At 35.0% G+C, this 144179-nt stretch overlaps 10 protein-coding genes across 10 annotated transcripts; 2 read left to right on the top strand and 8 right to left on the bottom strand.

Moving 5' to 3' along the window:
- Window positions 1-1934: 1934 nt before the first annotated feature.
- On the bottom strand, window positions 1935-4652 carry LOC130732185 (uncharacterized). Its single transcript, XM_057584293.1, has 7 exons — window positions 4503-4652; window positions 4137-4404; window positions 3959-4028; window positions 3749-3870; window positions 3583-3667; window positions 2027-2089; window positions 1935-1938 (listed from the first exon to the last, which is right to left on the bottom strand). The coding sequence occupies exons 1-7, from the start codon at window positions 4650-4652 to the stop codon at window positions 1935-1937; spliced, it is 762 nt and encodes a 253-aa protein (XP_057440276.1).
- Window positions 4653-7328: 2676 nt separating this feature from the next.
- Window positions 7329-11761, top strand: LOC130734345 (GDSL esterase/lipase ENOD8-like). Its single transcript, XM_057586710.1, has 5 exons — window positions 7329-7638; window positions 9853-10062; window positions 10160-10329; window positions 10770-11034; window positions 11148-11761. The coding sequence occupies exons 1-5, from the start codon at window positions 7395-7397 to the stop codon at window positions 11414-11416; spliced, it is 1158 nt and encodes a 385-aa protein (XP_057442693.1). The 5' UTR covers window positions 7329-7394; the 3' UTR covers window positions 11417-11761.
- Window positions 11762-13137: 1376 nt separating this feature from the next.
- On the bottom strand, window positions 13138-21404 carry LOC130734346 (long chain acyl-CoA synthetase 9, chloroplastic-like). Its single transcript, XM_057586711.1, has 11 exons — window positions 20791-21404; window positions 19554-19634; window positions 18746-19009; window positions 18413-18544; window positions 18116-18289; window positions 17767-17996; window positions 16530-16647; window positions 15674-15805; window positions 15418-15552; window positions 15136-15342; window positions 13138-13609 (listed from the first exon to the last, which is right to left on the bottom strand). The coding sequence occupies exons 1-11, from the start codon at window positions 21244-21246 to the stop codon at window positions 13442-13444; spliced, it is 2097 nt and encodes a 698-aa protein (XP_057442694.1). The 5' UTR covers window positions 21247-21404; the 3' UTR covers window positions 13138-13441.
- Window positions 21405-25306: 3902 nt separating this feature from the next.
- LOC130734347 (uncharacterized) lies at window positions 25307-36119 on the bottom strand. The gene is made up of 10 exons (XM_057586713.1): window positions 35837-36119; window positions 35251-35516; window positions 33019-33052; window positions 31893-32029; window positions 30044-30110; window positions 29661-29760; window positions 28919-29079; window positions 26860-26906; window positions 26732-26782; window positions 25307-25900 (listed from the first exon to the last, which is right to left on the bottom strand). Exons 1-10 carry the CDS (start codon window positions 35916-35918, stop codon window positions 25538-25540), a joined length of 1308 nt encoding a protein of 435 aa, XP_057442696.1. The 5' UTR covers window positions 35919-36119; the 3' UTR covers window positions 25307-25537.
- A 3672-nt stretch (window positions 36120-39791) lies between these two features.
- LOC130734348 (sister chromatid cohesion protein PDS5 homolog B) lies at window positions 39792-58394 on the bottom strand. Its single transcript, XM_057586714.1, has 28 exons — window positions 58148-58394; window positions 57431-57646; window positions 57099-57280; window positions 56578-56704; window positions 56258-56485; window positions 55880-56096; window positions 55609-55754; window positions 55376-55533; window positions 55140-55289; window positions 55011-55059; window positions 53922-54110; window positions 52708-52887; window positions 52422-52561; window positions 51916-52030; window positions 49094-49234; window positions 48886-48963; window positions 48502-48644; window positions 47739-47856; window positions 46610-46744; window positions 45636-45829; window positions 45389-45536; window positions 45179-45313; window positions 44940-45041; window positions 44394-44852; window positions 43639-43688; window positions 41572-41672; window positions 40240-40316; window positions 39792-40155 (listed from the first exon to the last, which is right to left on the bottom strand). The coding sequence occupies exons 1-28, from the start codon at window positions 58241-58243 to the stop codon at window positions 40132-40134; spliced, it is 4098 nt and encodes a 1365-aa protein (XP_057442697.1). The 5' UTR covers window positions 58244-58394; the 3' UTR covers window positions 39792-40131.
- Window positions 58395-60720: 2326 nt separating this feature from the next.
- On the top strand, window positions 60721-66562 carry LOC130734349 (UDP-galactose transporter 1). Its single transcript, XM_057586715.1, has 5 exons — window positions 60721-61184; window positions 62672-62921; window positions 63010-63217; window positions 64411-64642; window positions 66112-66562. Exons 1-5 carry the CDS (start codon window positions 61074-61076, stop codon window positions 66337-66339), a joined length of 1029 nt encoding a protein of 342 aa, XP_057442698.1. The 5' UTR covers window positions 60721-61073; the 3' UTR covers window positions 66340-66562.
- A 1634-nt stretch (window positions 66563-68196) lies between these two features.
- LOC130734350 (uncharacterized) lies at window positions 68197-70070 on the bottom strand. The gene is made up of 3 exons (XM_057586716.1): window positions 69497-70070; window positions 68827-68948; window positions 68197-68590 (listed from the first exon to the last, which is right to left on the bottom strand). The coding sequence occupies exons 1-3, from the start codon at window positions 69884-69886 to the stop codon at window positions 68431-68433; spliced, it is 672 nt and encodes a 223-aa protein (XP_057442699.1). The 5' UTR covers window positions 69887-70070; the 3' UTR covers window positions 68197-68430.
- Window positions 70071-97646: 27576 nt separating this feature from the next.
- LOC130734352 (uncharacterized) lies at window positions 97647-101171 on the bottom strand. The gene is made up of 6 exons (XM_057586717.1): window positions 100765-101171; window positions 100267-100381; window positions 99955-100166; window positions 99831-99858; window positions 99152-99260; window positions 97647-97978 (listed from the first exon to the last, which is right to left on the bottom strand). Exons 1-6 carry the CDS (start codon window positions 101020-101022, stop codon window positions 97897-97899), a joined length of 804 nt encoding a protein of 267 aa, XP_057442700.1. The 5' UTR covers window positions 101023-101171; the 3' UTR covers window positions 97647-97896.
- Window positions 101172-103643: 2472 nt separating this feature from the next.
- LOC130734353 (gamma-glutamylcyclotransferase 2-3) lies at window positions 103644-107970 on the bottom strand. Its single transcript, XM_057586718.1, has 8 exons — window positions 107725-107970; window positions 107550-107626; window positions 106705-106758; window positions 105077-105133; window positions 104922-104962; window positions 104762-104833; window positions 104069-104148; window positions 103644-103962 (listed from the first exon to the last, which is right to left on the bottom strand). Exons 1-8 carry the CDS (start codon window positions 107831-107833, stop codon window positions 103895-103897), a joined length of 558 nt encoding a protein of 185 aa, XP_057442701.1. The 5' UTR covers window positions 107834-107970; the 3' UTR covers window positions 103644-103894.
- Window positions 107971-127088: 19118 nt separating this feature from the next.
- LOC130734354 (WAT1-related protein At1g44800) lies at window positions 127089-132358 on the bottom strand. The gene is made up of 7 exons (XM_057586719.1): window positions 132031-132358; window positions 131650-131712; window positions 129360-129476; window positions 128373-128613; window positions 127853-128011; window positions 127568-127719; window positions 127089-127438 (listed from the first exon to the last, which is right to left on the bottom strand). Exons 1-7 carry the CDS (start codon window positions 132231-132233, stop codon window positions 127252-127254), a joined length of 1122 nt encoding a protein of 373 aa, XP_057442702.1. The 5' UTR covers window positions 132234-132358; the 3' UTR covers window positions 127089-127251.
- Between the last annotated feature and the right edge of the window lie 11821 nt (window positions 132359-144179).

Genomic DNA, 144179 nt, shown 5'->3' on the forward strand with positions numbered 1-144179 from the left:
GTGAACCAGGATAAAACACTTATGTGTTTTTCTCATCTCTTTATCTTTTACACTTTGTGTTTTTGAAACCGAGAAGATTTGTTGAAATCTCAGAGGGAAATTTTTTAAACGTAAAACCCTATTCAGACCCTCCCTTTCTAGTGTTTTTCATACCTTCAATCCCTTACCACTTGAGCTATCATTCAGAGACAATTTACTTGAATCTTCTTATGAAACACCCCTTATCTTTTATCAACACAAAATAAAATCATAAAAATATCTAATAAGTCTATAAAAATACTAAATTAACTTAAAAATATAAATATACATAAAGTCCTAATTGTATGAAAATTTTCGGAAATATCCTAATTAATTAATTAAATGCAAAATAACTATAGAAATAGTCCAAAACTAGTATTAATCATGCGTCATGCACGGATGGAATAAGAGTACTTTGTCGGCATACATCAGACATTTTCATATTTTGTCTCTTGTTTTTCTTTTTTAAATACGTATATTACATATTTAAGTTTTTTTTCTAATCCGAGTTACATTCTAATTCCCTTTATTTCTTTCTAATTTGTTATGCTTTGAATCAATATACCGAAATCATTTTAATCTTTAAGATGTATATACGAAAACATAAAATACAAATTTTTCGAGTTAATTTCGAAATTTAATCCTTTAAAACTATTTGATATTATTTTTTTATGACATATTTAATATTATTTTGAACGTAATATATTACATTCAAATTTTTGATTTTATTTAATTATATAAAAAATAACCATAATCATTAAAAAAAAGACTTTGTCGGCATACATCTTAATGGTAGAAAAGTGACAATTGACTTTTATTAATTATTCTATTGTCATTAAAAACCATTAAATGCCAAATTAATACAGCGGTTATTTTTGAAAAAAAGTCACAATTGACTTTTGTTAATTATTCTAATGTCATGAATAGTAACTATTAAATGCAATACCAATACATCAATTATTTTAAAAAATATGAATTATTTAACATTTAAATTACATAAAAAAAAAATGACATCTACCTACTAATTATAGTATAAGAGAGAAAACTTATGAAGAAATGCATGGAATGAGGGGATGACACTTGTCGGAGTTACCAATTTTTTATTTCGGATATAGTATATATTATAGAATCACGAGTAATCAAGATTCAAAAAACAACTTTTTTTTACTACTGCGACACGAATTGGTAAATCTGATTACATGCAAATGAAAAATACTACCACAATACTACCACAACTCCACAACCACATTGCCTTTTACACCCTCCAGTCACATATATAAGAAAAATGGTTAGGAAAGGGTAATGTATTAATTGCCAACATTTTGTAGTAATTTAGAGAAGAATTATAGTCTTGAGAATGCATTATTTAAATTATTTAATAAGATGTGAATTGGTTAGGAAAGGTTAATGTATTAATTGCCAAATTGCTACATATATTTATTATTTTCCTGTGAATTAGCTGACTGCAAATAAACAGCTATAAAGCTTGCAGGACACACAGTGTTAACATACTACTGCACATTAGTTGTAGAATAGGTTTACACTTCTTAAAGTTTATGTAAATTTAGGTGCTTTAAATATACTAATCATTTTCACTCGTGCGTTGCACGGCGATTAAGTTTACTTTGTAGATATATATGTAGCATATCAAATAACAGAGAGTATGTTCAATCATGCATGTGAATAGACCAACGTAAAAATTTTAAATAGATTTCGTTGTATGGCCTACCGATGTCAACACATGAACAATATTATAAATCCAAGTTTTTACGGAATGTGTTGCAAAAACAAACAAATTAAAAAATCTCAAAAATTTCAACAACATGATCGCTTAATAGAACTTGTTGTCCATGTTCAGTGATAATGACTTCAGACTTGAAGTTGAAATTTGCTACCAATTCAATATTTGATCATCGTTACCTACAATGGAAAAAGTAGATATCAGAGTAATAATTAGTAAGCAATACAAAGATGAACTTGATATATCATTTGAAAATTAAAAACAAACCTTATAGCAACATAATTATCCTTCAAGTTAGATGACCAATAAGCTGCTTGACTTTTATTTATACTGTCAACAATTAAAACAAAGACATATCAGATTTGGTATTTAAAAAAATAAAAACCCAACAAAATTGTAGTAAAAAACAACACTTACATATCAAATATTTTCAAAGACTTCTTGATAGACAACGTTGCGGGTAGTGTTAGAAACTACTCCTTGGTCATCTAGGATTAGTATCTTCAAACCTTTTCTAGATTTAACTCTTGATAGTGCAACATATAATTGCCCATGAGTAAAGACATGTCTTGGCAAATACAGTCCAACATGAGATAAAGACTGTCCCTGACTTTTATTTATAGCCATTGCAAAACATAAAGTAATAGGGAATTGTCTGCGCTGGAATTTGAATGGAATGTCAGAATTAGATGGAGTTAAGCTCATCCTTGGAATAAAGGTTGTTTCTCCCATCGTGTTTCCGTTTAGAACAGTAGCAACAATTATATATTTAGTCGAAGAGTGGACTATCATTCGAGTGCCATTACACAACCCTGCAGCTTGGTCAATGTTTCGAATGAGCATGATAGAGACACCGACTTTTAGTTTAATTTGATGGTTTGAAATTTCGGAGCATTTGTAATCATTTAAGAATTCAGATGTAAGCCATTCCGCATTAACACCCGAATCTTCATCGGACTTGCATGGAGTATCACAACTCAAGTACTCTGTTTCCTCGCCAGGAATCATAACTAACATAAAGTTGTTGATTTCCTCTACACTTTCAAGTTTTGGTGCAAGGATTGCTCTTTCTTGGAAGAATGAATTTTTTTCCAAATTAAACAAAAGTTTCGGATATGAAAAATTTACTATTTCAAGTAAGGGATCCTTACACAGTTCAATAAGAAGATCTGGAGGAATCTCAATGAGTGATGAATGTTATGGCAGTTAACCTAAATTCATACATAAGTTTCAAGCAAATCTGAACATGACTTGTTCAGCAGTGCAGACGCCTTTTGATCAAATAACACAAAGGTAGTTGTGTCTTTTGAATCCATAACCCTTAGTTGAATTCTAAACTTGTGAGATGGAGAAACAACGTGACGATTACATGGCTCACAAAAATACATGTCATCGGCCGGATACACTTTCTTGCTACACTTGCACGCAGGGTAATGCCAGACCACACCCTCTGCAATATACTTAACAATACCAAGTACAACACAAAATGATTTCTGAAAAAAAAATGCATTAATCAATAGTTGTAACAGATGTTATTAGGACGGACATAAATAATATTGTCGAGTTATGAAGTGAACAATATACTTCAGCAAGATCTTTGAGTTGGTCGATGGTTTTCCCATCACTTTTTTTTTCAGAAAATCTTCTTCAAGGGATATTTTTTTGGCAGAGTCTTGAAGTGAACTAATAATTTGTGCTGCTTGATCATTTGATTCACGAAACCTAGGGATTAGCCGTACATATAATTAATTCAAATAACTGTTAAAAAAATTGATAAAATAAATATACAATTTTTGGGATAAATATTTCAGAATATAATTTACCGAGCACGGAGAGGGCCAACTTCTTGAATCAGAGGATTAAAAAGAACCCTAGTACCACCATAAACATTTTGGATGCTAGTCTTACCTGTAAAAAAAAATACAAATTAAAAATTAAACACGTTAAAACAATTTCAATCTTAGTAACCTCCGTAAATTTAAATAATACCTTTAAATGGCTTGATCTTACAACATTGTACAACCACGACAGCATTGGTTGCATCAACAGATGAAAGATAACCACTGACTTCAGAAACGTATTTCCCGAAAAATGCACATTCAACCCGAACCCTAATCACCAAAATAGTTAATTCAATTAATTTTTGTATACATAAAATTAGGATCGATGATTTGAATAAGCAAAGAACATGAGGTGTACCCATCTTGGTCAAGCTCTATTGTTATCATCTTCTGTTTAGTACCATCTTTTTCAAACTCTTGTTCTCCACCTGCTCCCGTGATAATTCCAATTACATCCGGTGAAAAAAAGTAAAAAAATGTAAGAAAAATTAATAATTATTATTGAAGAAATCAAGAGGCTACGGAAGAGTTAATACCTATAAGGAATGATGTATCAAGGTCCTTATACATTATGTCAGCAAGTGGAACAAAAGAGTACGGTGTTATGTTGATAGCCTTGTTAGGTAGCAGGCGTACAGAAGTCTGAATATCAAAGTTGATCTTGAATGGATGCTCGGTTGGGCGAAAATCACGTCCGCTTTCGCCAACACCGAAGTAGGAAATCTGGTATACTTTTCCTTCAGTTAGCAAAGACTGAAATCGATAAATCAAAGTCTTCCTAACAATAGCATGAATCTTGCAGCCCTGGAATTTTAAAAAATAAACAAACTATGCAATTTATGAATGCATTGAAAAAAATACATTAAAACTGACTGATTCAAAAAAAAAAAACTAAACTATACCTTGTCATCCATAAGTATCATATCCATTGAAAAGGGTATCTTTGAGCCATATAGGCTCGGACTTAGCCATAGATGATTGACCTTCGCAACAATTGTCCAGGTTTCTTTGGAGGCATCTATCTTGGCCAGATCGTCGATTCTTGAAGCCATCAGAAAAAAGGTTAATTTGAAATATGCAAGGAATGATGGAAAATGCTGGGAATGATGGAGGAGAAATGGCACATGAGGGAGTATATATAGTCTGAAAGTAGGGTTCACTATTTGAATTTTTTTCCCAATGATTGATCAGTAATAAATGCAGCGGTCAACAATTTTCCTTATATACATTTAATTCCATTCACACAAATCAGTAATAAATGCGTTTAGAATATGTTATAATTTATGTCAATTTCGAATTTCTTTTCTATGATAGTGCTAAATCAATCAATATTCGGCCGTGTCACACACGATTCACAGGCAATCAGCGTTTGTTGGTTTTCCGCATTTATTTCTAATTCCATTCACAGGAAATCAGCGTTTTATTACGGAAAGTCTGAGTATTTTTTGAAAATACCATCATATATTTTATAAAAGAAACAACCAATTAAGCAACACCAAAATAAATGCATTAATTAAAGATTTGTAACTACAATTTGCTTATTTGATTCCTTAATTATTTGCTTTTAATTGTTTCCATAATTAAAAACCAATAAAACAAAAATTATGGATTTATTTTGTAACTACAATTTGCTTAATTGATTCCTTAATTATTTTCTTTTAACTGTTTCTATAATTAAAAATCAATAAAACAAAGATTATGGAGTAAATTTTGTAACACTAATTGTGGTTAAAAAATAATACGGCTGGAAATTAAAAAAAATAACTTTTAAAATTCTGTCCGCAATTAAGTTTTTTTTTTTTGTTGACCGAAATTGTTTCCAAAATAAACTCATTAATAGGTGACAAATTAGGTTTTATTTTACCAATTTTTCTTATTTTGAAACAACGTGATTAATACCATCTGAAACAGGCCAATTCCATCATTTACTCGTAAAAAATTAAAAAGTCAAGAAATTATAACGCACTCATTTACAACGTGATTAATACCATCTGAACTTTTTTTGTGTTTCTTTTGCAAATATGGCTCTTTTAATTGTTTCATGGTTGTGGGCTTTTGGTGGGCTGTGCATGAATTCTAGTTGGGAGAGGCCATTTAATAGGTGACAATTTAATAAGTGATAAATTAGAGGGAAATTGATTTGTATAATTAATGTTTGAAAGTCTCCCTGGTTGTGACACTTGTCAGCAAGAGAAATGGGTGGGAGGAAAATCATTCTAAAAATGTCATGTGTCTAATTCTTTTGGATAAGGATTCTCTTTTATAAAGTATATAGATTTGTAATTTTTGTTTTGAACGAACAACCCTATATTTGACATCCTTGACTTTATAGGTTGAATCATATTGAGTAAAAAAAATTCAAATCTTTCTTTTTGTACATTGGAAATAAACTATATTACCTCTGGATCTCCCTCTCCCAACTTATATGTCCGCTTATTCTTACCTCTTAAACTGTTTTTAAAACCTTTAAAATGTTACTTTTGAGAAACTTTTTTTAATAAAATTAAATCTTTTGTTTATTTGTCATCAATTTGATCAATTAACGATTTAGTACCGAGCCTAGTTAACTGAGAGTAACCATTCAAATTTTTTTCGTATTAGTTTTAGTCTCCGTAAATTTTTTAAGTTATATATACTTCAATTTCTCCTCTTTCACGTCATTTTCTTCCTCGTCATCTTTTTTTGAAAGATAAAAGGTTAAGTATTATTATCCACAAAAAACCCCTAAGGACAGAACCCTTAGGGAGCGAGATTAGCCCAAAAAAAAGGGAGCAACTCGACGAACAAAAAGAAACCCCACTACACCTAGAAGCCCTCGACCAAGACCCAGGAACAAAATCAAAACAGGGCAAAACAAACAGCCATGAAACGGAGGGGAAAAGCCAGAAATAAACCCCTTAACCAAAAACAGGAGCATCCCGAGAGAAACAATTAGAAATCAAGACCTGAAATGATCCTCATAAACCCCAATGATCCTCTTAATCTATCTTTTTTTCTTAGAAATACTAAAATGCTAGAAAATGAATCTAAACCATTGAATTGGATAAGGCAATTAATTTGACTTATACTCCTACACTAAACTTTGAGATAAGTTTGAGATCTCATTGTCCTCCATAAGGCTTTTTAATCCTAAAATATCAACAGATATAAGACAATGTATCTTCGTGAATTTAAAGTCTTAACAAAACATTATCCTCGTCTATAATATATGTTATCCGATCTACACGCAAACTGTGTAGGATTGAACTAAAAGGTAAAAAATAATTCTTTTGGAAACATAAGATGTATTTTTTTAAGGAGTTTAATGAAAGTGTAAAATAGTTTTACACAGACATCTAATTGAATCCCGCCAAATCAGGAAATATCTTATTCTTTTAATTAAAATTAAAGTCAAATGTAATTATCTCTCCTATGTAGCATGCTTTGATTGGATGACTGTGTAAAACTATTTTACACTGTCAGTGCATATCTATTAAACTCTTTTTTAAAAAATTTAAACATGAGAGGTAAAAAGATAAGATAAAAGGATGCAGAAAATTAATGAGGACACCGGTTGGGAATTACTTATTACATGTACATTATGGGAATGAACGTACCTCTTACTAGCTATTTTAATATAGAAATATAGAATCATAATAGTGATCTATATATATATATATATATATATATTCTGATCCAATTTAATGTCCGAATCAAAGTTTTGGATTTGCCATCAGAAAAAGTCAAATTTTGCTTCAAGTCAAGTATAAGAACGGCTCCTTCGCACAAAGCTGAATCATTCATATCTAAGCTCTATGGAGTTTCTCAGTCAAATCTCTGTTTTTATGCTTCTTTTCACAACACTGAACCCTGTATTTGCTACCACAAAAACAAAAGCTTGTGATTTCCCTGCCATCTTTAACTTTGGTGCCTCAAACTCAGACACTGGAGGCTTGGCTGCTGTTTTTGGAGTACCGACATCACCACCATTTGGAGAGACTTATTTTCGCAGACCAACAGGAAGGTTCTCTGATGGTCGAATCATCCTTGATTTTATAGGTACGTATTGTTTTTCCCTTATCATGTTGGACTTTAAATTCACTTATGGTTATTTCTAACTCATTCTCTTCAATCTTATTTCTAACTCACTTACTCTTTATGTATATTTTTCTTTCTATCTAATCACGATCATTTAGTTTCTCTCATTTGTTTCTCTTTTATTCATAATTGATTTTGTTGAGATGTTAAGTGTGAGTAAAGAAGTCCCACATTTGATGGTTAGAGGAGAGATGGACACTTTATAAGTGAGAGGACTCATACACTCATCATTGCCTTAAGGTTTTGGGTGATAGATGTAGTGTCTAACAGGGTAATAGACTTCTTATCTTTTGTTTGATGTGAGATGAATAATAGTAATATCTTTTTTTTTTTTTTTGCCTACAAGAGGAAGGCAAGTAATAGTAATATATGATACTTTTGTAAAAAAAAACACAAATATTTTTCAAACATTTATTATTCTCTAATTTTATGTTTTTCAAAAATATTTAATTTATTGAAATTATTATTTTTCATCTATTTATAACTGAATACATGATTTTTTTGTTACAAAATTAACTAAAGTTAATGTTTTTTTCTCTTTGTTTCAAAAAAAATGTTTTCTTTTTAATATATATTAGTCTATTTTTAAATTGTATATAATTATATAGGTAACAATTTAAGTTTGACTGAATAGTAGAAAGTCATAAACAATAAAAGAATTACAATAGTCTAGTTTTAAATTATTAAAAATTACATAAGTATGGAAATAATTTTAAGTAGATAAAATGATAAAGAAAAATTCGAGGTTCTCAAAAAAAAATAGATATTTATATTTACTATTAGTACTAACATTTTAAGTGAGTGCTCTATTTACTTCTTTTTTATATCAGAAAGATAAATTACATACTTCAAGTATTGATCCCTAAACTTTTTCTCTCCAACTCATATGTCTCTCAATTCTTGTTACTTGCGCGGACACCCTAGTACTTAGTTAAATTATTTATTTTCAATACTAAAAGAGTACTGCACTTCTTAGAAAGAATTTTTTCTTTTCTTTTATTTATATATATATACATTTGTCAATATTAGCATAGTATTGGATTGGCTTTACACAATAGTAGCAACTAGTAACCAACAAGTTTCGACAAATTTGGTAGATAGTTGAGTCCATTAAATATTTAATTGAGCGTTTAATTTCTGATCAAAGTGTATAAGTTTTTTTTTGAAAAGGCAAAAGGTAATAAATCAATAAATAAGGGACAAAACGGGTGTCCCATCCCATGTGTATAAGTGTATAGAAAAGGATTTATTAGAGTTACAGACCCACTTAATATAGTAATAGCTATAAGGGCATTAATCTCATAAAATTTACGGATATACATGATGAGAAAAAAATAAGTATAGCTAGCTAATACAGACTAACAATAGTTTGTTAGGCAGTTAGATTAGTTACTAGTTTGTTACTAGTTTGTTAGAGGTAGTTCAGTTAGTTATTAGTTTGTTAGCAGTAGTTTTAACACTAATAGAGTGTGTATTTAAAGCAAGATTGCAATTGATGTAAATTACCAATTTCATTTTTCACTTTACTGAATAACAATTCATCAATTCTCTCAATTCTCAATACTAGCAACTAGCTAGCACTATATACAATCCTGGTTTGCTGTGGCTTTCATCTCTCATGCATAATTCACCCCAATTATTCTTCCTAGCTAGTATTTCCCTTTCTTTCCCAATGAAGTTATTAATTTCACCTCTCACTGTTTCTTTCTTGAAAATGTTACAGTTGGGGTTGTTGTGTCCGCCAATAATTATTTCTTACCTCTCATTCAAGCTCCTGTTTTTTTGGGTGAAAGATTTTAGGTGAGCTGAAGGACTGACGGGGCATCTTAAATTTTATAGACAGAGGACTGACAAGAAGGGTAGTCAAGGAGAAATTTAAATTATTTAAGGCCATCAGTGAATTTTTCACCTAATACACATGATTTCTTTTATTGGCCATTTTTTTTTCCAGGGAGGGGATTTATCCTTTGCCGGATTCAATTCCTACCCTTATACCTACATATCTTTTAACTCTTACAACTTGAGCGAATATTATTCCTTTAGATTTCAAATCAAATTAATTTCATGCCTAAATAACTTAGTTACAAAATCCAGCAATTAATTTTGTCATCAACCAGATTATTTCGAAGTGAAGGATTTTAATTCTAACTTTGTTTCATAATTTTGTAATTTCAGCTCAGAATTTTGGATTTCCATATCTCAATGCATATCTTGACTCTTTGGGATCCAACTTTTCCCATGGTGCAAATTTTGCAACAGCGGGATCCACAATTAGAATCCCCAATAGTATTATACCTAACGGTAGATCAAGTCCATTCTACCTTGGAATTCAGTACATTCAGTTCAGAGAGTTCATATCCAAAACAAAATTCATTAGACATCAAGGTTAATTTTGAATTTATCTCTCATTGATGTCTTTTGGTGGTTCTAAGTTTTGACTAACACAGTTTTGCATGATTTTGTTCCAATTTTTCTTTAACAGGTGGCCTGTTTGCAAGGTTGATGCCTAAAGAAAAGTACTTTTCAAGAGCTTTATACACATTTGATATTGGTCAAAATGATCTTACTATTGGCTTTTCTAATAATACAACTATAGAACAAGCCAAAGATTCTGTAGCTGATATAGTCAACAATTTCACAACACATATCAAGGTAGCCAATCACTCTTTGATTTATTACTTCATGAATGATAAAAGTGAAATTTTTATCAAGCCAATTAAAATGCAATGAAAAAGGGTAAAAGGGTACCTTAACACATATACAAAACTAATTTGTTAAACATGATAAAAATGATATTAAAGGTCTTTGATGATATTTTGTCTTCCAAAATAGTATTTGAATACTCCAAAATAGTATTTAAAAATTATTAAATAAGGAGTATATCATTTATCACCAAATTTATTTTCAAATGTCGTCTGAGAAGACTAATAAAAAATATTTGTAAATTTTGAGTATAATTTTAATTATCTTAGGACTAACAATATTGATGCTATATTTTCTTCAAACTAATTTAATTATTCAGTCATAACATTCTACCTAGTTAGATGATTTTTTAATTTCTGATTCTAATTGAATGTAATTTGGTGATCAAGAATTTATACAATTTGGGAGCTAGATCATTTTGGATACACAGCACAGGACCACTTGGCTGTCTACCTGCCATTTTGACTAAATTCCCGTCCGCTGAAAGAGATAGTTATGGTTGTGCAAAGAAATATAATGAAGTTGCTCAGTATTTCAATCAAATATTGAAGGAAGCCTTAGCTCAACTTCGTGGGAACCTTTCTCTAGCTTCAATTATATATGTTGATGTTTACACTCCAAAGTACTCTCTTTTCAGCAACCCAAAAAAATACGGTGAGTCAAATTAAAATTATCATATTCTTATTCTCAATCTTTTCTACCATGAATGTTACTAGTTGAAACTTCAATATTTTTTTTAAAGATTGAAAGCTTTTATTAATTTGCAGGATTTGAGCAACCTCTAATAACTTGTTGTGGCTATGGTGGGAAATACAACTACGACGATGGAGTTCAATGTGGAACAACTATAAATGCAAATGGTAATAATATATTTGTGGGCTCATGTAAAAGGCCATCTTCTAGAGTGATATGGGATGGAACCCACTTTACCGAGGCAGCTAACAAGGTTGTCTTTGATTTAACATCTACTGGGGCGTTCTCTGATCCACCCATTCCCTTGAACCTGTCATGTAGCAGAAATCTCACTAAAAGTTAAGGAGCTTTTTTTTGTATTTGTTCTGAAAAACTTAAAAACGGAGAATCATTTATCATACAAAACTTAAAGCAGAAACATAAAGTAACATACATGATCTTGAAAGTCATGATTTCCATACCATCTGAGTTAGATGAGGAAGAAACCATAGTCTTTCCTTTCAGAATATTTGAGAAGAATTGATGAAGGTTGTTTCTCTGTTGGGATCCCTCTTTCACACATGCATAAGGATTGAAGTTTCTCTTATAGTGTAGCTTGTTTTCACTCTATGTCATTCTTTGGGCATTTGCTGAAGGCTAAGTTTTTTCCCTTTTTGAATTGTTTCAAATCCAGAGGAACAACTTGCCATGTTAAATCTCTCAAGAAATTTATTGACATAAGCTTTATGAGAAAATCCCAATAGTCTTAGTGATCTATCCCGATATATTTCATTGCCGATCACATAGAATGTCTCCCATATCCATCATTTCAAAGTTCTTAGAGAGATATTCTTTCATTTGATACATCATACCCAATTTATTAGTTGTAAGTAAGATATCATCAACATATAGGACAAAACAACATGAAATTACTTCCACTGACGTTTTGGTATATACATTTGTCAACAACATTTTCTTCAAAATCGAAAGAAGTAATAGTTTAATTAAACTTATTATACCATTTTACTGAGGCCCTTTTCATTCCACATATATATATATATATATATATATATATATATATATGTATTTCTTATGTTTACACACCATGTGACATTTTCCTTCAATTGAAAAACCTTCATGTTGGTCCATATAAACTTCCTCTTCAAGATTACCATTCAAAAAGATTGTTTTCGTACCCATTTGGTGTAATTCTAAATCACAATGAGTCACTAAAGCCTTAATTAGGCGTAATGAATCTTTCTTTGAGACAGATGAAAATGTTTCTTTATAATCAACAATATCCTTTTGAGTATACTCTTCAGTAACAAGCTAGACTTTATATCGTTCGATATTGCCATTTGGGCTTGTATGTTGAAATTCCTTAGGACATTCCGATAAGTCTAAAATGGCTTGCACTCATCAACCATAACTGTAATCAAGTTAGTCAAATGAAAAATTTATATAGGATGTTAATGTGGTGGTGACTCACAATTAAGAGGAAGAATATTAAGAATTCAAGTGCGAGTTTGAATCTCACACTAGTTAACAATGAGTGAGGCGAAGACTTTATAAGAGATGAGCTTTATGATTATGTATGAAGATGTGGCGTCGGGTTATCTTGGTGTCTTATTTCCTTTGGCGGATTGGCTCCCTTTCTCTCACCTAACATTTATGAATTGTATTAATTTTCTTTCTAGATGCTCCTTCGTCAAACCTTCGAATTATGATTCTGAGTAATGAAATTGGTTTGGTCAAACTTCAAATTGTTTGGTTAAGATTTCAAATGGACAAGATATTGAATTTGGTAATTTGGCTCTTCAAAGTTGGGCATACAGCAAAAACTGGACTTGCAAAAATTGTTTTGTTAAGTTGTAGACTCAGGGTGGTTCAGGTGGTTTAGTTGCAATTGGGGTTTACAATATGATGGAGTTGAAGTTACAGTTCCATGGAGAGGAAGGAAGGCAAAGCCGGATCGGGAGCATAACCAGCGACACAGGGAGAAAGTAAATGGCTATTTTATTACAAAAAATAAGAATCGTTAGATCTAAATAATACTAACGGCTAATAATGAGTGTAAGAGCGTAATAGTTAAGAGGGTGTAAGTTGATCCCTCCTCTATATTAAATTCTACGAAGTGCACAAGTGACAAATATGCACTCTTAATCCTCACTAGTCAGGGAGTAAATCTATGAATATGAAAATTGATACATGATCATAGTCACTATTTAAGCAAATTAAACATTTTGATATTCCACTAGTAATAATAAGCCTTACCATTGATGATTGATGAAGGTAACTTAACATGAGAAAAAGAATAATTAGAGAGGGGTGGGGATGGGGTAACTCCTTTCACTTGGACTAAAGAGTAGATCCAAGACTGCTTGTTAGCCTATGAAGTATACAACTTTGAAAGTTCTTCTTTGAAAGCCTTTTTTATGGTCTCTCTCTTGATCTTGAGAGCAGCAGTGACTAGGCCAGACTCAGGACTCCATGGGTCAGAAAGCAATTTGATTTTTGCTGGAATCTCAAACTTCTCCAAACGAGCCTTCTTTGCTTCCTGCATAGGGCACAAAATCAAGATACCAGTATTAAGCCATTAAGAGAGCAATTTTATAAATTACACCCACTTACACTCAGCAACGCAATCACAATTGATTGGATAAAATTGGCTTTGGCAAAATTGATTATAGTAAATGTGAGTTAAAAGTGAAGTGATTTATGTTTGAATACATTTATGAAAAAAAATGATTTTTTAGGGTAATGTTATGAAATCCAGTTATAAAATCTGAGTAATGATATATACACACCAGTGTTGTCAATAGCGCGCGATCGCGGCGCAATAGCGGCGCTGCGTGGCGGAGCGGTGGTTGACCGCGACGCTGGAGGTCGTTGCGGCGCGGAAATCGCGTCGCGGCGGTAGCGGCCGCAATCGCGGCCAAAATCGGGTCTGGAGCGGCGCTATTGCGGCGCAAGGAAGAAAGAAGGAGGAAAAACCCTAATCTTCAGGGTGAAAACCCCAAGTTGCCCCCATATTTAAAAATTAGGTTAAACTTTTTAAGGGCAATTTGGGGTTTTCGTTTCTTTAGTGAAACGCAGTGTTTCAAGTGAGGATAAAAATCCTACTGTTTAGGGGGAAAACCCCAAAATGCCCTCAGATTTAAACATAATTTTGAACTTTTTAAGGGCATTTTGGGGCTTTCACAGTTTCTTTAAATGGAACGCTGCGTTTTACTCTTCTTCAACCTTGCTTCTGCATTCTCCCTCTGTTTTTCACGATGAAAACAGAGATCTGTTGCTGCCTTCTTCCTCCTTCCTCCTTCCTCCTTCCTCCTCCTCCTCCTTCTTCCTCCTCCTCCTTCAGCGTAGCGGCCATAGCGCTACACGCTATAGCGCTATTGCGGATTTTGGGCTCGCCGCTACGCGACGCTATCCGCCATTAACAATACTGATACACACCTCATCTTTTAAACACTTCATTTTCACTTATTTTTGTTTCTACCTCTCTCCTCTTATCATCTATCATATCTCATACTTTCTCTCTCTTACTTTTTCTTTTCTTCCTATCTTTCTCCTCCTCCACCTCCTTCCACCTCAAAATGAGGTGTGAAGAAAACATTTTCCGAAATGAATTCCCAAAAACAACTCACATAATCTATAATTTCATCCAAATTTGGTTTTACTCTATTAGAATTGATTCTGAGGTTCCACAACACACATGCACCAGTATTTTTTTTGGTACTTCGGAAAGATAAATTGCACCGGCCAAGAATCGATCCTTGGACCTCCCCCTACCCGACTCATATGTCCCCTAGCTCCTACCACTTGAGCTATCTTACGGGGACACATGCACCAGCATTAAGCTTTTAAGAGAGCAATATTTATATATTACACCCACTGGCCACTACCACACAATAGTCCTCTCTCTTCTATTTTACACAGAAGTTTTCTTATTTGACTTTGCTATATGGCCAAAGAAAAAACTAGACTCTATAGTTTGCAGTGGATTTATATAAATGTATATTTATAAAAACTGAAAAATCAAGTCCTGGACATTTTTTAGAGGACTCTGATATGAAGGCATACCTTAACAAGTGATGCATGCACCTCCTTCACAGTTTCTTCTTTCGTGCAAAGTTCAGACAAATCAAAATACGAAATTCCTTGATTCGAAGCCCATTCTTCCAATGTGGACTGAGAAACCACCACAAGTGCCACACAGTAACTATGGAAAGGATCAGCATGCAACATAATATTGTCCACAAAGGGGCTAACAACGAGAGCTGCCTCAACCTGTACATAATAAATTAGTTATAGAAGAAAACTACTGAGAATAGTGCATTCTACAGACTAATATTCTATGCATACCTTTCCCAAGGAGACATATTCTCCATGCTGCAGCTTAACAATGTCCTTTTTACGATCAATGATTTCAAGACAACCATCTCGATGAATTCTCCCTATGTCACCAGTGTAGAACCATCTCATTCCTCTGTCATCAACCTTTACAGGAAAGATTACAAAGTAAATACATGTAGCTAAAGAACCAAATACAACTTTCCAATTCGCTAATATCTTATCCCCTCTAGCCTTTTTCTCCAAGAAAAAGAAAAAAGATGATAACCTTATATGATTCTTTTGTCTTTTCTTCATTCTTGAAGTACCCAAGAGTGACATTTGGACCACCAATTAGAATTTCACCACGAGCCATTGGTGTGTCAGTAGTTAAATATCCACCTTCGGGCCAGTCGATTAGCTGAGTTAAGAAAACCAAATGTTCATATATGAAATGATTTTTCCAGATACCACAAGAAAAAGTAAACTACAATGGTTACATAATCATAATAGAAAAGTACTTGACTTAATCTTGAAGCCTCCCTTGCATTGCACTATTATTTAAAGTAGGAAGAACAATTATATGGTTTCATACTAAGCTTGAAATCTAAAGGACCATGAGAAAGAAAGAGGATAGATGCTAGGCACTTCTGAAAATTTTATTAGGTATGAATAACTTATGATAAGATTTAAGAAAACAAGGGCGAGGTTGAGCCTATTTACTAAGTTGAAATTAACATGTTGAATATAAACTTAGGATAGGATACAAGGACACCGGAAATGTTTCATTTTCCAAAACACTTTATCCGAATCAAAGCATATACATGCCAAATGGAAGGGAGGCTTTCCAGAAAAAGTATATGTTCACAAGTTGCTTGAGACTATAATAGTAGTCAAATTGGCAGAAATAAAACCCAATATTCACAAGTACGAAATGAAGCCCAAATAAATTCATGGGAGAGAGAGAGAGAGAGCACTTATTTTCGTAAGAATCCTTAAAGCTAAGCCAATAGAAGTGACGGGTTTGACTAGTTTGCAAGAGATCATAGGATCAAACTATCTTGCTACATTGCTACCATTCTACCAAAAACAATGAGTGCTTACAAGTTACATGTAAAGGTTAAATTGTTTCTATCATTTATTACCTTAATAAATGAGCAAGGCAGAGGTGGTCCAACACGGCCAACAGATGTATCATCAAAATCAGAGAATGTCCCCCCAGCACAAGTCTCTGTAAGACCATATCCTTGACCTATTGGAGCACTGCAAATGACTATCCAACATAAATGTGACAGCAAATATAACAAAGGAAAGGTGAAACGGAAATGCATAAAAGAAGTACTAGAGTGAAAGCTAGTAATATATCCCTTAACAGAACATTAGTGATCTATCTTTTAGAAAGCCATTCTACCATAACAGATATAGAAGCTGAATTTAAACCACAAAATATCTGACTCACAGAAAAGTTTCCATTGATTGGTTTCAACAACCAAACCCAATTGTATCAGATCATTCATAAATCATAACAAGGATGACCAGTTTATATTTGAATTTTTCGTAGTAAGCCTCCCTTTGTTGGCTTTTGGTAATACTACGATTACTCAACTGACAAGGTTGTTTTCGCAGAATCTTATGCTTTCAATACTGATTTGGGAACTAAAGCAATGACTTAGATTACACGATCAAGTAATCAGGAAGATTGATAGAACAATCACTGTATACTTCTTAGTCAGACTCATATTTTAGCTGGTTCTTTGGGTTTAATTTCTCAATGGGCAACATCAGCAGTAACCAAAAGTCTTTTCCCACAAGATGGGATCGGCTATGTGGGCCAAACGACACCATAATGTGTCATGAATCATATCTAGTGATAGGTCATTGTGCTCTGCCTATGAGCATTACATAATTGGTCCTAAGTCCAGATAAAAAGTAAGGGTGTTTTAAGAAATCAATATCCAACATGAAACCTTATCAAATCTTTATGGCATGGAAATTTTGATGTCATGCTCAATGGAAAACTATAATAGATGAAGATTATAATTGTAGGTATTGTTAAATAACAACACCCTTAAAATATCAATAGTTTCACTCAAGAGTTTTCACGTATAATTATTTGTTTGACAAATTTGCACTTTTATGTACTGTGGAATTGTCAACTAATACTTATTTATATATGGCTCTCAATAGTGGATATTCAGAGAGCCTAGCAAGCAAGGTTTGATCAATATGACTTTCTTGTTTGGTCTGGCTTTTATGCCTTTAATTTTTTTGGTTTCTTTTAGGAGGATATCTTGTCATGTTCACTTCACTCATTTTCTTCCATAAACATATTGTTCTATAATCTATTTGAAAAATATATATAAGAAGATTGACAAGACTGACCCGAAACAAATATTGATGAATTGCTGAGTATCACCAGAAAGGGGAGCACCACCGGACAGTATAAAACGGATACGACCACCCAAAATTGCTTGGACCTTTCTGAACACAAGAAAGTTCCAGAGAGCCTTTTCCAAGCCCCATGCTCCAAACCAGCTACCGTTAATTGCACGCAACCTTCGTTCATAGGCTAAATAAAACAACCTTTTTGATAATCCTCCTGCTGCATTTACCTACATTTGCAAGGCTTTCAGTCTTGCTCCATTCATTTAACTAGCTTACTAATACAGACATGGTACTCTTGATGCATGAGGTGTAAGTGTGTATTCACAGGAGTCACAAATCAAAATACCTTCTTGAACACTCCATCTCGAACACGATCAAGGATTGCTGGTACAGCTGCCATTAAAGTTGGCATCAACACAGTAGCGTCCCCCTTTGTACCTTTCTTTATTTTGCTTGATGTATCAGTTAGGGTTAATGGAGACCCATATCCTATAGCTATCCCAACAGCTGCCATCAAATTCTAAAACGTATTCGAGTTTGTCAAAACACGAAAGAAATGAAACCAGAAGAAAAGAAAATGGAAACAGAATGCCTTTAAACAGATATATGTATTGAATCCATTCACAAAAGTATATCCCCATACCTCAGCTGCTAATTCAAGGATATGAGCCATTGGTAAGTATGCTAGATATATATCCTTTTTCCCAAGGTTAGGAACAATATTCATCACGGCAGAGACTGTAGCTAAGACATTGCCATGTGTCATCATCACACCCTGCTCAAAAGAAATAATGAATGAAACTTTAGCAGAGAAATTAAAGAAACAATAGTACCACAGTATAAACAAGTGAAAGATAAGGAAACTGGAAGAAATACAGTACAAAATTATAGTTCAACCTAAAATATTTAGTACTGTTAATCAAGTTAAAGAATTTAAAATATTGGAAGAGCGGCATATCTAAAAGATGCTTCCAACCTTAGGTAATCCGGTACTTCCACTCGTATACATTATAACTGCAACATCTGCTGAAAGAGGTAAATCTGCATCAACAGGATTTTCTTTACCAAGTCTCTTGACATCAGCAAAGGAAGTGATTGTCCATCCATGTTCAACAGATGAGGCAACAGATGGGATATCATCATCCATGCATATCACACGTTTCACTGAGTCAAGCTGTCCATTAATATTGACAAGCGTTTTCAATTCTTTTTGCGCACAAATCACCGTTGTAACCTCTGTCTGCCAGAGTTCGAAAGTTAGTTCACAACAAAACAAAGAGCACATGGACCTAAATAGTATAATGGCAAACACAAACATTTCAGAAAACCTTTTCAGACCATAAACAAGTTTGAGAAAGTAAATCACAATACTGAGAGTGGGAACAAGCTACGGCTAAGATAACAACCATATAAGACAGAGTTGAGTTTCAATCATAAAACTTCAGTAAATGCTAGGAATTCTATGTTGAGCAGTTGTGTGATGTTTATAAACCATATCTAAAAGAGATTGTATAGCTTTAAACGTCAATTCCATTTTGCTCCTTTTTCGTCACATGTTATATAGGAAGGTTGGACATTGGAGTGTGAAGAAAGTAATGATACATCTTAAAATTCAAATAAATGTGGGCTAAAGACATATCCATTACTTGATAAACATAACACACAAGGCTAAATCAGGATTATTATCAGTACACAAGGATTATAATCAGGTACACATAGCACTTGGCAAGAGACATTCCAGGAAGAGAAGTGGGAAAAATAAGAGACAGGGGAAAAACAAAAACCTCATTCAATGAGTGGCATAAAGCTTCCTCTCCCAATGATGCATATATAGTCACAACTGTCACATTTCGCCTGAAACAACCCTGAAGGAAACAAAGTAAGGATAAAAGGAAAGAAAAAAAAAACAAATCAAATGATTTCTACTCCAACTAGACACAATAGTTATTAGTTAAAGGAGCAAAAAACATTATTTTAAGGTTTGGCAACTAATGTTAGGTCATCTTATATACGTGCACCAGGGCACTACAAGATTTAGTTTCTACTATTCTCTGCACATAATTAACTCCCCAACCTAAGTTTTAGATATCATATTATTTAATGATATTTGTAATCAATTTCCCTATACAATGAAAACTAGGGCCTTTCAAAAAAAAAAAGACAAGTAGCCACACGTTTAATAAAAAAAAAAAAATTGGTCACTCGTCACAATTTTATTGTCCGATGTTGTGTTGTGAAAAATGTGAAATGGTCCTGTACGTAACATCTTTTATCAAAATTATGTATGAATGGCATGTTGTGTTTTCTGCCAAAAAATTGTTTTATTGTTTCAAACAAGAGTATTTATTTTTAAAAGAAAAAAGTCCAAATTATGATTTCTGGTAAATTCATTTGTTCATACCAAATAGCAGAACTGGTAAACTAAAAGTATTAACAGAAAATGGGTCTCCACCAATCATTTTTAAATAAATATTAAACATTAAAAAAATATTTGAAGTTTTGAAGAAGGATAATACGAGAGTCAATTGTGGATGGAAAAGAGTCTTCCACATCACCTTACACAATAGCGTGAAACATACGAACTGTACAAATCAATTGGTAAAAAGTAAGTCAATTTCTCTATATGAGCTTATCTCTAAGTCAATAAGCACCGCACAAGACTATACTGTTCGAGCTGGGAACACCCAGATCATAACGACACTAAGTCTCTTAGTCGAGTTTTTTCCATCTACAAGACTCAACTCAAAACATTGTTTATCAGTATTTACCACTTAAACCAACCCTGTTTAATATTGTTGATTTAACTCAAATAAATTCTATCAAAATTCAAAAGTGAACACATCTTACTTTCTCAATGACTATGCTTTCTTTCTACACCTTATTTTCCCCTAAAATGCCATGCATAAAAAAATGCATCATCATCTTATCCTAATTACTTAAAAAAAATCAAAATATTTTAAAATTTCTACCACCTCACAAACTTTTCTACATTTTTATTTAATAAAATTAATTTCCACCAACCTGCAGCGCAATGAACCACTCTTCCCGCGTATCCGCAAAGATCGCAACCCGCTCCTCCCTACCATGCCCAAGCTCCTTCAAGCCAGAAGCAAAACTCGTAACCGCTTCAAAAACGGCGTCGTACGACAACCACCGGTACTCCCCCAAGTGAACCTTCTCGAACACTCTCCCGTCGGAACCCGCCTCCGCCTCCTTGGAAATCACCTCGCGCGCGCCGAGCAAAGCCCTCTCCCCATGCTTCCTACACGCCTCCTCGAAAAGCTCTGCAAGCGTCGTCACCCCCTCCCACGCCGTCACCACCGGAGCATCGAATCGCGCGTTCCGAACGGTGACGCCGGATTCGGAGTCATCGGTGGTGGCGGTGGTGTCGAGGGTGACGCCGCGGTGTTTGGGCGGTTTGCGGAAGAGGAGGGAGGCGAGGATGGGGAAAATGACGGAGACAATGTAGGGGTTCATGATTTGGGGGTGAGTTGGTTGGAGAAGGAGGGAGGTTTTATTGTTGGTGTGTGTGGTTGGTGTGACGTTGGAGTTACAGTTGAGAATGCGGGTTCTCCAACTATTACATTTGGCGTCTTGTTTTCTTTGGTTTCTGTTGGCGTCGTCAATTTTGTGTGTGTGTGTGTGTGTGTGTGTCTCATTGCGTCTATGGGATTGAGTTTGTCTGTTACTGAAAACAAAGCTAAGACAATTCTAAAGGATAAAACTAGTTAGTTACCACATTTCTTATCGCATATCATATCTATTATGGATATGTTTAGTTACCCTTTATTATAGGGATCACAATTTTTAACTGCATATGGGGATTTATGCAGGAATTACCCCATTTCGGTCGTGATCTTAGAAAAATTTTCCCCGTGGTGGGATGAGGTTGGGGACAAAAATCCACCGAGATAATTTGGGGATGGGAATAGGGATAGCAATGGGTCTCTGGGTACCCGTTAAAAATACCTACAATGGGTAGGATAAAAACCCACTAGATGGGTATGGGGTATGGTATGAGTAATTACTCGCAAAAATTAGTAGGTACGGGTGCGGGTATGGGTATGCATCTTGTTTTCGGGAGCCTAACTCATAAAAACTCAAAGGTTATGTGTGTTTTCCTTGAAGCAATATTATGATGGGTGACCTCTTAGGAAGTTTTCCCGGGAAGTGCGTGAGTGAGGATAAAGCGCACTGAAAAGACTTGTGTTGTTACTGTGAGTCCAGTCATCAGATCGAAATGTTACAAATGGTATCAGAGCCTGGTTCTCCCAGTATGCTGTGGTTCGAGGACGAACCAAGCGGAAGCTAGTGGACATGTGACACCCGGGGCTGACGAGGGCGGGGAGTGATCACCGCTGTAGTGAAGCACAGATAGGTATGAGACTATACAGTTGAGAGGACATAAAAGATTTGATTGGTACTACTCATGACAACAAGATGCATCTTCTTTTCGGGAGCCCAACTCATAAAAACTCCAAGGTTAAGTGTGTTTGTCTTTGAGCAATATTATGATGGGTGACTTCATGAAAAGTTTTCCCAGGAAGTGCGTGAGCGAGGACAAAGCGCACTGAAAAAACTTGTGTTGTTACCGTGAGGTCACGAGAGTGGCGATGATGCCAACGTCGATGGTGGTAGTGGTGATAGAGGCGGCGATGGTGGAGGGTGATGGTGGTGGGGGTTGTGGTGGTGGTGGTGGATTAAATATTTTAATGTAACTTATACATCACACTTTTATCATGCATTATCCATCTTTTAAAGGGTGGATTAAATAACCCATCATTTTAATGTATAAAAGAGAGAATTGATGTTCAGAATATTAACAATACAATATTAACACTGCACAATTGATAAATCAATAATATATAATATATTGTATAAGTTCCAAATGCTATGTGGTATATTGGCTTTCAAATCAAATCCAAATGGCTAGCTAATTTCCAGAAATGATTACTCCATGAAAAATTATCCTCTCTCAATCTATGATTTTTTTTTATAAATTAAAATGTGTTAACTATAGCGCGACTTTGTGTTAGCCACATCACCACTAACTAATAGTGAGATATTATAATACAGGGGCCGAAACTAAAATTAAATGTAAAATCTATAGACCAAAATCATAAAAATTAAATGGTAGGGAGCAACACCAAATTTGAGTATAAGATTAGAACTAAAAACTTATTTAAGAAAAAAAATCATTCACACGTCAAATTTATCTCCACCTTGATAGAGATAGGGATAAAAGAAACACAAATGAAAAATTTGATGAGTAATATGATGGAAAAATCAAAGAGAGACAAATAAAGTTAGTAAAATTGAGATGGAAAAAGTAAAGTCACTTTTAAGAAAAGAATATTAGTAAGTGTTTATTCATAAGTTAATTTAAGAAATTCATTGAAATTAGTTGAAAATAGATACTCCCTCCGTTCCTATTTAAACTGTTCACTTTGAGTTGAGGCACACATATTAAGGGTGTGATTAATTTTGTTGATTTTTAGAAAAAGTGAAGATTATTTTTCTATTTTACCCTTTAAAATATGTGTTATCTCTCCTCATTTATTGTACTGACAAGGACATTTGTTGTAAAAACATCATTTAATGCTCTCTTAAAATGCTAAGTGGACAGTTAAATAATACTCCCTCCGTTCCTATATATAAGTCACAAATAACTAATTCTCTTAGATTAAGAAAAATAGTTATTAGTAATAAATTTGTAAAAAAAATGATTTACTTTCCTAGATTACCCTTATTTACTTTCCTATGATTTTCTCTCTCCAAGTTAATACTTCTAAAGTTTATCATCTCTTTCATATTAAATATGAGGGTGAACTTGGAAAAAATTATTTAATGCTTCCTAGATATTAGAAAGTGACTTATATTTTATAACAAAAATTTTTCAAAAAATGTGACTTATAATAGGGAACGGAGGGAGTAACAAACAAATTTCTTTCAAGTGGACAGTTAAATAGGAACGTAGGGAGTAATTAATAAGCATAAGCTCGTACTCATAAGCTATTCTGAACAACTTATGTAAACCATAAATTAATTACATAAGTTCTCTCATATACTAGTGTAAGTGTTTATGTTATAAAATAAGTTGATAATCTACTAGGAAGTAGACTACATAAGAGTTGCTTTTGCTTACTACTATATCCTCATCGTACCAAACATAGTGCAAATACAACAAGTAACCCCTCTCTATAACAAAATTCAACGTGTCTAACAACGTTCCTAAAACATTAAAATATCAATTACTTGGTATCATGACGTGACTTGCATACCAGGGAATTAGATTTCCCACTCCATGCATTAGATTGCCATCCCACTTAAAAGTGGGAAAATACTAAATTACCCCTCCGTGTTTAAATCCGGGTAAGCTTTCGAATTGATCTGAAAGATCAACTTCCGGATTGATCCGAAAGATCAACTTTCCGAATTGTATTAGTATAAGAACAGAACACGGGGTCCACCCCCTTCACTTTCAATTTGAACTTCGAAACTTACATTCCTGGATCTCTCGTCTCAAACTGGAATGTCGCACCAGCAAGTGTCTAGACATCCTATGCCGTCAATTGCTCCCCAATGGGAATGCAACGTTGTACACCCGAGTCCGAATGGTGTAGACCGTATCAAGAGCGTTTGGCAAGATTTATGGTTGAACACACTGCTTGAATTTGTCCTCGTGTTCCTAGCAAGAATGATTACATAGACATAATAGAAGATTGATAATAGGATTCATGTTTGTAATATTGTATTAGATTTGACATTTGAATATTTTCCTACATGTATTAAAACAATGCTCCAGTATTGTAACCATGTTTGTTTGTCTCATATTATTGTCTGCATTTTGGTGTTTCTGCCTTTGTGACAGTATCTGGTTTGAGAGTTCCGAATTTTTAAATTTCATATTAATCCGGTTTAGCAACTCTCGGACGTCTTAAAAAGGGGTGGGGTGGCAAATTTAATTATCAAGCAATTTGAAACTTATAGTCCTGGAGAGATCCGAAACTTATATTCCCGGATCACTCTTATCAGATGCAGTAAGTTAAGACCAAACCAAAGACATATTTCTCAATTTAGATTATGTATTGTTATTTTGCTTCACTTTTCAAATGATTAATTTGGATTATGTATTGTTATTTTGCTTAAGTTGGATTATGTAACTTTTCAATTTTAAAGTCATGCTATTTTTGCTGCAATTGGACTAAATTTATGGTTACTGAACTGTAATTAACTTATCCGAAAGTGTAACTCTCGGACTGAGTCCGAAACCTCAACAACTGGGCTGGGGTGGAGGTTTAAGTCCCGGAGGATAGTCCTGACATTTTTTTAAAAAAGTTGGGGTGGCAATTCTAATGCATGGGGTGGGAAATATAATTCCCTGCATATCATTATCGTAATATGGTAACCATATTCTTAAGTTTGGCTAACGACATCCATCACACCCTCCAACCACTAGCATCCTTCAAAATTCAAATAGTAATTTAACTGGACGAGACAAACAAGAACATTGGCTTCACAGCATATACAACAAACATTTGCAAGTAATCATCATGTAAACTTTACCATAATCCCTTTCAGTAAATTATAGGTCATAAATCCACAAGATCCTGTAAAAAGCATGGCTCAAAAGGATAGTTCCCTAAGCTCTATATGGTGCAAAAAAAGGAGAGTAACCTTGTCAATCAACTCTGTAATCTGTAAAAAAATTAAAATAAAAAACCATTTTACAATTTTGTTACTCTTTACAGTCTAAGAATGAAAAGGCTTAGTTTGGCGCTGTTCTTCCATTCGTTTGATCATGTGGTTGCCCAGGGGGTACAGACCCAGAAAACATTTCCATCATAGATTGGAAGGCCCCTGATAGATCCTGAGGAATTTGCTCAAAGTTCATACTAAAATTGCTGCTCCCAGCTCTTATTTCTGGTTCATCAGCACCACTAGTGTTGGCATCTTCCCTTTCTTGAGGATGTGGCCCCTGATGTGCATTTGTGGCATTTGGCGCCATGTTCATGAACATACTTGCAAGATTATTAGGGTTAAATGGCATTGAGGTAAACGGAGGCGGCACTCCGTGGCTTCTTGGTCCCCGTGCAGACTGGTTTTGGAATTCTTCAGATGATCTTGGATACTGTAGAGAGGAAGACAAAATTTAGGTCTTTATGTTAGAACAAACCCATCAAAACGCTATAGTTATCATATCAGAAACAGTAATTATCAAGGGAAAAAAATTGAAGTGATAATTACAAAGTGAAAAGCTATGCTTTGAAAACATATTTCAAGATCACAATCAGTTTATGAGCCCGTTGGATACAGGCTTATTGAAGCTTATTGGAGCTTATCTACTAGAAAATCCACAAAATAAGCTCCAATAAGTGCTATTTGGTTTGCATCCAAAGGGATACTATATCATATAAACTACAAGAGCAAAAAAATAATTAAGTTGTCAACTTGGCATCAAGCAGAACCAGGCAAGTGAAACATGTCATCACTTTTCAAACCTTAAGAGAAGCACAATGATCAAAGATGCTAAATTGCATTCCTGTACTACATGTCTGATTTTAATGTGAGCAGCAACAACTACAGTAAATCCATAAGATTAAATTGATACAAAAGGTGAATGAACAAATGGATAACTAATTGTGTAACAATGATCATGGAAGACAATGATAACCACTAGATCATGGAAGACAATGATAACCACTAGATCATGGAAGACAATGATAACCACTAGATCATGTATTTCACCTTGTAAAGGTTAGTCTGAATTGCCCAACAGTTTCTTTATCCAATAAATTATTTTGGTGAAAAAACAAAGAAGACCAATTAGTCAGGACTGGTATGATAAATATTCCTGAACCCCACAGCATACATAATGTAAAATTGCAACTATACAGACTTTATAAGGATAACACCAAACTTCATTCAAATCAAATAATAATAATATTAATAATAATTATACCTGATTGGGATCTCCATGTTGCTGCTCATCTAACAATTTTGCCACAGCTGCCTGCCATTGACAACAACACCATGATGACACAGAAAAAGTAATAAAAGATCTAAAGGAAAAGTAAATATAGAACAAACCTTCATATTCTCTTTGACAAACCCATTATTTGGATCCAACTGCAAGGCTGCAGAGTACATAATTGTGTTAAGGCTGAATAAATTGAGTTTTGAATGGAATTAACATTTCCGAATTACCAGCCAGCTCGGAACCAATAGTCATCATTATGATATAAACCAACAAAACAATCCATTAAAAGTCTGTAGAGTCTAGACTAGATCATTTTCTAACAATTATTTTGATCAATATAGAATGCATTTTTGCTAAAATCAATTCTTTCGACTATAATGTCTAAAACATTATAAGAACTCAAGTGGCAAAAAAAAGCTAAGCAATTATGAACTTTGAGAACAACTCAACAGGTTTTTATTAACATCGCCTTAATAAGGTTATGGATCTTTACGGTTTCTGTTACGCATATAAATAGGGATTGGCCTTGTAATTGAGATATGTTGAATATTGTTGAGATAATGAAACCCCTTCTATCCCTTCGTTCTCTCTTCTCTGTCCCTATACTCTCTCTTCTCCCTCTCTGAGATTCTGGTTGTATCATTGGTATCAGAGCACCGATCCGGTGCACCTGAACCAGAAAATCAAAAAGAAAAAAATGGATGCAGATTGGTGGAAAGCCCTCGACAGGCTTGATGAATCCCTGAAGCGTTCCCATGAAGCAGCTCGCCTACGTGAAGAAGTTCGCCGGCGAGAAGAAGCGGCAGCGGCGTATGAGCGGCACGTGGCCGAATACGAGCAGTACATGGCGGCGTACGAGCGGTACGAAGCCAAAGCAGCAGCGGTCGCTGAACATGAAGCCGCGGCGGAGCAAGAAGCGGCAGCGGCGGTAGAACGAGAAGTGGAAGCAGAACGGGAGCGTGCTACGGCTGAGGCTGAAGAAGATGCAGCAGAGAAGTACGAACAATCGGCGACGGTCACCGTCTTTTTCGGTTCTTCAAAGGCGTTTTTGTTTGGGTTCTTGAACGAATCCAGCGTTCTTCCCAAAATCAACGCCGTTCTTCCTCAATTCAATGTCGTTCTACCCCAATTTCATGATTTAGGGCTCGAAATCGTTTTCCCCCAAATCAGCGATTTAAGGTTTGCGGTTTCGCCCAAAATTGGGAACTCTGTGCTCAGCGGCGGTGTTCTTGGTGATTGTGGTGGTGATTCAGCGATTGACGGAGCAGGAAGGCCTCCACGGAAGCCTCCAGATTCATTCTTTTGCAGCGGCGACCTGTGCTTCTTGGTCGCAGATTCTTGGCAACCAGTCCTTCGTCCACCGCGGAAGCCGCCATACATCTACCTTTACAGCGGCAATCACGGTTTCTTGACCGGCGACTCTTGCAAGAAGGTGATGGGGAGGAGACCACCGGCAAAGCCACCAGACTCGGCAAAGGACGGCAGCGGAAGAAAGGGAGATGAAGGCGTGAAGGGCCACCGACCTTGCTGTTGCGGCAGTGGAAGCCAAGAGAGGGTCTCGATTCTCGCTGTTACAGTGAAGGGGAGGAGGCCACAAGTGAGTGGGAAAATGCTGGACCCCTCTCCCATTCGAGTGGGCTAAGCCCAAGCTGTTCAAACAAGGAGTTGGGCCTTGCTGGTGTTGGGTCTGGCAGGAAACAAAAAAAAAACAAAGGCTTGGAGATGCATGTCTGTATGGGTTAGATTTAGAAGACTATTAGGCAACTAGGAAAGTTGTTGCTACTTTTGCTTTCTCTTTCTAGTTTTGGAGCCCGTTTCAATATTTTGAGTCTTGTTTCATTTAGTTGTTTGGATTTGTTTGTATGTTTCCTTGAGGACAAGGAAAATTTTAAGGGGAGGGATATGTTACGCATATAAATAGGGATTGGCCTTGTAATTGAGATATGTTGAATATTGTTGAGATAATGAAACCCCTTCTATCCCTTTGTTCTCTCTTCTCTGTCCCTATACTCTCTCTTCTCCCTCTCTGAGATTCTGGTTGTATCAGTTTCCCCTTGGTATATAACAGTAGATAGCAATAAAGACAACATTCTCAGGAGGAGTCCAAGTAAAAAACATAAACAGACAATAAGAATTAACAACAAGGGATGAATATAATACTTTACCAACCTTTTCTAAATATATCAATAGCATCTCTATAATTTCCTTGGGCATGATAAGCTAAACCGAGACGGCTGTATGCCTTGCAGTAGTTTGGATCAATCTCAATAGATCTAAGACAATCCTGGATCGCTTCTGTATATTTTCTGATGTGAGTGTATGCAGCTGCCCTAAGATCCACAAGAAAAAGATACAAAATGCAGCTTTATCAGTTAAATAAACATGTGCTAAGGTATTTTGAACCCCATAACTTCCTCGAACTAGAAATATGTTCTGAAGTCAGAATAAAATAAAGGGGTATACATGTGAAACTAAGAGACGCATATATACATGGGGTCTTGTGGTCCTCCATCACTCCCTCTACCCTCATTCTTAATGGGGTAAGAGTGCAGCAGAACCTAAAAGCCATAAGCCAAAACACATTGGCTTATATTAGTACTTTCGATGAACCACTTAATCTCTCCCTGATATGTTATAGCAGATATTCTTTTTTCTTCTTTACACTCCATAATAAAATATAGACATTTAGAACCTTCCACGACTTGTTTCTCACAAGTATCCAATGATGTACAACATAACAAGCTTATCCACCCCTATTATATTAATTATTACATATAATAAAAATACTCAGAATTCAAGATTGACAAGTTAATATTCAAGAGTAACAGTACATACTCTGATACTCAGAATTCAACTAAAAATAATGAACTAAAATAACATATTTGAGAGACAATGTAAACCAGTAGAATACCTGTTGCAGTAGTAAACAGCACTCTTTTCATAAAGCGCAATTGCACAATTATACAACTCAATTGCATCAGAATATAGATTGGATTGCATTGCCTTATTGCCTGAGTGAAAACACAATATTAAACCACCTCGCCAACACTGAACACTGAATAGATGTTCTTTAACAAAACTTTCACAGATTCAAAATGAAATCTATTTAATCACATGAATCTGCAGAGTGAGGTTTTTCTTTCAATAGAAAAATGCATTGCATAATTCAATTCTCACCAGCAAATGATAAACTATATATCTGTATGTTATGTGTGTGTGGGTTTGAGAGAGTGAGGTTTTCATGTTATCCAAGGACAAAATCAAACTTCTTAGAGTCAATGTAACTTATCATACCTAGTGATTTAAGTGATTCAGCCAAATTCTTCAAACTAAATTGCTGACATCCAGATCTTTCCATCTCCTACATAGAAGCAGATTTCAGAAGAATTAAACAAAGCTCCACTGAAATGTGGTTTTTGATACAAACCGTCAGCCAATTGCACTGATTAATCCAAGTAGTCCATCCCACCTAGTGGGAGAACCTTGGCTTGTTGTACAATTGAACAGGCAGAAGAGAAAGAAATTAAATGTAATTACATAATTTAACAAGTAGCAACAGCAGTAGCAGTAAAAAGTAATGATGTGCATATCATCAACTAACTTGAGATACCAACTGACTTGAGTATCTAATGGGATAAAAGTACAACTAATTGTATGAAAGTAATGTATTAAACTAGTATCTGGCACTTCTGAATTTACAGAAATAAAACACCATAAATGGGAAGGGATCAATGGACATATATTCTTTGTTCACCTCTGGAACAAGACCTTTTCATATTTGGATGGTTCTACAAGCAAAACTCATTGCAGAAGGTGGAGAGTAACAGAACAGTCTAGAGAGTTACAGGTAGTTGGTTGTTAAGTACAGTTGGTTAGTTCACATAATCTCCTCATTTTTTCCAATACAACAAGCATAACAAAGTAGAAGATTATTATGAATATTGGGCTAGATGACCCAAAATCAAACTCAGATTCCGTGTCCCTTGTAGGAAATATTACTTATAAGAAAACTCAGAAACTAAGTATGGCAGTTAGATCAAGTGTAAGGATATCAGGCAAGGGCCAAAACTGCATGTTAGTTATAATGCGTAAAATGTCTACTTGATGAAATTGGGTTCAAAGACCCTCTATCTATGAAGCTTTGTTGTGACAAACACGTTGCCATTCACACTTCCTAGAACACAATGATTCATGAAAGAATAAAACAAATTGAGATCAATTGCCATTTTATTCAGCAAAAGGTTCAAGAAGAAATTATATCCACAAGACATGTTAGGACTGGAGAATAGTTAGTTGACATCTCCAGAAAGCACTTGATGGGAGTAGGATTCATGGTAACAATCAGGGAATGATTAACATCAATGACCCAAGAGTTAAGTGTATTACACATATGATAAAAAAGCGGAGAGTGCTTATGAATATCCTCTGTACTATGTTATACTACATGGTACTGCTAGCTTAATTTACAGAATATAAACAAAAATCTGGCGCCCACAAATCCTTACAGACTTGCAGTTTCCCAAACCTCTTTCTACTTTACAGTAATGATCTGACTAGATTAGCAAAACACTCATCTTGCCAAGGGCTCCTCTAAACACACATGACCACTTTTAATAACATAACATAACATGTGATCTAAATATAACTCATGACATCAAGAAGTGCTGGACATCATAAAGAGATTTTTCTTTCCTCTCTACTAATACAGAAACATCATTAGAATCACAAGTTGACACAAGGGAAAGTCCTATAGCACAAAAACTGCAATACTTTCTGGTGTTCCAACCTGCTCATTTAAGTTGCTTACGTAAGCAGTACATGACAAGTTAAGAGCATTAAGAATTTCAGCTTGGAACGTTTTATAAGTAATAATCAATCAAACAAAAATGGTTCTAGAATCTCTGGTGGGTTCTGATTTAAAAGCAGTAGAGTTAATTTACTTTTGCTTGTTTTTTGGCTCAGAGGAAATCAGTGGTGTATATCAGGAGAGAATAAACCAATTATAATCATAATAACATAATAACAATAGTATAAAATTACTATTTTGATAAAGCCAGGTGGTATATATTGAAGCAAACATTTTTTAGTTTCAACAGCTGCTGGAAATACAACTTATGCTTATCCATGATATTGTACGGCATACCATAAAAGCATCATCAAATAAACGGGATGCTTTCTCCAGTTGCACAGGGTCATCACTCCCATCAATATTGGTCCTGAAATAGTGATTTTTCTCCAGAGCAGCAAAGAATTGTCCACAGAGTTCATCTTTAGTCATTGCTGCCAAAGTGTTAAGAAAACATCAATGTAAGTTTACTTAAAACATTTTAAGAATACTACAAAATGTTAAATATTAAGAAAACTATATCCAGGATTCCATTTGGACTAGACCTAAAGAAGACCTCAAACACTGCATAAAAGTTCAAGTGAAAAAGAAAGCATGTGTAGTATTCTGATATCACTCTCTCTTGACTTATTTTTAATTCTCCGCGGACGTCTCTTATGCATCTAGCTCTCTGTAGTCATCTTTTTGTACTTATGAAATTCTTCTTTTATCCAAAAAAGTTTTGTTGTTGTGTAATCTAATAAAAACAGAAGAGCATCTTTTACTCTTTTTATTTACTTAATGAAGAAATTATTATATGATTTTTAAGATATTAATGTTTTCCTTCAAATTTAATATTTCCTACTTTTTTATTTCTTAACATAACATATACCCTAAGGGCACACATTAACATTAACAAGACCTAAAAAGCAAAATAAATGAAATCACTGTTTCTGGCTATGACTTTCGTGAAATCCGAATGACAACAAAAGCTTGGGGCAACCTTATTAACATTATCTTTAGCCAAAGACATTTTTGTAGAATGAAACCATGAGACAACCTATACATGCTCATCTAGATTAACAATAATTTAATGCATTCCATTCTAACCATTCACAATCAGATATATCAAAAACAATTTAAATATATTAAGAACATCCAAAGAAAGGATAAAGCTGAGTAAACTTGTCTTCTAAAAGAACACCAAATGATTTAGTTTTTTTATATTGTAGTGATGGTTGTCAAGGGTCCACAGTACACCCAAGAGCATGATCAAGGTACAACAAATAAAAGAATTTAAAATTTACAAAAGTATAAACTTGTCCAACCAGAAATTTTCTCATTGAGAAACTAGAGATCATTATTAGAACTTAGAAACCTTAATCATTAAATCTACAAAAAACTCAAATTCAATTAAATAAAGGAGATAGATATATCAGCCTACCTGAAGTGAGAGGGCCCTGTGTCCGATCTTCATTCTAATCAAGATGCATATAATGAAATAAATCAGAACCAGAAACCAAAATTTCAAAAAGACAAAATTTAAATCATGCGATAGAGTGATGCACTGCAGGAACAATAAAAGCAGAGTAGATAGATCTCAAGATACTCAAGTATCAATGTGACATACATTTGCAACAAGCTTAAAGCTTAGTAAGCTTTAGCTTGAAAGTGAGTGTTAGAATATTTACCAAAAATCTCATGATATCATTATCATATCTTAGACATTTTGGAGTATCGTGATGATCTCTTAGGAGTGGTTTTCATATTTCATTATTTGTTTGAAGAAAAATTCTAGCAACACACTCTTTTGAACACTTTCTCCAACACACTTCTTGTAATTGGTTTATTTTTTGAGAAGTCAACACATTTCTCTCAACTTTTCTAAAAATTAAACCAATCACATTAAGTGTGTTCTAAAGACTGTGTTGCTAGCACTACTTTTTGTTTCAATTTTGTCAATCCTAAATAGCGGCACGTAGTGGCTGACCTCAAAAAATCCTATAGCGGTGTATATAGCGCATAGCAGGATGGCAGCTATGCTGAATTTTTTTATGTACTTTATTTAACCTATACTATATGCATATTTAAATGTAAAAAAATGATAAACAATACTTAAAATCATATGAACTAAGATGCACGGGTACGGGTGCGGTACCGGATACGGGGTACGGCATTTTCAGAAAATCCTGGGTATGGGTACGGGGTACGGGTATATATATATATAGTGAAGTAAAAAAATAGATATCAAATAATCTTCCACAATATTATTAATTACATATCAAATCTCTAATGCTCATATATCTTGCAGATAATAAAACTACGGGGTACGGCATTTTCAGAAAATCCTGGGTATGGGGATATATATATATATATATATATATATATATATATAGTGAAGTAAAAAAAATAGATATCAAATAATCTTCCACAATATTATTAATTACATATCAAATCTCTAATGCTCATATATCTTGCAGATAATAATAATTAAGCAATTCAAAGGATTGAGGCTTTCTACCAAACACGTGGCAAAGCTTAGATCACGCACGGATCTGAATTGGCAATACCTAATAATCGCCCAAAATTTGATTCTTTTCCTTTGATAGCAAAAAGGTGAGGGAAGGAAACAAGAGAAACAGAGCTTTCAAAGACAACAAAACCGTTCACAATAAAATAAGAAAAATAAGAGCTTTCAAAGAGAAACAGAAGCAGTGAGAGGAAGGAGCGCTGGCAAAGGAAGGTCAGAGGAACAGCGACAGAACGGAGGCGGAGCGCCGGCAGAACAGGGCCACATAGGTGCAATGTGAGAAAGTGAAAGCAAAAGAGTGAATACCGTGTTTAAGTTTTGGGGGAAATGAACCTGAGTTGATATTCTATGTTCTCGAAACGTACCCATATTTTTATTTTTTGTAAATGCATTCAGGTACGCAGTCGCACCCACGGCGTACCAGTGCTTCACAGCATATAAACATAAAAAGTCATAGGTGTCTTGAACAAAACTGCATACTTGAATGTTTGGGCAAGTGAAAAACTCAGTGCCTGCTCTTTATCTTTCTTGGCTCCAGCCTACCATGAAATAAGAGTGCCTTATATATGTTTTTATGAATTTCCATTTCCTAGAATGGCCAGCCCATCTACAAAGACAATGCTTATTTCCATAATACGCACACATACTCTCTCGCCGATTGACAATTGAAGGGCCCCATTATAAGTTATAACTGCTAGAAAGTTGTCTGTATAGCAGAACACTTTCTAGTCCTACGCTATTACTGAGAGAGTGATACTACCGCAATCTTTTTTTAATCCATGTAAACCGTTTTCAAAAAATTGCCTTAGTTGGCCACTAAACTTAAGGAAATATCCATTACATTGTTTTCAGAAAAATAAATGGTTAGTAGCAGAACAAGAAGCTATTCCTGAGTGTCGCATGCTCACCGGTCACCACGTATACATTTCAAGAGAAGTGTTAGGCGTGAAGAAACAGAAAGCAAGTTTTACTCGAACTAAATAAGTAAAGGAAAACATATTAACCGCACCCATCAATGAACAAGGCCATGCTAACAAACAGGCAAAAACCGAAGTCAATTAATAACAATTGAAAAACCAGATACACAACATGAGTAAATTTGGCCGAATGCAAGGGCAGAAAAAAAAATGGTAAGCGCGAACTTACCACAGATTTTGATGCCTCAGAGTGATTTTTAGCATGATCAGGATGATCCTGGGCAGGAAATGCACCGGAAGCTTCAACAGAATCTGGCCGAGGACCAACGTCGGACTTACTAGCTTCACATTGCTTGTTTGCTTCAAGTGACTTGAAAATGTCAATCAATGAATCAGGATCACCAGCTACATGAGATGAGTTAACCTTAAAGGCCTCAGCCAAACACTCCTTAGCAACCTCAATACCTTCAGCATCAACCCCAGGGCATGGTTCAACTGTTCCACAGGAATCAAATTAAAGGGTATCACTATTCCTATCCATTGCAATAAAAATTAAAAAAACAAATTGCCAACTTAAATGAAAATCAAACAACAAATTTCTCTCCTTTTTAACACATTAGCAGATCAAAATGATATTTTGCAACTTGAACCTAATTAATCAAGAAAAAACAAACCGACCCAGTTCATGAAAACACTCAATATACATGAAAACAAGGCAAAGATGAAATTTTGCGATGGAAAAAAAATTGGCATTTATATGATTGCTTAGTAGTTAGTGTAGAATTGCAAAGGGGAGGAAGAATAAGAACACATACCTTGGTTGAGGAAGTGAAGGAAGGAACGAACTATGCGACGAGAGAGAGGAGAATCGGTGGTGATGTGATGATTGTGAGCCATGTCTCTGTCTGAGTGAGAATTGAGAAACCAGTGAATTGGGAAAAAGGGAAGCACAGTGAAAGTGCTGAGTATTTATAGGTGAGGATTAAGAGATGGTTCTAGAAGAAAGATCGCACAACAGGGAACTGGCAGTGAATCTAGCAGTAATTGGTTTGAGTCACTAAGTGGTCTGATGATGCTTGCAACCTGATGGACTTAGGACCCAGTTTAGAGTCCTTACAAAAATGTTTAAAAGGCTTATCTAAACAGTTCATGGTTTAACTATGAGTTTGTTATTTTTGTAAGTTGTTTAAATTAGCTTCAGGAAAAGATGGTGCACCCTCTAAACTAACTTGGTGGGTTGTGGAGTAAGTTGCGTGATCATAATATATACATGATGATTTTTATTAGATATAACGTGTGTTATAAGTTAAACAGATATCATCTCGCGATTTATTTGTTGGCTGAGATCCAGCTCGAGGAAAGTGTATTCGTAGTAGTAATTGGGGTGTTGTAATTGTAGGAACTCCCCTTTTATCACCACCTCACATGAATTATGATTATAACATTGAGAGTATTTATAGAAAAGAGCTTTATAAAGAGATGTTTGGAGATGGATCTCATTATTCGCAGAGCCATAATATTACCCACGATCATCAGAGCAAACCAATTGTTCACTTGGTGGGCAATGAGTAAGATTCAATTTGACTTGATTAATATATATTAATTCGTGACATTGATTGTGATTCACTTATAACCAAGGTTATGAAAACCGGACCGGTAGTCAAACCGGTGAGGGCACTGGTTCACGGTTCATTGGTCCAACCGCAGTTGAACCGTGGTCCAACCGGTATTACCACTATAAATTAAATAATATTATTTTAAAATAAATATAGAATATATAAGGAATTTTTGAAAAGAAAAAAAGAAAAAATCCATAACTTCATACTAAAAAAAATACCCAGCATAATATCACCGCCAAAATAGTAGGAAAGATATTCTAATAGCACATATTCTAACAATATATCCTTGTTTTTTGGTATAAAACAACATTCAGGTTTTTTTTTTGGCCGTGACATTAGTATATTTTATAAATATGTTACAATAGTCTATTCTTTTATGGACAAAACACTAGTTTTTTTTTGCAAAACAATAGAAACATTTTATAAAAAAGGCCCAGCTGTCAACAAGTATTGAGCCCACTACCCAAACCCTAAAATTATCATACTTTTCTTTTCCTCTCTTACCTCCAATCCATCTTCATGCAACCTCCAGTCTCTGAAACACGCTCCTGCTCCTGCCACACTTCCTTTTCTCTCTCTCTCTCCCTCCTTTCTCTTTCACCATCCCCTCAACTCAACACATCAAGGTCGGAGTCAATACTCTACAACGCTGCAACGCAGTTCATGTGCTGCAAAGGGATTTCTTTTTTTTTTGAAACCAAAGTGACACTCTTCAGCCATTTTTACTGAACCGGCTCAAACCGGAAAACCGCCGGTTTTGACCGGTTTACCGGTTCTTAACCGGTCTCACCGGTTTTTATCCGGTTTTCTTCATGGCCAGTTATTCACATGTAACGGACCGTTCACCCTTCCGGTTCCCGGTCTGACCGGTCGAATTGGCCGGTCCGGTCCGGTTTTTATAACATGGTCTATTGTAGCATGTAGGTTGTAACTTAATCAGGTGCCATTACATTTGTAATAAATACCAAATATCGGGATTGAATCATTTCATATAATGTCGTCAAGAAGGAAACAACTAAGCATAAAGCTTAAATTTCTACTTTTAGAGTATGCAGATTGATATCGTGTATTAAATTTCATAAATGTAATGCACAACATGTTACTTATGCATAATATGTTATCAATCACATGTAGGGACACGTGGAATGAGCTCCTCAGCTTGAGCTGCTGGTGACGAGGAATATTTATCTCTTATCTAACATGCTCAGAAAATCGCGGATCTTGGATATCATACCTTGTTGGATCGACGAGAGGGATTGGCCCATCCTTCTGTCGTATTAGATTTTACGTGAATTCACCAAGATCTCATCAAAGGCCAAGAAGAATAAAGTCTCGAAGAAATGAGGTCAGTTCACACAAGTGACTCCATTTCAACAAATAAATTCACAGTATATTTGAATTATGTATGTTTAATAATTATAATCTATATACTAGGGGAGAGAGTTGGGCATAGAGGTAGTATATGTGAGGTCTTTAAGGGTACACATTAAGAAATACTAGTCTTGGATCAATAAGAGGTCTGCAGACATACTTGAGTAACAATAATAAAGCATTAGTTGGACTACTTGTAGTAATAAGTTACATATAGTTATAACATTTAAGCATTAATTATTTTGGGAAGAAAATGTCTCAAATCCTTAAATGCTTCTTATAGCTGGGCTTCAATAGAGGTTACTCGTCCACCGCTATCAAATTATGGGTTGACATGACCGGTGAAAAAGTGGAAGGGTCAGATATATTGCATCAATGACATGTCTACACGTTAAAAACCCGATGTCCATTCCCTAACACAAGTTATCAAGACCTTCTCATTTGATGTATAAGATTCGCAGACAAGCTTTGAGCTTCAAGATATGGTGTGCTTCAATAACATATGGAGCACTAGAAGACCCGACATGATGTACAGATGCAAAACATGTCTTCACAGTTCGCAACCTTGGCACCAAAGGTTGCGAAGTAGACCACTGCACGTGAAAGTGGTGCTAATGTTGTTGCTGCTCCTTCTCGTATTTACAATAAAGATAAGTCAAAGTGGAGGTGGGTGGGGGCAAATGAGAATGGGTGGTTGACTGTGGATGGCGAGGAAGGCGAGAGAGTGGGCATCGTGCGATGGAATGCTCACATGCAATGCATTACTATAATTTCTGCTCGGCTTAGTGGTTAATCCCAATGCTTGTTTCTAAAGTTGAGGATTTGATTTCCACTTTTGTTAAAGATATAATTTTTAAGTTATTATTTATTTAGGGTGTAGTTATATATTATGTTGTGTGTATATTCATTGAAGTTAGACATTGTCAAAGTGGTAATTCCATTGTTTTTACGTAGGATGCTATATATCCTTCATACATGACGCCGACTTTGCAATAAAAGGTCATTTAAACATGATTTATCTTAGTCATCACATACCACATCACTCCTTCAGTGACACATAATCAATATTGTTAATTTTTTGATAGAAATATGAAAGAAAAATGAAAAGTGCAACGTCTAATAAAAACATTAAAAACCTAAATCACTTAATTTAAAACACGTGGCCAAACATCACAAACTCACAAAATCATAATAATGAGAAGAATTACTTCAAAAAATAATAAGGAGACGAAAGGTATGTTTCAAAAAACACAAAAGGAGAAGAAAGTTGGAATTAAACATATTAAAAACTTAGGCTTCCCCACAACCACATACCATGAAGTTAGACATCTCCATGTTTAGAACCAACTATTTTCTTTTCTTCATTCCATTGCCCTTTTGACGTCCAATTTTCATCATTCTAAAACTAGGTTCCTACCTTTCTCCCTAGTGATTTTCTCAATTGTTTTTCAAATCATTTAATTTTATAAACAAGGTTTTCAATTGCTCTTGAATATTCAGGATCTTAAAAGTTAAACTCGAAACGGAATGAATTTGTTTTTATTATTGCAACTGAAATTGATAATTTTACGAAATATACCCATTTTATTTTTGTCTAATATATTAAACGCGTACAAATATCACAATTTTGAAAAATAAACAAGATAACAAAAAAAGTATGTATTTTGGTTCCGTGTGACCTGGGGTATAACAACTTATAATCGTGTCTAAATGGATATATAATAAGATCAGACAAACCCTTTGACTATAAACATTAAAGTTAAGCAGATTAAGAAAAGCATTAACAGAAGCTCGTGATTTTCTCAAGATTGGGTGCAGTGGAGCATAATGTGAAGAATTTTGCTGTTCAGATAAAGACATGTTGCCCTAAAATGCGTTTAATGACCGCAAGAATAACTATTTTCAGTGCAGTCTTAATTCAGCATGCTGCTATAATTTACAGGATTTTATCAGGTTTTTAACTAAATACTTTCTCCAATCAGGCTCTGAGTCTGAGGAAGGTGACTGGACGAGGGAAAGAGTATGTATTCTAAAAATGGGACTGCACAATTCAGTTGATTGGAATATGCAGTCTTTTGAGTTCACTGTCTGTAACTGAAGGCGTCAAAACAGCATGATATTTACACTTTACGTCTTGTTCTACCCTGGAAATAAATAAGAAAATGAGTTTCAAACAGGGTACAGCTTATGCTAAAGAAAGCAGTAAAATATTCCAGGGCAGGACTTACAGCGTATGCATTCGTGTTGACAACTTCTGATGCTGATGTCTCCGCGCCCTTTCCTCTTCCGTGCACACTTGCTGCACCTAGGTTTGTAACATCATTGAAAAAAATTCTTGAGGATATGCAAAAAAACCTCAAGCAGGCATAAAATGTACTCCTATATTTTATAAACAATGATGAATCAACATGTAACTGTAAACGAGTTATCTTTGCATAAGTGATCATTTTGCTTGTTGCCTCTGCAACATCGCATTGTAACAAGTAGAGAGCTTTGTATGCTTCAGCCTCATTAAAAGCAATGTTAGAATACTACACTGTTAGAGTATAAGTTAGTGAAGAAGTTCATGTGCCGTCATAATGAGTTAGTTCTTAGTTTAGTCTGTTACTGTTAGTTAGAAGCAGTTAGCTTCTGTTGTAAGCAGTTACATGTGATTCAGTTTAATCAATAGTATATCAGAACAGAGAATTATTTCTCTTTATCTCAACTTAGCTTCTGTTGTAAGCAGTTAATACTGCACAATCACATGTCTATCTGTTCATGTAATTTAGTTTAATCAATAGTATATAAAAAACGAGAATTATTTCTCTTTCTCTCTCTATTCTTGGATTCTTTCACACACTATACTTGTTAGTACAAACAATAACTTTAGGGGTCTGTGCTGCAACTAACATAACAATTTTTAATTTTGATCCACAGTTACTGTAATTCTTTTTCCATTATCATCCAATTAAGAGTTGACATCTGATAGGGAACATATTCTATCTGATAGGGAGAATGTGTTTACTAAAATAAAGGGGAGGGAATTGCAAAAAATAAGAACCGAAGCCCCGCGGAGCACAAGACAAAAACAAAAACCCGTATCCTTTCCTTTGTGAAAAACTGCATTCGATGGTATCCTATGACTCTCTTGAGCTGAAAAAAAAAACACTACATCTTCCTTCCATTTGCTGTCTTTGGCCTACAGGAAAAACTTCCCAGATTTTGTGCTTGGGTTTATATTTGGATTACAGATCAACATGGCACATCACTAAATGGTTGACTTCTCATATAGTTGTCCTGGTCGAACTTTTTAAATGATACGACAACACCTCAATGAATGATAATGTAATAGTAAAAAAAGAGTTATTAGTGGATTGACATTAAATCCATATCATAATTATTCAGATTCTTTACTCTGGGTTTCCATCAATCAATTAAAACCCCTATTATTTCAACATTTTTAGCAGAAATGTTTGAAACCGCCAAATTAGATGTCAGTTAACCATTTGATAAAATTTAAGGCAGCATATAAACAAATATAAGTCAAATACATGTTTGCGGGTTTCTGCACTACTTACTATTCTCCTGATTCAGTGATGTTCCATCTTTGGTTGCCAGGCCTCTTGTTGTAGCAGCAGTTTTCTTTATACTACTGAGAGAAGAATGTTCAGTAGGATCACTGTAACACGCAACAGGCACACTTAAGTTCTCTTATTTATTAAAAAATGGCATGTAAAACAGAGGTCATATGGGAAAATGAGAGGTTTCGCAAATAAAATATATTTAAAATTTGGACAAAACTTAAATGCAGTTAGATGTGTTGTAAAGAAAGAGGGAAAGAATAGCCTCTGTATTACTGAAATGAATCAAGGAGAAAATCTCCCCCAAAAGGGTTTCTTTCCCCTTTCACACCTAAACTGTAGCTAGGTACAAAGAATAAACCAAATGAATCCTATTCCACGTACAACTCTGGTATTTAACTTCTCCTTAACAACCCTTCTAACTGCCTAACTTCCCTCATAACTGTTAACTACGCATTGCCCTTTTTGATCCTTCTATTATACACCTTCATACATTTTCCACCCCTTTTCCTTAGTCCCTATCAGGGACAAATTAGTCATCACCAAGACCTCCATGATATCAAAAAAAAGCTCAACAAAATCAGTTGTGGTTTTAACGATGGGGCAAAAAGTCATACCAAATAAACTTCATGGTGACTATAAAAAAAATGTGGTTTCAGGCAAGGCCAGATATCAACTATGACCTATAATTAAAGGATGTCCGAAATTCCAAATAATATGCCAAATATGCATTTATATACAAACATATCAGCACTACCCAAAAGAAAGTAATTCCCATTCTGTGAGAATAATTGTTAGGTACCAGAAATTATGAAGGAATTAGAACTGAATTTGTATAGATAGCACTGAAGTTCTGGTATGAAACCCAGAAATAGTGTTTAGGGAATACAAGAAACCCAGGAAAAATAACCAGAGCAATTCGAGAGTGCTCTTCTCTCCCAAGCCTAAGCCAAAACAAGCCTACCTCATTCTCTCACCATAACTAACATATATTCCTCTCACTCCCTAGTGGTCCCCCCCTTAGCTGTACTACTCATCATTACTAATAATAACACCTCATCAGGTGGTTATTTAGGGATCCTAACATTCTAGAAGGCCTTGTCACTTGACAGAATGCCAGTGAACTTGGGCTTCCTATTGTAGACTTTGCCAAACCTGGGCCTGGCCATAGCAGGTGCAACAATAATAGAACTAGATGATATTCTACAATGAGAATAAATAAAAGCAATTAGCAAAAAACCCAAGTCATAGAAGGCCTACTAAATGTGTGTTAAGGATAAGCAACATGTGTTTAAATGTACTCCTGAAGAAAAACAAAACATGCAATGATTTATTTCGACAGGCATAAAAAGATAAAACAACTCATTAAGTCATAGCAAATATCAGCCATGGATAATGAATATAAATATATATATTTAAATCACTAATCACCGTGCTGTAATCTTAGCATAGCTTTGACTAAACTGGAATTTGCACCCTCATAGAAAATTTTTGGCAGAAAATATATAAATCACATGGGGAAATTACATGAACGTTAAAAAAAAAACCATTGCCATAACAAATTTACAGCTTGCTGCCATGTCTTTCCTGTGATTTTGACTTCTTAGTTTTAGATAGTTGAGATCAATTCAAAAGACATGTGGAAGCAGACCAGAACAACTAGACAAGGAGCAACAAAAATGCAAAAGTTTGGAACCCTCTCACTCTGGAAACTCAACATATGAACAAGAAACACTTCAATTCACCATTCATTGTACACATAAAAAGAATTTATGATCAAAGATTTGGGCAAGAATTTAGAGAAGTTCATTGTTTCAAGAATATTATTTCATCCTATGAAGATGAAGAAAGCAGAGGCAGTTCGACCATCGCAGGTGGTTCTCCCCAATCACGTATTTTTTAAGCTTTATACTATACCAAAAATAACACCCAATAAACAAAGCACTAGTAGGATACATTAGTTATGATCTCTTTCGTAAACTGTTCAACGAAATTTGAACTTAATCACTTTGAAAGAGAAAGTAAAAGGCTATAAGGTAAACGTTATAATCAAATAAAACTCACCCGTGGCTGAAGTTGTTTTTATTTGATACATCTGCCAGTATATCTTGTCTCTGCACCAGAAAGTCAAATGAAATTCATAAGAATTGTTTCCACAACTTGGACAATATTGCAAAACAAAAAGGGTAAAAGATCGAAGTAAAAATGAAACTCAAGCCAAAGGATATATTAACACCAATCATTAAAAAGAGGAAAGCATCCTTGTTACAATGGCAATCAACACTCTTGAGGATCCTACAAATAATTTAAGGAAACACTTTTTGATATTACAATTGCATATGGCCCCATTATGATTACCCAATTATTAATAAGTTTTATTAATAATTGAACGAACAAGATATTAGAAAATCTCAAGCTATTAGCAATACATAAAGGGTTTAAACTTTTAAGATTCACCCATATGCAAGGGAAGTCTACTGCCTAGTGCCTACCCAAGTCTTGTGCTAATGTTTGATATAATTAGAAAATCAAGCTGGGAAGGAGCAAACTCTTGGGCATTTGTGCAATGAAACTCTTATAGCATGCCAATAAGCCACCTCATATCAACCTGTTACTAAATAAGGATGGTTCATATCTAATAATAACAACCCTTAAAGCTTTAGTGAGCAGGAACAAAGAGGAAGATGGCATTTGTTACTGTATTTGCCACATTATACATTATTTAACTTTTATATTATATACATATAATCCCTTACACGAACATGCAAAAATGGAAAATTTTATTCAAGTTTTGATATTTAAATGAATTTCCTATAGACCTTTGAGCCACACGTATCTCTGAGGTTGGTTCTAGGGTATTTGGAATGTTGAACAGTATCTTTGCTACTTGTCACAGAATTCTCCAAAGCTGCAGCTCTTTTCGATTTACGGGTCACCACATGTGATTCAGCCAGAGAACCCTTACAGCTCACAGAATCACTAGATGAAAGCAGGTTTCTCTCTGAAATCTTTTCACCATGTTTGAATGCTATATTTTGTTGCTTCTCAATTGTAGAGCATTCATGCAAACTGATTGATCCAGAAACAGAAAGAGGCACGTGTTTTCTCCTTTTTCCTGAAGGAATATCGGGCCTCATAGTTTTATCATTTGTTGTATCCATCCTTAACAAATCATCTGGTTTGCTAGTTACCAAGTCCAGTACGCCGTAAATACTAATATTGGACTTTGGGACATCATGTTGACCCTTGCGAGCATGCTTAGGAATTGCTTTCACAGGCTATAGCAAAAAAACAAGGGAAAAAAATTAGGGATATCATAAAAAAAATTATGGTCTATTGTGTGTACATCAAAGTATCAAACATACCTTTTGAACGTATGCCTGTGAGGCACATGAACTTTTAAGCATGTGAAAGACTCTACTTAGATAACTTTCTTCAAAAAAGGACTTCTGACATTTTGAGTTAGCCTGCAGTTAACAGGTTCATAAAAAACAAAAGGTAAATAAATAAAACAAATAAACTAAATTGTGTTAAAAGAAACATGAAAATGTGATCTGATCAAGCTTTCTGTGTCAAGCAAAGACAAGCGCTCCTGAAAACTTACATCATTCTTAGTGATTCCCACTCTGTACAACGACGAAGGCAGCAAAACTTGTCGTGGGGCTTGAGATAGAGAAATCCGACCATGATTTAATGAATTTAAGGTAAATAGCCCAATTTCAGCCAGCATGTGCAGCTTCTGCATTACATTCAACTCCAATAAAGTTGTATACAAAAAAATGTAGCTAATCAAAAGAAGTTGAAAATATTTTACGGTTGTCATTTGTGCATCAACGGCATCTTCAGCTTTTCTGATTGCTCGAAAAATACTCGATAGATATAAGACAGCTTCATTAACAAGGTCCAGGTCACCATCAACAATACTGAGATCAACTAATGCTTGCAGAACAAAGAAGAGTGGACTACAAAAGCAATCCAGATGTGTCACCATCTCTAGGGCTAATATTAATATGCCATAATCAGTAAAACTAGATTGATATTGGATAATAGCAATGTCTTACCTACAAAGGTCAGCACACAACTTTTCATCTTGAGAGACTTCAAATTGAAAGTTGTTAATCTGAGCAAGCACATGAACCAAGAAGACCAAAATGTATGCAGGGAAATCAATAATTGCTCCTTGAACAGCAGAAGTTTGTCTTTTACGAGCTATTGTAGTGTAATCCTTAATAAAATCTGCCATATATTTGTAGATCTAAAATGAGCAGTATCAGTACAGTAACCATTAATCAGCACAACAAATACCAAGCCGATAAGAACAGGTTTCAAAAATAACATTAGAACAAAAAGAATAACAAGAAAATATAAGATAATGGCTCGGAGAAAGGAAAGTCCCTCTAATGAGAAAAACAGGTTATGAAACTTTACCCTTTTTTCTTGTCCAGTACACCCTACTGATTTTCTTTTTCTTTTATCTTTCTGGACAAACTGAGATAACAGCTCAAAGAAAGGAAAGTTCCTCTAACATTTACACTTTTGTTTTGACTGTTATAGTCAATAAGATTGAAAAAAATATTTGCATGCCCATTCCAGAAGTTGCATTTTGACATAGATTCATTGAAGCTAACTAAGAGACTCTTATTCTTGCATGGTGAGGTAGCTTAGCATTTGTGGAGCAAGTCGTTTAGGGCACTAGAGATTTGGATATACCAACATGCCTATAATTATCTTGTTTACATTATTTCCAGTAGTATCCAAGTCTCTAATCATCTCCCTAGAGTTTGATTCTTGTCACTCACACTTTTAAGATAAAAACTAAAAAGTTGAATTATAACACAAGGTAGGGGACTTGTGCATTGTCTACACTTCAATTTCAAAGAGCTCTTGTGCAAAGAGACATTAAAGGATATAAAAAGCACTTATGCATTCCACTTAATAGTTTAAACATTGGGGATAATTTGTTCAGGACTATAAGTGATGCAATTTAACATAAATAAAAAATGAAAAAAACACACATAAAAAGACATTAACATACATGAAATTGCAGATCCTCAATGCAATCTGTCACTGCCAACGCAAAAGCACAGGCAAATCTGATAGGTAGTTTGTGCTCCCTCAACAATTTGTGTGTTTTACAAAGAAATGTGCTCCTTACAAATGAAGAAGTATCCTGGAATACAAAAGGAAAACCAAAAAATTAAAAATTAAAAATAATATTAATTATTAAAAAAATCGGTGAACAATAATAGTTGAAGGAAGAGAGCAATTATCGCATACTGCAGAACTAAAGATGCTTGATTCTTTCTGATACGTATGTTTTAGCTGTTCTAGTCAGGGATGGTTATTGGATCATGATTCCATTTGTGAATTCACCTATTTTCCAATTCGTGAATAGAACCTTTTTTATGAATCGAAAGATACATGATACAAAGAATGAAGTCATAAATTGAAACATAAGCAGATATATCATATAATAAACCTTAAATTAATAAAGAGGAGGAGGAGGAGGAGGGCGAGGACTAAAAGTGGGTTATTTCCTAAAGCGGAGGGATGATATCTAGACTTTACGCTGCCGAGGGGTCAAACCTCGCCTATTTTACAAGGACCAGAAATACATTGAACCCTACTTTTTAAATGCATGGCTGTTAGGTTCTCATACTCCACCAGAAAATGGGTGCCACAATCTTGTACCACATATTTGAAACTATTCCAAATGCAATAAGAAAGAAGAACAGGAAAATGGAAAGTAGGGTCTTTTATTGAGATATCACAACGACTAGAAAAATAGTTAAAGTAGATCCGATAAACAAACCTAGCCCCGTCGTTTTCTTAGTGCAATCTACCTGCCCCTGTAATTTCCATGTTAGTCTACCCTTTATTTCCTCTCTCAACACTCCTAATAGAACCGTATAATCTGCTATAAAAGCAAGTATTGAAGCATTAGCTTTTGTGTGTGCTCATTAAGTACGTTCAAAATCAAGGTTAGAAGACAAGGGCTTAAAATGAGTTGTTAGTATAATCCTATAGTTAAAGTTTAGGTAAGAATGATTTGGGCAGGTTTCTCCAATGTTCTACTTCCACTTTCATCATTTGAAACTCCAATAAAATGCAGAGCCCCAACCACTCAATTATTTCAAATGCAGACAGTACAACAATCTACATACCTTCGCAATCAAAATAGTGAAGCGAAAAATCTCTGGAGTGATATGTATATCCCACTTCCTAGCAAGACGAAGAATTGCCTTTGCAGAAGCTAATCTTATATGAGCCTTATCATTTTCACTACACATAGTTACCACCACAAAATTTGTAAGTTCAATGTATAACACCAACAATTCAATATGCATAAATACAAAAGGAGAGATACAGAAATCCTACAAGAAATTGTTTAACATAAAGGTGAAAAGTTCAGTAATGAAGAGCATCACTCATATTAGTCTTTAACAGGAGTCAGATAACAATAATTTACAATTGAATAGACCGTTTAACAGATAGTCTATTAATCACCAAATCCATAGTATGTAAGGAACATCCTAAATGAAGCAGCTAAGCCGCACAAATTTTATAGAACTGAAAAGGTATGCTACTGAGATTTCATACACAAGAGCTATAAAAAAATATGTAAATATTGAAACAAGTCAAGATCCCTTCAGATTTATGACAACATGGAAGTTAAAATAAATGATCTCATCCAAACTACCAAATCCTAGCCTCTAAACTTTTATATTTCACATCAGCTAGTCTCATTTGACGGTCTAAACTCTAAATCACCACGGATCAATGGAAAGATTTTAAGTAAATAAAAGTATTAAATCAACTTCAATATCTATTCAAGTGATGGGGAATGAACGCAAAAGCGTTGTACCTAGAGTTAGTGCATACAACAATTTGACCAATAAAATAAGGAAGTGACTATAAAAGTCATACCATGAGACTGCATCTGCATTAACAAAACTATCACTTTCCCTTAGCATTCGTGTTAAAATGTCCAACAGTCCACTAATATCCTTCTTTACATGGATCCCCTGATAGGGTAAAAAACTCTTTACCAGTGTTTTCAGCCCATAAATCTGCAAAATCAGCATGCTAGAGATATTACAAAGCCATTATGGAAAGAATACAATGTATATATTATGTATCTTATACAATCATATCCAAATCTATCATAACAAGTAACAACAATATTTCTTATCATAATCAAAAATGTTATCCTAATCTATCACAACAGAATCATAACAATAATCTATCAAAACAAAACATTATATCTCAACATGCTGAATTCAAATGCACTATCAGATTCCTCAAACTAACCTTTAATTGACAAGATTCACTGCACCGAGAGGTATCACAAACGGATGTTGCATCATGACCAGCATCCATGTGCTCCATCTAATTAAATGTATAAGTGTATAACTTATTTAGGAACAATTCAAGCAGTTGAAAACTTCCACAAAACATCAACATTCTTCTGGCAAAATAAATTAAACTAGTAAAACTTATGATGGTTCAATTCAATTACTTGAATAATCTTCTGGCAAATATATGATGTGATCTCTTCATCTCTAGTATCAAAAGTTGATACAGAGTATTGTGCAATGCATCCCAAAGATTGCAAAATTGTGGGGACATTCTCTTGGCTATATAATGAATCAATTAGTCTCTGGACAAACATCAACATAAAGATAAAGTCAGTTGTCATTATTCATTACTATGAAGCAAACCACCTTATATTAAGAAAATGCTCCAAACTATCTACAATAGGAAGAATGAAGTCTCCACATAGAGTGTGCTTTCATCTTTGATAAATAAATCAATATGCAAATAGGTGTGTAACTAGCTGAAGCTCACTAGTAGTCATTACTCAATACAGAGGAAACAGTTTTTCTTCAACTAAATGCTTAAGCATGCACACCAAAAAAACCAAACCTGAGGCATCGGCAAAAAGTTCTAGAATTTATGAAAATATATATATATATATATATATATAAGTTTTTAATTATAGATATTCACTTATGTTTTAGACACCTTCAGATGCCTGAAAGTCGAAAAAGTTACATGCCATTGCAAAAGAGTCCCATAAACCAGACAAACCAGACCAGTCACATGAGACAAGCTTAAACAGTTAAACATAATCAACAAAAATGAAATGACTAGAGAAGGTGCCTTTGAGAGGATAAGATTTCATATTTATGAAGAAACGTATTTCTTGCATTAAATTGTGTATGAGATATCACTCATGTTAATTTATTTTATAATTATTCAGGTCCACACCAAAAAAGAAATCATTTAAAGCAAAAGATGAATAACGTAGTATTTGTGATGGCTAACTCAAAATTGGGAAAGAAAAAGGAAGCTAGGAAAGCAGCAAACTATGACACTGACCATGTTTGTTTGTTCTGGTGATGATTGGATTGTAGAGGAGGACAAGGAGGATGACCAAAATTCAGATATAGATTTGGATGAGACATTGAAGTTGGATAAGTGACTCATGGTGCAAGTGCAAGTGCACTTATAGATGATTTGGAGGTTCTACCTGCAGCTGCTGATGATGGAGGTGAAGATGCGGATGCAGAAACGGATAGGGATGGTGACTTTAATGATTTGGATAATGACTATGTTGATTGAGGTCACTTGCAGGATATACTAAGAGCAGTAGTCTAGTATACTAGGCATTTGGACTATGTTATTTTGGGTTTTTATTATTAGTCTTGTATTTATGAATATGGTTGACTTGGGTGATTTTATGGTCATGAATTTAAAATATAAGTTTAGTATAATGATGTGAATCATGGGTCGTTTTCCTTATCTGTGATTGTCTATGTTTGTTATAAGGAGATTGTCATTGTTGTACTTAATTAAAGCTCAGCTGAAGCTTGAGCATCTCCATATACATGCATTTGCTAATGATTACAATCAATGAAGAATATTTTCAGTTCCTCAGTTCTCTTTTCTTTCTACACTTTCATTACAAATCAGCAAGTTGATCATGTGCAAGGTATCTCCAAAATAGAGTTGCATTTATTAGAAGATGGCTGCTGAAGTACAAGTTTGACTAAAGAAGTCTCGCATCAGATAGAAAAGCAACGGTTCAATAGTATACAAGTTAAAGGACTCACTCACCATTGCCTTAACGTTTGGAGTTGTAACTCCAATTCTAATATGGCAAATCACTAATGCTCTTAACCCAATGTAGATGTAACTCCAATTCTAATATGGCATCAGAGCCGAAAATGCCTAACAGCTCATAATTCCGAAAAAAGAGGGCTAAAAAAAAGGGAAAAAGGAACAAGTTATATAGGCCACTGACACTCAAGTTAAGACGAAAGAGAACAAGGGTTCTGCTTGAGTACAAACCCAGGCAAAGCACAAGTCCAACGACCTCTGATATTTCCCTTGAGTACAAGCCCAGCAAAAGCTAGCCGTAAGGCCTCTGAGACTCGAACGAAGGAGTACATGCCCAAGCAAGAAAAGAAAAAAAAATGGAGCCACACTTGAAGAGGAGTGTTAGAGTTCAAGTGTGACTAAGAAGTCCAACGCTGGATAGAAAAACAACAGTTCAATATATGAGTGACAGGACTCACTCACCCATTGCCTTCAGGTTTTGTGGTGAAAGTATATGGATGATATCCAGATCACTAATGCCTTTAACCCAATATGGATGTAACTTAAATTCTAATATGGTATCAGAGCCGAAAATACCTAACGGCTCATGATACCAAAAAGAAAGGAGGGCTAAAAAACAATAATGGGAAAAAGGAGCAAGTCATATAGGCCTTTGAGACTCAAGTTAAAACGTAGGAGCACAAGCCCAACAACCTCTGAGGTTTGGATTTTAGTACAAGCCCAGACAAAAGCAAGTTGTAAGGTCTCTAAGACTCAGAAGAAGGAGCACAAGTCCAATGACCTCTGATGTTCCGCTTGGGTACAAGGCCAGGCAAAGCAAGCTGTAAGGCCTCTGAGACTCGAACAAAGGACTACAAGCCTAGACAAGAGAAAAAGAAGTGGAGTCACAGTTGAAGGGGGAGTGTTATAGTACAAATGTGACTAAACAAGTGCCACATTTGATAGAAAAGCAACGATTCAATAGTGTATATAAGTGAAAGGACCCACTGACCCATTGCCTAAGGTATTGTGGTGAAAGTATGTGGATGATGTCCAAATCACCAATGCTCTTAACCCAATGTGAATGTAACACAAAATCTAATAATGCCCAAAGCAATCAAAATTTAAATTTTGAGCAAATCGGAAATTAAAATTGTGTTTTAAGTGGAAATGCCTCCACTAAAATTAAAAGTAGGTTGTTGGGGCCTCGAAGTAGCACCCACACAAGAAAAAGTGTACCTCGTATAAGAAAACTGAGTGTTTAGAACTCAAGGCAGTAATTGCAGAGACAGCAAATTTGGCCTGTCTTCGAGTTCCATCCAAGCACATTCCCTCAAGAAATGGGTAAATATCACTAAAAAGTGAAAACATAAAGAAATTAAATTAGAATTGTAACCAAAGACTAGTGAACTTATATTTAAACAGGATAATTTAAAGCTGAAATTTCACCATTAAAAAGCAAAAAATGAAACTCAACTCCAATAAATTCACTACTTTACTGTAAACCAAAACCCCAAATCCTTCAAAAAATGGATAAAACCACCAGGAAATAAAAAAAAATAGTTTATTCAACAAAATCATTTCATATTAAAACAGATACGTTTTTGCATACCATACAAATATTCTTTGAAATAGTAGGGCCTAAATGGTAAGTTTTGTTAAAGCAGACATGTGTAGTTCAGTTAGAAACATGGTTTGGTCTTTCAATATTCTTAAATAACATAACACAGAAGACCAGAAGCTACCTAAGATTGAAAGCACTGTGAGAGCCTGCTTTTGCAATAACCTCAACCAGTTTATCATTAATAGGATTCATCTTCTTCAACAATGTTTGGAACTGCTTTTCCGAGCCTTTCAGCATTGAAGGGAAAATTCTAACAACAGCCTAGATCAAGTAAAATGGCAGAATAGTTTATCAAAGAATCAACATTAAGAAACAATTACTTGATTCAAGAACCAGATAAATCCCCCCACCCCAATAAAAACAAAAAGATAAACTAATTAAGATTCACAAAGCAGCAACTTTTGTACCAGCAGAAGATTTGCAGAAGAATCCTCCAAGTCCTTATTTCCACTATCATCATTGGAAAGATAATTTAAGATGCACTGGACATGTTCTGAGCTGAAAATGTTTGATGAACATTTGGAGAAGAGTAAACTTAAAAATTCATAATATGGATTGGTGTCTCCAATCATGACCAGAAGATCATCCTGCCGGAAAAAATCACATAAAATGGGGGAAAGGATGGTTAAACAAAGTAAAAAAAAAAAAAAAAAGACTTATAGCAAAAATAAGCATGAAAATAATGTAGAGAAACATGGCACAAGATTAATAGAATTAGAATAGTTAAAGAATTAAGTGTTTACATATCCTCAGAATACGAAGTGATAAAAAGGACTACCAAGTGATAAAAAGTTATAATATCCATCTTAAATACAACTGAACTTTTAAAAGTGCTCTCACAAATTATAGTCATGCAACACACATCTGGGACATTACCAACAAGGTCAATTTTATGATGATATATTAAGCCAAATCGCCATTACAGAAGTAACTTGTCAAGGAAGAGGAAAACAAAGATAATGGAGGGAGTACGACAAAAAAAAAAAGAAAAAAATGAGACAAAACCCCAACTACTTATCCTACAAGAATAATGGAAGAATTATGTTGGATATTAATAATTAAGTACAAAATGAAGAATTAAGAGCTAGGGACATAAGGGTTTGGTGGGATGAAGGGTGAAGGGTCCAGATGTGTGTTGCATGACTATAATTTGTGAGAACACTTTTAATTTGAATAATTGTACTATCAACAGTTAGGTTGTTAGATCCAGCATTGACAGCAGGCAGGCATTCTATTATAGGATCAGTTACTAACTGAATTAGTTAGTAACTCCTCTCTCTATCTCTTCTCTAGATCTAAGTTATAAATAGATCTCTGTAATAGTTTATCTTAAGATGTTTCTGTCTTTAATTTCTCTCTACTCGACTTTCTTATAACATCTGAGTCGTACACTAGAAACACACAGCTTCAACCTCAAAACACCGGAGCATATTGTTTCACCTTGGAATAACACCAAACCACCACAAATGGTCTCCTCTAAAAAATCTGCATTTCATGCATATAATAGTTTCAAACTACATGCATATATAGGTTCTTAAACAACACTCAGATAAATGGCTGATAGAGAATATTTTAAACATAAAGTAAAGACAAGCAACAGTTGGATTAACAAACAACATACTTTGAGGGCTTGTCCAATTGTGAAATCTTGTTCATCCAACAATCTTTCAAGTGATTTAAACACATTATTATCTTTAATTTGGTTTAACTTATGAAGGAACTCTTCAGCTTTGTGAGAATCTGAGAACGATGCAGCCATTTTTGTAAACATGCTTCCAATCTTCTTCTGTATTTCTTCAGAACAAGTTTCCTGAAAATGTTAGAAAGCTCCATCACTTCCAAGATATAAAATCATAGTCAAAGCATAAAAGTGCCCGTGTGCAACATGCTGACATTCTCTAAGTTTTTATATATTAATTACAATTTAAAATAAAAACAATAAGCAAGTCTTTATTTATTGTTGGAGTATCTGGGTATAATGATATACCCGGCTGAAGTGTATCAAAACCTAGGCAATAATAATTGGTTAGTTAGTTATGGTGAGAGTTTGTTACAAGTCAGTTAGTGACTGTTATTTGTTTCTTATCTCTCTTGTATTGTATATTTCAGATCTGTGTAAGATTCCTTCATTCAATAGTAGAATCAGATTCATTCTCTCTCTCTCTCTCTCTCTCTCTCTCTATATATATATATATATATATATATATATGTAATTATATATCCTCTATCAATTCAACATTTATTTGTAAAATTTAGTTTGAAATTCAATGAAGGGAGAGTTTTACACCATCAAAATAGCAACGGTAATTATTGGGATCCAATCAAATGTAAAGAGCATGTGAACAGGCCAAACCCTCATGAGTCACGATTCTCCAGATACCATGAGAACCTTCATTCTTGTTCCAAATTGTTTTATAAAAAATTTGAGTTTCATAAATATCCTAAAAATATACATAAGATTGAAATAACAAACTATTTTGAACTCCCAAAACTGTCAGTCTGAAATTATGCAGCACACTTCTTCTCAATAGTATACTCATTATATATTACTTTGTGTGAATGGGTGTAAATATCCTTTATATGAAATTCCACCACAAACATATTAGCAATTTATCAAAGCATTCCACCTATTTCTAAATTAAAAAAGGCTAAAAGGTGTGCCCCTCATTATGAGTATAAGCACTCAATCATTGTATATTTGTATTTGTACCTTAAATTTCTTCCGTGTGGCCAAATAGTTTTTCATTTCATTTTGCAACCTGAAAAAAGGAATGACTTGTAAATGATTTTGGACTTTCAACATGTTCACAGTAGCATACAAGCATGCTGGCATGTGTACCTTCTTTTTTGAGCCAAAATACTATCCAGTGCCCTTTCGTGAAAAGGACTGAAAAGAGAAAACATGTGTATCCAATGCTTTGTCCTTTCTTCGACAGAAAGATGCTCAGGAAATAGATCATCAGCAAGAACAGATTCCACATTCTGCAACCTGAAATTCTAAGAAAAAATACATTTACTTCTGACAAGAGAACTCTAATTTTGATCCAACTAGCAAGCTAGAGGGCAAAGGCTGACCTGAACTCCTTACTATCGTTATCATAGCAAAGCATAATAATTTTACACGGAATCTCTTCAAAGTGATCACTTATTTTCATGCTTCCTTCACTACATTTCTTGCAGTAGTCTCGATATATTTCAATTAACTTCTGCAAGGCCCTCTTTCTAACAGATATCTGCAAAAGCATTTTTAATTGTTAGTAATTCTGCATTTTGTCCTTCATCAGGAAAAAGAATTCAACAGCACATGCCTTTTTATCCCGAAGTCTTTCAGTGGCTTGAGACAGTAGTTTGGATGGAACAAGTTTCAGGTTTGAGCTGCAAATATCACAGGCAACAAGAACTGCCTGCATTCTCACTCGGTCATCAAAATCTAATAATCGATCTTCAACTGAAGCTGCTCAGTTTAAAGGTCATAAGCAATTACTTGGATGAAACTATGAGGGCATTAGAATAATGAATATTAAACCAAACCAGACAATATCTATAAACAAAAACAAGAATATATGTTAAGCAGCTTACTGATAATTTCATGTGATTCTCTCCCAAAGGGATTCGCCATGTAGAAAGCTTTGGCACATTGTAGAGCACTAATTCTCACATCCACAGATTTATCAGAAAATCTTTTTAAGAACTCCACAAAAAGATCATGATACTTGTGTGCAACATGGTGTTCTGGAAGTGCGAAAAGCTTCCCCACCAAATTAACAGCTTTAATCCTAATATCAACCTGATCAGCCTACGAAGTGGATTGCAGATACAATTGAAAAAGGTTAAGAATATCAATGCACTTGGAGAAAAGGAATACAATAAGAATGTCAAAAATAGATGATTTAGTTACAAGGAATTGGATTCAGCTTGTATGTTATTTTGAAATTCGGCTCGAAGGGCGGGATATACCAATAATTCTTCAATTAAGCTTGGGATAACAGGAAGAAGCATCTGAGGCGCACATTGGAAAACTTGAAAGATAATTTCATGGTAAAATTCTTTAAGCTCACAGCCCACAGTGTCTCTGTCATGTATGCAAGAGGTCAAAAAGCTACAAACTAGGAGATTCAGCTCGTCTTCTTGTGTGCAGGCTTTGATGACTGATGCAGCAAGTTGATAAGCAGCACAAGTTGCATCCTGTGTTCCGTCAAAAAAAAACTAAGTGAGATTAATAGAGTAAATATATTAACTAAAGTTTAAAAGAAACAAAAGAAAAATGTGGTTCTTACTTTTTTTCGCTTTATAAGATTTCGCAAAATCACTTCCAATAGTTGCTGAGAAGCCTCCTCACTCTCATTCAATATGTTTATCATTATAGAAGACATGGCACTAATCAAACTATCATGGTGGTCGTCTCTGCAAAAAGAAGTGGATTAGGCGTCATTAACTCTACCATTAATAAGGATTTTTCTGTAGTTAATAAGGAATGGCTGCTGAACAGAAAATAATAGCTAAGGTCAAACTAAAACCTCCCACTAACTTCTGCACCCCACTTTAAGATATTGTTATGGGAAACTGGGTAACATATGAAAAATCCATTATAAACTAAATGCTAAGAATTTTGTCTCACAGGTACTACTCAAACACTAGTGTTAGTGGAAAACATATATAGACCTTCTAGGAATCTAACAAAATCAGAGAGGTTTATTTCCCAATTAAATAACAACCTCAGCAATCCAAATCCAGCTAAACAGCTAAGCACAAGGAGTAGGAGGGGGGGGGGGGAGAGAAGGTAGACATAGATTTCAACCTCACAACTGAGAAGAAAACATTGAACATCTCAAGAACCAGGCCTACGCAGTTAATCTCCAGCATTAATACACAACACCTTAATTGAGCCACAGTGTCCAATACTTTAACCCTTTTCGAAAAGAACGGACTTGCAGTGTCAGCTAGATCCGCAAACAAACTGATGATAAGTTTAAATACATCCTGAAATCAAAGAACAAATACACTTGCAATCAGCACAAAAACTAAAGCAGCATACAATTCAAGCAAACAAATACTTACAAACACAACATGCTAAAAAAGGGGGGAAAGCTCCATCATGTATTTCAATTATTTTAGCATAACAAGTACTACCTTTAAATGCTCCGCTTTAAACGGCGGTTCAGGTGCATTGACTCTAAAAAGTTCAGCGACACAAATAGCAACGAGAAGCCTAACATCCTTATCCGCATGTTGAAGCAGACCACCACCAACCAATGCATTTGCCAGGGGCTTCAATGCAGCTGCTACTTTTTCGGCGGATCGTGGCTGAGGACACTGCTCTAACTGAGACAAAGCATTTACAGCTTTCTGCACAAGACCATAACAATCAACAACAATAACAAAAATCATAATACACCCACGCAAAGACCAAGAAACACAATCAATTTATTGGAATTATTGTTAATTTTTCTAGTTACCCTTTGACGTTTTAACTACTGTACAGTTGAAATTTTATTGCAATTGAGAATTAATGGGAATGGGAACATAGTTTCTTTCTTCTCTTTTCTCTCTGTACTGATAAATAGGATCAGAAGTATTGATAATTCAGACAGCATACACCAGAATCTTAGATAACTATAAGAAGTGATGAAAATCACTGTGAGACAAGGAAAAGCGAATAATCTACTCATCCAAAACCAAAAGTGACTAAATATCCAACTAATCACAGTCATCAAAGTAATTTTCAGTGATTCAATTGATTCATAGGATGGAATTTGAGCAGAAAAAATACCCAAAATGGAACACACTGTGAGTGAAGGTGTAAAAACTAGGGCAAATGGAAGGTAATCAAGGAATGGTGAAGCTTACTCGGAGAGATTTGACGATGAAGTCTTTGTTAGGACGAGTTCGTTGAGCGATGTGAGTTCCGATTTCGGAGACGAGTTGCAGCGAGGGTTCATCCATGGAGATGGAGGAAGCGACGAAGGAACGAGAGAGAGAAAACGGTTGCGCGATTTGGGGGAGGGAAATGGAGTGGAGAGAAGAGAAGCGTTGCGTTGCGCGTTCACGTTTGTTGGCAAGGTCTTGGGTGTGTGAAGTGTGAAGTGAAGTGTCGTTTGCGTGACGAGGAGGATCCCGCCTTTGTACGCGCGTGGAGACTAATCGCCAGCGCCTAACAAAATTCAAAACCAACACAAATAGTCTATTCGCATTTTTAGGGTTAACTAGGATTTTTCGTTTCGATAAAATGACCGAACTTTGGTTTTCGGCCTTCGGTGGTGTAAAGTCTTACAATAATTTTCACGGTTTGGAAAATAATTGATTTTGGTCCCTGACCCAATGGTGACTCCAAATTTATGCGTTCTTTGGACCAATGGCGGAACTATGTTGAGACATGGGAGGGTCATGACCCTCCCAAACTTTATAACCTTTCTTGTATATGTACCATAAATATTAATATTATAACAATTAACTTACAGACCCCCAGTGGTTACTGCTTTCCCCTTTTAACGCAAGGTACCAGGTTCAAATCCTGCCTTGCTAATTTTTTTCATTATTTCAGATTTAACTAGCTTATTAACTATTTTTTTGATAACTAACAAAAACTTAGATAAAAAGTCTTGTCAATTTTTTTTTTGAATCAACTTGTCAAAATAATTAAAAATGACAAGGTAAAAAAAAATATTTTTAAGATAACAACATTTGAATGTGGTAAATTTTTCTCAAAAAATAATAATTAAGAGTAAAAAATTAAATTTCTTTTCAAATAAAAGACTTGTGAGAACAATTATAAAAAATGTTATTTCAAGGTACAAGAATATTTAAAAAATCAAAAAATTTATAAAAGGAAATGTAAATTCTCACTATATTGTAACAAAAAAAATCTCAATGTATATGAATTAGTTTAATCTTTATTTTTATATTATATAGACATGAATTGAAATCTTATTTATTTTGGCCCCCTCAATTTTTATATCCTAGTTCCGCCACTGCTTTGGACACTTATATAAGATAACTTTATATCAACCTATTTTGTATCTATTGTTGATTAAATCTTTATAAATGTTGTTCAATTACTCAAATGCATCATGTATAAACTTCCCTCACATTGTTGGGATGCATAGATAAAATGTCCTATGTTTAGAGAAAGATAAGTCCTAACAACACTCACCTTTTAACACTCTCACTGATTGGTTAAAATTCATGTGGTTCTCATTAAGTTGAAAATGAGACTCATATTTTTTGTGAATCTCACATGAATTTCAATCAATCGATGAAAGAGTGTTGAAAAAAGAGCATTTCAAGTGAGTGTTGTTAGTGTTTCAACCCACTTCTCAGCCACCGCTCTGAGGACATCTCAGTCAACCAAAAGGCGTGCCCCGAAGCATCTGCCATAAGGTGGGGATGGGTGACTCAGGAAGAAACATCTCGTCCAACTATGTATGCTCGGTCTTCAAAGAGTCGACACCAACAAGTCAGAGCAAGGTGGTTATGGACGCCTACCTACTAGAGCGCCCAACTTAAAGGGTCTCATTCACACTTGTAGAAACAACCGACAAGGACTTCGACCCTACAAATACATGTTCTATCGTTTTATTTACATGACATGTTATTCATTCTTAACATTTATACTTGAGTTCTAACTAAGCCTTTGAAATTGTCTTCAACTCAAACATTGCGTCTTAGTGTCTTCTGCAAGTATCCCTTCATCGTGACTCTGTCGTAGCTTGTACAATCATTATCACAATTTTTCAGTAAAAAAATACCACCAAAACCGAGAGAGATTCACACCAAATTCTCAAGCTGGCTTCTCATCCACCGGTCCAGGACATATCAACCAACCAAAAGGCGTGCATAGAAGCATCTGCCATAAGGTCGGGATGAATGACTCAAGAAGAAACATCTCATCTGATTATTTCTGCTTGGTCATCAAAGAACCGAGACCAACAAGTCAAGGCAAGGTGGTTATGGACACCTAACTATTGGAGCACCCAGCTTAAAGGGTCTTTTTCGCACTTGAAAAACAACCGCTAAAGCTAAAGACTTCGACCCTACAAATACATGTTCTGTTTTTTATTTACATAACATGTAATTCATTCTTAACATTTATACTTGAGTTCTAACTAAGTCTTTGAAATCCTCTCAACTCAAATACCGCGTCAAAGTGTCTTCTGCAAGTATCCCTTCGTTGTGGCTCTACCATGTCTTGTACAATCATCACCGCACTTTTTCACTCTAAAGTACCACCAAAACCGAGAGAGTTTCACACCGAATTCTCATATCCGAACAACTAGTATTTTTCAATTTTTCTTATTAAAATCCAATCCTATCCTAATAAGCCAAAATTTGCCGAAATGAAAATAGGCTGTAACTTGTTAAGGACTTAAGGCCCTTTGCTTGCCCCTTACCCATAAGGTACCAAAGAAGACACAGAGTGAGAGAAAGAGAAAAGTGAGCTTAGGATAGAGAGAGTGTGACCGATAGAATGGGAGTACACCGAAAACATACAACATAATTCCCCTGGCGTGTAAATAATAATAAAAGAGAGAAAACGAAACGCTTTCGATTCTGTTGTAACATTAAAAAACGAGTGCGAAGAAGCAAATCACATTGATAGTGAAACAAGAGCTACCACCACCACCTCCTTCGTTCTTCTTCATCTCCACCGTTACAAAACCATTCAGCTCTCTCTCTCTCTCTCTCTCTCTCATTCTCGGTGCTCCATAACCGTATCTGGTTCGTTCGGGTTGTTCTGATCCGTATCGTGCTCTGCTCTGGGCGACGACAGGCAGCAATGGAAGAAGGCCTTATTTGCCAGTGGAGCGTGTTTCGATCTCTCTTGGCAATCCTTCAATGGTGGGCTTTCAATGTCACTGTTATCATCATCAACAAGTGGATCTTCCAGGTTTCTCCAAATTCTTCATTTTCCTCCTTCGCCACCTTTCATTTCTCTCTTCAATTCTCTAATTTACACTCATAATTTGCTCTCAATCTGTTAAGATTTCTGTGGTTTTCTTTTCCATCGTCAAATTCATGTGAAATCTAAACAATTTGGCTGTGTAATTTGATTTTGTTTTCTTTGTATGAATCAATTTCTGATCTCTGGAGTTTTGATGAGATCCATCGGTTACTAATTTAGTGTGCTGAGGCCTAAAGATGTTACAAAATTTAAGAAACTGCCTAGAATTGTTATGTTAATGGTGGACTTTGTCTTTTGATTCGTAGCTATTTGTGCCATGCACAGCATGTTTGGTCTTTTCGTTGTGATTTTCTTTGATGATCTATGTGATGTGATTCTTCTAAATCGCTTGTTGTACATTAATATTCATATGAATTCTTAAATTTATTTAGTTGAAGTTGAATAGAGTGTGGATTTCTTGAATTTGATTTGCTCTTTGGGTGAGTGCTATGTTTAATTTAATAATCTCTGTTGTCCCATTTGAGCTACAAGCAATGCTTGGTGATTTTTTTTAATCTTGGATTAAGTAATAAGATTGAAAAAAGTTAAATCAGAATATTCAAAATCACATAATCTAGATGTTCTGGACATATTTAGTGTGTACCCTACTGCCCTTAAAATGAATTTGAAATGATCGAGACAGGTGGGAACTGGGAAGTATGATTAATTTGAGACAAAATATAATGTGGCTTTAAAGCTTCTAGAAATATGTCTATTTTTCCTCCCATGGAGTTTGAGAATTCCCCACATTTAATCTTACAAACTCAATTCCACTTTTGCTGGTCCGTGGTCAGGGAAGATCCATCATTATTCTTATGTAATATTCAGGCTCCAGAATATTTCTTTCATTATGACATTGACGTGTGGAAGGCTTTTATTAGGACCTCAGATTATGATCACCAGAGTATTTAGGTTTGCTTCTCTGATGGTGAAGGTTCTATTTAGGTTTGCTTCTTTCTCACCATGTCCTATAAATCTGCATGTGACAAACTGGTGTAAATTTTAACGAATAACAACAACATTAGAAGCCTTTCTCACTTAGTAAAGTTGGTTACATGGATCAAACGAGGCAGATCATTTACATACTTCGTAATGATTTGGCCTAGATTCATTTTTCGGTCTTCTTCTACCACTAAGGCACTAACTATCGAACTATCCTTCAGCTATGTATTTCCTTAGTTCGGCTTTATAGTTCTTCTCTCCACATGTTCAAATCACCGAAGGCATGATTCTACCATATTCTGTGGAATAGGTGCTATCTCAACTCTCTATCTGATACATTCATTCCTAATCCTATCTTATTTTCCGAGTACAGTCAGTCATTAAGTTTATATTGTTGTTTATTGACTTTATTCATTACTACCCAATATTTAGTCCCTTGTGTAGGTATTCTAACATAAGCTTTAAATTTAATTTTTTTTCTCCATTTGCAGAAATTGGATTTCAAGTTCCCGTTATCGGTATCCTGTATCCACTTTATTTGCTCAGCCATTGGAGGATATGTGGTGATTCAGGTGCTTAAGCTTAAACCACTGATAGCTGTTGAACCTGAAGATCGCTGGAGAAGAATATTTCCTATGTCATTTGTGTTCTGCGTTAACATTGTGCTGGGGAATGTGAGCCTACGATACATACCAGTTTCTTTTATGCAGACAATAAAGTCATTCACTCCTGCAACTACAGGTAAGGTTCAATAGTTGGTTAAATTTCTGCCATCTTTTATATGTTGTTATTTTGATGACAATTTCATCTTACTTGGGTGAACTTGCAGTTTTTTTGCAATGGCTGGTATGGAGGAAATATTTTGATTGGCGTATTTGGGCTTCTCTTATACCCATTGTTGGAGGGATTCTTGTGACATCTGTTACAGAGCTTAGTTTTAATATGTTTGGTTTTCTTGCTGCCTTATTTGGCTGTTTGGCTACATCTACAAAGACTATTCTTGCTGAGTCTCTGCTGCATGGATACAAATTTGACAGGTGTAGATTTGATGCTTTGTCTCTTCTTTACTGTTTGTATTTGTAATTTATTGTTCTTTCTTTCTTTCTCTCTTTATTCTCCTTCTGGAATCGTACTTGTTTATTCCCCAGTTGTTTACAGGTCTGTAATGCCTTCTTTTTCTGGTAGACAATGGGTTTTCAAAGTTGTCTTTATTAGTATTTTTTCCTTTTTTTTTGGGGGGGGGGGGGGGGGGTGGGTGGGGGCGGGTGTGGGGGTTGGGAGATGGGTGAATGATTAGAGCTAGGAAGTTTTCTGTTTTGGGGTTAAGAAAATTATCGGGTGCTTTTGAATTTGAATATGGAACCTCAATCAGCATCCATCAAGCATGACACCTTCTGATGTATATTGATGTTACCAGGAAGGTTGAAACTTAGCATGATTGGTGTTAAACAATTCCAGTCTATTTTGATGTTATTGTTGGATCTAAACTTGATAAACTTTCAACTGACTGACTTATATTATTTTTGTTTTTAATTGTAATTCCCAATCGTATTTATGATAAGGTAACCTGCCCTAAATGTGATGTTTTCTTTTGTGATTTTTATGCTAACATTTGATATTCATGTTTCTGGATATTTGCACCGATAAAATATGCCATCATATGATATATGCAAACACTAACTATGTGGGGGGTTAACCTTCCCTGAATGCTTCTGATCCTTTTATTTGGTTACATTGGAAATACGACCCCACTTTAGGGGAGGGGGGGGGGAAGTCATTGAGGACCAAACCTCCAACAGCAAACTCAGACTCAAGTCTCAAAAACTTGGGGCAGTGCTAATTGAACTACGAGCTTGTTGAAAGTGCTTTATCTTTTCCTTTTCCCCAAATACTCTCTTAAGTGGACTGTCTCTGGAATATTATCTTAATTCCTTGATTAAAAAAATAACATTAGTGTAAGATGTTAGTCATGCCCTGGCCCTTTTCATGTCAATTCATTTCCAAAAGTTTCAATCTGTACCAGGACTCAGAATTTAAAAATCTTAGCTACTAGTTAAGTGCTAAGCATTTCTGATCAAGATCCACTAAGGTGCTGAGTGTTCAATATTTATTAATGCATTTGTCTCAGCTATGCTATACCTGATTCTGTGCTTGTTTAGGTTTTTCTGAATTGCTACGGCATGATTTTATTGCAGTACATAGACTAATTGTTCATGTTTTGCATGTTTAGCATCAACACAGTTTATTACATGGCACCTTTTGCAACTATGATCCTGGCGGTACCTGCTTTGTTACTTGAAGGCAATGGAATCCTTGAGTGGCTAAGTATTCATCCATATCCTTGGATAGCCCTGATCATCATTTTCAGCTCTGGGGTCTTGGCGTTCTGCCTCAACTTCTCCATTTTTTATGTGATTCACTCCACCACTGCTGTAACATTTAATGTTGCTGGAAACCTAAAGGTGAGATTTCTTAGGCAGATTCAAATGCTGCAGCTATACTATTTAAAATTTAATCCTTCTACTCCATAGTTTCATATGATTTCATTGAATTCTACATTTCAACATTGCATTGAATCATTAAGTACTGGGTAAATGGTCACATTGGTCCCTAGATGTTCGCACCGACTTCAGAATCGTCCCTGGATGAATTTTATTAGGCTCGCGGTCCCCAGATGTGGCAAAAAATAGTCATATTAGTCCCTGACGTTAAAATCCCCTAACGTCCGTTAACCCAATTAATAAAAGTCAACATTATCTTTCTAATTTTCTTTCACTTTGGTCCCTTTCTTCTTTCTTCCACCCTCTTCATCCCCTCCTTCCATCATTTTCACCAAAACCCACCCCCCATCATGCTTCAGAAACCCACAGAAACCCAGAACGTAAACCCACAATCTTCACCTCCTTCATCTTCATCTTGTTCATCTTCACTTTATTCATCTTCATCCCCTTCTTCCATCATCTTCACCAAAAACTCCTCTCCTTCTTCATCAACCCATTCCCCTTTTTTTTTTCTTTTTTTTCATATCATCATCATCAACACTCTTCTTCTCCTTCTTCAACCAACCATGCCCAAACCTTCTCTCCCAGATTTAACACAAACCCAACTCAGATTTAACACCAAATCAACCCCCTTCACCACCAATCTGAAGCTTTTCTCACCAAACACTGAAAACCATGGTTAGTTTCCTTAACCCAACCCCACCCATCTGGTTAAAGCAAGAACAAGAACGTTCTCAGAAGTCAGAACACAACACAATCCAGAAACTCAAGAAAAAAAACCAGAGCAAGATAAAACGAGTTGCAACCCATCCGAATCGACTCGGACGCGTTGCTGAATCGCTCTCTGACTCGTTCTTCTCCTCACACGATTTTCTCTTATTTCATCGATTTAGGGGTTTTTTTGTTTTCTCTCTCAATTGAATCGGTGTTCGTGGATGTTGTTGTTTCCTCAATCACGTTCAACAGATCTAGCTTCCATTGCAGCGAGTTCGAATTTCGAAGGTTGAGCTAGGTCGACGCTGTTCAATCTTGATGGGGGTGGGTTTTGGTGAAAATGATGGAAGGAGGGGGTGAAGAGGGTGGAAGAAAGAAGAAAGGGACCAAAGTGAAAGAAAATTAGAAAGATAATGTTGACTTTTATTAATTGGGTTAACGGACGTTAGGGGATTTTAACGTCAGGGACTAATATGACTATTTTTTGCCACATCTGGGGACCGCGAGCCTAATAAAATTCATCCAGGGACGATTCTGAAGTCGGTGCGAACATCCAGGGACCAATGTGACCATTTACCCTTAAGTACTTGCCAAGAGTATTAATGCCAGGGTGTCATGAAGGAGTGTGTGAATGGTGAAACTAAACTGTGATGTCTTAATTTTTGTTATTCTGCATTTACCAAATAACTAATAAACTAATCATGACTTTTGTTCAGGTTGCGGTTGCTGTTCTTGTTTCTTGGCTGATATTTAGGAACCCAATTTCATATATGAATTCTATTGGATGTGCCATAACTCTTATTGGATGTACATTCTATGGTTATGTTAGACATATGCTCTCACAACAGCCAGCAGTTCCGGGAACTCCTCGGACACCCAGGACCCCTAGGAGTAAGATGGAGTTGCTTCCTCTTGTAAATGATAAATTAGATGATAAGGTCTAACTGGTTTATCATCTAGTGAGGTTTCTGCTGTTTGAAATGACAGTAATAGCAAAAGGTAAAAGAAAATATAAAAGTAGAGGGACTTTGATTAATCATTCTGTTAGATTGCCCACCACAGTTTTTTAATACATATAGTTCTTTTTTGGATCCCTCCATCTTCCCTTCCACTGTATCTTCAACTATCTCTTCAATTCCCTATTATAGATTGTTTCTTCTCTGACTTGGTATTGTAGTACTTAACTAATGGTGAGTGATTTAGCTAAGCGGTACTTCTAAGTTTTAAATGATTTACTCTCTTCATTTTCTTGCTTGAAACTCTGAACAGGGTTGATTGGGGTGTGATGTTAAAATGAAAATTAAAGTTATTAGAAATAAAATATATAAAACTTTTAGTGTTTGTTCACCCAATAACTGAAGGTTTTGGGACAGTTAGTTCACCACATTGTATATAGTTTCTATAACCAAATGGGTCTAAAGTTCAATTCATGTTTTTAGTAAAATGTGTGTAAAAGAAAACAATAGAAAAAATAGCAAACTACTTGGGTATTTTGGATTTGATAAAAGTGCTACTTCACATTTCAACGTTTTCTCTTTTAGTGATTAAAATAAAATGATATACATGACTCACCAAATTGAGTGGTATTTTGTGGATCTCACATGAATTTTAGCCGATAAAAGAGTATTAGAAAGTGTTAAAATGAGTGTTAGTACTTAGTAACATATAAGACCATGAGTATCTCTCTTCTCCGAAGACTTTTATCCCATCTCAAGTTGAAGTTAGTTAATGAAAACAAGAGCATTTAATCTTTATTGCTTTGTTTCTTCTCTTTGTGTGGATTTGATCTAATATAATCCATTCTTTTGCACCCATTGCTAGCATTTGGAACTCTTTTGCATCTCCACCATAATTTTCACACCAAAGATCTATACATCTTGGCTGCCTTGGACATGGTCATTGTAATGTAAAACTTATCAGATTGTTTTTTTGTCTTAGTACTTATAATCATGCCCCTTCTGAAAAATCTTAGATATTTTGAATTTTATCAAAGTCGTTTGTTCTTCCAGGCCACTTCAATTTTCTATACATTTGTGTAAAAGCATGATACATTTACGTAATACTACTATTTATGAGAAAATAGTGTTGTCATCCAATGTTGATATACAAATGATTTTTTTTCTATCTCCAACGTCGTGGTCCTTCATTCGTGATAAATGTGATTTCACCGAGAATATACCAACATAATCAAAATAATTATATCTGTTCTCCCTTAAGTCTGGGGTCTCAAGCTCGGTGGTTAAGTTACTAAGCACATGCTCTAGATTAGTGTTAGAGTAAAGATAATTCTCCCTTGATTTTCTTTGTCCTCTTGATAATTTCCGAGTCACTAATTCTAATTTCTTTTATTTTAATTTTACCATACGAATGGTGAATATTTTTTTATGGGTACTGAGTGAATTACTTATTATCTTCCCTGCTCGCTCAGAATTAAATTTGATTACATGTCTTCCTCAAATAATTTTAAAATGGCATAATTTCATAACTATTGTATTAATTTTATTTAAGAAAATGAAAAGCTTATAAAAGTGTCAAATGTGTAATTAACATTGTAAATCAGTAGAGTATCTGAATGTGTTTTTATTAGTTAGTTATTAGTTAACATGTGACTTCTATTTCTATACACCAGCATAATGCAATTACCAGAAAAAAGAGGGCTTGAATTCAATGCTGATATAAATGATTTCTTCTAGCCCCTGCCCAGTACACAGTGGTCCTGCATCTACAGTTTTCCGTGATCGATATAATTTAAAACTATAACGTTGAAGAAAAAATGGGGGAGAGGGTAATATACTAATATGTGGTTCACAATCATGCCTTATTATCATGTATCATAACTCTAGTAGATATACTATGCAATTAATTTGATGCCACCGAGTCACTTAATCAGTACAAGTACAATATAGTTAGAACTGATGATGATAATTGATACATGTAAATATGAGAGTTAATATTCCCATTTATCCCTTATATGGGATCTTGATCCTAATTAATTAACTAGCACAATTAATTATAAAGTCAATAGCTATGAAGATCTAGGCCAGTAGCCAGAAGTTCTTCTGCCACCTTGTGCTGATGAAGTAGCCATTTGTGCCTTGGCTTCTCTTCCTCACTCCTATTGTTAAGCATTCTGCTTTGTTGATGCAATGTTCAGCAAACTCTTCAGAGCTGCTACTAGTTGTGCTTCCACACAGGCTACACAAATTAAAATGAACAGAACTTTCAAATACTGATTAGGTTTTACAGCAAATTTACAAACTGAATTTTGTAATTCGGAGAATTGCATTAGTGCACGTTTGGATATACTGATAAGCCAAAATCACGATGGACAGTCCCAAAAGCTAAACAAAGTTACTTCTGTCCATAGCGATTTTGACTCATAGTGGTTTCCCACCGTCGCACTTAGAGGAGTGATTCTAAGAACATCTCACCAGCTGAAGAGATAAGATGGCTTCTTTTGGCCCAATACCAAGACAGAGACCTCCAGCTTCTTCACTTGGCTCATCACTGTGGCCAATTTTGGGCCTTGGATTACAAGTGCTTCCACTTCCACCTATAATACACCAACACAGTGTCAGTGCTCAGCATCAGCAGGGTTTTAAATTGCGCCAACGGTTATGTTATTGAATCCCATAAAAATTCGGGTTGACGCAACTGCAATTGTGGTCGCAATGCTCCCACTACAGGACTTAAAAACCCTTTACATTTTAGAAGCAATTGCAGTCGCGAAATACAATTTTTTTTTGGAACATACAATTTAAAACCTTGATACTTGGTAATTTTTTTTTATCATAGGAAATTTTGTAAAGAAAAGCTGAAGCATCTGTGCATTATCATAATGATTAATTTGTCTCAGAAAAGAGTAAATAAAAGATAGGAATAATTCAGAAGTCTCAGACCCTTTTTCCCTCTAAAGAAGAGAAAAAGGTTGAATATAAAATAAAAATATCATAGGTAAAAGAAATATTAAAAAAATGAGGAAATAAAAAAAGAAGGAACTTCCTACTCCTCCCTTTTTGAACAATTTCACATATCAAGATCTACCAATGGTCATTGTGCTTGGTAGAACTAAGATCTACCAAGCATCAGGAATGAACTTACCTCAGGCTTGAAATCTCTGCAAAGGGACCTGAGATAATTGACAAGATGTGCAGAACAAGAAGAAGAAGAATCAGAAGCTGAGTCAAGAGGCACAACATGAAGCAGAGTGAGCAAATCACCCTTATTTGCTACATGAGTGAGAGCCCACATCATAGCATGCTTGGAATGTGAAGTGTGATCCACCACCACCATCACTCTCTTCTTCACCACTGTTCCAGCATTTTCCTCATTCCCATGCATTCCAACACCTTTCATCTGATTCACACTCGCTTCACAGCCTCCCCCACTGTTGTTGTATTTGTCATTTGCAGTGCTCCACCTGTTTGATGTTGATTTCCAAGCTTCTTTCATGCTCAACTGTTTCAACAATGACCCTGATGAACTTTGCATTTTATATCTTAAAATAACTCCACTATTTTTTGGTTGGTTAATAAGAAAGAGAACAAGAGAGGGTGAGGGTGCTAGAGTGCTAAAGAGTGCAAAGTTTGGACAAATGAAGGGGAAGGAGGGGGTTTGATTTGGATGGGGGATGTTAACTTATATGGAGATTCAAGGGTCACGGGAATCTTTGCCTAGTTGTTGTGCCATTACTCTTAACTCTACTCCATGAGTTTATTATCTGTTTTTGTTATGGAAAGAGGATTTTGTACTATCTTTGTTTTTTTATCTATTCTCATTCAGATTCGTTTCTTCACTAGTCACACTAGTTTTTGTTTTCTTAACTTAACTAAAGTATTTAATAGTTGGAACTCGGAAGGAAGCTGAGACTAGTTTTTCGCTTCACAATCAGCACACTGAACAATAGGTGATTGACTTATGAGTTTTTTCCATTTACAAAAATTGAGATTCGAACACTCAATCACTTGCTTAAGGGATGAAGCGGCAAACCACTAGGTCAACCCATTTAATTACTAGTGAGTATAGTTTAACATAATAACTTCTTTAATCACGAGTATTTAATTTCTGTGTAATGAATTAGATAGCAGGAATACAACACAGTACCGCACGAATAAATATGATAGGCCTGGTTACCTCATGCCACATGATGCACATGAATGCATGATGTATGTAAAGTGGTCCATGTCTTAAAAAAAATTGTATTCCATGCCCCCTCAAATGACAATGGTCTGTGTATAGATAGATTCCCTGGGAATATGGTTGCAGGCCAATATGGGCAAACGCATGGGGCTAAGAATAACTTTTGCATTGCATACATAATGCATTGCCATTTTGGATAGTCACAACAATATATGATGAACTTTGATGGATAAGTATGATAGTGCGGCCTCCTGTTTTATGATGTTAATTACTTGCATTACATTTCTTTGATTTGTGGTGGTTTCAAACTCGGGATTTGTTGGTGTTTGGATATTCTCTACATCAACAAATCATTTAGAAAATTGGCACTAGAATTACAAGAGAGAACCTTCTAAATACCCATAAGAGACTTCTCCTGTTAAATTTATCCAACTAAATGTTTCAAATATTAAATCAACCTTAATTGTGTTGGAGTATATCCTTAAAAATGTGTGTTGCTAACACTTATGTGACATATAGAGAAATGCTAACAACACACATTTTAAGGAAATATGCCAACGCACTAATTGTGATTGATTTTTTTAAAAAAATTCATTTTTTGAAGTGAGAGAAATATACTGACTTTTTAAAAAATAAATTAATTACAATGAATGTGTTGGAGTGTATCCTTAAAAATATATGTTACTTACACTCATAAAAAATGAATCTAAATTAAAACATATGGAGTAATAAGGTAATATTTTGTTTTTTTACTTAAACTAGTGTTTTTTACCCGCGCGTTGCACGGGGAATACATCTATTATATTTGATAGTTCAATTAATACCTTGATCATTAAAATATAATAAACAACGGATGAAATAGAAGAGTGTGAAATGATGAGCAAAGTGGATAAAAAGTCTTAAATTAAAACCCTTGTTGCATAGATTGAACTTCGTACAATTGAATAACTAATAAAAAAATTGGTTAACCAAATCGAAAATTATGCAAAACATATTAGGGGATGTGGTTTAATGATGGCTAATAAACAATAGCTGATTTAATCTACAATGAAAAAAAGAGAAAAGATTCTTTATGTACGTGATTATGTGAGTTCTTTTTTTACACAATAAAATAAACTAAGTTTGACCCATATCAACATGAAGGCGTTTCACATTCTTCATGAGCCTAAAGACAATAACACAAATTATAGATATGAAGAATCACCAATAAAGCATTCAGAACACATTTTAATCTTAGAAAAAAAAGAATGTACCGCGAAATTTGTTATTGTATTTGATAAATTAATTAATACTTAATGAAGGTACTTTCTTGTTAAAATATATTTCTTCCCGTAGGAGAATTTAACTCCTATAATAATTTGTACAAAAAAAATTAAAGTGGACTATATTATTATGTAGTAAAAAATTAACATCAAACTATATTATATTATGTTTTTCTTGTAAAAAAAAAAATCCGATGAAATCTTATTAACATTTATTTTTATGTAGAAGTATTTTCATGTAAAATATTCTTCCTATATATAAAAACTTTTAGGCTCTTTCTAATACATTTAGATTCAGCTTCTCCTTACTCTCAGGATGCCTGAAAGTCTTTTCTCAAGTCTATCTGGTGGGTAATATCGATGAAGATGATGACACCCACCATACCTTGCTTGCTTCAAGATCGATCTCTTGTATCCTCCTCCTGCCGAAGACTTTAAGAGTAAACCTTACCATTCCAACTTTCATCGATCGAGTTTCAGTTGTTTTTTCTGTTGATCCAGGTGAGAAAGCTTACTAAGGCAACCTCTGCTTTTGTCTATCTCCCAATATAAGAAGCATGTTGATTTGCTCTTATAGTAGTACTAATGAGCGTACTTTAGAACAAATTTCTAGCGAAGGTCTTGATAGTTTGGAACTGAAAGGTTTGGTTCATTAATAATATCTAGTAGTTTCATCATGCTATTCTGCTTTTGAGCTTGTTGTACTTACCTGAGCATTTGTGCGATAAAAAAATTCAGAATAGTAAAGCAGTCGTAGTATGCTCCCTTTACTTGCTCTAGTGCTCAAGTGATTGCTGAGTGCATACTGTTTACATCTGAATTATATATAAAAGACTCTTAAAAACAACTACTTAATTCTCCATTACAAAGAACATACATTACATCAGAACCTAATTATTATTTGTCAGTGACATAAGTGTCGAAAATAATAGTATTAATAATGGAAATTTCGAATGGTGTGGATATGGATTAAAAGTCCAATCTCATAAGAAAGAAAAATCTCCATTTACATCAAAATCTCTCTCAGATTTTTCTACCTCACTATCACCACCGCTTTTCTTTTAAATTATCCACAAACACACTCACAAATTCCACACAGTACCTAACATCATATGCAAATTTTGTTTTCACTGCAATCAGAGTCTGTTCTTTGGCATAAAAAAGCACTTCATAAAGTAAGAAGATATCACATTTTGAATTTAAATCATTAAAATATTTATTTCTAATTAAAAAATCAAATGAAACTTGCTTCCAAATCAGCAGCAATCCTTGGTGCTATTCTTGATTGTTGTCCAACTTTAACATGAATTAATATGAACTCATGCTAATTCAAATGAAACTTGCTTCCAAATCAGCAGCTTCCAGCCGTATCTGCATTCTAAGTAACAGAAAATCAAGAACTCATGAAGTGAGATTGATAGACATGTTAGAGTAGGATAGACTAAAGATCACCAAACATAATAGCAATATGTGCATCATCAATCTAGCTATGATAGTGCAAAGATAGCAATCAAATTTGCAGACAGATATGAAAGCCAAAGAATGAATTGAAGCCACTTTTTGGCTATGGCCTTCCAGTGGTTTCCATAACCAATCAGATCTATTTGTAAGGGGAAACTAATCACATGCTACTAAAGAAGATGAATGGAAGAAAACCCCCCTAGAAATTTTAGACCCATTATATTTGTTGAACGGCTAAAACAACTCTTTGCTTTATATAGCACTGTTGTTGAAAGTACAATAACCAAATCAAAAACATATGCTGATACTAAATCGTAATGTGATAATTACACACTCATGCAAGCAAGACTTCCAATCACACTAAAGTTTGATTAATTGAACCATAGTAGAACAATGATTAATTATAAAATCTAATATTGCCTTCGAAAAGTGACTTTTAATATATGTAATGATGATAGATAGATGTAGAATTGATGAACTAAGTCAGTAAAACTATATATGCATCACAGTAGTGCAACACCAAACACACATCTCTATCTCTTATCTGGTGAATATATACATATAATGGACTGAGAAAAACCTCCATGAGTATTGGTCTCACATGTTTCGTGGCTTACTTGAAATGAGAGCAAGATAAGATCTTGAGTCATCAATCATGTTTCATCGTCAGCTAGCTGAGAATCAGAGAGTGTAGTCAGAAAGAGGTATGCACCTCATTGTCGTTCTGTACCTACGGATAAATTCATGTCAAATGTTTCCAGGGAAGCCAAGGAAATCAATTTATTGTTAGAACATTGGTTTAGGCGTTTAGCATATTAGAAAGGATAGCACCTGTTTTAAAAGCCTAACCTCAATAGTATAGCTTGACCGAACAAAGATAAGCAGTAAAATCTCATCCATGATATGTAGTTCTGTAGTTGTAACGGCAAGCACCAACAATAATAATTAATTTCCTCGGTGCAAGAAGCAGGCAAAAAGAAAAAATTTCCAAATAAAAAAGTTGCAAGGAAAAAAATCTACAACTTCTCCTTTCTCTCCTCTCAATTCTTTCACTCCCTCAATCCACTTCACTGACAATGATTAGGTTAATCAAAACATACACAGATCAATGTTTCACCTCCTATAACATAGGACACAAATTTTAGATGCAAATTAAGAAAAACGAATAAAATAGAATCACATACAAAGGAGAATCAGAAAACATAAAAAACAAATCAAAATATTGCAAAATTTCATATAGAATATAAAATGGACTCACCATCAATGGCTTCCAAAGAATCTCTTTTGGTGGAATATCTATAAAAAAAAACCTGAAGAAAAGAATTTGAAATTAGCATGGCAAGTGATGAACGAAATTGACCTTAAAGTCAAACATGAGTGAATGAAAGTTAAAGGTAAAGTAAAATAAAATTGAAAAAAACCATAACATATTATGCAAGCAAAGGAAGAAAATAATTTGAAACCTCCATCTGCAACCTTCCCAATCAGTCAAAGGCAGCAAATCGGAGGGATGCGATTGCAAGTCGATGGCAAAGTGGTTCCGTGGAGAGATGAGACGATTTTGTAGGGGTGGTTTCGTTCAGTGGAGAGATGGGATGAGAATTGCATGGAGGAGATGAATTCCATGGAGGAGATGGTGGAGGTAGGCAGGGTTTTAAGAGGGTTTTTGGTGATGAGATGCATTATTGATTTAAATCACTTATCACAGATTTTATATTAAGATAAAATCATGAAATAAACAATATAAATCCTAATCAAATCTAAAATTTAAAAATGTACTAAATAAATATAGATAAAAACTATCAAAATCTAGCAAATCACAATAAAAACTCATAAAATCCGGAATTAATTAAAAATCCGAAAATTCAATAAAAATACCATAAAAATTAATTAATACTCTAAAAATAAATAATAATATAAATTAAGATAAAATCCAGAAATAAACAACATAAGTCCTAATCAAATCTAAAATTTAAAAATGTACTAAATAAGTATAGATAAAAACTATCAAAATCTAGCAAATCACAATAAAAACTCATAAAATCCGGAATTAATTAAAAATCCGAAAATTCAATAAAAATACCATAAAAATTAATTAATAATCTAAAAATAAATCAAAAATAAATGAAGATAAAATCAAGAAATAAAAAACCTAAATCCTAATCAAATCTAAAATTTAAAAATATATTTTTTTTATTAAGGAGAAATAAGGTAAGGAAAAATCAGGGCACATGTGGCAAGTGGGGTCAAGGAGAAAGAGCTTACATGTAAAATATTAGGTGAGAATTAATCTGGGAGCAACACGTCACTAACTTGGCCTGTGAGAGCGACACGTCATGCTAGAAGTTGTTCTTTTCTAATATATATTGATATTGATTTGTTTGCCATCCATGATGAGGCAAACTATGAGAGTACAAGACTAGTTCCAGTCCATAAACTTGTTCTGACCCAAATTCATTAAATCGTTTAGTAAAGTTAATAAAAAAAATTACAAACTTATTACTAGTAACTACATTTCTTAAATCTACACAATTTGTCATCCATGATGATCTGGCAAACTACGAGTGTACAAGATTCGACACGGTCCATTAACCCGTTCTGGCGCAAGCCCATTATATAATAGTAGTTTAATAAAGTTAATATTTTTTTTTACAAATTTATAGCTAGCAACAACATTTCTTAATTTTACACATTTATTTAAAATGACTTATAAATATGAATAAAGAGAGAAATAAGGGAATGGTTTGTTTCTTTATTAATTTTTTTTTCGTCATCTATGATGAGCTGGTAAACTAGGGTTGTATAGGACCCCCTCGGTCAATTAACTTGTCCTGACCTAAGTTCATTAAACTCGTACCTCATCAGGTTTTTTGGGTTTAGGGACCAATTCGAGTTTAAAAACTCATCCGATCAATATTTAGAGTCAAGTGAAAGGACCCACCTCGGTCAATTAACTTGTCTTGGCCTATGTTCATTAAACTCGTACCTCATGGCATTTTTCAGGTTTAGGAATCACTTGCTGGCAAATTAGGGGTGTATATGACCCACCTCAGACAATTAACTTGCTGGCAAATTGTGGCCTAAGTTCATTAAACTCGTACCTCTTCAGATTTTCCAGATTTAGGGACTAATTCGAATTTAAAAATTCAGCCGATCAATATTTAGAGTCAAGTGAAAGACAATCACAATCTGACCCAACATGTCACACGAACACTCCTAATAGAAATGCAGCTTATTATATAGTTAGATTGAAATCTTATATCATGCAAAATTCAATATAAATTATCTAATAATTGTGAGGTTTCTTTTATAATTCAATAGAAAGATTGAAAATTAGTAGAAGTAGTTATCATTTTTTGATTGGATCTAAAATTGTCATTCAATTTGTCTTTCGGGTTAACTCGAATCTATCTTTTTGTCACCCGGTCTATGTTAAGCTCACGTCTCATCGGGCTTCTTCAGGTTTACGGAATTGTTCGGGTTTTAGAACTGATTCGGTAAATATTTAGGCCGACTAGAAAACACGCATGACTCGTCACAATTCATCATACTGCTTTTCTTGTAAATCGGAAAGATAAATTACATAATTCAGAGATTGATTCCTAAACCTTCCCCTCCCTAACTCATATGTCCCATAATTTTTACCACTTGAGCTATCATTCAAGGACCCATAATACGGTTTTGGACAACCTATAATAATAATATTAATTTCAAATAAAAAACAATACTCTATTAATCACAATGTTAACGTATGTCAGAAATCATATTTGGAAGGAGCCCCTCGTGAATTGGGTTTTGTTTTGTTTGAGGTGCTGTTGTTATCAAGGACGACTCAGAACTCAGAGGGTCGTAATTGCAAATAATTGCACTAGCTGAACCAGCCTAATCTGCACACTCATGAACTAACTACCACCATTCAATTTCAATTTTTTCAACCCTTTTCCTAGGTACTCTTTCACCCTTTCACAGTCTAGTACTATATGAAAATTTACAAGTATTGAGTTAACTTCCTTTTTGAAGTTTCAACTTGTGGCCAGAGAATTGAAGGTGCGATGCTAACTGCTAGTCTGCTACACTTAATTGAAGAAGGGCCATGCATGTGATAAATTATTTGTCAGGTCGCTTTAACATGATTTTCCTACACTGGCAGACCAAATTAATATTTACCATAACAGATCAATCCTCAATTACTTACCAATTCATCACTCTCTGATTTCTTTTTTTGTAATTTTGTGCAGTAAATAAATTTTACTTTCTTTCATGTGACTATGTATAGTGTGTGGTGCAAATATCTACACGTATATGGATCTTCAAGCTTTTACACTGCCTTAATTTTGTTTTATTTCAATGGTTCTGTCCTTGTGGACAATCTAATTATTAACCCTGCCTCTCTGAACTTGATTCTAATGCAACCTTTACTCCCTTTCCCCTCTCTTTCATCAAACCAAACGAGGTTGCCAAACAATCTTTACTGTCGTTAGAAATATAATATAAAACTAGCTATATATGTGACCCTTACCCAATAGTTATGTCAAATAACCAATTATCCCAAAAGTTTAAACTATTGGATAAAAGTCACATGAATGATTTTATATTGTATTTAATTTTTAACACGCCCCTCACGCAAGAGCTCACTTGGGCTTGAAGCGTGGAGAAGACACAAACTCACCTGCCATATGCTAAAGTTCCACTTTTTATTAGAATAGTGAGATGACAAGAATTGAACTCTAGACCACTTAGTATTCGAGCACTGATACCATGTCAAATAAGTGAAATAACCAATTATCCCAAAAACTTAAACTATGGGTCACATAAATAGTTTTATGTCATATTTCTAATTTCTAATGATTCTTTCTACTCTATTTCTCTCTCACCATTCCCCTCTCTAGCTTTTACTTGTGAGTGAATGGTATTTGGTGGTGGGAATAGGTGTGAAGAAAGAAGTTATTTAAATTGGTAAAATTGCTTGCTATCTTATTACTACATGTTATCAATCAAAGATTCAAAGTACATCTACCGATGGTGTTTGTGATCAATGGTGTTGGAAAACTGATATATTAGTTGGCTTTTCCATGCAATCAACTTATGTGTCTATGCAGCATAATTTTGAAAGTGTGGATAGTGCGTTTCTAAAGATGCTTTGGTCTCATGTCCCCTCTATTATGGTGAACGTGAAATAAGTTCTCATTTGTTGTTCACACTGCATTCTCATTTTGTTAAACTCAATTTTTTATGTCCAATAAGATTAAACATGACAAGGTTATGTTAATAAACTTGCCCTTTTATTCTAGTGAAATCGTTTAGTCTATATTTACCAAACGCAGAAAACATTATTGTTTTATGTTAAGTTTTGTTCAATTCCTTTTTGTTCTATTTCATTTGGTTATCAAACGCTACTTAAAGCCCAAGGGCGCCATATATTCTACTTCATTTCCTTTTTCTTTTTAAATTTTGAAGAAATTACACCACCTCTTTTAAGGTTTATCATTGTTATGCTCACCTCCCATCTATTTTGCAAAATGCATTAACCTCTCCTCATTCATATATTATATAGAATAATAGAGGGGTGCTGAGTGTTAAAATAATAAGTTTTAGGAAAAGTCAATGTGATAACGATAAACCTTAAGGAATGTTAGTGTAATGTTTGCAATAAAATAAGATTGGTTAGTCTCTTATTAAATAATAGAGTGAGGTCAGGGCAAAAATTAACACCAAAAAATCAAAATCAAAATCCAAATCAATTAAATTTCCATTATATAACAAAACCGATTAGCTCATTTTAGATGAATGATTTTTTTTAACTTTAGACCCATTCCAAGCTGTGAACATTCCTTGTTTGATGTGGGAACAATTTATCACTGAAACTCCCAAAACAGAGTGCCAAACCCCACGAATCTAAAGACATGATATTTCAAGCCTGCTTTGCCCAGTGCCATTTCCAGGAATAAACCAACATGCTCTAAGATTGCAATTTTGATGCATTCAGACAGCTGCTATACAATTCTGGTTAAAAATAAGATTATTCTAACAATAAATATCATCCATAAACGAATCATTTCTACAATTCCTGTATCTTATTACAATCCTACTGCTGCTCTTGTTTAATTTACAATTTTCAGCCTATGATCATAGGTGAAAATAATCCATATGGGCATCATCCTATGCTGAATTATTTCATAAAATGAATGGCTCTATGATTAAATCTACACTATTAAGTTCAATCATGCACAGTTGCTTTCCATGTTAGCGGTGTACTGTGAAGAAATCTTTCTGTACAAGTCTCCCTCACACACCAATGATATATCTTCAGGAGAGAACATTTTACCTCTGCTCAAATAATGAGCACCCCGCGGCCTGCATTAAAGATTATGCAATGAGTTAATTATATCTTTCAACCCTGTAAATTTGACACATTTTGGTTATAACCCTATTAAAATGTTGGGAGATTGTAAGGTGGACCATTTTTTTAAGTGGTAAACTGCTGATCCACTGCTTTTAGCCGTTGAGATAATACATTTTTAATTGATGATCTTGAATGAACAACTAAAAGCAGTGGATCACCAGTGGACAACTTAAACCCCATAACTTCCCTAAATGTTATTCATTTTTAGTCACTAAAATATAAAAAAGTTGACTAAATGCACATTACTTTTGTAGTTTATTAGGACTGAAAATGAATAAAACTTTAATAGGGACTAAAATGACTCCTGGTTCACTTTTTCCAATCAATCTAAATGCTGAAAACAACTGAATTTGCTTCACAAACACGTACCTTCCTTTTCTCATCTTTTTAGCACCTTGTGACATGCGGATATCTTCTGAAACTGAAATTTGGCGTAGTGAAGAGAGATATTCATTGAATGCAATACCTTTCATTGCCAATGATAATCTTGCAGGAACAATGGACTGGATCACATTGAACAAGGATTTTCTGTTTTCGTTGTATTGCATGCTGCCAAAGTAAGGTCGACATATAATTAAGGAGAAAATAGAAAAGAGAGGTAGACAGCTGTGGAAATGGAATTTTCTTTTATTCACCATTGCACATACTCCTCTCAAAAATCATGACACCTATGTACCATTTTTTTCTCCTTTAAATTTTTAGTTAATTGCGCTTATGATCCCTCTAATTCGGACTATGAGTGATTTTGGTCTCTTTGTTTTTATTTTCAACTAAGCACAGTTGACCATTCTCTCAATTTCACATATCTAAAATGCTTAAACTTTTATTTCCTATTCAAATATTTTGGGGATTATGACAGATTGGGAATATGAAATGATTTTAAAAATAAAAAACTAGTGAATATTTAATAAATTTTTAGGGTTTTAAGAAAGAAAAAATTCAGACTTCCTTATGTTAGATTAAATTTAATATATTAGTTTGTGAATTTTACGTGGAAGGTCTAAAATGAGTTAATCATTTCAATTTGTATAAAAGTTTCTCTGAAAATGAAAATTTAGGAGATTTAAGTAGAATAAATTATAAAGATTATAGAGGAATTAATTGTAACCATAAAAGTTTCTCTGAATTTGCTAAATAAATTATTAAGGGACCAAATTACACATGAGCTATAGTTGAAGGACTGGAAATATATTTAAGCCAATTTTATTCGAAAGAGAAAATAAAAGAAAATTATATAATGAATGACAGTTATTTTGAAGAGAAGAGGGATAGTAATGCAGGATTACCAAAAAAATTCTTGAGGAGTTGTGTGTGCTAACCTATTAAAATGAAAGCCAAGGTTAAATACTACATACCTCTTCATATCATCTAATTCCTTTGTAGTATTGTTACTCAGGCTTTTAGTGTGATCCTGTCTAGATAACTTCCCCAGAGCCATAATATTAGTAGTGGAAGCCAACATCTCTGAGGTTACATCTACCCTGTTTTCACAACCCAACTTTGATCCCATATCTGATATATGTTTCGCATAGAAACAAAAACCATGCATCGCAACCGTGGACATCATCATTTGCTCATCATACCAACTATATGTGGCTTCATCAGAAAGGAATATTGGAGGCTCCATAATACCCTGCACATTCATTATTATCAGAATGGAAGTAATGAGAAAACACAATCAAAGAAAAACAGTTTTTCAAAGTACTTACACATTGTTCCTGCTGGTGATTACGAAACAACACGTCAACTTCTGAAATTAGATTGGTTAGCTCACTAGCAAGTTTAACAACTTGGATAGCACCTTCCTGTTCTGAGGTGGCATTCTGTCTTAAATCCGTTTTACAATCAAGAAGTCTTCTCCATAAATTTTGTATCATATCTATCTCCATAGATGGACTAGACTCGACAAAATTCAACTTCAAGTTAAATTCTTCATGACTGCACTCACCCATCATGTTATACACAGTTGTGGTTTCCCTGTTCTCATCTCTAAAGTCTTGCACCGACACTTTTGGAGAAGATTCTGGAATTTCAGTGTTTACCAATGAATCCAAATTCTGTGGCAATCTGGCTATGCGCTGACAAACACTGAAAGTGAATGGTGTCAGCGCATTATCCGGAGAAACTTCTATTGGACCAGCAAGATGGCCAGAAGACACTGCTGCAGATAATGTCTGTGTTCTATTCTCAGTTGCAGTCTCAGGAATAATCATCGATTCTTGAAAACTGGATATATTTAATGATTTATGTGTTTCATCCTGGCCAGAAGACACTGCTGCAGATAATGTCTGTGTTCTATTCTCAGTTGCAGTCTCAGGAATAATCATCGATTCTTGAAAACTGGATATATTTAATGATTTATGTGTTTCATCCAACCATGCACCATAAGATGTTTCTAAATAATTACTCTGTTCCTCTGAATTCTCCAAACCAGAACAAACCAGCTTGCAAAATGACATACTAGTGTAGCTTTGATTCAATTCAAACTTACAGGAAGATTCACTATTGCCTTCAAGGGATTGTCTCTTGTAATCTTCATGGTGAATATTTAGAGAATGTCCATAATTTGGATACTTATCCTCAGACTCAGAGGACATCACAGCAAGTTTCTTTGGGCCCATTTGCCTAGAGGGTGTTAATGGGGATCCATAACAATTAGAAAGCTCAGACATAGCACTACATTGACTTTCAAACTCATTGCAGTCTGCGATAGATCTCTTCCTCTTCATTTCTACATTGGCCTCATCAGTTACTATACACTGCACACCTAAATCATTATGCTTTTTATTAATGTGAAGCTCTTCCTCAACTAACCCCTGCAAGCATGGGTTTTCTTCCATTAAGGTTACTGACTTGGAAACTTCCTTCTCAATTAGTTTGGGTAACTCTGAGGGAAAGCTCCAGGGTAATATCTTTGGTAATAACTCATGACCAGCTTCAAGATCAAATGGAAGTGAGCTATATACTGTCTTCACTTTCCTGTCTGTGCAGTAAAAAAAAATCGTAAGTTTCACCAAGCCATTCCAACTGCAATAAGATAAATGGTAATTATAAATTAAATTAACTGCAAGAGAACAACCAATGTACACCGTACGAGCCTAAATTTAAACAATTATGGTTTTCTTGTAAGTCAAATACATGCACATGTGCAATCAGTACATAAGGTAAGAACATAACAGTTTGAAGAATAGGTATCATAATTCATAGTTCATAGAAGAGATATTTTGATATTTGTAACAAATGAGTTATCAAATTTATGCTGATCAAATAAACAATATATTCATCTTAAAATGTAAGCTGTGGTTTACATTTTCTATATTTTTTATTCTGGAACCAAAACTGAAGATGCATAATGGTTTTACGAATATCTCCATCACATGACTGGATAAACTTCTTCAGTAAATGAGGACTGATGTTGACTTCTTCTGTGACACACACCTGCAGGTTTTCCAGAGAAGACATAAGTTTCACTTCCAATCATTTTATTTTCCCTTGTTTTGAGGGGTAGTAAATTCTAAGGATTAGACTTTTCTAATGTCAGGGGATGCAATTTAGATGAAAAAGTGAAGCATTAACAGTTGTCAAGATTGTGCTAAAATACATGCACTTGGTTTGCAAATTATAAAGTTGTTAAATCTCAATTGTTGATTTCCAAACAAAAGTTATAATTCGACATTTTATCCTATAAAGTACATTCCTCAGTTTAGAAGATGCAAATCCAAAGCTTAAAGCACATACCATGTACAAATGGCAAAGCAACTCATCTGGCAATGGCAATGAGAAAGAAACATGGAGCCTAATAAAACTACCAGGCAGGGCAACATTGTTACCTAATTTACAAAAAAGATTTCGTCGTTAGCACAACACATTGTTAAAAGCTCTATGTTACGCAATAATGCACAATTGTAACAAGTAATCTCACTGTTGCTGGTCAATATAATAGGCCCTTTTGCTGTCTCAGCAATGTGCTTTATGGCAGCAATACATCCATGATCTTCAGGAAAAAGGATGTCCACATCCTCAACAAGAATTAAAGTTTGGACACTATGACATGTAAATACATTATTCTTCTCATGTAACCTCTGAGACTTTCCACCAGGACTATGAACTCCATCATTGGATGAGGTTGTCAGATCTATCACTCCATCATATATCTCCTCGGCTGCTTTACCATTAGGTGAAGTTGGAGCAGGGGGAAATTTCACAGTTTTATTTTGTGAACTCACAGCCTGTTCCAGTAACCTGAAAGTTACACCATGTAAGATATATTATAACAGAACAGCTTGACAATAAGGCTTCTTACAATGGTAACTTGATTCCTTTGGAATAAGACTGGATTCTGTAAAACCAGTAACGAAGTTTAATCTTTAAGTCCATACTCTTTTGCTTGTCCATTCTAGCCCATGTTAATAGCTTACCGCTTAAGACATCTAGTCAAGGAACTCCAACAACACTTCTTAATGTTTAGCTCATGCATGTTTTGATAATTGCTATTTGCGTACTATCTTGAACATATGAAATTTGCTTTTCTCTCTTCAAATGGATAAACACCATATTAGAGCTTGAAAATATCAAACTCCTAACATAAAGACAACATAGAAATATGTAATTTGACTTTGCAACAAATACGAACACAACTCATTCGGCTATCCAACAAATAGTATTGGGTATCCTATAGCACTTCTACAGGGGAATCTATATTCCCATGTTTAAGAGGTCCTAGTTACACGGGAAAGAAGAATTACATTTCATCAGACCAAAATAACATTCAAATATGACAGTAAAACATTACAGGAAAGTGAAACCACAGGCATAAGGTAAAGTATGATCAACTAAATTATTCAGCTAGAGATGACAGCATGAATTCACAAACCTTTTGAAACCATGTGTTTCAAGAGCCTCACCAAAATATTGCTTGACTGCAGCCCCATTTCGATAGTCTGATGCATTGAGCTGTCGACATTAGTGTTGAATTTTAATATGTTTGGCCAAGATCATAATTAAAATTACAAAGATATACAAAACAAAGAAATTAATTGTTCTTAGCAACTAGAAGGTATTTAAAAAGAGATTTTACAGGATTGTGGCGGTACATTCCACATCTGTTTCTCAGTATACTTCTTATTGAAGATTAGGCCAGTAAAGGGGCAATACAAGTACTTTTTTCTTATACTACGACTATGGTGCTTATAGGAAAGGAGACTGCTGGGTTGTTTAAAAAATAGACGTAAGCTCTATATGAATCTGGTAATCAAGCCCCCTAATTTGAGAGAGGTATCAACAATTTCATATAGAAATGCACACTGGCATATGGAATCAAGCCCCCTAATTTGTGGTTTCATATGTAGGCTTTTACTTTCCTTTTCCTTCATCTATGTGGTTTGCTCAGGAGGATACCTACCCTTTCTATCTAATTATATTTCTTTTTTATACAACAATAGCCATAGACTTCTTAAGATTATCGTTCTTAATACTGGACATGGAATGGCATGACTCCCAAGTTCAGAAAAGAAGGCAGACATGACATTGCATCAGAATAGATCCAAATCAGGCTAATTATTGCTATGCTTGACCTTAACAATGTTTCCAAAAATTTATCTATTTCTGGGATGCATGTGATCAATGAGTATCGTCATAAAAAAGGTGGATCAGTAGCTAAGCATAAATGACCAAAATGTATTTATAAATATGTGATACCTCTAAAACCTCGAAGCCTTGCTCTTCGGCGCAAGCATAGACAGCTGCAGACTTGCCACTCTACAATATGATAGACTTATGCTTTATCAACCATTTAAGAATGAACAAGAAGTGTTTAAAATGAAAATATTGAATCAGCAAGGACATAAACAATGATATTCTCTACAAATGTGTTGGACTTATCCACAGCAAGAAAAATACCGATAAAGAACAATGACAACCATTCCTTGCAACTTTCATGATAAACAAGATTAGAGAATTATGGAATATTTCTCAATAACTATTATCAATAATTAATAGAAGTGAATCTATCTTATACTAATCCAAGCTTTTAGAAGGCACAAATGGTAAAGTTTGGATTTTATATACATTCCTTTAATCAAAACCAAAATACTAAGAAAAAAAATGATAATTATTCTATACGACTATGTATATAAATACAAACCCAACTAAAATAATAAAATTTCCTGAATATTTTATGATCATATATAGCTAACCAGAGGTAACCAAATACTTAAGTACAATAAAAATGATGGTTCTATAGAATTTTTATTTAAAAATAAAATAAAAGAGAAGAAATAAAATAAAAACTGAGGTTACAGTCAAATTATCCTCAGAGGGGTAAAATCAAGAATGAATAACAACGTATACACCAGCGGTAAGAAAAATAGTACAAGAATAACTAGTTTTATTACCCAGTATTAAATAGACCAGAGAGAAAATTAGGTGCATCACCATAAGTGCTCCCTAAATATTATATTGCAATTTTGAAATGGTTATATAATTGGTCAAATAACCAAAAGGTAGTAACCAAGAAAGCAACATTAGCCCGTCTCTAGTTAGTTAAGAATGAAATCATGTTCAATATCCTTACAACTGTGGGTTTTCACCTACTCAATTATATTTTGATTGATCAAATAGCACAGGATTATGAGTCCAAGGTGTGTATGCTACAGCTGTGACAAAGTATGTTTCCACTCACCCCAACTGGTCCCGTAATCAAAAGAACGTTTTCCAGGGAATCCTCCTCATTGATATCTTTCAAAGCATAGTCACTATCAGAATAGTTAAAATCATCGTCTTCATCTTGTATGTAACTTTGATCCCAGGTGGAGGAATCCTTTCTGCTATGATAACGTCCTCCACGCCAAAGATGTAACCAGTCACGCAAGAAATTTAGAGATTCAGAGTTTCCGCACACCTAAAAAACAATCATGAAACAAGCAAAGTATGGTTTAGGAAGTATGAACATTGAGAATTAAAACACACAATTTTTTCCCTTGTAAAAAAGATAAAATGAACTAGAAATGCATGACCTCAGTAGCCTTTGTTGGCTTGTACTTGTTTATCCATAAGCTGCCCTCAGCCTTGTTTTGACAACTGCGGTAGTAAGATGCCATACTGCAATTCACAATTCAAGAGAGACCCTCAGTATCAGGAAATAAATTTACTAACATAAGGGGCTGAAAATTTATGTTACCACTGTCCTGCTACAAATCCCATAAAAAAAACAAGCGACATAAATACAACTATTTTCTTTTGAATGATCAATAAGTTCAATAGTTAAACTACTGAAGAAACTGAGTAGAACAGTCCATAATTAAGTTGGTTAAGAGAGAGAATGTGGAACAAGGATAGCAGAAATAAATTACTAGACACCACAAAATGAACCTACAAATATATTGCTTTCAGCCAAAAAAAAAAATACAAATGAAAAAATTGATTGGGGACCTATATCTTTGTTAAAGAAACTCAGAATTGTAAAAAGTGTTTATCATTGATGATTGAAAAGCTAATGATACAAGAGACTGATTACAACTTATATAGAACTCTATAGCTTGTTCAACAAGCTTAACAAACTCAAACTCTAACTGACTCAGTTGACAGCTAAGCATCTAACTAACTCAGTTGACAGCTAAGCATAACCGCATAGCCTAACTGAATTGCCAGCTCATTATAACAACCCTAGTGCTGACTGTTAGTACAGTTAGCAACTACTAAAGTGTAACTCTGTACACATTCATACAATGTACTCTAATATCCTCCCGCAAACTCAAGGTGGGTGGGAAACCAGTTTCTCACACACATTGAATTTGTTTCTAAGAGCCTCAAAACGAGTAGGAGAAAGAGCCTTGGTGAATATATCAGCAAGCTGATCAATAGAAGGCACATGCTGCACATGAAGAGAATTATTGAGAACTTTTTCCCTGACAAAGAAGATATCAAGTTCCATATGCTTGGTGCGGGTGTGCAACACAGGATTATGAGTTAAGGCCACTGCTCCCATATTATCACAGTAAATTCTTGGAGTAGAAAATGGAACATGAAGCTCATGAAGTAAGGATTGAATCCAAAGCAATTCTGCAGACGTATTGGCCAGACTTCTGTACTCTGCCTCAGTGCTAGAACGAGCTACCAGAGTTTGTTTCTTGGAAGCCCATGAAACCAAGTTAGGACCAAAGAAAATACAAGATCCGGAAGTGGACCTCCTATCATCAGGATCTGAGCCCCAATCAGCATCACAAAAAGCCTCCAAAGACACTAGTGAAGATAGAGAACAGGGCCTAATGTGTAAACCATGATGAATAGTCCCTTTGAGATACCTAAGAATCCTTTTTACTGCCTTCCAATGTTCTTCCAGAGGTTGACTAAGAAACTGGCAGACTTTATTAACTGAGTAGCTTATTTCTGGCCTAGTCAAGGTAGCATACTGCAATGCCCCAACTATAGATCGGTAAAGAGTTGGATTTTCAAAATAATCTGCATCAAATTTACTTAGTTTTGCACCCTAACCATTGGTGTTGAGATCCCCTTAGCATCAGCCATATCTGCCCTTTCCAGCAAATCACCAATATACTTGGACTGAGTTAAAAGAAGAGATCTATCCTGAAGATGTTGGACTTGTACACCAAGAAAATAATCCAACTTGCCCAATTGCTTTAAAGCAAATTCTGAATCAAGTTTAGTAACAATTTGTTGAACCAGTGAAAGAGAATTCCCAGTGATGATTATATCATCAACATAGACTAGGACATAAACACAATCTGTTGCTGTGTGGAGAGTGAAGAGAGAAGGATCACAACAGCTAGGTTTGAAACCATTTCTGACCAAAGCAGCCCTCAATTTCTCAAACCAAGCCCTTGGAGCTTGTTTGAGACCATACAAAGCTTTATTAAGCTTGCAAACCAGCTGCTTATCTTCTTGCTGAAAACCTGGTGGTTGTACCATATAAACTTCTTCTTGAAGGGCACCATGAAGGAAGGCATTATTCACATCAAGTTGGTGAATATGCCAATGTTTAGTAACAGCCAAGGAAAGAATAAGCCTGATTGTGACTGGCTTTACAACTGGTGAGAAGGTTTCAGCATAATCAAAACCATGCACTTGATCATACCCCTTGGCCACTAGCCTAGCTTTATACCTATTGACAGAACCATCTGGATTTTCTTTCACCCTAAACACCCATTTGCAACCAATTGCCCTTCTATTGGAAGGAAGAGGAACAAGGGTCCATGTGTTGTTAGCAAGGAGAGCATCATACTCAGCTTGCATAGCCTGAAGCCATTTAGGATCCTTCAAAGCCTGCTTAGTTGTTGTAGGTTCAGCTTGTGTAAGAAGCAATGTAGGGTGAAGCCTAGGTAACACAATCCCTGACTTAGCTCTAGTCTGCATGGGATGAACATTTCCCTGAGAAATAACAGCTGCTGGTTGCTGAAATATGGACCCTGAGGAAGTAGGAGTGCCTTGAACAGCTGGAGAAGCACCTGAAGCAGTCTGCAAAGAGGGCATGGTCTCAACAGATGCAGTAGACCCAACTGCAGAAACAGGTGTACCTGGCTGAGGAGAAGGAACCACTGGAGCAGAATGTTGCTGCTCTTGGAGAGGAGCCAGTGTGTGACCATGTGGGACCAGTGGTATACAAGAAGAAATTCCCAAAGAAAAAGAGTCAGATACAGAGGAAGGAAACAATGTAGTGTAAGGAAATCTGAATTCATTGAATTTTACATCTTTGGAAATATAAATCTTTCCATCACTATCTAGACATTTGTATCCTTGATGAGAAGAAGAGTAACCAAGGAACACACACTCTCTAGACCTGAGCTCTAACTTGGAAGAATTATAGGGCCTCAAGTGAGGATAGCATGCACTTCCAAACACTCTCAAGATAGAGTAATCAGCTGGAACTTTAAGCAGTGTGTGATAAGGGCTGAGATTACTCAAAACTGGTGTTGGAAGCCTATTGATGAGAAAGACAGCTGTAAGGAAAGCATGATCCCAATATTGGGAAGGCATGTTAGCACAAGCTAGTAATGACAAACCAGTTTCCACTATATGACGATGTTTTCTTTCCACACTTCCATTTTGATGGTGTGTGTGAGGACATGTAATTCTATGATCTATACCTGTTTTGACAAAGTGAGGAATGAGAGGCTTAAACTCTGTACCTCCATCAGTTTGTACTGATTTCAGTTTTGTACCAAATTTTAACTCAGCCATTGCCTGGAATTGAAGAAAAACTGAGCTGGTTTCTGACTTTTTCTTAATTGGATATATCCAAGTAAACCTAGAGTAGGCATCTACACAAGTTAGAAAATAAAGGCAACCAGAAGTGCTTTCAACCGATGCAGGACCCCAAAGATCAATAAAAATTAATTCCAAGGGTGTAGAATAACTAGTAGTAGAAGATGAGGATGGTAAACGATGAGACTTAGCAACACAACAAGAATGACAAATATGAAATTTTGATTTATTAGGAATTGGAATCTTACAAGTGGACAATGCATTGTGCAGAGCCTCATGATGAGGATGCCCTAATCTATTATGCCATAAGTCATAAGAACTTTGGCTAGGTACAATACTAAAAGCAGAGTCACTAGGACTTGATACATCAGAATTATTCTTGGAAACAGCAAAAACAGAAGGAAACTGAATAGGAAGAGAATTCTTGAGAAATGTGGAAGAGTGCATGCCATCAAAGGAGTACATGCCATCCTTGCCAAGTGAGCCACGAAGAAGAACTCTAGAAGTGTCCTGTGATTTAACAACACAATGAAAAGGGTGAAACTCAAAGAAAACTCCATTGTCCTGTGCAAATTTGCTAACACTCACAAGGTTTTTGGTTATATCAGGCACTAACAACAAGTTTTTAAGAGTAAGAGTGGTTTGTGTGTGATAAGGAGAAGGAAAAGAGGCAGAACCAACAGATTTGATAGCCAAACCTTTACCATTTCCCATCAGGATTTGATCACTACCAGCCACGGACACACTATCTGAAACTGCAGAGGCATCATGAGTGACATGATGTGTTGCTCCTGAGTCTGGAAACCAAGTGCCAAGGTTAGAAGCAGAAGATGTTGGTCCTGTGAGCAACGCATGTGGTGCTCGAGGATGTGGAGCAGAAGCACGAGGAAACATGCCAAAGGGAAGAGAGGCAGGTGCAGTAGGATACATCATAGCACTTGAAGGATAGGTAAAACCAGCACCAAATCCTGCTCCAGTAAACGGAACTCCAAACTGTGCAGGGGAACCAAACTGAGACATGCCTCTGAAAGGAGAGTAACCAAACTGTGGTAGCATGCCAAAATTAGGATTGAAACCAAGAAGTGAGGCTAAGGCAGCCTGTGGTAGAACACCACTGTGTGAAGGAGACGCAGAAGGAGAAGAACTACCACGATGATAACAGATGCTTGCGTCATGGCCATACTTGTGGCAGATCTGACATTGAACGGAACGATCGCCGCCACGTCCACCACGATTTGAACGACCACCACGTCCTCCGTAGTTATTGTAGCCACCACGATCGCCGCCATAACCGCGTGAGTCACTGGAGCGATTGCGATCATCAGATCCTGACGAGTCAACGCTACTAGCAGCGTAGTTGACCTCGGAGTGCACCGGCGGTGGAGGCACAACTGTCGTCGGAGGTGGTGCAGTAGGTGTCGCCGGTGGTGGCGCAACCTGAGGCGACGGTGGTGGCGCAGATGCATGAGCGAGACACGCCGCTGGAGACGAAGCTTGCATCTGACGCACACGCGTGCGTTCCAAACGCGCTTCATGCGCGATGATCATCGCTTCAACCTGCGAGATCGAGCAAGGTTGATCGCGATTGTAAACAATCGTCATCAGAGAGCTATAATCATCTGGCAAACCATCAAAGATCGCTTCCAAGTGCTCGCGATACGAGATCGGGTCGCCAATCGTGACAAGAGCGTTCACGATCGACTTGATGCGTTTGAGAAAATCAGATGAACTCTTCGATCCTTTGGTAATGGTTCGCAATTCAGATCGAAGCTGTGTTGATTGCGCAATCGTCTGAGCCTGGAAGAAATCAAGCACAGCTTGCCACACTTCCCACAACTGCTTGCAATTCACCACAGTTGGAAGCACAGAAGGCGAGAGTGAAGAGAGAAGCCACGTGAACAACGCTGAATCCTGCTGCTCCCAAACCTGATATGCAGGATTCTCGACTGCATTCTCACGATCTTGCTCACTGAGAAACCGCGGTGGAATCTCTGGATGAACAAGATAACTCTGTAACCTATGTGTACGAACAATGCCTTCAACGTGTTGCTTCCAGGAGAGAAAATTGGAGTCATCAAGCTTCAGCGTGAGCTTGTGAACCAATGTAGAAGAACTCAACTGTGATTGAGCAACAGCAACCGGAACTGGCATAGGAATTGCAGAAGCATGATCTGCATGAACTTCATCAGCCATGATGAAGAAGAAGAGAAGAAAAATCAGAAAAGGATCTCAAGGATCGTAGAAGGCTCTTGATACCATGTTAAAGAAACTCAGAATTGTAAAAAGTGTTTATCATTGATGATTGAAAAGCTAATGATACAAGAGACTGATTACAACTTATATAGAACTCTATAGCTTGTTCAACAAGCTTAACAAACTCAAACTCTAACTGACTCAGTTGACAGCTAAGCATCTAACTAACTCAGTTGACAGCTAAGCATAACCGCATAGCCTAACTGAATTGCCAGCTCATTATAACAACCCTAGTGCTGACTGTTAGTACAGTCAGCAACTACTAAAGTGTAACTCTGTACACATTCATACAATGTACTCTAATAATCTTCCCTAGACAAGGGTCTCATAACTACGCTCCAAAGTACAAACAACAGTTTAGTGACTATTATTAGTGAAAAATTAAAAAAAATGGACAGAAGGAAACTGTAAAATATATTCAGCTAAAGGTTGTTTCCAGGATCTTCAATAAAAAGGGAATGTACATGAAGTAAAAATAAAATCACAAAAAAAAAAAGAAAAAAGAAATGAGTCAAATAACATAATTAGCTGTGGAAGAATGTACATATATTGTAGCCATGAAGATATATGGTATAGATCACATATGTGTTAACCTTTCTTGAAGAAATCTACTCAGAGGCTCAGCATCTGAATTTCTGAAAATGCCTGCTTGCCCAGATACAGTACAGACTTCATCCCCCTCCAAGTCCTGGCAATAATTTTTGGCAACAGTTAAACCTTTAGTATGAAGGCGAGGACCATAACTTCTCTAGCTTTCAGTAATTACCTACGGCTGTGAAAAGAGGGCAAGTTACTAGAAACAGAAGGCATTAATTAGATTAACACAATAAATTATATACCATGTTGGCCTCTTCTAGCTTTGAAGGGCATATTGTTTGCTCACTAGCTAGCACAGCTGCGTTTCCCGGAGATATTTCCAGCATATTATCTGGTTGTATAGAAAGTTGATTGGAACAAGACCAGGCATTTCCAGAAATTGAAGCATGTGAGGGTTTTGAAGCACTAAGAAAGTTATCAAAATTTAAGGATTCAACAGAACCCACCAAAACTGGTAAATTTAAACTTTCTTCCACAACAGTGGTATCCCCCAAAAATGTCCAGTCACTCCAGTCCAGAGATGAAGTATCTTCCTGCATTTACAAATTCCATCCCTAACTCAAATGATGAAATTACAGAATGTAAAACCCAGAAAGCAGGGATATTTATCTATCTTTGATACTTGTGTGTAAGTATGCATGAAAAGAATAAAAGTATTGAGATGATATCATGATAGTAAAACCCCATCACAACGACCATGTGCTTTACCCCAAATAGATGTTAGAGTTTTAGTTTAGGCACCAAAGCTTATCCCAAATCAAGCTACCTTTGATCATTCTAGAGTAACATCAAATCATGAATGCAACAACCGTACCTGAACATCTTCAAATACATGGACAAGAGTAGGATCACAGGTAGTTCTTCCACCCTCCCTCTTAGCTTCAGATAAACCATGTTCTGAATCAGCCGGCTCCTGAGACTTCTTTCCCGTCTTCCAAGACGAAAAGAATGGATGTATTTGCCGTCCAGCAAACAACCTTGAATTTTCCTGATCCAAAAAGAGATAGAAAAAACTCAATAAAAAGATTCTCATATCACATCAAACATAAGCAGCAACGAAACAGAAGTTACACGCTCACAACGATTCAATGACAATATTGTAACAGGTCATAAAAAATTGAAAAAAATCATCTTGGTTATAGAGTGAGCTGAGTTGCACTAACCTCAGCTGATAACTTCGCCTCCAACCGCAAATCAATCTTCCGAGCCGAATCAGGTGACGCCGCCTCCTTAATTCCATTAAATTTCAAATTTTTCTTTGGGGTGCTATTCTGCTTAAATAAACCCATACATTAGAAAACCAAATCCTCAATTATCCCATTCTATTTCAAAGTCTCAAATTCAATGCAAATTAGCAAAAATAAGTGCAAATATTCAATCAAACAGTGAATTACACTAAATTCACCACAATGCATGCTAACAATTAACAGCATTGAAAATAAATTTAACAAGAACAGCAATGAGTAATTTTACCTTGGAACTTCGCTTTCTAGGAGTGACTTTTCCGGGAGACTTCAATTTTGTGTTGCTGCTCTCGCCGGCCGGTGATCCTTGATCTTCTTTGCCTCTTCCTCGGCGCTTAGGTGTGGCGAGCTCGACCGGATCATTCATCGGAGGAGAGCGAATTGGGGATAATTCGATAGATTAGGGTTTTTTTTTTTTAAATTGGGAGTGTACCAGAACACAAAAAGCGTTTATTTCAGAGAAAATCTATTAAATATATAAATTTTTTGGAGGGAGTGATAGCTTTCTTCAAACTGCTATCATGTCATACTGATTTTATTTTATTTTTTAAAGATGTCATACTGAATTATTGATCACTTTAATCTGGGTTTTCTTTTTAAAGGGAACTTGGGTTTAATCCTATAACTTTTGATAATTTGAACAATATTATTTTTTTTAATTATAATAAACATGATAGATAAAAAAACAAAAAATAAAAATAATGCCTTTTAGTTGTCAAGAACTACATATATTATATACCAATTCGAGGTATTCTATATTACTATTATGTAAAAATCGTAAATGTCGCGTGTCATCATTTTCATTCGAAATTATGTTTAGTTTTAAGTTTTAAAAAAATTGAAATTAATATGAATTTTCAGTTTCTGATTTTTCTAGTTTTTAAGTTTTTTAAAAATTGTTGTCAACTTTATCAATTCACGAACACCGCCATCGGGCATTGTCATGCATGCATCATTTACCACCGCCACCACAACACGACAACTTCCACTTTTGTCGTGACCCTTTTAATCATCGTTGTCATTGTCACCTTGTAACCCCACTAGACCGCATGGTAGCCTCCACCACCACTCAGTACCCACGACTACCAATATCACCACCTAATACCCTCCATCATATGCCATGGAAGGTCTTGGGCAAAAAAAAAAACTTTGGTGGATGGTGTAGAGTTGCTATTAGGATGTAGGGTGTTGGGTAATGGAAGGTTCCAGATGCTGATTGAAATTGAGGGTGCTAAGTACTCAGTGCCGTAGTGGCAAGAGAAGCGGTGGTGGGCGTTAAGTGGCGGTGGTAGTGAATGGTGGATGATGTCGGGCAAAAATGGCAGTGGGGATGAGTTCCGACCTTCATAGTATAAGGTGTGAGGCATTGATAGTGGTGTAAGCATCCTAAACATGGATTGTTTGAAGGACCGATGCCATTAAAAAGTGATAAGGAGGTATTGCAATTTGTTGATTATGTGAAAGGGTTTGAAATGATTAATGTTCATCTATATACTTTATAAAAGAAAATCGTTATCCACAACATTATAACACATGACACTCTAAGAATGACTTTCCTCACACCCATCTCTCTGGCTGACAAGTGTCACAGCCAGAGAGACTTTCGCACATTAAATACAGGCATTAATACACATATTTAATTATTTTTAATTATACAAATCCATTTTCCTCTAATTTGTCACCTAATAAATTAGCACCTATTAAATGGACTCTCACAAATACAATTCATGCACAGCCCACCAAAAGCCCACAACCATAAAACAATTAAAAGGGCCATATTTGCACAAGAAACACAAAAAACATTCAGAATTGAAAAATTAGTATTAAATGCAACCACAGCGTTACTATTGTTTTGGCAATCAGATATCTGAATGTTAAATGCTTGACTTTTTCACCCGTGATTCCACGTTTTGCTGCTTGACATTTTTTCAATCATATTTGAAAATCCCACGTTTTTTCAATCAAATTTCCACAATTCCATGCGGGCCATTCAATATGCTTGACTTTTTTAATTTTGAACGAATAAATGATGGAATCATGGCCAGATTCTTTTATAAAATATATGATGCAATTAATTTTTAAAATAAATGGTATATTCATTTTTTTTAAATCACATTTGAAAGAATTTTTTTTTATTTTAATGCAATGACAATTTGTTTAAGAAAATTCTTTTTCGAATTTCATTGATTAATTCTAAACAGTTTAATTATAACCATTGATTACTATCACTTAATTTAATTATGTATCATTGACAATTTTAAACATTTAATTCGTTGACATATTTAAAAAAATCATAATATAATATTTAATACTAATTACTATTTAAAAAACAGAAAAGGTTGTTTTCCTTATTTAACATAAATTTAATTGAATTGAATTAAAATTATTTTATTACACATCAATACTAGGCCAAAAATTCAAATAGTCATGCAATTAATTATGAGCCAAATTATTAACTTTATTTATAATTAATGATTTCTAATTTTAAAGCAATAATTAAGGTGATTAATGATTCTAAAATAATTAATCCAAGTAAGTTTTATTTCCCTAATTACAAAGTCATTAATTTTCGAAAAAGTCAAAATAATTAAACATAATTTGCGTGTGTGGAAAATTAAAAAATAAAGATGTTTGTATAAAACGTTTTTTAGAAATACGGTTGTATGTACTATACTGTACGAACTATGTACTTGAACTAATTAATACATGTATATGTATACACACATCCTATAAAAAACTTCCACGGGAAAAAACATTTTACATAAAAAATAATTCATGTAAACACTAATAATTTTTGCTAACTCTTTATTACCCTTCGACCCTTATGTCTCATAGCTCTTACCACTTTTGCAACTCTTGGTAATAATTTTTCATCTAATTTAAGTATGTTTTTCACAATCTTAAAAATGTTTTTGACAAAATATTTATGATTAAATATATTAAGTTTTTTTCAAATTTTGCAAGTTGTGTGATACTCATTGTTATTTTGTTTGGTTGAATACTCATTTTTGCGATCGTCAATTCATTATTACGTGCCTAAATAATGAGATCAATATTCACCGTGCAACGCACGGGATAAAAACGCTAGTGTGTAGGTAAATACTAGAGTGTATGATGAAGGGAAAACCACCAAGAATGAAGGAATGATATTTTTTGAATATTCAATCGTTGTGACTGGAAGTTAATTTTGAACTTTTGGACAATCTAATTGAGTGAGGCACGGTGTTTCACTTCTTACAAATAAAGGGTTAAATAAGTCTCTAGTCCCTGTAAAATAGTGAACTATTGGTTTTGATCCATAAAAAAACTTTCCTTAAAATACACCCACGTAGTCATCAATAGATCACAAATGATGTGGAATCTATTTCCAGTTTTAAATGCCTGCATGGATTATTGAGGGACCAAAAAACAAAATTATTGATTTTCACCTTCATTATAAAAAAAAAACCTTCATCCAAACCCTATCTTCATTCCTTTCTTCTTCCTCTTTAATCATCACCAAGAACACACCCAGATATATATGATAAATCTAATAAGAGATCAATAGAATTTGCCCAAAAACTAAGCTCAACTGCAGGTGTGATTTCATATGGTTTAAAGACATTAACGACACCTGTTTTCCGCAAGAAAATCCAGTGCATCTAACGATAGAAGTCTTCAAGGGGAGCAAAAGAGAAAAACAAGCATTAAATCACTCCATAATTAAATATTAAATATCCAATACAATGTACCACAATCAGCAGCACTGTTAGAAGCCAATGAAGGATTCACAACAAGAAAAAGCAAACAATTTCATTTACAAATTATTTACATGAGCTAGATCAGACCTTGTAGGAATAAACAAATTGGTTTAGACTCAAACAAGGCACTATAAGCTCCATAACTATTCATTGTACACTTCCCATGGTCATGGAACAGACATCTTCAGAGACACTTGAGAGCGAGTTTACTGCCTGAATGAACACCATGTGCGGCAACTTTTAACAACGCACGGCTTTGGTACAGCCTGTTATCAAAATATTAAATAAGAGAAACAACGAAAAAATGTTAATAAGGAATATATTGACATTGACATAGGTTTTAGCAGCACTTAGTTGTACTGAAGTAGAACAAAGGCTAAAACTCATTGACCAGTACAGGAAAACAAGGATAAACTTCGTCAAACAAGTTCCTAGGGATGTTGCATTTCTCTTAAACCAACATAATTTCCTTGATTTGAAGGGTGAGAAACCCTTCTTTAATCTAGCCCAACCCCCAAAATAAAGACCTCTAACTTAGAAATTAAAGTCTGAAACGTGAATACAGCAGAGACACCCCACATAATGTCAACATGATCACAGCTTCGTTATATTGACCGAGAAAAGCAAAATTAGGTAATAAGATTAAAAAATATGAAGTTATTGATAATGAAACATCCAACCAAAGTCCTAAAGAGGATTGATCTGTATAACCTTTCATAATCTCTCTCCACAATCATATCTTGCATACTGATCTGTATAAACTTTGAAAACTTTTCTCTAGAATATGTTGATTTGCATACATAAAATGCTAACACAAGCATGCAAGATTATGTGTGTAAATGAAAATGGCTAAGGATATCCATCCAACTTAACTTTCAAATATAAGGATATCCACAACCTGTTTGAAGAAGTTTTTCAAACTAAATTCACCCCCCCCCCCCCTCGCTCTCCTTAGGTGAGGTCATTTGGGTTACAATGAGGAGGTAGGTACCTGCTGACACTCTTTATGTTATTCATATATACCTCTTGGGGTAGATCGTAGACGAAGATACTCATTAACAAGAAATTGACTTCTTTACATTGAAAAACCAATGGTGAGATCATGATTAAGAATATACACATGCATCACAAACTAGAAGTTATCTCAACTGTTGACTTTTAAATCAGTGATTATTGCCCAAACACGTTATTCTATAAAGTACTCACTTCAAATAAACCAAACCCCACACTTTATTCTAATCCATCCTTTTTGTTTCTCTTAAATAATAGTAAGACTTGCATTTAAAATATCACAGCAAAAGGAAGCATTGGATTATTTTAAAAACCTTTTTTAATTCTCATTAAGCCATATATCTGTCTGTCATGGCCAAGAAAAGTCAGGTATATAGTGTGTTCTGGAAAGCATTATCAGTTTCAGTTTCAGAGAGAGAGAGCATTACCCAGCCAAAGCAAGTCCCCAGGTAGACAGAGCATAAAACATCTTTCCAGCACTCCAAATATCTAAAATCTTTTCCAGTTTGCTTGTACCACACAATGCTTTTGATAGAGCTGTCATCAGATAATTAGACAAACATTTTCTTACTTAGTCACAACCTCAAAATGTGAGTAGTTGGAGACGGCATTCAAAATCATATCAATGCAAGTATTGTCAATGATTGAGGCAAAATAAATAAAATAATTAGGAAGTCTACAAAAGAAGCATTGAACTTAGAATGCAAGACAATGGTTACAGCTCCATGGAATAAGAAATTTTGATATAAAAAATGAAATCTAGAAAACAAAAAGAAGGAAATCATTATGTGATTATCTCAGAAATTAGTATTTTCCTCATCCAGCATGTTTAAGGGGACTTTACGTGCTTAAACTATTCGTGATGGGCAATAGACATCACGCAATGACTCGACAGTAGACGTTAGATGATAGATAAAACAGTTTTACAGTTGCTATAAACAATAGTTCCATATCCAGTATAAAAAATAAATGGACAGGAGAAAATATATCCAAGCCAATTGAGCAAGAGCAGATTATAAGCTACAAATCCAGATCCTTCTTACGATTTTAGTCAAGGAAATATAAAAGGAAACCCTTCAAGACATAATAATTTGATAGCAAACTTACTTTTCTGTAGTTCCTCTGGTGACAACTTCTGCAATTATAAGGAGGCAAATAATGTAAGGATGCAGCAGAAAAATCAGACAAAATAAATAACAATGTATATAAGTAGATACATATGTATATATACCAAAGCTTTTGGGTTTGACACAATGCATCTGGCCATAAAGTTGGCAACTCCTTCAATCACATGTTCCTCACCGATGACTAAGTAATTCTCATCATCAATTCCACTCGTTTCCTCTACATTACTAGGATCCATCTCATCTGTAACCCAAACCCACCAACTAGGTTCTTTTGAGTCAACATTGATCAAAATGTCAGCGGAACGATAATCAACCTCTGTCAAACGCCACCAGAAACACCAGAAATATCGTCAATATCCAAATAGTTCAACACATACAAGGCATCCCTTCAACAGCAGTTAAACCTAACTGAATACCTGTGGCCTCCTTAAAAGGAAATTGATTTCCTCCGCCCGCAGTTTCCTGTTGTAGGAACTTGAGCCGAGTCAGGTACTCATCAGACTTCACTGTCGCAACTAACCGAGTGTGCAACTGAAACCAAATAACCCCCAAAACATAAATAGTAACAAGGAAAAAAACATAATAGCTACACCCACAACACAATGCAACTAAACTAATAACCCTTGGAATCAAAATATGGAACTGCTTACTATTTTGTGATTGTACATGAAATCACATAGCACAACATGATTAAACAATACCAATACCATGCAGATTAACACACCCATTTTCCAAGAAATTAGCTTTGATTGAATTAAACTATTTTCTATCCAATTATCAACTACCCAATTAAAAAAATAACATTTTTAGGCCACAGAATTAAAAAAAAAATTAGAGAAAATTATTTTGTTTTTGATGAAATTAAATTATTAAGAAACATAGAATAAAGGGACATAAGGTATATATGTATATACATCGGGAGGGCAATTGTTGAGGAAGGAAGGTGATTCAGATAGGTTGTGGAGCAGCTTCAGATTCTGGTCAAGCAAATTTCTGAGGCGTCGATTCTCGGATCGGAGCAGCTCTGAGTCTTGGTCGGAGGGGCAGTTTTGGTCGGCGGTGGCGGGAGAATTGTGGTGGCGGAGGTGATGGCCGCATTCGACGGCGGACCACGCGACGTCGGCGACCTCAAGCACCGTCTTGGTCATCTCTAGGGCGTGGTGGCCAGTCATGGTTGTAGAATTGGGATCTTCAAAATTGGGTGAGTCGTTGAATGCAAATCCCTAATTGGAATTCAATTTTCACGAAGAAACAGGTCGTCGTCGTTTTCGTGTTGTGAGGAGAGAATATTCGAAGAAAAGAGGAGATGGTTTTGTCGTTTTGATTACCGGGCATGATTCTTATTTTATTATGTTTGGGCTTTGCAGTTTTGGTCCCTAATATTCTTGTTTCGTAATTTTGATCCTCAACTTTATTTTTAATTATTTTAATAAGAGAGAGAAAATACATTGGCTATTTTGGAAATAGACCAATCACCAAGAGTTTGTGAGATAATGTGTTCAAAAGTACAAGGTTGTCCAAGAAGGTCGGCCCGATCCGTAACCGAAAAAACTGTGGTCTATTTTGTGTAGCCGAGCGGGTTGGGTCGGATGACAGGTTTCACGAATGATTAAAGTTGGTTTGACGTGGTCCGACGCGGTCGGTTTCGGTATGGGCTCCTTCTCGATCGAACTGACCGGATAACAATAGAAAAAGAACTTGCGCCATGCCCATTTCTTATGACTATGAGTGTGCGAGGCTGCCCAACCCTTATAAAGCCTTAGTTTTTAGAGGGCTGCCCAAACACCTTCTAAAAAATCCTAGCCTTTGCTCTTCTTTCTCATTCACCAACAAACCCTAGAGCCTCCACCACCTGTCCATGTCTCTTCTCCCCTTCCCAACCATTGCAAACCCTAGCCGTAGTGCCATAATCCACATCCCTTATCTTTCGTTGTCTTCATTGTCTTCGACATTAACGACGTCCACTGTCTTCACCAACAACGTTGTCCTCACCCTTTCTACTCTTTGTCACAGATATGTGGAAGCTTAATCTCCTCATCCACATCTCCTAAAATACTTACTCCTTTATCTTACCTAAGGAGTTGAAGTTGTAGATAGAAAATGGAGGCGATCTCATAACGGTGTAGGGAATCATATCAAGGCGGAGGTAGGTTATGGGTTCCTCCACGGTTCTAGGTTCATATTTAGTTTTGGGTTCCTTCACCGTGTTCTCTTCTCTCTCCTCACTCAAGCACTCACGACAAACCATGTGCCTGTCGCGTAGTCAACGTTCTGGTTATGCTCCCTGCTCTGCCGCACAATGGATTCACCTCTGGGGTTGAAATTTGAGCATGCAAGAAGATGGTTTCTGCAGAACCCTCCCATGCTTTTGGGATTTTGGGTTATTTGATTTGTATGGATTTGTTGTTTAGCTTTTTTGTTGTTAGCATTTTCTTAGCATTTTTTTGTGTTGTGTTGCATGGATCTTTTTCTTTCATCTTTTTTTCTTCTTTTTCTGTTTTTTTTTTGCAATTATTTTCGGGAGCGACAACCCGTGCGAAACCACTTGGCAAAATCGCCACTCGACGAAACTAAACCCAAACAATTATAGTCAATGAACAGACAGTGGCAGACCTAATGGTTCGGTATTTTCAACCGATAATCTTGGTCTGAAACCGACTGAAACAATATGGTGGATATCCCTATTCAAGAGAGTGTGTTGTTAGCACTCCTCATTTGTTTGATACTCTAGAACTCGTCCAACGTTAACTTTCTCTCTTTTTGTGCTTATTTGTTTTGATGTTAGAGCCAACACAAACGTAATTTCACGTATTTGAGTTTAATGTGAATAAAAAAAACAGAATTTTAACACGTTTACTTTAACATAGATCTGCCTTGAATTCAGTTGGAATCTAAGCGCACACTTTACGATTTGTGTTTGAAATTATTGTGGCTGTTTTGGTTGAGTGCTATCGCCGAGTCTCACACCACATTTTGGTACCCCTGAATTCCATAGAAGTATATATGTTACTTTATTCTTTTTTTTCCTCATTTGTAGGGCAAATGCCCATGTTACTTTATTCTTCATCATAGTAACCTATTTCATTTCATATTTTTCACTTTTTACCTAATATAAAATTATGTTTTTTAGGGTTAGTTCCCGACGCTCCAAGAATATCTTAATATAGTTGACGCGGAAGAAAATGGAGGACCTAAGGAAGGCATAATGGCGTGCACAAATCTACAAGAAAGAGGCCATGGATCTAGTTGCTCCTAGTACACAAGAGGTTGCTCCTAGTAGACAAGAGGACATGGCATATCGTTGGGGAAAAAACGCATCAGAATTCACATTCTCATAAGTCATAATAGATGCTTTTCTATTTTAATATGACTTTGTAAATAATTTTGTATTTAATGTAATCTAAGACTTTCTATTTGACTTGAATTTATATATTTAACCTTCTTTCACAATACAAATATAATTTTCAATGACTTGAATTAGATGAAAGAACGAATTTAAAACAATGTTTCACATGTTTTCACAAATCACAAATTTGGTTTGAGTTTCATCTGTTCTGGATTATAGTTCCTGGAACAGTTTTCACAAGTTCAGAAACTAGACTCCAGTGATACATATTTTTGGAAAAGTACTTACCTGAAATTAGTTCCCAAAACATATTCATACAAAAATTTCAGAAATTAAATTCAGGAATCATGATATGACAATTTAGAGTTCCGAAATCTAAACTCCAAAATGTTTCCAAAGTTAAGATCATTTTTAAAATTTAGGTAGTTTTTAGTTGCAGATGATGGATATAGATAAGGGGGTGGTAATAGCTTTTGCCCCCATTTCAATATATGGCTGTCCATTATATGAAATAAAATCGATATGTACAAAAAAAACAAAGAAATCGACATGTTACATGAGAAGTATAAATAACTAGAGCTAGATATTATGACCCACTGACATTCTTGAAAGAATTGGAGTTTCCAATGGATATATAAATAAAGGGCTGCTCAAAGTTTTTGAATGTTCAATGCTAATAACAGAACACACTGAAGCATTCAGGGCTCCTCTGAAATAATACGCCTTACTTCATTTGCAAGATCAATGACATGCTTGTCTTTGCAACCTAAAAATTGATAAATAAAATGGAAAAGGGAGAATGAAGTAAATAAAGGAAATTTTAGAGAGAACAATTCAAATGACAAGTGAACTCCAGTTAAAGAGAACTTCACCTATTTGAAGGAGAGCCTTTTCAAGTAGGAAAAGATACTCTCTATTAGGTCCTGTGGGTCCTTCAGCTTGAACTATTTGTCTGTAGTATGAAAAAAGAAATAGGACAAAGTTAAATCTTTATGAGTGATGAGTCTATATCTCCACAAGGCATAAAAACATAGGTACAATACATGAACCATACATAAAAACTGAATGGTGCGTTTAGGTAAACAACTTAATTAAACGCTTATGAGAAGCTTATTGAAGTAAGCTTAAATTAAGTTATAGGTATAAGCACTTATTCATAAGCTAATCTGATCAGTTTATGAAAATAAGCTCAAAACAACTTCTAAGTAGTCATAAGCTCTCCAAAACACTTGCATAAATGCTTAATGCTATAAGATAAACTCAAATAAACTTTTCCAAACGGTACCTACAAAGTAGATAGAGAATTCAGTATGGCCATATATTAAGGCAACCTTAATCTAGAGGCACCTTCAGTAGTGCATCATAACAGTGAGAATCAAAACCAACTAATCATCACCTTCGAGAATTTCAGTAACCAAGCCTGTTTAAAAGTCATGCTTAAAAGACTAACTCATAGGCTTCTTGAAGCCATGATATCCAAACCAATAATAATAATCTTCAACACTCAAGTTTAAGTTTATCAACAAACTAAGACAGTAATACATGATGGTGAAAGAATTTAATACCTTGCAATATCTTCAACAGATGCAGGGCCTAAATAATTTACGTTAACTTTTTTGTTTGGAGAAGCTATATATCTGTAAAGTGTTCACACTGATCTAGTTAACTCTGGTAAAAAAACATTGCAAAAAGTGAAAAACTTAATAAGTTTTTTTTTTCACTTACACCAAAGCCCCAGAAATCGCTGGCGTTGTAGCATTCACCTCCTGAAACAAATTTAGTAGATTAAAAAAAATCATAAGTGGAATAATTACTATGATAAAGCAGATCTAAATAAAGTACTTAATTACTCTTAAAAAATCATGGACTATGGCACTTACAGTGAAAACATCTACATATTCCTTCTTGTCATATTGCTTCTCTCTCACTTCCAGATACTGTGCAGTAAATACACTTAAACATACCAATCTTTGACATTTAATATAAAAGAAAGAAAGATAGAAAGCCAATATGAGCGAACTGTTGTTTTTATGATTTTGTTAAGTACAGTAAAAGCAAAGATGTGGGCTCCTACCAACATTGAGGAGTACCATACACCAAATCAACAGATTCTAAGTGAGCATAATGCAATTTCCAAATGATACAGTCAACTTTGTAAAGAGTTTATGCAAATTCTGAAATATTACATAAATATATGGCTGTTAAATCGGTGGGCATTAAAAAGGGGTAGGAATTTAAGCCAATATCTTAAACGTATATTGCCTAATGTGTTAATTTCCCACCCACCCCCCACCACCCCCCCCCCCCCCCCACTTAACTGATTTTTCTGGTTCTGCCCCTGATCTCAAGAGGTGCTAGCACAAACATAGTTTTCAGGCATAACAGAGGCTTAAGCCTCTCTTTTTTAATTAATCACATTAAGTGCTGTACAAGACAAACTTTTCGTCTTCTGTATTTTTAGTTTCCTGTATGGGCCTCATTGTGATGTTGATATCATTGTTCAATAAGACTTAGTGATTATCTTCTAGGCTTATGTCGAATACCATGAACAATTTACTTAGTATAGAACGAAGTCAATACTACAGCTTAAACTAAGAACCTCCAATGAAATATCAACTCAATCCCAACAACTTAAGCATTTGGATTCAAATGATAGGTTTAAAGAAAATAGCTCAATCCTCCTTTATTTCACATAAAAGAAAAAAAAAAGTAGAAATGCATAATGATGATAGGTTTGGATGTGAAAATTGGACAACATACCACAAGTTCCACAATTTAAGTATCCGTTATCCATCATATAAAATAGAAGGAGACATAAACCATAGGATTCGGGAAGGATAGGTAAAGGGATGACTTCTTCAGGGGTAATTTGTGATAGACTATGAGTCCGTTCGCATACGAGCTTATTGGAGCTTATCTACTAGAAAATGCACTAAATAAGGTCAAATACGTGCTCTTTAGTTTGCATCCAAACGGGTAGTATGATGTTTTACATGACCTGATGTTGTGCAGTAAGGTAAAAAAGAAACTAAGTTCAATGTTGTAGAGGTGGAAATATTATGATGGATGAGTAGACACATAAAACAAGATTGAATTACTTATGAAACAATCAGAGAAAAAGTTGGGACTGAACAACCAGTTATAATAGAAAAGGTAATAGAGTCTCTCAACTTAAGTGATTTGGATATGTATGTGTGCAGATCACTTGCAGAAGTCACACTAAAGGCTTTGTTGTTGTTGTTGTTGTTGTTGGAATTGAATATCATAATCATCATTTCAAACAGTACACAGTATACCGCAACACTTCCTAGTACATAGCAATGCAAAATTCCTTGCACAAATCAATAAGGAGATCACAAAAATTCATTTCCTAAGCTGAGTGAGTATAAATGGCATATAGGACTTAGTAAGTTGGTCATTGGGGAAAAAAGAATAATAATATCATTAGTTTGAACTTTAGTTGAAGCAGAGGAATATAAATTTGATGTAACTATCTCAAAAAACATACCGTTAATGCGATTTCTTGATCTTCCTTATTTGAGATCTTGTAAGCAGCTCCCCACTGTCTCCTTGCAAAAGAGAGCAAGTATCCACTTCAAATATTGACTCATAAGAAATTGAAGATTATATTATAACAGAAAATTCAAGAAAACTTTTAGTGAAAAACATGAAATACTAAGAAGGCCAAAGAAATTAACTGAAAAGATAAAAGTTAAATGTCGAAACAAGATTGAGCAAAATTGAAATGTAATTCTGCTTTAACAACCATTACTCAAGCTAAATTTTGTTTTGATTTCCTTAAAGGACAAAATTCAGGGTACTTATGGAGTTATGGTCATACCCCACTTCTTGGAAGAAGGGGTTGATTTTAAATTGCGATCAGCAACTGCAGTTGTGGCTGCGATGTCAAGACTTTTAATCTCATCGCAATCACAATTGCAGCTGCATCAACTCACAATCTCTTGCAATATCGATGATCATGACAAAACTGTAACCACAACAGCTATCACAACCACAATTTAAAACTTAAGTTATATCTCTGTTTAACTTCATAACAGACACATCCAAAGTAAGCACAACACACATATTAAAATATTATCCGGCGAAACACCACTCCTTTTTTCTGAAATAAGGATACATTGAAGATACAAGTATATGGCAATGTATAAATTTTCAACAGCCTCTCAAACATAAACCCAATAGTCACATCATGATTTGCTTGCACACACGCTAGCAAATCTCTTCATAAACACTTCACTTCACCTAACAATTGATTACAACTACATCTACGACTATGATCAATTGATGAAGTATGAAACTATCAATATGCCAAATTGGGGTCTGAAATCTTACACATATTTCTCCTTCAGCAGGTTCCAGAGTAACAGTTCTTCCAGGAAACTCAGGGGTTCCTCTGTGATCAGTAGAGCCTAAAAGGGAAATACCCACAAACGAAAAAACACGGAGATTGTGATTTCTGCATTTGTGGGGAATTGAGGTGAAGAAAAAACGAGAAATTTTTTGATACCTTGGTAGAAGACGCGACGATAGTCTTTGATGAAACCAACAAGACGCTCATCGTATTTGAAGCCTGCTTTGGTGATCAAGGAACCGTACCCAAATACCCACATTACCATGGTTTGAAGTTTTGGAGTTTGAGGTGTGGAATGGTAATTGGGTAGCAATACAATACAAGTGAACTGTGAACAAACGCAGTGGTTTGGTAGCTAATGCGTAGTTATATTATCAGAACCTGAGAAAACAGAGCAGAGAGAGACCCAATCACGATTGAATCAGGCCGCGTTTGGATAAACAGCTTAATTAAGCGCTTATGGTCATAAGCGCTTATGACATAAGTGCTTATTCATAAGTTATTTTTAAAAATTTATTGAAATAAATTAAAAATAAGCTGTGTATAAGCATAAGCTGTTTTTCATAAGCTATCCTGAGTAGCTTATGAAAATAAGCTGAAAATAGCTTATGGCAAACCATAAGCTGTTTGCATAAGCTCTCCCAAACACTGGCATAAGAGCTTATGTTGTCAGATAAGCTCAAATAAGCTCTTCCAAACTGGGCCTCAGTCCATAAACTTGGCAAAATTAATATCTCATATCATATTGTTTATTTATTTATCTATTTGTATTTTGTTTTTTTTTTTATGGAAAATGTAAGTTTTATATAGATAGGTGTGTTCGCGGTTTGGTTTGGATCGATTTAATTTTCGGGTAAAAGTCTATCTATTCCATCCCCTCCATTGTAGTATCACGCAATCAACCTTAATCAATAAAATCCAAATTTTTATTTATTGGAATTGGACTTTGATTTTTCAAAGAAGTGTCCAAACTACTATACTGGTAACTAGATATTATATCCGTGCGTTGCACGGGTTTATTTACGATATTTTTTAATATTATATGAAAATTACTATAGTGTACTTATATAAATAATAAATATTAAAACATTTCTTCAATAAAAATATAATAGAAAAAATTATTGTGTTTAGACATCTAAATATATAGTATTAGAGTTTCTCTGATGCATTTAATTACTTGTATTAGAGTTCTCTTTATGTAAATAAAGGATATTACTGAGACTTAATAAAAAAATTTGAAAAGGAAAATATTATTAATAACATAAGAAAACTTGGGAATTTTTTTTACTACTGTATAATAGATCAAAAAATATATTTGAAATTATTTTTCAAATAATACACACATGCAGTATAGTTAATAGTAAATATCTTATAGAGACATTTATTTAATTTTGAAACTATTTTTCTAGATTGTTCATTAATAAATTTAATCTTTCCCATTATTTAATTTAAATTATTAATATTGTCTACATATAAATATATTTATTAATTTTTTCTCTGAATTTATGATTGATAGTTAATATTCTACCTATTTTAAAATTATTTTTTAAAATAATACAAAACTACATTATAGTTAATTTAAACAACATGCATAATCATTTCAGATTTTAAAAGTAATTTCCAAAGTATATATTTAGAAAAAGCATTCAACCATTAACTAATTTCAATATTTAACATGTTTATTTTATTTAAAAAATATTATTTTGTGCTATTTTTGTATCTTTTCATTTTTTCAACCTTATGTTGATAATTAATTGAAATGAAAATAAAAATTTAATTAATCTTTCCAGTAATGTAGAACTCAAGTCCAATATTCTTTTATATATATATATATAATTTATTAAGATGATATCTAACTTTTATACTTAATTTTTTATTTATACGTAAAATGTAGTAATAAGTTTTATTGGTTAATTTTTAAAATCCATCAACGTATGATTAATAATTAAAATTAAAATAATAGTTTTGATTTTAATATATAAGAATTTGAAATTTTTTACAATTAGTTATAAATGTAAAATTTATTTTACTATATATTTTTTACGAATGTAAAGGTAGTCAATTTAAATTATTATTTATTCAAAATTTGTTTTCAAGTTATAATTAATAGTTTAAATTTAAAAATATTAAAAATAATTTTAAAATATGGGAAATTGAAAAGTTTTTTTTTTAATTTGGAAATTGAAAAGTTTACCAATTATTAATTAATATAATGAATAATAAAGTGGATGTAATTATTTTTTTAGTTTTGTATTTTATTATCTAATGTATTTAATACAAATGTAAGGTAATCAATGCAAAAAAGTTCAAGTCTTCTTTATTTATATACTAGATATCATACCCGTGCGATGCAAGGGCTTACTTAAAATATTGTTTAACATTATATAAAATATATTATAGTTAAATAATTAAAATTAAAATAATTTTCACTATAAATATTAAAAAATTATGTCAAGACATTTTAATAAATATTATTATAGTTCATTTTGTATAAATAATTAATATTACTCAAATTTAATTATTATAGTATGCAAGAACAAGGTTGCTACTAAGGTAAATCTGATTCGTCGGGGGGTGGCCCTTCAGGATGAGGGTCTTTGTGTTTTGTGTGGGACTGAACCTGAATCTACTGCTCATCTTTTCCTGCACTGCAAAATTATTTGGCACCTATGGTGCGCTATTATGAACAGGGAAGGGTTCTGTTGGGTCATCCCGGGGTCTCTTGAAGTCTTAGCAGCAGAATGAGATTCCTTGAAAACAATTTCTGATGCTATCCTCTGGAATCTATCACCCTATACGCTGGTTTGGACTCTCTGGTTATGCAGAAATGAGAAGCAGTTCAATGGCAAAGCTGTCATTGCAGCCGAGATTTGGGACTCACATCTGGTTAAGATAGCTTGGTGGACTAAAATCGTTTGGAAAGGATGCCCCTTTGACTCTTCTCACTTCATCACGAATTTCACTGATATCTTAGTTAGCAAGGCAATTACACCTCCGAGGGTGGCTGCTTGGATCCCGCCCCTTTCTGGTATCCTGAAATTCAACGTGGACGGTGCCTCCCAAGGCAATCCCGGCCCAAGCGGGATTGGTGGTGTCCTTCATAATCATTCGAATGTACTACTGGGATACTTCTCTAAAAGCATTGGCCATGGATGGGCCTTCGAGGCAGAGGTTAAGGCTATCCTCTCTGCTCTTCAATTCTGCGAGCAGTTCATGCTCAGTAATGTTCTCCTCGAAAGTGATTCTACTATTGCTATCGGTTGGGTCCTCTCTCCGGGTAGAAGACCTCTTTCTCTCCTCAATGACCTCAACCACATTGATTATAAGATGAGTGTTGTCAATTGCGTGGGCATTCAACACATCTTCCGCGAAGGTAATGGCGAAGCTGACAAATTGGCAAAAGATGGCTGCTCTAGGATTGAAAATCTCTGGGTTTTCCTTGACAACTCTCATGATTTTAGTGGAAATGTCTGATATTAATGAGGCTGTAGCAGTGTTTATTTTACTGCCTCCTGCTGTTCCCTTGGCTCGTGAGCAGTTTTGTTGCTGTGAGGTTGAGGTCCCTCGTGGCCTTTCCCCGCCAGCCAGCTTTGTTTTTCCTCTTGGGTCCCTTTTGTAGCTTTTATTTGTTGTTTCTGGTTTCTGTTTTCCTTTCTTTGTGCTCTGTTTGTCTCTCCCTTAGGCTAGTTTCATTATTTGTCTCCCTGTTTTTTTATTGTACTCTAACTCTTATGTATTACCCTGAGGTTTTGGCCTCTTCTTTTTATATATTTGGTTTCTCCAAAAAAAAAAACAATTAAATTTTTTATATGTTTAATAATATGCAAAATTATTAAGTTAATTTGAAATATTTAAATTACTAAAAAATGTTAAGTAGTAAGTGTTTAATGTAAGACCCAAGTTTTTAAGCTTATGCCAAGTGGATAAAGTAGTAAGTGTTTAATGTAAGACCCAAGTTTTTAAGCTTATGTTAAAATTCTTACTAAATGAAATAAATTTATGAAGGAGAAAGTTCAGGAAAAGTCTAAGGATTGTATCAAAATCGATAAAAGGTATAGCACGATCGATATACGCTTAAACCTAGGGCAGGAACCCTAGTAAATAGCTAGTTTTCACTTAAAGGCACGATGGAAGCTAATTCCAAAAATCTTCAGAGAAATGTTAGAACTTCTCTTATTCGTCTATAGACAAGCATTTCGATACGAAACCCTGGAATGTACGAACGTCAAATTCCAATCCTCGGAAGTTTGCCGAAACCAAAACCCTGATAGTTCAAGAAACCTAAAATCAACGGACGATGAAGACTTTTTCTATTCGAAGCTTCAAATGAAGATTCCACACGCGTACACCCATTTCTCTTGATGATTTCAATCTTTCTCCATAAGGAAGTTTTCTCTTTCGACATTCAATGCAAAAAGTAACTTATCGGGTAAAATAGTTTTACACCGACTTTGCATTAGTCACTTAAAATACAAGGAAACCTCTTTTGAGTTTTGGAATTATGTCGCCAAAACCTATCTTAGAATTCACGGAGAATGAAGCCGGAAAAAATCGGAATCGCGAAACTTTCATTTTCCCGCGTTTTTCCATCCTCTATATATAGCCAAGAAATGAGAAAAAATCACAAAACTTCACCATTTTCTTTCCAAGAGGCCGCGAGTTTGCTAGAGGAGGGAGAAGAGAAGATTTTCTTCATTTCTTGCTTGATCGTTGATTCAACAGTTGCTACTTGAAGGTATCGAGGTATAGTCGCTAATCCTTACCTCTGATCGTCTTTTCCATAGCTTTTCTCTATGTCTTTCTGTGCTCCTAGTTTTGAGGTTTTTGCAAAACTATCCAGATAACTTCATTTTTCTATCTAAACATCTTCCCTACGTGCCCAAGAGCATGTTTAGCGAATAATATTACGCAGATTCTCGAAAAACTACCGTCGAGTTTCAATTCTGCTTCAAATACCCATTTTGGGACAAAGTTTCGTCCTTTGGGCTGAAAACTATCGCCTTAGCTTAGTGCTAGTAGGATTAGTCGTCATAAACGTCCTTGGTGACGTCCCCATCCAATTTGCTTTTCGAAATTCCAATTTTGAAATTCTGAGCTAAAAATATTGACCAAAACACCCCTGCGACAGTTTTCGATCCGATAATTTTTCCGAGTTTAGAATACCCTTAGTTACGACTAATGATAACCTAGGAACCAAGTTTGATCGAAGAAAAATCGACCCACCTAATTACCAATAGTGGCCGAGACTACCCTAGGAGGAGGAAGAAAATTCTTTTTTCAAAAACTTGTCCTTTCGTGCTAGATTATCGTACCTCGGAGTATATGCTACTTCGTGTAACCTTAGTGAGTATTGTGAAGGTGCGAAAAACACTAGAAAGGGGGGGTTTGAATAGAGTTTTTGAATCTCGGGTATACTTTTCAGCTTTTTCAAAACTCAAAGATAAAAACTAAGTGCTGAATAATAGGAAGTAAAGCACACGAGTATTTTATCCTGGTTCACTTGAGATAAAAGCTCAAGCTAATCCAGTCCACCTGTGAAGGTGATTTCTTCCTTCTTCTGATGAAGGCAATCCACTAAAATCAATGAGTGTTACAACTGCACTTTGCAACCTGCTAAGTGACTAACAATACACTGATTTTCTCACTAGTATCCTCTTAAGAAGTTGATCTACCGATCCTCTTAAGACTAGCTAAATACTGAATCAGCCTTGATTCAGTCCTCTCAAGATCCGACCAACCTTGGTCTCTTGATGAACTTTACAAAATGTGTAAAAGGTTTCGGGTTTACAATAAGTGCTTCTAACAAGCGAATAGTAAACTCAGAAGTTTAAGAACAGTGAAGAAATAATGCTAAGAGAATGGTTCGTATGTGTTGAATATTTTCAGCAAAGTTTCTTGGCTTCTTTCTTCTTTCTTCAGCCTTTATATACTCCAAGACTTGTGATGTAGCCGTTGCTAGGGTTTTATCCGTTGGAGTGGCAATTCTGTAATATCAGACTGCTAGGTTGTACAAGGTAGGTGGCGGACAGACTGAGACTTGTACGATGTTGTACTGTGATAGTGACCTGTCCTCTCACCGGTTGACTTGAGATCAAGGAGCTTCAGATGAATGTAGGTGAAGCTTCTGATCATCGTCAGATTGAAGCTTGGAGTCTTCTGACCATGCAACTTCTGCTTCTGAACAAGTTCCTCAGAACTTCTGATCGTCAGAGCTAGAATAGCTTGGGTCTTCAGAACCAACTTCTTGCAAGTCTTCAGAACTTGAGTCTTCTGCTTCTGGACCGTTCCACTGGAACATCTGGTCTTCAGAACTTCTGACTTGAGTTCTTCAGATCTTCTTGAGAGCTTCCATCTTCAGAACTTCTGAAGTATTTGCCACTGTTCAGAACGAACATGGTAGGATAATGAGCTCTCTTTTTAGTAACCCTTGGTTCTTCTTCTTCTGAACGAATAGGCTTGGGTCAGATTCAGAACTTGTTTGTCACATCTTAAAAAGACAAACGTTAGGGTACCACAATTGTTCATCATCACAAACCTTAATTGTAATCATCAAAACATAGAGATGCAACCACTGATCAAACCTTGATCTTACATATTGATTACTGAGTTTCTGATAGATTTTGATGGAATTCTGTGGTTTTACTCTAAAGGTTCTTTTGAAGAATATCCTGAAGATCAAGGAGCTGATTGTGTAGGAGCATTAGAAGAGAATCCTGGAGAATCTACAGGTGAGGGCTACTCACTGAATCCTTAGTTAATGCTTAGGTGTCGAGGCTTTCGACTTGATTTACTGTTTATGCACTTGTTTGTGTTTGACTGGAAAAATGTTTTCTGAGGCTTCGGCTGACAATGTAGATGATTCATCTACTGACTGTTTTTGAGATTGAATTACATGGTACGTGCTAAGTGGTTAATCTAGGATGTGTGATGTATGCTTTACATGCTAAGTGCTACGTGGTTATTCTAGGATGTGTTGATATATGACATGTTGGTTGACTGTGCTGATTTAACTATGTCTTTCACTTATATCTGTGGTACTGAGGAGTGAGAATAACGGGCAAGTCATGCCGATTTTATTTTGAGATTTTGGGGAAAGTTTGATAGGACGAACGAAGATTCGGGCCTTGTTATGGTTATGGTGGATCGAGACATTCTCGGGGAGTTAATTGGGATTATGGGATGTTGAAAACTCATAAGATTTGCGATAAGACTAAATGGAAATTATTTTATAAGGAAAACTCATAAGACATTAAACAACCTCTAAATCTTTAAGTAATGATAATAATCTCGAAGGAAAGCTTAGGGTTCAAATCTTAGTTTTTGGAAAACGAGAAGTGTCGTCGGATCCAAGTGTTGAGAAAAATTATAAGTTTTGAGTATGTTGGTATTCTTGTGCTCTGGGAGCAGTTGTGTTGTTAGGCTATCTGAGAGATAAGCCGGGAAACAGGTAGTTTCCGAGTATGTTGATACTCTTGCTCGTTGAGCAGTTTTGACCATCGGATGGAGATGAGTCGGATGATTTGGAGATCATCATGAGAGAATGTGTTGTTGTAAAGAAGTGTCTTTTGTCGCAGAATCGACTTTACCTTAGGGTAAGCTTTTAGAGACATTAATTTAGCTAGAACACGTGGCAACGTGCCGAGTGAGGTCGGAGACGTTGTTTGGCTAATCATTTCGCATTCATGCACCATTAATGAGGTATTAAAACGAGACGGACTTCGGACCTCGGTGGATTCCAAAATGGTCATAAGACCCGGATTTCCGCGTAAGAGCGCTATTAGGCGACTCTTAGTAGCAGACCGAAATGGCAGGCCTTCGGGTTTTATGCTGATCTGACTACCGTTGTTGTTGGTATAAGAGGCACGCGAGCCGAAATGGTCACACCGTGGCTGGTGCTAGGGCTGATCTGTTGATGTCCATCCTTTCCGGAGTGCATTTGGTTAACTGGGTTAACCGTCATCTGCATTTCATGCAACATGCATTCTGACTTAGTTGCTGAGTGTGATTGATAATTGTTAATCCTATTTGATGCATGCTATTTGTTATTACTGTCGTTTATAGTCATTGTGGAATATGCAACCCTAGGACGTTATCTCTAGCTATAAGCCTAAGTGGCTATTCTCTTATCTGTATCTATTGGTGATATTACTTACATAATTCTTTGGAGTTGACCTTCGCGTCTTCTGTGTGTGTTTTGGCGGACTACGCCCATTGTCAGATGTCTTTAGTGTAACGCCTCGAATTACGGGTGTCACTTTAGTAACCTATTAAAGTAAATATGCAATGTTTTCCAAAATGATACATAAACACGGGTATTATTTTTTCTTTTCAAATGTATTTCCAAAACATGTCATGCATACTCCCAACTACAATGGGATTTACATCAAGCCTTGAACAAGGCGAGTACCCGAAAGTAAACCCGAAAGCACCCAACCTACAAAACCTAACCAATAGAAACAACTCAACAAAGAACCTATTATGCAATGACACCATAAATCCGAAATACTCCCTACGATCTCCACATCGGGGAACCGCAGGAAAGCAATGCATCGGAACCTACCCGAAACCTCAAATATAAATTCATAAAATCATTATGCAAGCTTAAACCAATGACGGTAAGCTCTCTAACCCAAGGCTCTATCTCTACACCCGACTCTATTCTTTGAGTCTTCCATAATACTTCAAGTATTCATCTCGAACTCGTACGAAGGTCAACCTTCATCGATAGTTTAATTTAAGGTTCTGGAGCTGTCAGGGATTCAGTTTCGGCAAACCTCCGAGAACTAGAATCGGACGTTCGTACATTCCAGGGTTACGTATCGAAACGCTTGTCAAGGAAAGAAATAAGAGAAATTCTTATATTCCTCTGAATATTTTTGAATATCGTTTCTACAGTGCTTTAAGAGCAGATTAGCCATTTTCTAACGTTTTTGCCCTAAGGCGGAAGTGAATAAAGCTCGTGCTATAACCTATAGCGACTATATAACTATTCTTAACCATTTCCTGAACTTTCTTCTTCATAACGCTAATCCAAACATTAAACACAAGTCACGTTCCCCTCGCGCTAACACAAAATCCTATGCGTGAGTTGGAAATTAGTTATTTATTTAATTCTAAAATCCTGGGTCTTACAATACTACCCCCCAAAAAGAAAGTTTCGTCCTCGAAACTTGGTGTCAAAGGAACTCGGGAGTGCCATTCCCTCACATAACATTTGCTAAGCTATCCTCAAAGTCTCGTTTACCCTTAGGTTCTCGGTGACTCTCCCACATATAACAACCTCCAATCTGCAACTCAATGCTAGAACTTTCCGTCCTTAACCTTGTCACTCCTATGTCAATCAAATCCTTAGTTTCCTACCCAAAGTCTGACAGCCTCCAGGTTTTACCCACTTAGGACAAGAATTCTCAGACTTAAAGTCTACTACACCTTTAATAAGTTTGGACCTCTATTATCCTTTCGCTCTCTCACACTTCTCAAGCAGAAGTACAACCTTAGTTCCTGGAACTCAAACAACACTCCCTTAGGATTCATTCTAAGCTTCCATCTTCCTTACTAACAAATTCGTACAAAACAACTTCTAGGTTTAGCACTTCTCTAAACTCTACACAACTGTCCTAATCAAAACAAAAACAACGGTAAAAGGAATGTGCCTGATGCATACTCCTTTCCCTGTTCAACAACATGTAGTTTCTACCTGGAATACTGTATAACAAAGCAGGCAAACAACAAGTACAGTTAATATTTCGGTGGGGTACTAACCATCTAGTCAGAAGTTAAGGGGTTAGTGTTCAAGAAAACAACAACAACAAGAAACAACTAGTAGACAAAATAAACAATTAATCATATAATCTATATGGTAACACTCTGTCAATCGATCAACACCTAGCCGATCAATTACAGAGTTCAAACAACCTAGCACAGAAGACCTATTCCCCAACAAGCTCTGATTTCTCAACCAAAGCTCTGATACCACAATGTAACGCCCCGAATTACGGGTGTCACTTTAGTAACCTATTAAAGTAAATATGCAATGTTTTCCAAAATGATACATAAACACGGGTATTATTTTTTCTTTTCAAATGTATTTCCAAAACATGTCATGCATACTCCCAACTACAATGGGATTTACATCAAGCCTTGAACAAGGCGAGTACCCGAAAGTAAACCCGAAAGCACCCAACCTACAAAACCTAACCAATAGAAACAACTCAACAAAGAACCTATTATGCAATGACACCATAAATCCGAAATACTCCCTACGATCTCCACATCGGGGAACCGCAGGAAAGCAATGCATCGGAACCTACCCGAAACCTCAAATATAAATTCATAAAATCATTATGCAAGCTTAAACCAATGACGGTAAGCTCTCTAACCCAAGGTTCTATCTCTACACCCGAGTCTATTCTTTGAGTCTTCTATAATACTTCAAGTCCTCATCTCGAACTCGTACGAAGGTCAACCTTCATCGATAGTTTAATTTAAGGTTCTGGAGCTGTCAGAGATTCAGTTTCGGCAAACCTCCGAGAACTAGAATCGGACGTTCGTACATTCCAGGGTTACGTATCGAAACGCTTGTCAAGGAAAGAAATAAGAGAAATTCTTATATTCCTCTGAATATTTTTGAATATCGTTTCTACAGTGCTTTAAGAGCAGATTAGCCATTTTCTAACGTTTTTGCCCTAAGGCGGAAGTGAATAAAGCTCGTGCTATAACCTATAGCGACTATAAAACTATTTTTAACCATTTCCTGAACTTTCTTCTTCATAACGCTAATCCAAACATTAAACACAAGTCACGTTCCCCTCGCGCTAACACAAAATCCTATGCGTGAGTTGGAAATTAGTTATTTATTTAATTCTAAAATCCTGGGTCTTACATTTAGCGGATTGGTTCATGATGGTCCACCCTTCGGGGGGGACTAGATATGAGATGATAGATCAGGATGACCCGGCGCGTGGGTGGTCGACCCCGCTAGCCATCGCGTGACGTACTCGGGGAGGATCATGGAGGATCGTGTGGATAGTGGAGGAGTGCACTGCGGACCAGTAGTGGGAGCACCACACCACCGCCATCTTCTGATGATGAGGACCCCTCAGAGGAGGAGCTGGTGGGAGTGACTTCTTTAGAGTCTAGTTCACCCACCGTTGCTATCATTGATGATCATGGTTCGGGCCCTAAGCCCGAGAGGCCAGCACCGGAGCGTATCGCGGTTGCGAGAGGAGGACGGGTAGTGTACCTAGACTTGGTCGTTCTGGATTCAGATTCGGACGACGATCATGCTAACACATAGTTTTGCGTGCTGGTGTGAGCTCCTCGAGATGGGATTAGTGTAGGAGTAGAGTCTTAACTTTGACCGTCATTTGTTTCTTTGGGGACAGGGTAGTTTCCCGCCTATAGCTTTTTGTGTGGTTCTTTACAGGAATCACAGAGAATTGGTTGGACTTAGGAGGTCTTGTTTTAGGCTGATGAGCCAACTTATTCTCATTTTTGAAGGTTTGTGTTGCGGACACTTAACCTTTCCTGTTGGTTTGTACATATTGCCTACGAGCGTTACTTTCTACTACTTTCTGTCACTGGAGGTTACTCGTGACGAGGTTTGGTACTACAGCGGGGGCCGTAATTATTATTGTACATTAGTTCTGTTGTCTTTCGTATTAGAGTTTTATTTCTTTCAGTTTCTAGTTCTTTTTAAAAAAAAATATTCACGTTTTTCCGCCATTAATTTCTTTTTGGTTACTAAAGTGACGCCACCGAAATCGGGGTGTTACATTTAATGTCATGAAATAAGTTTTAATATCATTTTTTTATATTTTTTAACCTGAAAAAGCCATTTGGTGTGACATGTCAAGACCAAGAAGAATAAATTAATTTAACTTTTTGAATTATAATAAGTGATAACTTAAATAACCTTTTTACAAAAAAAAAAACTCAAAATATTATCTTGTGAATTTAATTTTTTTCAACTTATTTGGTTTGAGAGTATTTTCTCACAGTCGATAGCCATGAGACTAATTCTTTGAGGCTCTACGATCACGTTAAGTGGATAGACCAGGCCTCTCATAGCAAACATTTATTCAACTTTGACCATTATTATTTTCTCTATTATGCTTCCTTGAGTAATTTTATTAATATATCATAGATATATTTTTTTTCCAATAATGCACATATATGTTATAGTTAATATTAAATACTTTGTAGCAGCATTTTTCAATTTTAAAATAATTTTAATTTTTAATATTTGTAAAATGCAAAACTTAAATAATTTTAAATAAATATTTAATATTTGTCAAATGCAAATAAATATTTATTGTTTTATAGTTTAATGTATTTAATGTAAAACTCAAGTCTCCTTCACTTTTTTTTTGGTACATCGGAAAGATAAATTGCACTCGCCAGGAATCGATTTTTGAACCTCCCTCTATCCAACCCATATGTCCCAACTCTTACCACTTGAGCTATCCTACGGGGACCAAGTCTCCTTTACATATAAACTCAAATGGACATAATTGTTTTTAATTGTATTTTTTGATTGTAAGATCTTTATAAATTATAATTTTTTATAAATATAAGAAATATATTAAATAGAAGAAGAGTCACTATTTCCTTCACTATTGTCTTATAATTTTGCTTTTTAATTAGTTAATGGCTTTAAACATTGTAATTTTATTAAGTTTTTAGAGTTGTGGTATGTCACACGATTTCAGATTATAATCTAATTATTTTCTAATAACTGATACTTAAATTTTTTTTAGTCGGTTACATCTCCATGGATATGCATGTAGTATAATTTTTTGCGAGTTCATTTCATTGACCTTTCATTAAAAGAAAGATGAAAATACACCAGAAAACACAAATACATTCTAAGAGTACATTATATTCATTGTATGTTGGTTATACATATTCATCTATTTATTTATTTAACTACTAGTATTTTTTACCCGTGCGATGCACGGGGACTTCCATTTTTGTTTTTTTTGTGTTTTTTTAAAATGTGTTATTTATTAAAAGATATTTTATGGATTAAAAGAATAAATTTATTTTAGATATAAGAAATCATAAATTTGTAAGTTTTTTTAATGAATGTTTGTTTTTTGTTTTTTTCCCTAACACATTATAGTGAATGATTTAACGACACGTTTGTCGTGCTTAATAGGAAAGGTCGCAAAAGAAAGTGTCAGCCTTTTATAAGAGAATAGAGAATATAACTCAAGGCATGTGGAAAAAAAAAATAGAGTAAAACTGATGTCCTAACGTTTGAATACAATTAATGTGTACTCATTCCAAATTCCATTAAAACCTTAACGGTAGAAATCAAGAATAAGAACATTTTTAAGTGTAATTTAATTTTAATATAGTAACTGAATAAAAATTAAAGGATTTAATTAATTATTTCTGATTATTTTAGAATTTAAATTAAATTAGATTAGAATTTAGTTTGTTTTCCTCTTGTAATAAAAAAAGATTAGAATATTTTTTTTGAAACAAAAAAGATTAGAATTTAGTTTTAGAATTATAAATAATCAATGTAAATTAATTTTTGGAATATAGTGATAATTAACATTTTAAAGTGAAATAATAATGCATTTTGTTACGTATCCATTATTGTAGAAGTGCCTCCATCAAGTTTTTTTTTTCAAAATAAGTTTATAAGTAATTAACTAAAAATTATTGTTTTTTGTGAGGTTTAAATAATCTCTCAAAGGCATGTGCCCAATTTCAGCCGTTACATTTTTTGAATTTGAAATTTTGAATAGCTTTGTGTTATATATTATCATATACTACGTGTAACTATTCAATTCTTTCTTTATTATGATTCCTCATTAACCTTTAATTAATCAACAACATTATCTCAAATTACATATTAATTTTTTGACTATATAATTTCCTAAGAAATAAACTATAAAAAAATCCCACAAATTTTTCATTTACTCAAATAAAAAATTAAATTAGGATTTTAATTTTTTTATATTTCAGCTTCAATATGTTTGAGTTTCCCCTAAAGCAGTTTCCATTTTTAATTCTCATTTACTATGCTTTAAAAAACTATTAGAAATTCAAAAGAAGAAAAAGAAAACCAAAGAATATTTTTTTAGGCAAACACTAACTCAAGGGGCCTTAATGACCCTCACATAAAAATTGTGTGCATTACACCAAAAGTCAATACTCTCCTCCCAAATTCAGCAATTTTCCAGAATTCATACCATTCGCTCCCCACGTATAATTCTTATTTTGTTCTCTTACAATCCAGCAAAACTTTCTCAATCTTTGTGTTTCCAAATCTGTTAATAAACTTCATTCTTTTGTGGCCATGAAACGTATTCAGAAGGGAAGTACTGCATCTGTGCAAAGTGCTTGTTCTTATTCTCAATTTTTAACACCACCCCACCATATATAACTACATTCCTTATAACTATAAGCAATCAATTTCAAGTAAGACATAAAGTAGTTAACAAATAAGAGTGAGCAGGAAAGTGCAAATTGGAGGTTCCTATTCTAAAATTTTAACACCACCCGACCATATATAACCACCATCATTATCCTTATCACATAGAGTACTTAAGAGTGCTGAAAAACATCAAAATTAAATAAAATGATACAAAGAGACATTCTGATGAAAAAAAATAACACACCAATGTCAGTAGAGAAGATTAAAAATACTCTAGTATCTTGAAAAGTAAGGTAAAAAAAAATCAAGTTCAGTTGCAAATTAAATCAAAGCTCAACATAAAATCAATTAAAGTTTAACAACAAAATAAAACTCCTAATTATTGATCAATTGACCACAAAACTATGAATTCACAAATTACTTGAAAGCCATTACAAAACAAGTTAAAACTGTTCTATTAAAAAATCAGTCCTGCTCTCTTCCAGTGTCTCCACCAAATAGGATAAGAGGAATAATGTTGAATAAAAAAACATAATACTGTTTTAACCTGCCTAAATTTCTGCAAGGTTTCTCATTTATTTAACCTTATCCAGATGGTAGGTAGCAAATGTGACAATTTTTTTTGCCAATTGATGAATTCTTTTCATTCAGTGGACCTCAAGTGATTAAGCCACGGATAGAAGTATGCTTCAAATGAAATGGAGATGGCAAAAGAACTAAGAATAAGTAAGCTTATGACATAAGGCACCATGAAAGAACTGAGTTTAAAGGCACTGTAACATAACAGAACAAATTGAATATAAATCTGAGAATCACAACAGTATGCATTTATGAGAAATGAAGAGACCAAATTATGTATTAAATAATGAAAAAAATAATGCAGTAAACCTTTGAGGTATGTGTTACAAAAAATGTGATGAAGTCCTTAGATTTTCTATCTTGGGTAGGTGAATTAAAAAAAAAAAGAGACGAATGCAACTCATTAGTGGTTTGGGGGGGGGGGGGGGGGGAGAAGATGGTACGGGTGAAAAATTGAAAATTGGGAGAAGAAGAGTTAAAATGATTTGAGTGACATTCGAACATTGCAAACTTGCTGTAGATGGATTAGCAATGACTTCTAAAATCATGGCAGATGATGGTCATGAAAATACACATTCTCCAGAACTGCAAGCAAACTATCTGTCCATGTTTTTGATTCTGTAGCATAACCATGCACACAATGAAGTTAACAATAGCAAAAAAATTTAAAATTGTTATTTCAAGTTAACAACAACTGCACTAACATATATAGCAAAATATGTCTGAATTATAAATCAGAAACTATTTCTCAGAGAAAATGCCAACATGAAAAGCAAAAAAAAAGTGTTCAAAAGATAGTTCTTACAGTAATGTAGAGGATGATAAGTAGGACTTGTCTGTTAAAGAAACAGGAAGGGAAGGTGTGAGATAAAACAAAAGATTATTGAGATATGAAACTGAATATAATCAAAGGAATGAAACATAAGTGATTGAGTTATACCTTGATGTGGAAATTGGCACAGGTGGTGCAGAGGGTTGGTAGAATCGTGTTTCTCTGGTGCGTGCGTGCTTTGATTTGAGAGTGCACATGTGAGGAAAGCTTGTTGAAGACATTTTATAGGGAGATAGTTGAAGCTAAAGAAGTGGATGATAAGGTGGAACTTGAGAAGGTGGAAGAGGAAGAGACGATGCAAACTTGTTTGATCTTAGGAGTGCCCATGTGAGGATGAATTAAATTCATTGAATGGTGGAAAGATTGTTGAAGCCCAAGAGATTTATGAGAAAGAGGCATTAACATATGATGGATGTCAACAACATTGCAGATGCAATCAACGGTCCTGATCAAAACTAACGGAAATATGTAGCATTTTTACATAAATATCCATGCTTAATTTGAAAGTGATGTACAATGAAATATTGAATGACAAAGTCACCCTTCAGGCTGCAAAAACTTTCCCTTTATATATAGTATAGATAGATAGATTATTGGGGACTTTTCATTTATGTCAGTTTCTTAATCCTTACTCCCTCATATGTCAACTTACTAATGTGAATTATCATGCTTATAAAAAAAAACTAAAACTAATGTAGATTATTATTTTAATTCAATCTTTGTATTTAATATAATGATGAAGTCTCTTGTACATATACACATTTAATGCTTAAAAAAGCACAAGTGTGCTTTACATATATATATATAGATTAACTACACTACAATACAAGTGTTTAGTTTTGGGGTTGGTTCGAAATATATATAGGAGACTTTGGAGTTTGATGCAAACTTTTAATAGAATAGATTATTTTATGCCTAAGGTAATTGTTTGGCGTTAATCATATATTGAGAGAGGGTAATACTTTTGTTGATTATTTGGCCCATCAAGGGTGTGGCGGGACGAACACCATTTAAGTTGTCATGATATGGACATGACAATTATGTAACATAGTGGGCTAAGCAATTTGTACAAAACAAATGAGTCAGGCGACCTATGACTCAAACGGGTTAAAACTCAAATATAAATAAATGACACCTGCCCATGTGGCAAGGAGATCACTTCTCGGACAAAAATTCACATTTCTCTTGTTCTCGCTCTCTGATAATTCTATACCGGAACATAAGTCATTTGTGGTCCTTTGTAAATATCTAGTATGAGATGGTTCAATTCTTTTCAATAAACTTTCTGTTTAAGAAGGGAAAAAAAAACATGTGTCTTTGACTACCCTTCAATATCTTCTAAAGTTTCCACACGTTCTGCGACCTAGTCTTCACTTCTCCATGTGACCTTGAAATGTTTCTTCTTGTAAACTTTTCTTTTTATTGCACATTTGAATTTGAATTCAATTATCTTCCACCTGTTTTCAAGAGGAAATGATAACCTCCTTTATGTCTATAACTTAGGATTTTTCAGCTAAATCTAGACATAAGGTACTGCTTTTAGAGACAAGAGGAAATAATTTCCTCTTTTATCTCTATAACTTCAACATTTTTAGCTAAGTTTAGACATAAGGTCTTCGATATCTTTTTTTGACAATTAATAGTCTCTGACATTCACAACTTTAGACATTTTTCTATGTTGAAAATATAAGGTCTTCAACCTAACTTAGGCTTTTCAAGGGTCTAACATGAATCCTCCTAACTGTCTTATTGCTTTACAACTTAACTTGAGAATTCAACATGAATCATCCTAATTGTCTTGTTGTTTGACAACTTAACTTGATTATTCAGCACAAATCCTAATATTGTCTAGTTGCTTGATAGCTTCATCTTTATTGGTTGTTAATCAAGAACATACATTCTCTTCTTTCTCTACTACTTGAAAGTATGGCTTCACCAATTCAATCTCAAATAAAGGCTTTTGTGGACCTCTTATTCTTCAAGATTTTGGTTCAAATCTCATTTGAATGGCTTAGAATCGTAGTTGTAAGCCTTTTTCTGACATCTAATAGAACTCACGAAGGGTTCACTTTAGCAAACTTAGCCAAAATTCTAGTCGTGAACATACCTTTCATTTCCCTCAATTTTAATATGAATAACATGATATTTAGTCATTTGAAGAGAGGAAGAGAGAGCCCAAAAAGAATGTGGGTAGACATTGTTAAAACTGATCTTGTTATCAACCATTGAAAAACGAAAGAAGACGTTCATCTCCAAATTTGACTCACGGACCTCCATTGTATAACCATTCATCAGCGGATGCGGCTTCCTAGAGAGACGAAGAAAGCCATGTAGATTTTCAATAAGGGAGGAACTCGGATCTAATATAAAAAGTAAAGGCAATCTCCTTCAAAATCTTGTTTTTGATTAAGCTCAATGGCTTACTGTAATCCATATACCAGACCGCACACCTCACATAGTGGAATAAAACTTTGTTGTTGTTGTTGTTGTTGTTGTTGTTGTTGTTGTTTTAAGTCGAAGAACTAGGTCTAAAATTATTTAAGATCTAGATTTATAAAAGAATCTAACTCATGAAGTTTTGATCGAAATAACTCTCATAAAATTATTCTCTAAACTTTTTGATCTCAAGTGGGGCTTCACACATGGTAGAATTTTATACGGATTTGGATCCCCTCATGTGTTGATCTCACATGACCTTATAATGTGAAGATCTCAGCCTTTAATTATATTTTAATGAAATTTGTACCCCTAGCATCTAATATTATGCATTCATGTACGTGTTCATAAATTGAATCAAGAAATTTAATTTATTGAAAGAGAATAAAAATCTTAATTTCATCATAATAAACCATCAAGTGTTACTTGAAATAAACATAGTGACTAAAAAAACGGTTGAATTGTGTTTATGATTTTTTTATGGCAAATGTAGGTTTTTTTTTGACAGATATGGCAAATGTAGGTTGAAAAAGTTCAAAAAAAAGGTTGAAATTGTTGTTCAAAACAGTTTAAATGTGCTAAGAGAAGAACCGTGCAAATACTAGCTCTGATGATGTGGCACGTTTTAAGGGTGTTTAATTTATTTCAGCATAAATTAGTCATTTTTTAAAATTTTAACTTAGTCTCATAAATCAATTTCTGATGATGGATCACTAAACAGTATTGAGTATTTTTTTTTTTTGGTACAGAAACAGTATTGAGTATTGACACTTAGATACACCATTTTTTTTTTTTTTTATCTCTTTAGCTCTATTAATCTCACATTATATCATATATATCATCTATCACTCTAGGTGTATATATATCATATGGTTGTATACCAAACATTTTCCTTCACTTTGACATCAGCACTGATATTTCTCTGGTAGGGGCCAGATGTTTGGTTTGGCAGTGGATGTGTACGTAACTAAATAGCAATTGGAATCTGATTTGATGCTCTTGGTTGTAGTAGTGCTATTAGGTAATGGAGCTGGCTTAATGGAATTGCTGACACACACATCAATATGAAATGGTGGAATATTTGACATACATCAATATAAAACAAAACATCACATTGTGACATATTAAGGATCATCCATCAATCACTCAATTCCTATCAATATTCTTTCTCCTTTTGTAAATGTAATCTTTGCTTTAGCATATGAAATTTGGCAAGTAACAGAACAGAGGAGGAGAACAGAACAAACAACCCAAGGAAAATTAAAGAAAGAGAACAAAAAGGACAAAAACAGAGACTTAGAGTGCATTATTTTATTCATAACTCTTAGCTTCAGAAACAGAAAAAGAAAAAAAGAAAGTTAAACAAGAAAGATACGTATAAGGGAAAGATTTGTACATTGTACAAAATCTCTCTAGGAAAATTTGTAAGTTAGTCCTAAAGGACCTATGATCTTGTTCCAGGAACATTCACTCCAATACTTTCAAAAACGTATGATCCTGATTTTGCACTGTCTTTTATTGGCAATGCTTGGCCCTCATCGCTTCCTGCTCCAGTTGTGTTCACACTGTCTTTGCTTTTCCCCCATACCACAGTGTAAAGTCCACACACAATGATAATAGCTCCAATTATACTGTAAAACACAGAAAAGAAAACATTAGCAAATGAATTGGTAAGTAACACATTTGAATTTAGGCCCTGTTATTGATTTCTTTATGCTATTGTTGAAATTACATGTCTTCTCTATAAACATTTTTAGTACCTTCCAAGATGAATTTGCTCAGCCAAGACAAGGGAACCCAATGCAGCTGTGATAATCATACATAGAGGGCTGAAGGAAGTAACAAACACAGGGCCACGTTCCCTTGTGACAACTCCTTGTACATAGTAGGCCATTCCAGAGCACACCACCCCCTAATCATCACAAATTGAATGTTAATAATTAGCTAGATGAATCACTAATCACCATTTAGATGAGTTTAGTGAAGCTAATTAGTCTCCAGCTAATTAACTATGAAGTAAAAACAAGAAGTGAAAAGGTACTCACAGAATAAACACAAGCAAGAAGCCTGGAGTCGAAGCCTAAGGACCACACGCTCATGTCACGTTCAAATATAAGCGATGCAATTGAACACTCAATAATACCCAAAAAGCAAATCCAGGCTGTTACTGTGAGCTCTGCTGGGTACATCTTCAAAGTGAAGGACTAGAATCCAAAACAAGTCACATTATTAGTTAACAGTTAGAAATGGATAATGGAATGATATAAGAGCTTCTATCATCAAGTAGTTTAGGTTTCGATCCTTATGCATAAGATAAATTGACTTGTACATTATCTACGTTTCAAGGTCTATAAGATGACTTCTTATGTAAAAGACGTGTTAAAAATATAATATAAAATCATCCCTACATATTCACATAACTTAGTTTAAACTTTTCAGATTGATGGTTGTTTGTTAAGAAATTTTCTTTTGTTTAGGATTTGGATTTAGACTTGGTGGAAGTGAAATCACAAAAAAAAGAAAAATAAGAATGTGCACTTTAATGTTGAAGGATAGTGGTTATACTTGCAAGATGAAGAAGCTAGCCCAACCACCGCAACTTCCGATGAGCATTACTGTTCCGAGCAGCCAGTTCTGTTCTGAGGGCTCACCGCTGCTACTGTCATGGCCGCTTCCTCCTTCTCCCTTCACGATCTGGAAAGCAGGGCCTTTGTACAAAGTCATAACCATGGCTCCTGATACTGTTACTACTGTTCCAATCACCTTGGCCACGCTGTGAATTTTCTTGAAATTCACTGTCTCTAACCTGGTAAAATAGCACAATATTGAAGAATTTTATTTGATTTGCTACATGCACTCAAATAAATCAAATGTTTGTTATTTTAATTTCTTAACACGACGTCATAAAAATCTTATTAGATATGATAGGTGATGTAACATAAAAATAATAGGAGAGACATAAAAAGAAAAAGACGTAGATATGAAAGAAAAAAAAGTGTGTAAATGTATTAAAGCAGTAAGCAATAGTAAGTTGGAGCACATAAAGTCTTTAATATAAATGTGAATATTCTTAGAGAATTAGAATATGACATCAATAGTTTGTGATGGCATTTATCAACTGGGTTCCATGAGTGTCCATTGTACTGAAATCACATGTCCCCTGTTCTTATCCTCTTCTCGGATTTACTAATCAAAACATATCACTTTCATAAAAAATTCTGCATTTTCTTTTAAACAAACAATGTTTGGATACTCATTGTCATAGGTGCAAATTGGACATTAGAAATCACTTTGAGGTAAAACGTGAACATAAATATCTTTATGGATTAAGATGAAAGTTCGTTTATGTTGCACTCAACTAGTATTCGTTAATTCTTGTTGTTGTTGAAGTGATATGTTTTTATTAGAGAGACTTGAGGAAATAGGAAAAGGAGATAACAAATATCTATTAGCATCTCTTAGTGTGAGTTTGCCTTTCACTCTAACCAGGAATGAGTAAATTCACAATCTGCCTTTAGTATTCAGGTGAAGAAAATTGAAGCTTTTAGCTACCTGAAAATGAGTGCCAATACAAAAGTAATGGCTGGGAGGACATTAATGGTGGCCGATGCAAAAGTTGTTGAAGTGTTCTTCATCCCCATGTTGTACAAGTTTTGATCAAGCACTGGCCTGTTTGTTTTTATCACAAGCAAAATTATCACACAAAATATTCTGTAAAAACACTAATTACTATATAATATGCAATATTCTGTATCTTCTAATTACAAATATGCAGGATTAAATCAAATCATGCATGAAAAAATTCATGTAAGAAAGCTAGTTATCAAGTGAGGTATATCTCAAAGTACAAAAGATGCGCCTAATTCCTATTTTGTATAGATATCAGATCAGATTCCTTGTTCAAGTGATATTTTTATCTGCCTCAGTTTATAAGAACATTATATCATATGTATATATTCAATATGGGAATTTGATGCTCTTTTCATCCTCAAACTTATATTTGAATAACATTTTTTTCCAATTAATCTCGGATATGAATAACATTTTTTTTTCAAAATTTCTAAGTTTAGTGAAGACACGTGTTTAACATTAAAATTGTTGGTGGGTGTGAAATGAAATCTTAATTAATTGGACACAAAGCTTTTTGGTACTAACATTTTGTGTTTTCTTCAGTATAATAATGATTAATGAATGATGTGTCCACTAGAAATGGCGGGCCAATATGAAGCACCATTGTCTTGTCGTCGCATCTCTCTTAAGTTTTGATATTATATATGGATTGTGCACATAATATTGTCATTCATGCTTTAATTTCTTAAATGATTTGTCATTAGCAAGTTACATACAGCCAATTACCAGAAAAACACTAAATTAAAGAAAATTAAAGTATGAGTAGCTAGCTAGTGCTTAATTCTAGTTGTTGGATTTTTCAAAACAAACAATCTAGCGATCTCTTAACTAATCATGTGTATAATTAGAACACCTATTCTAAAGGTGGGTGTTGATTTAGTTTCCAAGCAATTCTTTATATGGATCCACGTCTAGGTGTAATTCGATCACATCTAGCAACAAATTAAATACTTATTTTTGGAAAGATGATTTTACATTTAGTACTGTTAGAATTGAAATCAAACATGCACTTAATTTATTTACAATATGTACGTACTTTCGGCAGTTTGATGGTGAATCATATTAAAAACTAGTCTACCTATAAACCATGTTTATAACTAACTTTCAGTTCTAAAATTAATTTGCAGAGAAGTTATTTAACTTGTAAAATATGTTTTTTATTTTTCATTTTTCCAGAGTAAATAAAGCCATGTTCTTTATGGCTATGTTTGACACGTTTAGCTGAAAAGCTAGCTGATAGCTGAAAGCTGAAAGCTGATAAGCTAGCTGAAAGCTGATAGCTGATAGCTGAAAAGCTACGTAATTTGAACAAAATTGTTTGGTAAAACTAGTTGTTGAACAAACTGAAATTGTAAAATGACATAAAAGGACATACTTGTATAATTTTTTTTATATTTAACATTATTTTATTTTCACATTAATACCTATATGATATTAATATTAAAATTATTATAATTTTTTTAATTTCACTCAAATTATTTATCATCTTAAAAATATAATATTAATTTTTACTTATTTACTTTTCTATATTTTTATTAAATTAAATAGAATAAAACAAATAATTTGTAATTTGTAATATAAAATTATTTATTTTATTCTGAAGTAGTAATTATTTCTGTGCGGGAACGATGTACATATGAGACAAGTGTGATAACTGATAAATAAATAAGTTTTTTTTTGGTACATCGGAAAATGAGTAGGTAAATAGGTTTAGTAGAAAACATATAAGGCTAAAGGTGAAATTTTGATAAAATAGTAAGGATAAAAATGAGAATATATTTAATAAGCTATAAGCTTTAAGCTTTAAGCTACCTGAGATAGCTTATAGCTTAAAGCTTTAAGCTACTGAAATAAGCTCCTTCACCAAACATTTTTATAAAGCTTTTAAGCTAGTCAAATAAGCTTTAAGCTAGTCAAATAAGCTATAAGCTAGCTGAAATGGCATGCCAAACATAACCTATATTGAACCGAATTCTTATTGATTCACCATAGAAAAAGTGTAATTCATTATCATTAATGTATAAAGGACAAGGGCCGGTATTTATTATTGGCATATAGCAAGAAAGAAAGCATGCATGCATGCATGTGTGGTTAATTCTGAGGGGCCATGAAAGTTGAAAGAAAGAAAGAAATTAGGTGCAGTATTGGATAGATGCCGCGAATATATACAGTGGTCGATAATAATTAGTGGAGAGGGTTTGAAGAGCCTTACTCAAGGAAGCCTAGCACCACCAATCTCAGGAACACAGGGAGAGTCATCTTTGGCCGTATTTTTCTGTAAACAAGATGAATAAAACATATCAAACCTCGTACATTATTTCAATATTGTCATTAATATTTAAATCATTATAAAGATCTCATAAATTAAATTAAGTAGTCATTTTGATCACTGAAAGATTTAGACTTAGAATCGTTCAGCTTAATCCATTAACTATAGAAATAGACAAAAGATAAAATTGTTCTTTGTGTAGGTTTAGTCTTGCAAGAAAAAGTAGGTGACAATCAGATGAATGTGAAAATGAGTGTCCAAACGGTTAGTTGAGTGGTGTGGGGTGTGTGAGAGAGAGAGACAGAGAGAGAGAGAGAGAGAGACCTTTCTAGGACAAGAGCAAAAGGAGCCATGAAGCAAAAGGCAATGATATGTCGGTACACAGAGAGCACCCAATGGCTCATTCCATGTTTGAATGAAACCATGGTGATGATGTACATTCCAGCATAACCAAACTGAAGGGACACCATAGCAAGGTAAGGCTTAAACTTCTGAAACACCTTTGTGAACCCATTTTCACTCGTCATCTTTCCTCTCTTAGTCTCTCTAAGCAAGTTTGCGTGTGTCAACAACCCACAGAAGGAAAAAACACACACAAACTCACTAAAGAGGAGGAGCTTGGTTGTGACTTGTGATTTGTGGATATGACAAAGTTCATAAGCCTTCTTATAGGCCCAAAAAGTGAAACTCAATACCAAAAGAATGCCCCGGTTTTCACAACAGCGCATGTCACTAACTCTCTTACCAAAATTTGGATTTGCCTACTATAATGCGAGTGACTCAGATTTTAGTGTAAAGTATATTATTACAGTTTATTAATGGAAAATTTTGATCATGATCACATAGATGCATATGTAGCACATTGTGAATTATTTAAATCTCAATTACTAATTTCACATTAAAATCCATCATAATTTACTTTATCGTCTAAAGTAAAATTTTCAATTTGTAGTTAAGCTAAATACCTCTACAATCAACAATTATCATTCCCACTGATTTTTCCTTATCCGTGTTTTTTCGTAAAGGGGAAAAACTCTAAATTACATTTTGATGCAAACTCACTAAGGCTAATTTTTTTTTCTCCTATTTACCTTAAAAAAAAAACTCACCAAGGCCCACCACTAGAATCCTAGTGGCTTAGATTTCTTTGTTTATTTTATAAATAGAAAGTAAAATCATATTCCGAGAATGTAATGTTTTGGTACCATACCCTACGTACATGGCATCATTATATCTATATTTTTATTCACCTTTTAACTAATGATTTTCTTAACATTGGTCCTGACGGCTAATTTTAAAAATATAAAAAATAGAAAGTTTATCCAAAAGAACATCAGAGAGATAAATTGCACCCGCCTGAAATCAATTCCTGGACCTTCTTCTATCCAACTCATATGTTGATGACCCAGGATTTAGAGCTATTTTTCTAGTTTATTGTCATTTAGTTTAAATATTTTTTAGGATATTTTGGTCATTTTAGGACACATTAGAAGTAATTCATGCATTTTAATATTTTAAATATGTTTTAGTTATTTTTATAGTTTATATATTATTTTTATGGATTTATTAGGATTATAAGTATTTTTATATTTTATTTATTTTCTGTTATTATCTTCTAATGATTTTATTTTATTTTTATTGTTGTTTTAGGAGAAGATTTGGAAAAGATAGAGAAAATTCGGAATTAAAAAAGAATTCTGGAGGCTGGAATTATGTGCCGCGCGACTGCGCGAAGTTACCGTGTACTTCTGGTGCGATCGCGCCACTTGTCAGCGTTCTGGAATTAAACGCACCAGATTTCGTCCCACATCTGATTCCCTGCTGCGCGCACATGCTATTACGGTGCACCATCACCCATGTGCACCACCAGATCCGCATCAAACGTCAGGAATTGCGAGGGTGCATGTTCTTACGCTGTACCCTGCCACACTGGATCTCAGCCCCACCAGAACGTGAAAAACACTATAAATAGCGTTTTAAACCTAATTTTTGGGATTCTAAGCCCCTAGTGACGAATTGGAGCAACCCAGAGACATAATTTTGGTTCTTGAAAGTACTTTTCCAGGTTTTCTTGGATCTTTTATGTTTTCCTTCTTAGATATTGAATTGTTTCTCATGTCTATGAGGAACTAATTCTCTCTTTAGCACTTGAGATGTGAATCCTTTTTATTTTTATGTCTTGATATTTCAGTTCTTTGTATGACTATTGAGTTTTTAATCTATGTATTCGTTTCAGTTAATTTGTGCTTGAATCGATGCGAGCTTTTTACTAATTCTTATAGGAACGAAAGTTATATTAAGAATTAGGGAACCACGGGAGCGAATTTATTAGACCTTCCCTACTGCTTAGGAATAAGAGTAGAATCTAATAGTGGTGGCTAGTATAAGAAATTTTAATCTTCAATTCAAGAGTCTAGGTGCTCGTAACACAAACGTAGTAATTGAATTGAAAGTCTTGCTTAGCTATTAATTTAGTAAGTAAGAACATAGGCTAAATCACCATAGGGAGAACTCTCAATTTCATACAAACGTTGTTTTGTTTAAGGCATAGATTAAATTGGTGAAACTATACTCAGGTGCTATCTTTCCCATATAAATTAAAAAATCTTGTTAATTGCTTTATTTTATTTATGTGAAATTGAATAATTGAATCACCCCCAACTTGTTTACTTTTATTCTCTAAATCATAAAATTAGTCTGAATCAATAATTGAACACAATCCCTTGGGTACGATATCTTTTATCTTCGGGAAAATTTGTATACTTGCAAATTGGCTTATCATATGTCTACTAGCTCTTACCACTTGAGCTATCCTATGAGGACCTCAAAAGAAATTATTCATTTCACTTTTACATTTTTGATATAATAATTAAATACTTAAAAGGTTAATAATAATGTTTCATTTTTATTATTCTGAAAATCAGCCCTAGGGTAGATGATGACTAAGCAAGAAAAAATAAGTTAAAAATTCAAGTATTGCAATTGAGTTATGATTCATACACACCTCCATCTCTTTTTCACCTACATTTTTTATCTATTTATTTCTTCTCCTATTAATCAAATCATCTTTACATTCTCTCACATTTTTTCCTACTTCTCTCTTCCTCCACCTCTTCACACCTCACAAACGATTATCCTATATCAATTAGTTGTATAAATCTCTTCCTTCTCTAAACCCAAATGTGTCTTCCCTGGTCATATAGAAGCTTACCCTATCCAAAACATAAATGATAAAAAGTAAGTAAAATTAAAAAAAAAAATTAGTGTGAAAAGGAGAATAAGAGTGAACCTGATGTAGAGGATGGGAGGATAGAAAGCGAACCACATGAGGTAAAGGTGAGTGAAAAAGAAACAGAGGAACCTGACTTAGTTTAAAATAAAATCATAGTTCCACACACTCTCTTGAATGCTTTGCCCCCATTATTATTTTCATTTTCTGCCCCTTGTAATGCTTTCTGTTCTGCATCGCGCTCTTTTTCTTTTTGCTGTCTGTGTGGTCCTTTGTGTGGAACTTTGGTGCTGCATCTTGTACTGTTTCTTTGAGCTACCCTTTTGCTCTTGATTAGGGGTGTTCGCGGATTGGATTGGATCGGTTTTGAGGAGAAAAATCATCCGATCCGATCTCATCGGTTTTATTATTTTGTAATCCAATGGATTTTTTACTAAATTCAAATCCGAACCAATCCGATCCAATCTATAGCGGTTTGGATTGGATTGGATTGTTCGGTTTTTGTTTCATTTTTTTATACTTTGAAATTGTGGTGTATAAATCTTAGAAATATATAATATATGATAAATACAACGACACATAATTTATAACATTCATAAATTATAACATAGTCAATATGTTTATAAATTATGATTATAATTGTTAACTTTGATGCATGTATATAGTTCAAATAATTACTTGAACTTTATTTATTAAAACGTAATTTTATAAATAAGCAGTGTGATACAATAAATATTAAACTATAAATATGTACTATGAAAGTGTAAATGGTATGATATATGTATAACTAAAAGTATACATATTTGTGAATGTTCGGTTTGGATTGGATTGGTTCGGTTTTGAAAATCAAATCCGAAATCCGATCCGATCCAATAAATAATTTCGGTTTTTTCAATTTTCAATCCGTTCGGTTTTCGGTTTGATTGGATTTCGGTTTTTTTGGATCGGTTTTTCGGTTTTGTTTGGATTGGTTCGGTTATGAACACCCCTACTCTTGATTACCTCTCCTTATCAATAAAGATTTTGCTTTAAAAAAAAAAAAATAGTTCCACATGTTCTCTTCCCTCATAAGCTAATCAAATATAAGGATGAGAAACATTATAACTCGGTTTTAGAGGTGATTAAGAGGCTACATATAAACATTCCCTTTGTTGAAGTTATACAAGAGATTCCTAGTCAAGAGGAAAATTTCAAGGAAGTGTACAAGAAAATTTTCCTCTTGAATTTTTAAAATTGGTACTCTTTTTCCTTGCTAGGTTTTCCCAAGGGGGTTTTATCCTAGTAAGGTTTTAATGAGGCTTGTTTTGTTAAGTCTTTTTTCAAGGAGGTTTTAGGTGGGGTAGTTTCGACGCTTTTAGGGTCTTTTGTACATGTAAGTTTTAGCTTGTCTCTTCTTCTCCCCTTCTTTCTCTTTGTATTGGGTTGAAGTACCTCTTGTACTTCTATTCAATATATTTCTTATTGCCTATCAAAAAAAAAAAAACAAGAGATTCCTGGTTACATTAAATATTTAAAAGAGATTTTAATAAAAAAGGCGTAAGCTAGGATATAAAGAGATAATATCTTTCACGGAGGAGCGTGGTGCTATAATGAAAGACAATTCACCTCCTAAGTTAGGTGATCATGTCAAATTATTGTACTCCCTCCGTTTCATAATAACTGCCCACTTAGAGAGAAAAAGTTTGTTTCACAATAACTGTCCACTTAAAATTCCAATGAAACATTAATTGATGTTTTTACATATGCCCCTATGAGAAAAATAAATGAGGAGAGATAAAAGTACATTGTAAAGGGTAAAATAGGAAAACAAATGATATATTTTAAAAAGTTACCAAAATTAATTTCACTTCTTAATATTTGTCCATCTTCTCTAAATGCACTTATATTGAAACATAGGAAGTACCTTGCATGATTGGCTTATATAGTTTTAATAATGCTCTATGATCTCGGTGCAGGCATGAGTCTTATGAAATTGGCATTGAGTAAGAGGTTGAGTTTGACTGATCTGAAACCCACCAAGGTAACCTTGTGTTGAGAAACAGTGGTACTGAAGAAAAATAAGAACACAATCGCAACACAAAGAAATAATATGGAAACTCCAAATTAGGAGAAAAACCACGGATGTTGTCTAAACCGACAACTAGAGAATAACACTATGTGAAAATTGTTACAACACACAGATATTCTGACTCACCCACAACCCCAGTACATCCAAAGTTATTTATTTGAACTACCCCTCACAACACTCTAATACAAGAGTATAAGAACATAACAAACAAAGACTCTAGGAAGCTTCACTCACTTTCTGGAATCTGAACTTATGTTGAGACCAAAGGGTATAACCCATTTTATATCCATCTCCTTCTTAATCTAGAGAATTCCAAATTCTCTTTTCCAATATGCAAACACATGCGTCACATGTAGTATTGACCCTTGGTCAATATGGACCATCGTCCAAACTTCTTTACACATTCACAAAACATGCTCTAATCCACTCTCCATGGTTTTGCACATGTTTTTAACACATTGCAATCAACCTCAACAATCTCCACCTTGATTGCAAGAGTCTTCATCTTCCGCTTCCATTGTCTATACCGACTATCATTGTCTTCACCGACAATCATAATTTTCATTGGCTATACAGACAAAGAAAGTTATCATACTCCACCATAATGAGTACACTTCACTTGAAACTAAAAAATTTCAAGAATTTTCTTCACATGAAACTAAACCGTTCCAAGAATTTCCACATGTCGAAACCCTGTTGAAAATGTATGGTGCAACTCCCATGTTGGCTTCTAGGAAGTTCTTTAGCCATCAAAACATCTCACCACATACCTTGCATCAATGTCAATCAATGCCCATGTGCTGTTCTGAATCCGCTAGCAATAACTTGTCATTTTTCATGGTATAACGAAAATACCATAAGGACAAACTTTATCTTCTAGATGATATCACGATCATCTCCAAAAACAAGGGAGACATTGCTAGTACTTACCTTAGAGTATTTTTCAGATACTCCTCCATCTGGACAATTTCTCTCTCACATGCCCAGACTTCCCACACTTCCAGCATGCTAGATTCTTTGCATTGATCTTCTTCCCATTAGTCCCACTTCTAGTTAGCAACACTGAGTTTGATGAAGTGCTTTCATCATTTTTCATTCTCCTTTCTTCAGAAATAATTTTAGTTGCAACTTCTTCAAAACTCAAACTTTCGTTCTCATACATCAAAACCAGTTTAAGATGAACATAGGAAGATAGTAGGGACAAAATGAGCCTTAACGCCTTATCTTCATCATCAATCTCAACTTTAATAAATTCCAGCTCGGAGATAATATTATTCAAAGTACTCAGATGATCAAAGATCTTCGTACCTTCATCCAAGCGCAGATTTTGGAATTGCTCCTTCAGCAACAACCGATTTGAGATACCTCTTACATGATACAACCCTTCAAGCTTCTCCTAGAGTTCCTTGGCTGATGTCAGATTCTGCACATTTGAAGGAAAATTCTTTGCCAAACACAGACGAATTGCACTTCCAGCTCTCAAATCCAGTTCCTCCCACTCGTCAGCCTCCATGTTGGAAGTGTTTCCTTTCAACGTCTTGTGTAATCCTGATTGTATCAGCACACCCTTGACTTTTACTTTCCACAAGCCAAAGTTGATTCTTCCATCAAACTGCTATATGTCAAACTTCATTGCACTTGAGTAAGACATAATACCTAGACAATATCACCCTTCTTCAGCACCTTCACAATATCATAAAATTGTGATATCTCCTCGAACCGAAGCTCTGATACCACTGTTGGGAAACAATGGTACTGAAGAAAAATAAGAACACAATCGCAACACAAACACATAACGTGGAAAATCCAAATCTAGAGAAAAACCACGGATGTTGTCTAAACCGACAAATAGAGAATAACACTATGTGAAAATGGTTACAACACACAAATTCTCACTCACCCACAACCCTAGTACACCCAAAGTTATTTATTTGAACTACCCTTCACAACACTCTAATACAAGAGCATAAGAACAGAACAAACAAAGACTTTAGGAAGCTTCACTCACTTTCTGGAATCTGAAGTTGTGTTGAGACCAAAGGATATAACCCCTTTTTATATCCATCTCCTTCTTAATCTAGAGAATTCCAAATTCTTTTTTTCAATATGCAAACACATGTGTCACATGTAGTATTGACCCTTGGTCAATATGGACCACCATCAGAACTTCTTTACACATTCATAGAACATGCTCTAATCCACCGTCCATGGTTTTGCACATGTTTTAAACACATTGCAATCAACCTCAACGCCTTGAAGATAACCGACACTTCTATCTGTAAGATCAAGTTTTGATCTAGTAGTGCAACTCTATGTTTTGATGATTACAAGTTAACCTTTTGATATGAACAATTGTGGTACTCTAACGTGTTTTTCTGAGTGTGCTATTTACAGGCTCTGACCTCAACTCAATCTCACACAAATCAGAAACACTGTGTTAAAGAGCGACCCAAGCAACGCTTTCGCATTCACCATGTTCAGTATGAACAGTGGAAAAGCTTCAGAAGTTCTGAAGTTATACAAACTCTGATGTGGACTCAGTCACTAGAAGTTCTGAAGATCCAGAAAGTCTGATAACCAAGAAACACTGAAGGCTCAGATATTCTGATGGTGTAGAAGACTCTGAAGATCCAGAAGCTGATTAGTGAAGTTCTGATGTCCAGAAGCAAGATACTCTGAAGACCATGTACTTCCCTCTGAGTTCAGAATCAGAAGAAACAATGGTCAGAGGATCTGGGCTTTCCCTCTGACTCTGATCAACCGGCTTCACAAGTTCCAATATGAAGCATTCCCCTGATCAGAAGTCTCCTAGGTTTAAAGGTCAAGTCGCTATCCAAGTACAAAAGCAACTGTACCTTCCTGACGACCTACCTAACAGTCTCAGACATAGCAGAAGCTGGATTTTCCAGAACTGCCCTCCAACGGTAGCATTTTCCATGCAACGCTCAACCCTAATCCTTGGAGTATATAAAGAGGCTGAAGACTGAAAGAAGCGGCTAGAAGCATTCACATACGCACAAGACAAATTCAAATTCTTCTAAGCTTTCTTTCATCTGAAATTCATTGAGTTTACTATTAGCTTTTTAGAAGCAAATCTCTTGTAAATAATTCTTTGATAAACAGTTTGTTTAGTTCCTTTAGAAGATCAAGGTTGATCGGATCCTAGAGAAGACTAAGAGAGTGAATCTTAGTGTGAGCTAAGTCAGTGTAATTGTTAGTCACTTGTAGGTTTCAAGTGCAGTTGTAACTCTTACCTGATTAGTGGATTGCCTTCATTCTAAGAAGGAAGAAATCACCTTAACGGGTGGACTGGAGTAGCTTGAGTGATTTATCAAGTGAACCAGGATAAAATCCTTGTGTGCTTTTCTATCTCTTATCTTTAGCACTTAAGTTCTCGAAAGATTTGTCAAAATCTTTAAGGTGGAAGCTTTATACTGAAAACGTTATTCAACCCCCCCCCCCCCCTTTCTACCGTTTTTCATACCTTCAATTGGTATCAGAGCGCAAGTTCTGATTACCACACCTAACAGTGTTCAGTGATCCGGGCCGGTGTGAAAAACAATGGCTGCCACCACCAGTGAAACTCAAAGAGATGGTTACAATGCAAAGCCTCCTATGTTCGACGGTCAAAGGTTCGAATATTGGAAAGATAGACTGGAAAGTTTCTTTCTGGGTTTCGATGCAGATCTCTGGGATATTATTGTGGATGGCTACGAGCGTCCAGTTGATGCAGATGGCAAGAAGATCCCAAGGTCAGAGATGACTGCAGATCAAAAGAAGCTGTACTCACAACATCACAAAGCAAGAGCAATTCTTCTAAGTGCTATTTCCTACGAAGAGTACCAGAAGATTACAGATCGTGAGTTTGCGAAAGACATTTTCGAATCTCTGAAGATGTCTCATGAAGGAAACAAGAAAGTCAAAGAATCAAAGGCATTGTCTTTGATCCAAAAGTATGAATCCTTCATCATGGAGCCAAATGAGTCCATTGAAGAAATGTTCTCCAGATTTCAGTTGCTTGTAGCTGGCATACGACCTCTCAACAAGAGCTACACAACAAAAGATCATGTCATAAGGGTCATCAGGTGTCTTCCTGAAAGTTGGATGCCTTTAGTGACTTCAATAGAGCTCACGAGAGATGTTGAGAATATGAGTTTAGAAGAACTCATCAGCATTTTGAAATGCCATGAGCTGAAGCGCTCAGAGATGCAAGATCTGAGGAAAAAGTCCATAGCCTTGAAATCTAAATCTGAAAAGGCTAAGGCTGAGAAGTCAAAAGCTCTTCAAGCTGAAGAAGAGGAATCTGAAGAAGCATCAGAAGATTCTGATGAAGATGAGCTGACTCTGATCTCCAAGAGACTCAATCGCATCTGGAAGCACAGGCAGAGCAAATACAAAGGCTCTGGAAAGGCAAAAGGAAAGTCTGAATCATCAGGTCAGAAGAAGTCCTCACTTAAGGAAGTCACATGCTTTGAGTGCAAAGAATCAGGGCACTACAAAAGTGACTGTCCAAAGTTGAAGAAGGACAAGAAGCCAAAGAAGCACTTCAAGGCAAAGAAGAGTCTGATGGTGACATTTGATGAATCAGAGTCAGAGGATGTTGACTCTGATGGTGAAGTCCAAGGACTCATGGCTATTGTCAAAGACAAGGAAGCAGAGTCAAAGGGAGCTGTTGACTCTGACTCAGAATCAGAAGGAGATCCTAATTCAGACGATGAAAATGAGGTATTCGCTTCTTTCTCTACCTCTGAACTGAAACATGCATTGTCTGATATCATGGATAAATATAACTCCTTATTGTCTAAGCATAAGAAGCTGAAAAAGGACTTATCTGCTGTTTCCAAGACTCCTTCTGAACATGAGAAAATTATTTCTGATTTGAAAAATGATAATCATGCTTTGATCAATTCTAACTCTGTGCTTAAGAACCAGATTGCTAAGTTAGAAGAAATTGTTGCCTGTGATGCCTCTGATTGTAGAAATGAGTCTAAGTATGAAAAGTCTTTTCAAAGATTCCTAGCTAAAAGCGTGGATAGAAGCTTAATGGCTTCAATGATCTATGGCGTAAGCAGAAATGGAATGCATGGCATTGGCTATTCTAAACCAATTAGAAATGAGCCCTCTGTGTCTAAAGCTAAATCCTTGTATGAATGCTTTGTTCCCTCTGGTACCATATTGCCTGATCCTTTACCTGCTAAAGTTGCTAAAAACCCTCTTAAAAAGGGATCCTTCTCTATGACTAAATATCATGCAAATATTCCTTTAAAATATCATGTTGAGACACCCAAGGTGATCAGAACCTCTGGGGTAACTAACAAGAGAGGACCCAGAAAGTGGGTACCTAAGGACAAGATTATCTATGTTGCAAATATCCTTGATAGCTCCACTGAAACACCAATCATGGTATCTGGACAGTGGATGCTCGCGTCACATGACGGGAGAAAGGCGTATGTTCCGAGAGCTGAAACTTAAGCCTGGAGGCGAAGTTGGCTTTGGAGGAAATGAAAAGGGTAAAATTGTTGGTACTGGTACTACTTGTGTAGATAGTAGTCCATGCATTGATAATGTGTTATTGGTAGACGGCTTAACACATAACTTATTGTCTATAAGTCAATTAGCTGACAAGGGTTATGATGTTATATTCAATCAAAAGTCCTGCCGGGCTGTAAGTCAAATCGATGGCTCTGTTCTGTTTAACAGCAAGAGGAAGAACAACATTTATAAGATCAGATTATCTGAGTTGGAAGCTCAGAATGTGAAGTGCCTTCTGTCTGTTAATGAAGAGCAGTGGGTATGGCATAGACGGTTAGGGCATGCCAGTATGAGAAAGATTTCTCAGCTGAGCAAGCTAAACCTTGTCAGGGGCTTACCCAATCTGAAGTTCGCTTCAGACGCTCTCTGTGAAGCATGTCAGAAAGGCAAATTCACAAAAGTCCCTTTCAAGGCAAAGAATGTTGTCTCAACCTCAAGGCCGTTGGAACTTCTGCATATCGACCTTTTTGGACCAGTGAAAACTGAGTCTATAGGTGGCAAGAGATATGGGATGGTTATCGTTGATGACTATAGCCGCTGGACATGGGTAACGTTTCTAACCCGCAAGGATGAGTCTCATGCTGTGTTCTCTACTTTCATTGCTCAAGTGCAAAACGAGAAGGCTTGTAGGATTGTGCGTGTCAGAAGTGACCATGGTGGAGAGTTTGAGAATGACAAGTTTGAGAGTCTGTTTGATTCCTATGGAATTGCTCATGATTTCTCTTGTCCCAGAACTCCTCAACAAAATGGTGTTGTTGAGAGGAAGAACAGAACTCTTGAAGAGATGGCTAGAACCATGCTCCAAGAAACTGGCATGGCTAAGCACTTTTGGGCAGAGGCAGTAAATACAGCATGTTACATTCAGAACAGAATCTCTGTGAGACCAATTCTGAATAAGACTCCTTATGAATTGTGGAAGAACATAAAACCCAACATTTCTTATTTTCATCCTTTTGGCTGTGTTTGTTATGTTCTCAATACTAAGGATAAATTGCATAAATTTGATGCTAAGTATTCTAAGTGTCTATTACTTGGTTATTCTGAGAGATCTAAAGGTTTTAGATTTTATAATACTGATGCTAAGATTATTGAAGAATCTATTCATGTTAGATTTGACGATAAGCTTGACTCTGACCAGTCAAAGCTAGTTGAGAAGTTTGCAGATTTAAGCATTAATGTTTCTGACAAAGGCAAAGCTCCAGAGGAAGCTGAGCCAGAGGAAGATGAACCAGAGGAAGAAGCTGGTCCCTCTAACTCACAAACTCTGAAGAAGAGCAGAATCACTGCAGCTCACCCTAAGGAATTGATTCTGGGCAACAAAGACGAACCAGTCAGAACCAGATCTGCCTTCAGACCCTCTGAAGAGACCTTGCTCAGTCTGAAAGGATTGGTGTCCTTAATTGAACCCAAGTCCATAGATGAAGCTCTTCAGGACAAGGATTGGATTCTGGCTATGGAAGAAGAATTGAATCAATTCTCCAAGAACGATGTTTGGAGCTTAGTGAAGAAGCCTGAGAGGGTCCATGTAATTGGAACAAAATGGGTATTCAGAAACAAGCTGAATGAGAAAGGAGATGTAGTCAGAAACAAGGCATGGCTAGTTGCTCAAGGCTACAGCCAGCAGGAAGGAATAGACTACACTGA

Source organism: Lotus japonicus, chromosome 1 (genome assembly GCF_012489685.1).
Source record: "Lotus japonicus ecotype B-129 chromosome 1, LjGifu_v1.2".
Taxonomy (NCBI): domain Eukaryota; kingdom Viridiplantae; phylum Streptophyta; class Magnoliopsida; order Fabales; family Fabaceae; genus Lotus; species Lotus japonicus.

What these genes read in the sequence shown, in the direction of transcription:
- LOC130734352 (XM_057586717.1), bottom strand. Translation starts at nt 101,022, where the DNA reads ATGACTGGCCACCACGCCCTAGAGATGACCAAGACGGTGCTTGAGGTC. An exon ending in TCAACAATTGCCCTCCCGAT is followed by an intron (nt 100,382 to 100,764) that starts GTATATACATAT and finishes ATTTGGTTTCAG; the next exon opens with TTGCACACTCGGTTAGTTGC. An exon ending in ACCAGAGGAACTACAGAAAA is followed by an intron (nt 99,261 to 99,830) that starts GTAAGTTTGCTA and finishes ATCTGATGACAG; the next exon opens with CTCTATCAAAAGCATTGTGT.
- LOC130734349 (XM_057586715.1), top strand. Translation starts at nt 61,074, where the DNA reads ATGGAAGAAGGCCTTATTTGCCAGTGGAGCGTGTTTCGATCTCTCTTG. An exon ending in TCAACAAGTGGATCTTCCAG is followed by an intron (nt 61,185 to 62,671) that starts GTTTCTCCAAAT and finishes CTCCATTTGCAG; the next exon opens with AAATTGGATTTCAAGTTCCC. An exon ending in CATGGATACAAATTTGACAG is followed by an intron (nt 63,218 to 64,410) that starts GTGTAGATTTGA and finishes TTGCATGTTTAG; the next exon opens with CATCAACACAGTTTATTACA.
- LOC130734350 (XM_057586716.1), bottom strand. Translation starts at nt 69,886, where the DNA reads ATGCAAAGTTCATCAGGGTCATTGTTGAAACAGTTGAGCATGAAAGAA. An exon ending in GCAGAGATTTCAAGCCTGAG is followed by an intron (nt 68,949 to 69,496) that starts GTAAGTTCATTC and finishes GGTGTATTATAG; the next exon opens with GTGGAAGTGGAAGCACTTGT. An exon ending in CCATCTTATCTCTTCAGCTG is followed by an intron (nt 68,591 to 68,826) that starts GTGAGATGTTCT and finishes TAATTTGTGTAG; the next exon opens with CCTGTGTGGAAGCACAACTA.
- LOC130734348 (XM_057586714.1), bottom strand. Translation starts at nt 58,243, where the DNA reads ATGGATGAACCCTCGCTGCAACTCGTCTCCGAAATCGGAACTCACATC. An exon ending in ATCTTATAAAGCGAAAAAAA is followed by an intron (nt 56,486 to 56,577) that starts GTAAGAACCACA and finishes GACGGAACACAG; the next exon opens with GATGCAACTTGTGCTGCTTA. An exon ending in TTTGCCAGAAGATTATTCAA is followed by an intron (nt 48,964 to 49,093) that starts GTAATTGAATTG and finishes ACATTTAATTAG; the next exon opens with ATGGAGCACATGGATGCTGG.
- LOC130734347 (XM_057586713.1), bottom strand. Translation starts at nt 35,918, where the DNA reads ATGGCTCACAATCATCACATCACCACCGATTCTCCTCTCTCTCGTCGC. An exon ending in TGAATCACTTAAATCACTAG is followed by an intron (nt 29,761 to 30,043) that starts GTATGATAAGTT and finishes GTTTTCACTCAG; the next exon opens with GCAATAAGGCAATGCAATCC. An exon ending in AACATGGAGATCCCAATCAG is followed by an intron (nt 25,901 to 26,731) that starts GTATAATTATTA and finishes TCCTCTCTACAG; the next exon opens with TATCCAAGATCATCTGAAGA.
- LOC130734346 (XM_057586711.1), bottom strand. Translation starts at nt 21,246, where the DNA reads ATGAACCCCTACATTGTCTCCGTCATTTTCCCCATCCTCGCCTCCCTC. An exon ending in AATATGTCTCCTTGGGAAAG is followed by an intron (nt 15,343 to 15,417) that starts GTATGCATAGAA and finishes TATTATGTACAG; the next exon opens with GTTGAGGCAGCTCTCGTTGT. An exon ending in TGCATGCATCACTTGTTAAG is followed by an intron (nt 13,610 to 15,135) that starts GTATGCCTTCAT and finishes TGCCCTATGCAG; the next exon opens with GAAGCAAAGAAGGCTCGTTT.
- LOC130734345 (XM_057586710.1), top strand. Translation starts at nt 7,395, where the DNA reads ATGGAGTTTCTCAGTCAAATCTCTGTTTTTATGCTTCTTTTCACAACA. An exon ending in ATTTCACAACACATATCAAG is followed by an intron (nt 10,330 to 10,769) that starts GTAGCCAATCAC and finishes TTGGTGATCAAG; the next exon opens with AATTTATACAATTTGGGAGC. An exon ending in CAGCAACCCAAAAAAATACG is followed by an intron (nt 11,035 to 11,147) that starts GTGAGTCAAATT and finishes ATTAATTTGCAG; the next exon opens with GATTTGAGCAACCTCTAATA.
- LOC130734354 (XM_057586719.1), bottom strand. Translation starts at nt 132,233, where the DNA reads ATGACGAGTGAAAATGGGTTCACAAAGGTGTTTCAGAAGTTTAAGCCT. An exon ending in CTAGCTTCTTCATCTTGCAA is followed by an intron (nt 128,012 to 128,372) that starts GTATAACCACTA and finishes TTTGGATTCTAG; the next exon opens with TCCTTCACTTTGAAGATGTA. An exon ending in TTCTTGCTTGTGTTTATTCT is followed by an intron (nt 127,720 to 127,852) that starts GTGAGTACCTTT and finishes TGTGATGATTAG; the next exon opens with GGGGTGGTGTGCTCTGGAAT.
- LOC130732185 (XM_057584293.1), bottom strand. Translation starts at nt 4,652, where the DNA reads ATGGCTTCAAGAATCGACGATCTGGCCAAGATAGATGCCTCCAAAGAA. An exon ending in TGATACTTATGGATGACAAG is followed by an intron (nt 4,405 to 4,502) that starts GTATAGTTTAGT and finishes TTAAAATTCCAG; the next exon opens with GGCTGCAAGATTCATGCTAT. An exon ending in TAAGATCAAGCCATTTAAAG is followed by an intron (nt 3,668 to 3,748) that starts GTATTATTTAAA and finishes TTTTTTTTACAG; the next exon opens with GTAAGACTAGCATCCAAAAT.
- LOC130734353 (XM_057586718.1), bottom strand. Translation starts at nt 107,833, where the DNA reads ATGGTAATGTGGGTATTTGGGTACGGTTCCTTGATCACCAAAGCAGGC. An exon ending in GCGATTTCTGGGGCTTTGGT is followed by an intron (nt 104,834 to 104,921) that starts GTAAGTGAAAAA and finishes AACACTTTACAG; the next exon opens with ATATATAGCTTCTCCAAACA. An exon ending in AAAGGCTCTCCTTCAAATAG is followed by an intron (nt 103,963 to 104,068) that starts GTGAAGTTCTCT and finishes ATCAATTTTTAG; the next exon opens with GTTGCAAAGACAAGCATGTC.